This window comes from Anolis carolinensis, chromosome 4 (assembly GCF_035594765.1).
Source record: "Anolis carolinensis isolate JA03-04 chromosome 4, rAnoCar3.1.pri, whole genome shotgun sequence".
Lineage (NCBI taxonomy): Eukaryota > Metazoa > Chordata > Lepidosauria > Squamata > Dactyloidae > Anolis > Anolis carolinensis.
The window spans coordinates 221,581,809-221,722,000 of NC_085844.1; the positions used below are offsets into that span (position 1 = coordinate 221,581,809).

The window sequence follows — 140,192 nt, forward strand, 5'->3', positions numbered from 1 at the left end:
GTCATGTGATCCATTGATTTTTCTATCTTCTTCTTTTACTCAAGTCCCACGGACTTTGCAGATGGACTTGGACAAATAAGTATGTATGACAACCTCAGTTCTTCATGAGTAAAATGGAACAAATAGTGATTTGTCTTTCAGCCAAGATATGAAATGAGAATGAGCTATTAACAGCCTTAGACCTTAGGGGTTATTGTAGGATATACATCTAAAATAAAACAATTAATTGACATTAGGCACATGCTGGCTTTTATTGCAAATTCAAACAAAATGACCAATATAAATGATTCAATAAAGAATTTTAATTTGTTCATCTAAAATCATGATAGCATTGAGGAACAATTCACTTCAGCCTTGTAAGAAAGAGATTAATCCAGAAAGAAAATCTCATTTATCAAAATAAATGTACACTGCAGCTGCTATCCACATCTCCATATTGGTTTTGCAGCAATGCTGTAGCTGCTCATTTTCTTTTTCATACTAGGACTGCAGAACCATTGACTGAACTATCTCACAACAGAGTGTTAAAAGCAAGTGAAAATCCTTCCATTTATTGTGCAGACTGAGGTGCAAAATTCTGAACACTTCCACTTCCTTCTGGAGGTGGGGACTATAATACAGTCTTCATAAACCTTCACCCATACAGAAATCTAGCAGATAAAAAAGAATCTCCATCATCTTCACCACTGCCTTCACTTGTTTATTATATGCAAGGAGTTTTGTATGTTTTTTTTGCTTTGTATTTTCTTACTTTTATTATATTCACTACATTTTATCACATTGGTACAGTCACCTTGGGCACAAATTTAGAGGGAAAATAGGGAAAGCATTAAATTGAGAATTGGACCTTTTGTGATCAAGTATTTAGACTTTTTTTGAAGTTCTCTTCCATTTGTCATAGTTGTCCTTGATTGGAGCAGCAGAATACTTGAAAATTCATTACTATTTGTCTATCATCTTGGAAGACGAATAGTATGGTTTGTAAGTGAGAAATGTATTCTCTAAATTAGGATGAATCATCAGATGCCTTGTGATGCATGACATTCAAGGGGGTTTTTGTGTTGGTTTAATTAGTTTTTGTGTTATGTCTCACAGCTAAAACATTAAGAGGAAACCTAATGGATGAGATCAAAGATGCACTCCCCTACTATCCCTATTGAAGGGCTATAGGATATGACATATAAACACTGCTACAATAGTAAAACATGAGAATTGCCGCTGTCTTGAAACATGCACCAATGCAATGGGAGAGACATGTCCATGGAATAGAATAATAGAATCATAGAATCATACATACCCCAAAATGCAGGTCAAAATCCCATTGGCTTTTTTCACCACCGCATTACATTGTAGGCTCATGTTTAACTTGTTGTCCATGAGAACTCCAAGATCTTTTTCACACATACTGCTCTCAAGCCAGGCGTGCCCATTTTGTATCTTTGCATTTCATTTTTTCTGCCTAAGTGGAGTATCTTGCATTTGTCCCTGTTGAACTTCATTTTTAGTTTTGGTCCATATCTCTAATCTGTTAAGATCATTTTGAATTCTGTTCCTGTCTTTTGAAGTATTAGCTGTTCATCCCTATGGAATATTCCACAGGTATATTTTTCAGACCTGTCTATTCTGTTTATTAGATTCCTGAGACAGCTTTCTCTTTCCCTTTGCAATATGTGCTTATTTTGTCTTATCTGGAATGTTTTGCTCTTACACTCAATTCCCCCACAGACTATATTGCAGCAGTTGGTAGGTTCCTTACTACTGTGGTGCTCCACTGCTCTAGGTCTTAGCCCAAACCTTCAAGCAGCTATCCAAAGTTTTGAATATATTTTTCATTATTATCTAAACATTCAAATCCAGAGCACATTCACTGCCCCAATGACAAGCATGCCAGCCCAGCCCAGCTATCTATGGAAGCAAACACAGCAAAAATAAGAACTCCAGGTGTGAATCATTTTCAGTGTCTTGCTCTAAGGGATGTAAGACATATTTGAAAGGACTGAAGAAAAATTGGGAGGGCAAAATTCATATTTGGAGAGGCATTGCCCCACATAATCTCTATAGCTATACCCCTGTGAGGGATGTAATCGTAGGTTTATAATAGATAATTCTGAAAAGAGATGCAAGAATTATAGAATATTATGTGGGTAAATTGAAGCAGAGAACCAGAAACCAGAAGATACTCTGAAGTCAGTAACACAGAGTGCAAGTGCACATTCTTAGTGATGCAGTACCAGGAAACTCTTTCTCAAACGGCTTCCTTCTGAATTAAAATGACAGGCAGTGGTGTTTTTGATATTCCCTGAGGCCCTTTTGTCTTCCCCTTCCTTGCTGCACCCTCTGCATGATGAATAGAAGAGTATTTTGTAGTCATTAATTTTTCATTTCATTTTTAAACGGACACGCAACTGTTTTGAAATGCTCCCCGATGAGAGGGGGAAATGGTAACTCCCACAGACACCCCTCCCCTTATAATAAAAAGAGCAGAGATGAGAAGGAGGCTGGATTTGAGATTGCAGGCAATTACACGCCACGATTTTAGAGTGCTGAGTGGAAGGGGACGCAGCTCATTGAAAGCCCAGGCTGCAGTTCTGTAAAGTGGGAAAGGGGGGGGCAGGGAGAGCATAGCTAATAACCTCAATTACAGCCATTGTTCTCCCAAGATATTTCTTGGCACTTCTACTTGCTTGGCTGTCCAAATACAGAGGCCAAGGCTGTTTTCATATTTCAGGGGCACATGCTGCGCAGACAACAACAAAGTAAACAGACCAGGCTGGAGTGCAGATAAATATCACTCAACAAAGGGGAAGAAATGGTTCCTCCCTAAATATGCTTTAGGTCATAGCAATCTACATGAAAGTCTTAACGCTTTTTCAGTCTGACCACATATAGCTGGGACTAATAGTGAGGCATTGCTCACTTCACTATCATGCTTTCACTACTATAGAACTATCTTCTAAAATCATACTTAGGAGTAGGCTTAAGCTATTTAAACTGGGCTATAAGGTCGAATTGCTCAATCCACCCTTTCCTGACCAGGTGGCCTATAGATAAACTAAGGACCACCATCCATGGCCAGGCTGGCTGATGATGGAAGATATAGTCTAACACATACACAAAACCAGGTTAGAGATGAATGGATTAATCAGTTATATTACTTGATGAAATTTTCAATCAACTAAAATAAACTTGCCTAGCAGATAGATATGAGAGAGAGAGAGAGAAATGAAAAAGAAACAGCTACAAAGTGGAAACTGGCAAGCAATCTTTCTAAAATGGTATTTCTATTTTACTTTCACATGGGATGAAATGCTGCCTCAAAGATGCTACGGCATATGAATTTTGAATAGCCATGATAGATGTGAGATTCTGTGAATTGCAGGCCAAGAAAGCAACTTTTTTCAAACTCTGTTCCCTATTTCTGAATCATTGTTTTTATTTTTGTTTATTTTTATTGGAAAATTTGTGTGCATTTGAATATCATGATTGGTTTGAATAATCAATTAGTATTGTTTTAAATTGCATACCAGCACCAAATTTTAAACATCCTACGGAAATGCTTTGTGAAAGTCAAGTAGAATTTGAAGTTATCTGTAAAGTTTCTCTGTCAAGAGAACCAACCTTACATATCACATCGCCTACGGAAATTCCCTCTGTTCAACTGATAGGAGTCCAATTTCTACAATATAACCAACCTGGCCATTAGCCTATTGGAGATCATTATGCTGAAGTGTATGTATATGGGCCAACACAGAGAAAAGAGAGCAGATGGACCTTGGATAAATGGAGGAGAAGGCATCATTGGAAGGGTCTGAAGTGTGCTTTTGTCACTGTGTTGCATGGTTCCATTGGTTCATTGCTGAGTCAGAGAAAAGCAAGGCTTCATCCTGGTTGCAGATTTTCCTCCAGCAATTGGCTGCAAATTCTACATCAGCAGAAGGTTAGGCCTGATGGGAACAGTGAAGGGGATTCACTGTGCAAATACTTGCTCTGAAACACTGAGTTCATTTAAGAGCCTGCTATTTGTTTACTGTCCCTGATTCCCCTCCCTAATTAAATTACTGGTTCTTCTGGGATGTGGGTTATATGTCAGTAATATCACAGAGATCATAAGGGGTAAAATATTAAACAGATTCACCCATCTTATTAGGGTGGCCACTGTACTGGAAAACAAGGCACTGATCAAATTAGGCCTCAGAACAGTGAAGTCAGAGAATTAAGGTTAAATTATTGTATGAGGGTTGGGATTTCTGCTGATTCAACAATAATGAGGAAGGCAAAGAAAATGTTAGAGAGTCTCAGATTTATATGAACCAGTAATACTTGATTTTATGACAGCCAGCTGCAGACATTTTTCTCATTATCTATTGAGGCATAGACTACAGTACAGGAATTCGAAAACTGTAGCTGCAAGAATTAAATTAATTATACTGAATTAATTCTAGTGAAGCTGAATAATGGGGAATTCAGAATAGACTTAAAGAACTCAGAGTGATGGAGGTTGACACATTGTAAGATCCATGTCAATGGAGTAATAGACCCGTTCTTATGATTCAACCAGTCCTCTGTTCACTATGACAAGAGAAAGCAAGGGGGGAGAATCTACACAAGTGTTGAAACCCGTGCTCACACAGGTGGTTTTCTCTTTACCTTCAGGTTCTCTTTGTTATTTTATTCAAGATCAGCATCTTTGCTACTGCTTAAAGTTATCTAATAGCTAGTTTATCCACTGCTGAATTCCTTCACCCTTTGAAAAGCTACAATTTAAGATTTGCATCAATTTAGATAGCAGTTAGGTTATATTTTCTCATACTGTCCATAAAACTATTCCATCTGCCTGCATTTGACCCCTTGTGATTGACCACAGCTTGCCTACACTAAAACGTTCGGGTTAACAAAATGGATTTACCCACAGAAGTTACAAGAAGAAAATGATCAGGTGGGACTACCATTAAGAACAATGAGAAATGTGTACTTTTCTCAATTGTCTCTAACTCTATTTGGGGGGAGGGGAGAATTTTGCACACTTTGCAGTTTCAGTCCCCTTCACTGCACTATAGTCACCTCCTTTCCATGGAGGGTTGAAGCTGGTCATTTGCAAACCATTGGTTGAGGACGTTAGTTCAATTGACTCTCCACATTTGTGGCTTTCACTTTTGCAAACTTGATTAATCATAGATTTGAACCATAGAATAGTGCTGGAAGAGATTCCTAGAAAGAATACATTTTAGGCATTTGTAGGTACTACAGCATGATTCTATAGTAAACCTTTGGCAGAAGTTGGCCATATAGTTGTGCTGGATGACCCAGAAAGTCTTGGAATCTCAAGATTTCAATTTTTTAATTCACATATTTTTCACTTTTCTAGAGGTTTTGTGTCCTTAACCTCAGTAAATGTAAAGGACTGACCATTTTTGCACTACAAATCCCAGAATCCTCCAGCCAACATGGCTAGTATTTATGCTGACTTGGAGATTCTAAGATATATATTTCATTTTTTAAAATCTATATTTTTAATGGATTGCACTGGGATAGCTTTTCTTATATCTTATTATAGATACATTGATATTTATTTATTTATTACAATATTTATATCCCGCCCTTCTCACCCAACAGGGGACTCAGGGCAGCTTACAATAAAACATATATAAAAATTATACAGTACAATATAAATCAGTTAAAAATTATTATTAACTTACATCAGTATTCATAAAACACATTATAAAATACAAGTAGGCGTGTTCAGTTCAAAAAACTGGGTCTGTCGATTGAGTTCCAGTGTACATGATAATAATTAACGCTGCCAATTATTATTCAAAAGCCTGGCCCCATAACCAAGTTTTAACCTTCCTACGGAAGGATAGGAGGGAGGGAGCCTGCCTGACTTCAATCAATCTTACACAGCAGAGAAAGTTACAAATGGTAAGTTACATCCAAGAAGATCAATACAAGCCTTTTGCTCATAGCTTGGGACAATATCACTGCCATGGAGAAAAAAAAGACCAGGAAGCATCTGCCAGACTTAATCCCCTCTTCTATTGTATTTCCTTTTTAAAACTGTAAACCCAAGGGCATGGAAGTGTGGAATTGGTGATTGTAAGCTGCCCTGGGAGTCTTTTGGGATAAAGAAATAAATAAACTCTTTGTGACATAGAAAAAGCTCAAGGGGGTTTAATATACAGTCTAACAACTCCAAGTCAGATGTTTCAACCTCGGGCTAACTATTAGATTTTTCCCATCATCTGCAAAAGAGTTGAGTGTATGATTTAACCTCTGTTTGATTTCACACACGATTGCTCCATGGAAACAGTAATTGAAGGAAAAGGCTTGGAAAAACCCAGTGGGATAAACTGTAGTAGTGTCTGTTTCATTTGTCTGTTTCACAGGTGCCAAAGGATGAGTAAAAGTGTGATGATGAAAAGCTGAGCAACCAACAGTCATGCAACCCATGTTAGCTACGTCATAGTTTGTGCCCCTTGTCAACTTGGGAGTCCCTTTAGTAAAATTTAAATAGTACATGGATTTTGGCCTGTTTTTAAACACAGGTTTAAAAATGGACCCACTACTCTCAAAACTCCAATTTTCAAAATATAGTTCCTATTTCCTGAGAACTAGATATTTTTGCAGAACTCTATCAAATCTAATAATATCATAGAGATCCTAGATATATGCTGAACTTTCTCTGCTGATCATATTGTTACATTATAGACCAGAATCTAGTTTTGCATTTTCTACTAGCAAGTGTAACGGTCCAAGTATTCAGCACCCTGGAGAGTTCCCTCCAATAGCTTTACTCAAGGTTCTGTAGAAACCAGCACCCTGGAGAGACCCCCTGCTATTTCACTTACAGGAGATCAAACCCTGACAGCAAAGTGGAATTGATCAGTATGGGGATCAAACCCCCCTTTCTCCTTTCCAATCCAAACTAAAGCTCAGCCATAGTTTAAAACTGAATTATAACTCTTCATTTACAGTGCTCACCTACTGTCTTACTTTAGAGGGAGAAAGAAATGTCTTAGGTGGTGAGATCAGCTAGAGCAGTTCCCAGCTGTTCGGTTATCTCCTTTTAACTGCCCCAGAATAGTATGAATCCTTCATTGTTCAGTAACTGTCCATGATCACATAATTGTTTATTGTTAAGAAGAGAACCTTGATTTGTAACTTTCCATGAGGTGAAAATCATGGGCAAACTGATATTTGTAATGCACATGATGTAAACCCAATTAGGACATAATAATACGAACTCATAAAATCTCTGAATATTAACTGTAGTTCATTATTTAATAGCTGTGCAACATTCAGGTATTTCTTTACAATGGAGTGGACAAAATGCAGGACTGTTTTTGTTCCTCTTGACTTCTCCAGACTCCCTGACACCTTTTATTCTGGGCAAAAAAAAAAGAAATCAGTTGTAATTTACCCTTTTCAATAAGATGCAGGAATCCCCATCCCATTTTTAAAATGTAGATTTTTCAAATTGTTAGTCACTTCCAATTTGTTGAAGGGGTGCTTTTCACTCCTTTAAAAAAAGGAAATATGTACTCATATTAGCATGGAGATAGAATCTTCATCCTTTTGCCTTTTGCAAGAATCAAGTTAACTGCTATTTTTAGAACTTGATGGGGGATTAGTTTTAGCTAAAACTGGAGTTCACACAGCATGAAATGTTAGGATTTCATTGACAAGCAGCCAATATCTTTCCCCTGTAATTTGAGTACTGGATGAAAGCATTGTTAAATGTCAGCTGTTAACTTTTTTAAATAGAAAGCAATGAATACTAAAGATATTATTTGCATATTTGTCTAGGTTCTAACTTAGATCATTATAATGGAGCAGTGAAAGCAACACTGTAACAAGGAAGCAGCCATTGCTACTGTTTTCAAAAAGCTTGCAGATACCCAGACAATTAACTATTGGTGTTGACCTTTGTGTGTCATGAGAAGATAAGCCAAAATCAGTGTTTCTGTTGCCTGCAGATAGCAGCAATTCCCAAAACAGGCCAGCAGGCACATGAGAAGGTTAAACAGTCACATTTTTCAAGAACACAGAACTATATCAAAAGCAGTACAGATATAACTAAGCAGGTGGGAGGAATCTTTTGTGGCTGTAGTCTAAATTATATTTGGGGAAGCTTTCTAGAGGTAGAAGGTTATTTCAGCAGTGTGCGTGGCTGAGGACACAGGAAGGAACTGAAGCAAAGTGGCAGAGCTAGGCCATCTGATGGAATTATGATTGCTGGAGCATTAAATCTACACTTAGTTTTATGGCCACTCCTTCTGCAGCTGTTCCACAACTGGAATCTGCCGTTATCAATTGCAGCATCAAAAGAGCTCCTGTACAATCTAGAACAACCTGGAATCCACCCTCACCCTTAGGTACATCCATTGTGCCATTGTGAGCATGTTCCCACCAAACATACAAAGCATGGTGCAGTATTTTGATGGAAAGATAAACTTGGAAAGAACCCTAAAGATTGCCTAGTACAATTTTCAGTGAAAGCATCCCCTAGAAGTGGCTATCCAATTTATGTTTTAAAACATGTATTTATATGTGTGGTGTTACATGGACTAATATAAATAGTACACTTGGATAGTGTTGTTTGCATCTTCCTGATCAATCACATATCCTTTGTGCCTTCTATGTATCTGATCATAGTGTAAACAAAAGATAAAAGTTCTATGCAGTAGCATTTTATGCAAACTGTGAAAACATCATCCAAAAAACCATTGGAGGTGAAACTCCTCACAAGGCTTGTAAAGTGATTGATGATCTGTCTTAACATCAAATCCTGACAAAAATCTTGACAGCTATTTATTTTCGACAGTAGAAGCAAAATGCTGAACCAAATAGGCTTTTTCTAGTATGTTTTTTCCTTTAAATCCACACTAGGAGTGCATCTACACTATAGAATTAATGCAACTTGATACCTACTTAATTATTATGTCCCTGTGCTATGGAATCATGACAGTTGTAGTTTTACAAGGTTTCTAGCCTTCTCTAACAAAGAGTACTGGTTTCTCACCAAACTACAAATCTCAGGATTTTTAGCATTGAGCTATGGTGGTTAAAATAGTATCAAACTGCATTAATACCATGGTGTGCATGTACCCTAGGGTTACCAAGGTTTGAAAAGTAAGGAAAATTGACACATTTACCAACTGTCTACTTCAAATCACCAGTTCTATGATGTCCCTCACAACACTATAAATTGTAATAATTGCTTCTAGAAATATTTATAGTTTTCATTGCATTTAACTCATGATTTCAATTGGCTATTTAACAATATTTAATAATACCAACACAAATGCATATAAAACCTTCAACTCTGTCATAAAGGATGTGTCTAAGAAAAGGAGAGTGTATAGTAACCCTAATAAATAAAAATTGAGTTCAATAGTATGTAAGATTGAACAGGCTTAGGTTATCATAGTATACAAGGCTGCATACACACACTTAATTTGAAGTGAGTCACAACTTAGCATTTCTCAGTAGGTAAGCATAGCATTATACTGTTAGTGTATTTAGTCATAAAGAGCAGGCAAAAAGCATTGCAGGGAATCAAAATCCAGCCTTCAGATGAGATTATATTTTCCTCTAGCTTTGGCTTTTGTGATAGGATTATCCCATATATTTAAAACTATATTTTCACAGCCATAAGAGCTAAAAACTTGCTGAGAGAAGGGGATGAAGTGAAAGTTGTATTTTAGTAAAAGTCAAATCTGAATCCAGTGACACAGGATTGCACAATATAGTTGATTTATAGGAACTCTTCTGTAACCACCAGACAGGTAGAGTTTGCCAATGAAAGAGTATCTTTGGTCAGATCTTTAGTCCTCCCAGCAGTCATCCTACTTGCCTCTCCACGCTTCCCTTTTGCCCATGCATTATCTTTAATCACAAGAATAATGGTGGGTCCATTTGAGCCCTCAGCTGCTTATCTTCACTGTTATTCACAATGCTGTAATTTTCCTTGTAATAAGCAATTTTCCCAGCTCTTTTTGGCATTGTTCATGCCCAGTCTTTCAAAGAGAGGGGTCCTTTAAAAAAATAATTTTTGCACATTATTACTTGGAAGCCCCTGGCTGGTAATGAAGATAAAAACCTGGGGCTCTTACCCAGAGCATTAAACTATACAAGGGCACAATCAATGGACTGCTTGCTTTCTTTGTTAACTTTCAAATGCAGTCTCGGGAAAATAATTATACTCATTTGCAGCTATCTGTTAACATAATTTCTTCCCCCACAAAGAGATGTGCATATGAAGCAAGGCTGGAAATATAGAGCAACCCCTGGAACCCTGCCTCCCTTCCTGCTGCTGGCCTGTTCCATTCACTTGTGTCATTTATTTATATTTACTCAAGTGTAAATCCTACTATGTTTGATAGGTTTTAGCTCCCTAGCAAGTGTATCTGTTATTGCTGCCTGAGGGCAACCCAGATTCAACTTCTGCTTTAAAAACCCTAGGGACCTCCAATGGGCAGTTTTATAAGTATTAAGGGTATATAAATACTCCCTGCTTTTTAAGTCCACACTGATCTTGAGGTTATGGTGAAGACAAAAACTTCCCTGATTAAAAAAAATGTGATACTCTTCCATAGCAAAGGGATGGCATGACTCAATTTCCAAGTTGTTTATAGACAAGTTGTATTTCTTAATTCCAACTTTTTTTTAATGAATGAAATGTTAGTTTTCTTCCCTTCCTTCCTCTTGCAAAAATTAAGCTGCTGAAATAAAGAAACTCAAACCAGGAATGATTATTCTAGATCAGAGGTGAAAATCATGTTGCTCTCCAGGTTTTGCTGAGCTTTAATTTGTAGCATTCTTCACAACTGACAACACTAGCTAAGGATGCAAAATACAAAATAAGGAATTTGGAGAATGCAAATTGTCATCAGTTCTCGTGGCTGAAATTACGTATCACCTACTTTGCTATGTAGCTGTGTTAGTTGCATAATCAAGTAGTGGCTCCTGGACTGATCATTCCTGCACCCCCATCTCCACTTTCTGGATAGTAAACGTTGCAAGCGATAGGGGTCTCTGGCTGAAGAAATAGCCGATTGACCTTTCCACTCCACCCCATTACCACCGGTGATCTCCAGTGTAATAATCAAAAGCAGGATCCCTGTCATAATTCTCACTCCACTCCATACCCTTCTTGCCATAATTCTGTCTCACTGGAAGAGATGGGAACACCAGTCAGTTGCCTCCCTATCAACAGAGGAACTAAGCCCTGTTGCTCACAGTGACTGTTGATGGGTAAATTGGGTTTGGAGGATGTCCCCATGTATTCCCTAAAGTAGTGAATATGTAGGAACCATGAACACAAAACAGTCATAAACATGTACATCTAGGTTACACATTTTAAACTGTGATAGTGCATCCCACCCCATGTTTTTCCAAAGAAGAACAAACTACTCTAAAAAGAATATTAATATTCAATAGACAGCTTAAGACTACTTTCACGAGCAGTGACCTGAGTTTTTATTCATAGATGTTCCATTTCATTTCTACTTGTTTGCTGTTTTTGATTCATTGCTTGAATTTTCTGAGTTATAAACATGTTGCCCATTGGCAGGGAATGATTTATTTTCAATTGGTTTATGTTCTTTGGTGTGATGATTGATTGGACTTTGTGAGCTTTATCTCAGCTAGCAAGATATGTATCCAAGGAACATATCATTCATCAGAATAGTCCTCTTTATCCTGTATTCAATCATTCCCATATTTTCTCCTGATATTCATATTATTATTATTACTATTAGCCTTGGGGAAGTCTCATCAGCTATTTAGTCTGAATTAACTCTATGCGTCAATATCAAAAGCACACAGATTATGAGATTTAAGTCTGGACTCTGTTCATATCTAGTATGCTGCATCTGGAGGATTGGTTATTAAATGGTGGATGGATTGTTCTTTTTCTTAAACTGTCAACATGATTTTTATGCAAGCTTCCTGGCATATTAATATTTTAAGAGGATGTGAAACTGAGCTGTTTTTTTCTCTGACTGAAAAATGAAGGGCTCAGAAACACGACAGCATATAAAAAGAGGGCAGTGCTGGTTTTCCAATTCCTCATCATACAAATGAAGCCAGAGGTAGTTTTTTTTAGCCCAATAAGTAGCTAGTTTGTTGAAGTTAGCAACTGAAATTTTTGATAGAAATAGTCGTTTGCCTGCTTGAAGAATACTGTAAATGGATATGGGTCATGCACAATAACTGAAATTATTAGGCTTCTAAAGATGAAGATTTTAAAGATATGAGCCAGGGGATGCTGTGATTTTTAACTTTGAATATGTTTTAATGGATTTTAATTGTGAATTTTTTAATACTGTTTATATTTAATACTGTTTTAATTTTTGCATATTTATATATTTTAAATTGCATGCTGATGCTTTTATGTTATGCTGCTTTGAGTCTCCTTCAGGAGAGATAAAGCAGAGGATGATGATGATGATGAGGATGATGATGATGATGATGATGATGACGACGATGACGACGATGATGATAAAAGTAATGAGCTGAGCTTACTCTTTTTATGTATTACATTTAGTAGCATAATTGAAATTGCCTTATGTTTCTGGTTTCAGTTAAAGGTATTAGGCATTAGTTTAAGATGTTCCATGAAGACAAGGAAAGGTACAGCTGGCATTTGATATCTGATGGGGCTTGATTCCTGAATCAATAGTATGGAATCATGGCAGTTAAAGTGGTGTCAAACTACGTTAATTCTACAGTGTAGATAAATTTTTAGTATCCTATTAATTATGTTAAGATAAGGCAGACTTCTCCAGATTGGTGACAGTGTTAAATAGAAGGCAACAAAAAGGGAGACTAAGGTTGTTGTTACTGTAGTGTACCTTCCTTTACAACTTATGGCAACCCTAAAGCAAAGGATTTTCTTGGCAAGTGTTGTTCAGAGGAGTGGGGATCCCTTTGCATCCCACTGAGGCTGAGAGGGTGAGACGTGTTGAAGTTCATCTGAAAGGTCTCCATGCCTGAGTGGAAGATTCAAACCTTGGTTTTCAGAACTGTAGTGTAATGGAGAAACCACAAAATTCTATATGAACAACTAATTTAAAAACTGAGCAATTTAACCAAGACTGGTATAAAAGTACCTGTTCCAAGGATGATAATTCATGTTTTATTGGCCAGTAAACTTGATAACTTCTGTTCCTAACTGACAAGATACTTACTGTATTTATCCTTGAAACCTTTATCACTTACTTTTTTCTCTTCTCGTATTCCCCTTATTTTGCTAACACTATTGTTGTTCATGGTTCCTTTCATAATGCTCAATTATGGCAACATGAATCCACTTTAACTGTCATGGCAAGCTCCTATGGAATCCTGGTTTTTGTCATTTGGTTCTAGGATTGATATAAGAGGGCTCATAATGATTGCATAGATAAGGAAATTTCAGCATCTGTTACCTGTCAGACAACCAAGAATCCTTTCACACTACACAATAGTCAATGTATGACTCCATTATGACATCCTTGGCTGCGACCTATGAAACCCTGGGCTTTATAGCTTGTATGGGCACTAGAGCTCTCTGACTGTGAATTCTAAATACGCCTCTCAGAGGCCTCTGGATCACCTTTGCTCTCTATCTGCTTTATTTTCACACCTTCATTTTGTTTCTTCTTTTCAAAATAGGTATAAATTGTCTACATAGAGAAGGTGCTAATTTTCTCTCCTGCACAGTACTTTGTTGTTCGTTGATGCACCATTCTTTTACAGAAATATTGTAGCATTTCAAGTGGTACATGGAGGACTAATTTGCTGGGAGATTACTTAACAAATATAAAATGATTTCTAGATTTACTCTGTGGAAAAATACACTACCTGTTTTAACTGGCTGCATATTGGGAGGATAACCGAGATAGCTGTGTCTATGATAGCATTTTTGCATTTTTGATATATTAACTATAAGTGCTTTTACTTCATGAGAAAACAGAGGCCTTACATGTAAGCATGGCAATACTGGCCCTTTAAATCTTAAGCGGTTAAAAAAAGCAGTCAGCAGTGATTTCTCTCATTCCTTCTGATGTAGCAGTTGGAGGGCATCCCTGCGTGATGTTCCATGTTCCAGCATTTTTAAATATAGTCATTTGTCCCTGCAGCTCAAGTCATCTTGTGATGACTCAGAAGCCTCTTTGAATGCAGAGACATCCTTGTTTGACAAGAGACTGGGCAGGAAGGAGGGATGATGGGTGAATGGATAATCTGTTTTCCCATTTAATCCATCACAAATAGCAGAAGTGGTTTAGCTATATTTGGACAATAGCGCCAGGAAGCTCTCCTGTACAAAGACCCCCTGAAATGAATTCTTGGTGATGCTTTGCAGGAGAACTTCTCAGCTGGTTATAGCATATGTCTACAAAGCAAATATGTGAAAATAAATAAATAAATTTAAAAAGACATGCCTGAAGTGATGTAAGGGAGAAATACATCCAAGGTGAATTGTTTTCCATCTCATTAGTTTGCCAGCTGTAGCCCTTTCATATGGTCACAGATAGATGCCAAAAAATCCTGATGGATTTTATGACAATCATAGCTGCTAATGAAGGAAGGAAGTGTAAAAAGGAAACAAAGATTCTTCCTTTCTGGCTGATTTTTTTTAAAGTCTGTCAAAACTGCACTTTGGTTATTTACATAATTTATTTGGAGAGCTATTAACCCTACTTTTGACTAAATGTAATTTTCTCTACAGCCTTCCCCAACCTGATAATCTCGGGGTTTGTTGGGTTTGAACAATCATAATTCCCACCAATGGCCATTGGTCATGCTGGCTGTGGATGATGGACGTTCTTGATAAATACATTTGAATAATACCTGGTTGGAGAATCTTGCTTCAAAATTATAGTTTAATACAAAATAGAAAACAGATAGATTTTAAAGAAAAATCTTCAAAACACACACACACACACACACACACACACACACACACACACCAAAGAGTGCTAGGTATAATGGAGTTATTTTTATTATTAATTTTACCTCTTTGTATTCTATTGTATTTGTATTGTGTTGCATTATTGAATGTGTCCTGCCCTGAGTCCCTCCAGGGAGATGGTAGTGGGATACAAGTGAAGTTTATTATTAAGTTTTATTGTTACTGGCAGTTGGGATGGAGGGAGACTTTCATCTGCTTCTAGACCTGGACACAATAACACTGTTCCCGCTTCTTCTCCTTTCACTCCAAAGTCAGGGCAGTAGCAATTGAGGTGGATGGAGGGCCTTCATCAGCTTCTAGGTCCAGGCATTGACCTCTATCTTTTTCTTCATCTCTCTCTCCCTCCCTCTCCCTCTCTCCCTCTCTCTCTCCTTGAGGCAGGGCAGTGGCAGTTGGGATAAGGGAAAGTGTTTATCCTGTTTCTGGCCCTAACACAATAATAATAATAATAATAATAATAATAATAATAATAATAATAATAATAATAATAATAATCTTTATTCTTATACCCCACCTCCATCTCCCCGAAGGGACTCGGGGCAGCTTACATGGGGTGAAAGCCCAAACAAATACAATGAGGAACATAAAATACATCAAAGAACAGCAAACCGTGCGCAATAAGAGTAAACATTAACATAGAAATAGCAAAAACCTTGGTAAAAACATATTAAAATACAGCGATAAAATCATAAAAACAACTGGGCGAAAGTGCACTAAGTGTATTTTCGTAGACATGAGGTAGTTAATAAAGTGCTACAAAATCATAGAGGGTTTGGAGTGGGATGGACCCTGTGATTATACCAGAAAATTGGCAAAGCAAGATGCAACCAATCAGAAGGAGGAACCAAAACAACATTTTACCATACAGATGGGGCTCTTATCCAAAGGCCTGAGTGAAGAGCCATGTTTTAAGGCTCTTTCTGAAAGCAGGCAAGGTGGTAGCTTGCCTAATTTCCCCGGGGAGCAAATTCCAGAGCCGGAGGGGCCACCACGGAGAAGGCCCTCTCCCTCGTCCCCACCAACTGCGCTTGTGACGGAGGTGGGAGCGAGAGGAGGGCCTCCCCCGACGAACGAAGAGATCGCGCGAGTTCATAGGGGGAAAGGCGGTCACGAAGGTAGGTGGGTCCCAAACCATTCAGGGCTTTATAGGTAATCACCTGAACCTTGAATTGGGTCTGGAAAATGAACGGCAGCCAATAGAGCTCCTTAAACAGGGGAGTAGACCGCTCCCTGTAATTCACTCCAGTTAGAAACCTGGCTGCCGAGCGTTGGACTAATTGAAGTTTCCGGGCCATCTTCAAGGGCAGCCCCATGTAGAGCGCATTGCAATAATCTAACCTAGAGGTAACTAAGGCGTGGACCACCATGGCCAGATCAGACTTCTTGAGGTACGGTCGCAGCTGGTGCACAAGTTTTAATTGTGCAAAAGCCCTCCCGGCCACTGCTAACACCTGAGCATCAAGTGTCAACGATGAGTCCAGGACCCCAAGCTGCGGACCTGCACCTTCAGAGGGAGTGCGACCTCGTCCAGCACAGGTTGCCACCCAATACCCCGATCGGATATACGACTGACCTGGAGGACCTCTGTCTTGTCAGGATTAAGTTTCAGCTTGTTCACCCTCATCCAGCCCATCACAGCGGCCAAGTACTGGTCCAGAATCCGAGGGGCTTCCTTGGAGTTTGGTGGAAAAGAGTAGTAGAGTTGGGTGTCATCTGTGTAGAAATGGCACCGAACTCCAAAACTCTGGATGACCTCTCCCAGTGGTTTCGTGTAGAATCATAGAATCATAGAATAGTAGAGTTGGAAGAGACCTCAAGGGCCATCTAGTCCAACCCCCCGCTAAGAAGCAGGAAATCGCATTCAAAGCACCCCCGACAGATGGCCATCCAGCCTCTGCTTAAAAGCCTCCAAAGAAGGAGCCTCCACCACGGCCCGGGGGAGAGAGTTCCACTGCCGAACAGCCCTCACAGTGAGGAAGTTCTTCCTGATGTTCAGGTGGAATCTCCTTTCCTGTAGTTTGAAGCCATTGTTCCGTGTCCTAGTCTGCAGGGCAGCAGAAAATAAGCTTGCTCCCTCCTCCCTATGACTTCCCCTCACATATTTGTACATGGCTATCATGTCTCCTCTCAGCCTTCTCTTCTGCAGGCTAAACATGCCCAGCTCTTTAAGCCTCTCCTCATAGGGCTTGTTCTCCAGACCCTTAATCATTTTAGTTGCCCTCCTCTGGACGCTTTCCAGCTTGTCAGCATCTCCCTTCATCTGCGGTGCCCAAAACTGGACACAGTATTCCAGGTGTGGTCTGACCAAGGCAGAATAGAGGGGGAGCATGACTTCCCTGGATCTAGACGTTATTCCCCTATTGATGCAGGCCAAAATCCCATTGGCTTTTTTAGCTGCCGCATCACATTGTAGGCTCATGTTTAACTTGTTGTCCACGAGGACTCCAAGATCTTTTTCGCACACACTGCTGTCAAGCCAGGCGTCCCCCATTCTGTATCTTTGATTTCCATTTTTTCTGCCGAAGTGAAGTATCTTGCATTTGTCCCTGTTGAACTTCATTTTGTTAGTTTCGGCCCATCTCTCTAGTCTGTCAAGATCGTTTTGAATTCTGCTCCTGTCTTCTGGAGTGTTAGCTATCCCTCCGAGTTTGGTGTCATCTGCAAACTTGATGACCGTGCCTTCTAACCCTTAGTCTAAGTCGTTAATAAAGATGTTGAACAGAACCGGGCCCAGGACGGAGCCCTGCGGCACTCCACTTGTCACTTCTTTCCATGATGAAGACGACGCATTGGTGAGCACCCTTTGGGTTCGTTCGCTTAGCCAATTACAGATCCACCTAACCGTAGTTTTGTCTAGCCCACATTTTACTAGTTTGTTTGCCAGAAGGTCGTGGGGGACTTTGTCGAAGGCCTTACTGAAATCTAGATATGCTACATCCACGGCATTCCCTGTATCGACCCAACTCGTAACTCTATCGAAAAAAGAGATCAGATTAGTCTGGCATGACTTGTTTTTGGTAAATCCGTGTTGACTATTAGCAATGACCGCATTTGTTTCTAAGTGTTTGCAGACCACTTCCTTAATGATCTTTTCCAGAATCTTGCCTGGTATTGATGTGAGGCTGACCGGACGGTAATTGTTTGGGTCGTTCTTTTTTCCCTTCTTGAAGATAGGGACCACATTCGCCCTCCTCCAATCTGCTGGGACTTCTCCTGTTCTCCAAGAACTCTCGAAGATGATTGCCAGTGGTTCTGAAATAACTTCCGCTAGTTCCTTCAATACTCTTGGATGTAGCTGATCTGGCCCTGGGGACTTGAATTCGTTTAGAGTGGCCAGGTGTTCCTGGACAACTTGTTTCCCTATTTGGGGTTGGATTTCCCCCAATCCTTCGTCCATTCCATGTTGCTGAGGTTGAAGATGGCTTTCTTTTTGTGAGAAGACCGAGGCAAAGAAGGCATTAAGCAGTTCTGCCTTTTCCCTATCCCCTGTCACCATCACCCCATCTACTCCTTGCAGTGGCCCTATCGCCTCCTTTTTCTTCCTTTTTCTACCAACATAAGCAAAAAAACCTTTTTTGTTGTTTTTTATGTCCCTGGCAAGCCTGAGCTCATTTTGCGCTTTAGCCTTGCGAACCTTTTCCCTACAGGAGTTGGCTATACGTTTGAATTCTTCTTTGGTGATTTCTCCCCTTTTCCACTTCTTGTGCATGTCACTTTTGAGCTTTAGCTCAGTTAGAAGTTCTTTGGACATCCATTCTGGCTTCTTTGCACTTGTCTTATTTTTCTTCTTTGTTGGCACTGTTTGCATTTGCGCCTTGAGTATTTCACTTTTGAAAAACTCCCATCCATCCTTAACTCCCTTGTTTTTTAATATCGGCGTCCATGGAATGCCGCTCAGTAATTCCTTCATTTTTTGGAAGTCAGCTCTCTTAAAGTCCAGAATGCGTGTTTGACTTGTCTTAGTTTCAGCATTCCTTTGTATTGCAAACTACAGGAGCACATGGTCACTTGCCCCTAAGGATCCAACCACTTCAACTGTATTGATTAGGTCTTCCACATTTGTTAAGATTAGATCAAGAGTTGCTGATCCCCTTGTTGCCTCTTCTACCTTCTGGACCATAAAATTATCTGCAAGGCAAGTGAGGAATTTGTTGGACTTTGTACTCTTGGCTGAGTTTGTTTTCCAGCAGATATCGGGATAATTGAAATCGCCCATGACTACTATATCTCTTCTTTGTGCCTGTTTGGTCAGCTGTTGACAGAAGGCTTCATCAAGTCCTTCATCCTGACTCGGAGGTCTGTAGTAGACACCCACGACAAGATCTTTTTGAGTCCCGGTTCCCTTGATTCTTATCCAGATGCTTTCAAGCTGGTTTCCCGGATTACAGTCTTGCATTTCTTCTGCAACGTAACTGTTTTTGACATATAAAGCTACTCCCCCTCCTCTCCCCTTTGTTCTATTTATGTGAAAGAGGTTATAGCCCTCAATGGTTAAATTCCAGTGATGGGAGTCATCCCACCAGGTTTCAGTGATGCCTATGACATCGTATGTGTGGTGCTGTGCTAGGAGTTGGAGTTCGTCTTGCTTATTTCCCATGCTCTGAGCATTAGTGTAAAGACATGTAAGCCCCTGTGACCTCCCCTCGAACTGTTTATTTGGGATTATTGTGCTCTCTGTACTTGGTCCTTGCTGTGTTTGTGCAGCCCTCCGTTTAGCCTTACGGCGGTTCCCTGTGGTCGTGGGTAATATAGTGTTCGCCAGGCTGTTGTTCCCCTCCCCCAGTGGATTTAGTTTAAAGTGCGCCTGATGAGGTTTGTGAGTCTGTGTGCAAAAAGATGTTTTCCTACTTGTGTGAGATGCACCCCATCGCTTGCCAGTAGTCCATCCTCTTGGAAGAGTAGACCATGGTCAAGGAAGCCAAAATGCTCCTCTTGACACCATTTTCTGAGCCAGTTATTGACCTGTACTATTTTTCCGGCCCTTGTAGAGCCATGTCCTACAACGGGGAGGAGGGATGAAAAGATCACATGTACATTATACAGTTTTAGCTTTGTTCCCAGAGCTCGAAAATCATTTGTGATCTTTTGAAAAGTATGCCTAGCGGTGTCATTGGTACCTACATGAATCAACATAAGGTGGGGAGGGTGATGGGGCTTTAGGAGCCTGCTGAGCCTCTGAGTGATATGGTGTATTTTTGCCCCCGGGAGGCAGCAGATCTTGAAAAGCATTTTTGCCCCCGGGAGGCAGTGTAGATCTTGAAAAGCATGGGGGACAGAATAGAGCCTTGTGGGACCCCACAGGTCAATGACCAGGGGTCCGAGCAGGTGTCCCCCAGCTTCACCAACTGGGAACGGCCCTCCAGGAAGGACTGGAGCCACTGTAAAGGAGTACCCCCAAGGCCCATCCCAGTGAGCTGACCCAGAAGAATACCATGGTTGATGGTATCAAAAGCTGCTGAGATGTCCAAGAGAACCAGCAGGGTCACACTCCCCCTGTCAAGGACAGAACGCCACAAGATTCAAAGTAACAGAGTTTATTAGATTACAGAACTCAAAAATGCCCGTAAAACACAAGGGCCAGGCAGTTTTTGCCTTTAGGAGCAAAAAGGGGCAAAAGTAAATGTTCAAAAGATAAACCGGATTAAACTGGAGTTTAATCCGGGTAAAAACAAACTGCTTGCTTCAGCCTGGGTATAAACGAAACGAAAGCCGAGGAACAAAAGATACAAAGAATGCAACTAATTGGCAGCAGATTCCTCTCTGCTGCCAACACTGTGCTTAGAGTAACTTGCGTCGCTCCCCCACACACACAGCAGACAGGATCTCCAACACGAGTAAATCAGCCAAGGATTGTAGCAGTTGAGTAGACCAGTTCCGTTCCGTAGATCAAAGCCAGAAGCAGACGTTTGTAGTTTTTCCAAGTCCAAGAAGGGGGGAAGACAAGCCGTGGTCAGTTCAGTCCGAGTTCTCAAAGCAGGAGATGGCGTCCGTCAAGAAGACGACGGAGGGTCAAGCTAATAAGAGTAAGCACAGGTTTGCACAAACAAATGCCCACACAATCCCTCCCGCCGTCTGACCCTGGATTCCAATCAACTTACGTCACAGCACAGGAAAGCACACAAGTCTTCAGGGAAGCGTCCCACACACACACGGATCCCAAGCGTTTGCCCAGATTACCTTGCCCAACGCAATTTGCAATTGCTCCCAAGCCCCATTTTATGCCAGTTACAAATCTTCATCACTGTCAGCTGTCCTCCTTAACCCGGGCGTTTCCTCATCACTTTCCTCGTCAGAGCTGGAACACCTCTGACTACGCCCAACAGCATCTCCAGCTGTGGATCCCGTCCCATCCCTCCAGCTAAACCATGGGTCTAATCCTGAAGGTCCCCATTCATCTTCTGTCCCATCATGGCCAGTGGCACCCACTTCCTCCCTTACCCGAGTCCAATCCATCTCATCCTCCTCTGAGCTAACCAGCCCCTCCTCCATTCTCTCCGTAAACCCTTCGAAAGACTCCTCGTCAGATGGTGCTGCAAATATGTCTCGCAGTCTTTTTCTCTCTCGCTCCTCGAGAGTATCTGACTCTCGAGGAGTCTTACGCCCACGTCTGTCAGTAACAGAGCCATGAGGCTCAATCATAACACTATCCCCTCTCACAAAGGCCTCCTCCCCCGATGGCGGAGAAGTGGCAGTGATACCCTCCGCTATAGCACCACGACGACTAGAGGTATCAAGTTTCAACAGCGAACGATGAAAGACTGGATGGACCTTTAAACTAGACGGTAAACGCAAACGAAACGCAACAGAAGAAATCTTTTTAACGATAGGAAAGGGACCCAAATACCGAGGCGCAAACTTTCCCCCAGCCTGTTTAATATGTTTGGAAGATAACCACACCAAATCCCCTTCTTCCAACTCCTCCCCTGCCTGCCTGTGGCGGTCAGCCTGAGTCTTCTGCGTTGCCTTAGCTTCCAACAGTAAGCGACGGGCAACATCATGCAATGCAGCCATTTCCGAAGAGCGGTACACAGGGTCCGAAGAGACCACATTGGTCGACGGCGCCACACCTCCCCGTGGGTGAAAACCATAAGTTAGCTCAAATGGCGTATGCTGACTAGACGTGTGCACCGCATTGTTGTAAGCAAATTCCGCCACCGGTAACCACTTTACCCAAGCCGTGGGTTGATCTAAACAAAAACAACGCAGATACTGCTCTAAGAGCCCATTAACCCGTTCCGACTGTCCATCCGTTTGCGGATGGAAAGCTGAAGACACGTTTAACTTAGTCCCCAAACACTCATGGAAGTGTTTCCAAAAGCGTGACACAAATTGCGGAGCCCTATCTGAAATAATCACCTCGGGTGCTCCGTGCAAACGATAGATGTGCTTTGTAAATAGTAAGGCCAACGTAGGGGCCGCCGGAATGGTTGAACAAGGAATAAAATGAGCCAGTTTACTAAATAAATCCACCACCACCCAAATACAAGTATAACCCCCAGACTTAGGCAAATCTGAAATAAAATCCATGGAAATGATTTGCCATGGCCTCTCCGGAACAGGTAAAGACGATAACAACCCTCTAGGGCGCCCAACAGGCGTCTTACTCTGCTGACAAACGGCGCAGCTGTCACAAAAGCGCAGAATGTCTTGCCGCATCTTTGGCCACCAGTAGCTCCTGGTGATAAGCTGTACGGTCTTGAACCTGCCAAAGTGCCCAGCCATGGGTTCGTCATGGTGGGCTCTAATCACCTCCAACCTGAGGGTCCCTACTGGTACGTAAACCTGCCCCCTACGCACCAATACCCCGTCTTGATCCTGGAGATGCGGCAGTATGGTACGGTTACCTGCAGAGAGCAGCATCAGTTGCTCCTGAGTCCATACATCATCCTTCTGAGCCTCAAGGATCTGGTCATGTAACCCAAGCTCATTATCTACAACACACAGAGAGGCAGTAGGCAAGATGGTCTGACATACTACCTGCTCATTGGTCTTAAATTCCGGCTTGCGGGATAAAGCATCGGCCCGCAAGTTTGCCTTCCCCTCCACGAACTGCACCTTGAAGTTAAACCTGGAGAAAAACAAAGCCCAGCGGATTTGACGCTGGTTTAACTTCTTTGCTGTTTGCAAGTGTTCTAAGTTCTTGTGATCAGATCTGACCACGATCTGGTGCCGTGCCCCTTCAAGCCAGTGCCGCCACACCTCAAACGCCACCTTAATCGCCAACAACTCCTTCTCCCATATGGTATAGTTCTGCTCGAAGGGTGTTAGTTGCCGCGAGTAAAATCCACAGGGACGCAAGGTCCCTGAGGAATCCTTCTGAGACAATACAGCCCCCAACGCGTAGCTAGAAGCGTCCGCTTCTACCACGAACGGTCTGTCAACATCAGGATGGGTTAGTATGTTGTCCGATTGAAAACTAGACTTTAGTTGTAGAAACGCCTCGTGAGCTTCCCGCCCCCACACAAATGGCTGTTTCTTGCGCAGAAGCTGCGTCAAAGGTACCGTGAGCTTTGCAAAATTCGGAATAAACTCCCGGTAGTAATTAGCGAAACCCAAGAACCTTTGTACATCCTTCTTAGTCTTCAGCTCCTGCCATGAGTTGACGGCGTCAACCTTATGTGGGTCCATTTTAAGTTCCCTACCTGACACTACATGACCTAGGAACTCCACTTCAGGCACATGAAAGACGCACTTGGAAGCCTTGGCGAAAAGCCCATTAGCCCGCAGTCGGTGCAGAACCTGCTTGACATGTTGACGATGTTCTTTCTCGTCCTTAGAAAAAATCAAGATATCATCCAAATAAATCACTAAAAATTGGTCAATTAGGTCCCTGAACACATCGTTCATGAACCTCTGGAATACCGCAGGAGCATTACAAAGCCCAAAAGGCATGACTCGGAACTCGTGGCATCCGAAACACGTGTTAAATGCCGTCTTCCATTCATCCCCTTCCCGTATACGGATTAAGTTATAGGCCCCCCGCAGGTCAAGCTTGGTAAAGACCTTAGCCCCTTGCACCCTTGATAACAGTTCCGAGATTAAAGGCAGCGGGTACCTATCCCGAATGGTGTATTTGTTTAAGATCCGATAATCGCAGACCAACCTAAGTTCCCCAGTCTTTTTGGCTACAAAGAATACCGGTGCCGCAGTTGGAGAACTAGATGGGCGAATAAACCCCTTGGCTAAATTTTCATCTAGAAACTCCCGCAAAGCTTGCCTTTCCGGTACAGTCAAGGCATACAGCCTCCCTGCTGGCAGTTTCGCACCTTCTGCCAACTTGATGGCGCAATCATATGGCCTGTGCGGTGGTAATTTGTCCGCTTCTCTTTTACAAAATACATCAGAGAACTCCCCATACTCAGCAGGCACTCCCTCCATATCAGAATGAGTAACATTTAGAGTGCAACAATCCTGCCTCTTTAAGATCACTTTACGTGTTGCCCAATCTACATGTGGGTTTACTACAGCTAGCCAATCCATCCCCAGGATCACATCATATCTAGGCAAGCTCGTAATATCCCACACAAACGTTCCCGTTACTCCCTGCACCTCCCACGTTACTGCTGAGGTTTCATGGTTAACCACCCCAGTCTCCAGCAGTCTCCCATCTGCTCCTTCCACCCACACGTCGCATGCCTTGCGCACTCTAGGAATGCCATGCTTCTTAGCAAACTCAATATCTACATAGGAGACCGTAGCTCCTGAGTCCAGCAGTGCCAAAGTAGAAACAAGTTCCCTTCCCCCAACAGATAATGTAATGGGTACGAAAACATGCTTCCTCCCCTCAGTTGACTGCTTGAGGAGCCCTAGTGCGTTGGACTCACGTCGCACTAGGGCTGGCCTTTTCCCGAAAGCTGGGAAGGTTTCACATTACAATTTTTGGCAAAATGCCCAGCATTCCCACAGTACAAACACAAGCCCAGCTGCCTCCTACGGCTCTTTTCCTCTGTAGACAGCTTTTTAAAGACCCCAAGCTCCATGGGCTCTTCCCCCATCACCACAGGTGCCCTGGTTACATGCATGGGTGGCGCACACATTGCTTTTGAGTGTTTACGAGCCTCGAACCTTGCGTCTAAACGCAGCACCTTAGCTACTAAGGCGTCCCAGCTTTCAGCCGGCTCCAAGCGTGCTAATTCATCCTGGAGCATCTCACTTAACCCGGCAGTAAATAAAAGCATGAATGCATTTTCCCCCCAATCCAGCTGGTGGCGATACAGGTTAAACTTATTTAAGTAATCCAAAACAGTCCCCTTTCCCTGTTTCAACCGATACAGAGCCCACCCAGCGTTCTCCGTGCGGAGAGGATCCCCAAAAGTATCGGTTAACAACTTTTTGAAATTATTCAAATTGTCCTTGACTGGGTCATTTCCCAAAATTAAATTAGTGGCCCATTGTCCTGCGGGACCGGTCAACAAACTCAAAATAAAGGCCACCTTGCTAGTGTCTGTAGGAAAAGCATGAGCACTGAGCTGAGAAAAATAAAGCTCCACTTGTGCCAAAAAGGTTGGCAACTTGCACCTGGTTCCGTCAAAGCGTTCAGGAGTCAAAACATGTCCTTTCACAGCCTGAGCTGTTTGGATAACGGTAAAAGCCGTTTGCAATTGGTCTACTTTGGCCCTTAACTCATCCATCGTCTTCCTGACGGGTTTATTGCTGCAATAAACTTTTTATGGGCGTTGGGCAATCTGTCAAGGACAGAACGCCACAAGATTCAAAGTAACAGAGTTTATTAGATTACAGAACTCAAAAATGCCCGTAAAACACAAGGGCCAGGCAGTTTTTGCCTTTAGGAGCAAAAAGGGGCAAAAGTAAATGTTCAAAAGATAAACCGGATTAAACTGGAGTTTAATCCGGGTAAAAACAAACTGCTTGCTTCAGCCTGGGTATAAACGAAACGAAAGCCGAGGAACAAAAGATACAAAGAATGCAACTAATTGGCAGCAGATTCCTCTCTGCTGCCAACACTGTGCTTAGAGTAACTTGCGTCGCTCCCCCACACACACAGCAGACAGGATCTCCAACACGAGTAAATCAGCCAAGGATTGTAGCAGTTGAGTAGACCAGTTCCGTTCCGTAGATCAAAGCCAGAAGCAGACGTTTGTAGTTTTTCCAAGTCCAAGAAGGGGGGAAGACAAGCCGTGGTCAGTTCAGTCCGAGTTCTCAAAGCAGGAGATGGCGTCCGTCAAGAAGACGACGGAGGGTCAAGCTAATAAGAGTAAGCACAGGTTTGCACAAACAAATGCCCACACAATCCCTCCCGCCGTCTGACCCTGGATTCCAATCAACTTACGTCACAGCACAGGAAAGCACACAAGTCTTCAGGGAAGCGTCCCACACACACACGGATCCCAAGCGTTTGCCCAGATTACCTTGCCCAACGCAATTTGCAATTGCTCCCAAGCCCCATTTTATGCCAGTTACAAATCTTCATCACTGTCAGCTGTCCTCCTTAACCCGGGCGTTTCCTCATCACTTTCCTCGTCAGAGCTGGAACACCTCTGACTACGCCCAACAGCATCTCCAGCTGTGGATCCCGTCCCATCCCTCCAGCTAAACCATGGGTCTAATCCTGAAGGTCCCCATTCATCTTCTGTCCCATCATGGCCAGTGGCACCCACTTCCTCCCTTACCCGAGTCCAATCCATCTCATCCTCCTCTGAGCTAACCAGCCCCTCCTCCATTCTCTCCGTAAACCCTTCGAAAGACTCCTCGTCAGATGGTGCTGCAAATATGTCTCGCAGTCTTTTTCTCTCTCGCTCCTCGAGAGTATCTGACTCTCGAGGAGTCTTACGCCCACGTCTGTCAGTAACAGAGCCATGAGGCTCAATCATAACACCCCCTGTCCAGTTCCTTGCGGAAGTCATCCACCAAGGCAACCAAAGCCGTCTCGGTACTGTGCCCAGGTCTGAAGGTAGATTGTGATGGATCCAGAAAATCGGTGTCATCCAAGAAACCGTGGAGCTGAGAAGCCATCACCTGCTCCAGGACTTTGCCCAAAAAAAGGAAGATTGGAGATAGGTCTGTAGTTAATTAAAATGGTCGAATCAAGGGAGGACTTCTTCAGAATTGGCCTCACTATGGCCTGTTTTAGGGCAGATGGAAATTTGCCTTGATCCAATGAGGAGTTAATTATCCTCACAAACCAATCTCCCAACCCTCCTCTGGCTGATTTAATTAGCCAAGAGGGGCAAGGAATAGAAGTGTGCCTGTTTCTTTTTTCTCCCCCTCTGAGGCCAGGCATTCTACATAGACTGTATATTCTCAAATGCTCTGATACACATTTCATTCAAAAATGCAAATCAATAAACTATCAGAATTTTTGGTTTCTAGAGTTTCTGAAAACAAACATATATTGGATGAACACAGACTATATATCCCTCATACATGAAAATGAGACTTATATCTATCCTAATTCAAACATTTTCATTCCCAAATTAAAATCTTAATAATTTGACTTAATTTGTTTCCTATATTTTAACATTCCCAGACATAAGTGTTTTTTTTTTAAAAAAAAAAAACAAAACAAAACTAACTAGCACTGTACACTTTTCCCTGAAGCTGAATATTGCATACAGAAAAAATGTCATCCAAGAAATATATGTATTATTGACCCGTCAGAGTTTGGATATGTAGCGGAAAATAAATGAGTCTGAAAGCTTTTGATTCCGGAGTTGTTATTAAAGTGTTTGGCACTGAGGAAATTGTATTTCAAAAACATCCTGGATTCTAGTTTTCTGTGTGCTCTTTTTAAAAAAATCTGCTACAGACAGAAACATAGTTAATCTATATGAATCCACAAACTGCATCACTAATAAGACAGGAAAATCTATCATTTCTGGATATTGAAATACCGGAGCAGAATACCGGAAATACCGGACTAAAGGAGACATCCCCTTTCCCAGAGAGCTGTTTAAGTATGGTGACAATTCCAATGTGATTATTGATTTGAACCCTATATTAAAACTTCAAGATAGATATCATATTCTTTTTCTTTAATGAAGAAAACAACATGATGAACTTTCCTGTTAGTTTAACCATGACCATTATGATCAAAGAGAAAGAGAAAGATCTTATATTTATTTTTATAATCCTACTTTGGCACTGCAATAGTATGCTGGTTTAGGTGCAACATTAAACCAATTATTAGTGTTACAAGAACACAACCTCAGTTTGTGGGCCTGCCCTTCTTCAGATTTAGAATAACTGCTAACTACATCCTGCTATGTGGGGGACACGGCAAGAGCCTCCTCGAAAACTGAGTAAATACAGTCAGGTGTCCCCTGGGCAATGTTTCTTGTAAACAGCTAATCTTTCCAACCCAAAGCATTGCTTTACAACATTTTAATATGCAATGCTTTTGACATGAAATAAAAAACTATGTCTTCTAAACCTAATCAAATTGTGGTTAACGTAGTGGTAATTATTAGAGATAAACCCAAACTATAGTTTAGGAAACTACATTGTTTAAATAAACCCCAGCTCACTACTGTTTAGGATTGTTGGACTTGTTTCATTTATTTCCAGGACAAGATTCCCTTCTTGTTGTGATAAGGAACATGAGCAAAGCCATCAGACCCTGGCTACACATGTAACTATAATGTGAGTAATGAAAATAAAACCCACATGCTAGCCTGAGCAATGGAAGTTCAAAGAGCCAATTTGGACAATGACTCATACAACCCTTAAGGGCTGTTCTGCTAGAGGACAAAAATGACAGGCAAGAGAGCCTCAGAAAATGTTATGAAAGAGTGGAACAACATTTTATCCATGCTTATTAGTGAACTTACTCTTCCGCACACCATCTCTTACAAACAATTTGCTTGGACAGGGACACCAGTAGGGCTCTTACAGGTGCCCCAAAAACATCTAATTCCAGGAATGGTCAATTGTGCATTGCCAAAAAAGAGGAAATATGTCACCAGAAGAAGGAAAGAAAGAAAGAAAGAAAGAAAGAAAGAAAGAAAGAAAGAAAGAAAGAAAGAAAGAAAGAAAGAAAAAGAAAGGGAGGGAGGGAGGGAGGGAGGGAGGGAGAGGATGGCATTTTCTATTTAAAATTCCACATGTTTATATATACAGTTAACTTTCTGTATCAATTGATTCTGTTTTCATCGATTGTTGTATTGTCTGAAAAACAATTAGTTGCCATTACTGATTGAGTGCTCATAACTTTTTGATCCTTTTCAAATGTATGTGCTTTATGCATTCACTACAAAAATAAGTAACTCATTATAGGCAGCTACTTTAATTTACTAATTATATTTAGTTTTATTGATTAACTGATAGTAGAATGCATTTCCCCCTTTTCAAAACACATACTGCCTATATAGTCGGCCCTCTGTATTCATGGATTCTGCATCCATGAATTCAACCATCCATGGCTTGAAAATATTAAGCAAACATAAACAAAACAAAAAACAAACCTTGATTTTGCCACTTTATACAAGGGAAACCATTTTATTATTATATGCCAATGCATATAATAATACTTGAGCATCCACAGAAGTCCATGCGGAGTCTTGGAACAAAATCACAGTGAATACAAAGGGCTTGCTGTAAATTTAGAAATAATTGCTAATTTCAGTAGGATGATAATAGCTCCCACCACAGAAGGGAAGACTGTGACCAGGTAAGCTATGCACTTGCTCAGTTGACTGTTCAGATGCTAACATTAACATCCTTGCTCTATGGTCTTGCATGTTGATTCAGAGCTTGGACTGTATAGCCTTCAAATAGATGATGCCCTCAAACAGAGGGTGGTCATGTAACTGCTCTGCAAACAGAGGACTCTCCTACAGCTGGGCATATGGTCATCCCACCAGATTTCTTCTGGCTGAGAGAGTTCATTCTGGCCAATGTCAAGAGAATGATGTGAAAGAGCAAGGCTCAAGCTAGCAATGTGCCTGGTTCCTACTTCAAATTTTGCTGATTTGAGAACATTGCTGGCACACAACACAAACAAAACAAATGATGGTTGCCATGCTTCTCTAGCCTGAGAAACTGGATCAGGTTGAGAGTTTTGTAAGCTTGGTTTAAGTCACTCCAGAGCTGGGGCCGAATGTAGCTTTTGAAAGAATCTGAAACACAAAATATTGAAGAACACACATTACAGAGCAGGCATGGGCAAACCTGGGCCCTCCAGGTGTTTTGGACTTTAGCTCCCACAATTCCTAATAGCCTATAGGTTGTTAGGAATTGTGGGAGTTGAAGTCCAAAACACCTGGAGGGCCCAAGTTTGCTCACGGCTGTTATAGAGCCATAGAGACCACAGGGGCCATCCAGCTCAATCTAAGGAATCCATTTGCTGTGATTTGGGAACATAACTTCAGTAAGAATCTCATATCCATGGTGGATACATTCCCAGACTTTGCATGGATATGTGAAATTGAATAACAATGAACCCCATTGAAGCCATGGTGAATGATCCAGGAAATGCCTACAAACGGCATATTATTTTCTGATGTGGATAAATGAAACTGCAGATAGGAGCCCCATGGATATGTGAACTGTACTGTATAGAAATAGAATCATCTGCAGTAGGGAATTTCTGGTCCTCCACGTGTTGAACTGCAATTTTTAGTAGCTTTAGGCAGAATAACTAATAGTGAGGAAAGCTGGGCATTGCAGTTCAATATCATCTGGAGGAATAAAGGATTCCCACATCCCTTTTCAGCATGTTTGGGAAGAATTACACAAATTCTAGTTGACATTAGAAAAGGGCTGATTCATAAAAAGGAGTAAATCATAACATTAACCCACAGGGCCAAACAGTCAAAAACCTGACGGTTCCTTACTGAATGATAAATAGTATACATTTAAAAAGCGGGCTGCTGTAACAAAGAAGCTGAGATTTCTTGGCAGGATTTGCAAAAAGTGCAAAGCCTGTGTAACTAGGAATAGATGCTTATTTGCACTGCAGCAAAATTGGAGGAAATGATAAGTGCTGCATTGCCTTTGCTTTCCTCCTAGAAAACCGGAGATGTGGACCAATCTGGGTTGCTAGGCAACAGAGGCCTGCACATGGCTGATAACACTCAAGGCATTATTTGCCTGCCTGACTGCACTGAGTCAGAACAAAGGCCGGCTAATGAAGCTTTCAAACGCTGTTGGCTCTTGCCTTTGACGGTTCAACATAGGTTCCCCCTCCATGTTATGCGACAGTTACGGCAGCCATGCGGCGTCCCCTTTGAAAAACACCAATGCTCCCCGAGCTTAAACAGGAAAAGCCCAATGGAAAGTGACAGACAAACAAGATAGCGTATGAGCAGCAAAATGTCTGACAGACATCCAGCCGCTCGTCTCCAAAATGGAGGACAGCCAGGAAGACGCAAAGAGGGGTGAGCTGACCAAGCAAAAAGTACAAGGTGAAAACCATTCACTACAGGGAATTTAGTGGACAGTTTATATCTAAAGCCCTCCATATTTCACTTCTACTACACAGCAGCACAGAATTTCCCTCAATGGTAAAATGAATTAATCTTCCAAAACCACAATGCAGTTGGAATGTGGTCCAGCAATGGTACTAATCTGCATTTCTTTCTAGATTTCTAGATTTGTCCACATTCTTCAGAATTAGATTATTAATCCCTTAATGTAGAGGCACAGTTTTGTTTTTCCTGTTTACTTGTTTGTTGTGCATGAACATCAATCATGATAGTTTTCAAAGCCTCGCAGAGCAGGTAATGTAATACAATACACAATCCACAAAACAGTGATGCCTTTTGGTGGAGAGCCAATTTAGGGCCTTTCCAGACATGGCCCTATATCCCATGATCTGATCCCAGATTTTCTGCTTTAAACTGGATTATATGAGTCCACACTGCCAGATAATCTGGGATAAACAGAAAACCTGGGATCAGATCCTGGGATATAGAGCCTGCCTGGAAGGGCCCTAAGAAGCATATGTATCTTATGTAAACTTGCATGAATCAATTGGCTTCTTCATCGGGCAAAAATGTTTTAAAATCACAAAGAAGAAGAAAAGTGATGATTTTGTATCAGATGTTGTTTCTGTTAAGTTGGTCTTGAGTGATCTCAGTGTTGATAGAGACCACACATTGCCCATTCCTCACCTAGATAAATGTTTTTGAGAAACTGGAAGGACCAATTTCAATTCAAGGCAAAAAGGTAGACTTTGCAGCCCCCAAGTAATAGTTAAACCATGAACCAATTTTGATGATCATTCCAATATACAAATACAGTGGAACTCTCTCCCCCAGACTGTGGTGGAGGCTCCTTCTTTGGAGGCTTTTAAGCAGAGGCTGGATGGCCATCTGTCGGGGGTGCTTTGAATTTGATTTCCTGCTTCTTGGCAGGGGGTTGGACTGGATGGCCCATGAGGTCTCTTCCAACTCTACTATTCTATGATTCTAGCAGGAACATGAAATAACTTTAATAATCATTCCCACATAAAGGTCCAAGAAAATTATATTACCACCCATTAATCATGATTATATTCCCACGTTAACACCATAAGTGACAAGAGAAGAACAAGATGATGATGATGATGATGATGATGATGATGATGATGACGATGATGACGATGATGACGACAATGATAACGACGACACATTTTACATGTAACCACCTCTCCTCATGGCTTGAGGTGGAGTGCAACACATTTAAAATACCAAAAATACATTCTTATATAACACATATATTAAAATACATACTACAAAATTAAAAGATAATGCTCCTAGTCTTTTTTTATATCCATTCCCTCTCATATTGCACAGATTGCTAGAAACCCCAACAACCCTCCTTTCATATCAGGGCCCTATCACACCACACAATGATTCCATATTCACTGCCATGCTTCCATCCAATAGAATCCTGGGATTTACAGTTTAGGAAAGAGTACAGTTTAACGCCCAACCCATGGTTTCATGTACCGGCATCTGACAAAATATCTCCTCTCAAGGAATTTTCTTGGTTCTCCAAGTAATTCTAAGCCATGCTTTTACCAGCTGTTACCATAGAGTTGCCTGGAAAACATAACAAACTCCTAAAGATGATACTTGGGTGTCATGGGGCCAATTCCCAGAGCTGAGTCTGCAAGCTCTGGAAATTGAAGCCATAACAAAGCGCGCTCCTGGAACACCTGGCAGCACAGCCTGGGAACTGGTGGAGTGAAAATGTAAACAAGTATAATGAGTAGTTTGTGTGAAAATGGTAGAAATGTGATACAGGGGGTGGGGTTTTGGTGATGATATTTACGTGTGATGTGACGTAGTAGCAAAGGTAATAAAAGTGGATGTATGTAAACATTATGTCATTCTCGACTTTTCCCAAGTCGTGTGTTCTTCAATAAAGATTGGTTTTGATAGCAGCTGCCTTTGATCTGCGTTCATGCTGGTCGTTTGAAGTGAGCGTGACACTTGGGAGCTGATTTATGTTGGTCATTGCTAGTCTGCTAGTCAAAGCACATCTAGTTTCTCTTTCAATGAATCAAAAGATAACTTAATTCAAATAAATGTTAATTTGAATGACTGATCATTTCAGTGATTTATTAAAAGTTGTGTGTGTAGTATGTGTGGTGTTTTCCCCTGACATTAAGTCTAGTTGTGTCCGACTCTGGGGGGTGGTGCTCATCTCCATTTCTAAGCCGAAGAGCCAGCATCGTCCATAGACACCTCCAAGGTCATATGGCCAGCATGACTGCATGGAGTGCCATTACCTTCCCGCCAGAGTGGTACCTATCGCTCTACTCACATTTGCATGTTTTCAAACTGCTAGGTTGGCAGAAGTTGGAGCTAAGAGCAGGAGCTCACCCCACTCCTCAGATTCAAACCACCGACCTTTCAGTCAGCAGTTTTACCCACTGTGCCATATGTGATATATATATGTGTGTGTTTATATCTCATACATGTGCACACACACACATATATACACACATACACACAAGTCAAGGCAAATGATCACAGACGATTTACATAACTTTTAATCAGGATATTGAAATAGTTCAAGATTCTTCATACATTGGCTTCAAATATTAATCAGAATGGAGACTGCAGTCAAGAAATCAGAAGACTTAGCTTAGCTTAGAATGATAGCTGTGAAGAAACTAGGCAAAAACCTGAAGTTCAAATATATATCACAGAATACTAATATTGGGTTGGTCCATCTCATATTCCCTATTTCTGTGTATAGTTGTGAAAGCAAGACAGTTTTAAAAAAACAGATAAGAACAAGATGTGGTGCAGGAGAAGAGTTCTGTGAATAGTGTGAACGGCTAAAAAGACAAATAAATGGATACTAAAACAAACAGGTGTGAACTCTCCCTAGAAGCCAACATAACTAAAATGCATCCTTTCCCATGGAGGTTTCATAAAATAATGCTTAATATACACTTCTTTGCTGTTTAATCTAAGAATTCCTTGGGAAAAAATGTAAAAACAGCCCATAGCAATACATACATGCATTAATGTAGGCTTTGTCTGGTACAGTGAAGCCAAGGTTATGTAGGCTGGTAAACTCAGTAACCAAAGGAAATACATGACAAAGCCAGGTTCCAGACATTTCCAACTATCCATCCTGATTATATACAGTACACATTTCAAAGAGTGGATGAAATGCTCTCCTGTTGTAGATTGAATGACCCAAAAAAGAGAGAATTACACAGTCTTGCCACTCTAATTATTATGGCCGAGTTTTCTATGCAGGGCACTTTTTTATATCCCACATCTCCACTTCTCATTTCTTGCTTCAATGCCACAAAAGCTGCTTTAATTTCTGTTCCTTTTATTCTGTCCTGAGCCAGTCAAATTGCTGCTGGGATTGATCCATTTCTTAATTGCAGTAATTTTACCTTAAATACGGGCAGCTGAGTGCTCATAATCAAGTCACAAATTTCGCTGTGGAGTAAGAGACCTCCCCCAAGCAAAATAATTACAGATAATAACAAGTGGATCATAATAAATGCAACACACAACAAATGTGCTCTAAGGACATGATGCAGAGTCAGAAGGGCTATTAGGGAACCCCCGCAACTTTCCCCCCTTTTGGGAGAAAAGAAGAAGAAAAACAATGCAATATCCTTAATTGTCTCTTATAAACTGGAATCTAAGTCATCAACCAGCTCTGTTGGTTTGTTATAAATAATACCCAATTATTTCCCTTTTGGCTGCCTCTTGTGTCCAAAGAACGGCTTACCAGTGTCATCAGCACAGATGAGAACTGCCACCTCAATTTGCATCAAGGCATAAAAGGGTGTAATGGAAGGCAGTAGGAGGCAAACACTTAGGTTAATTATAGCATTCTTCCAGAACTGCACCTGACAGAAACCAATTTGCCACAACTCCCCTTAATCTTGCACATTTATTTTGGCCTTTGGTTTCCTAGCCACAGAACCACCACTATGTAAAGAATAACCTGAAAAAATGCACAGTGTGAGTTGTCTCCTTTAGCTTACATATTATATGTAACACATTCAGGAGTAGCTTGTAGGCTATGCAACAAAATAAAAAAAAATCACAAATCCACAAAATAGTGATTTTTTTTTTATTGGACCAACTGAAATGCTCAAAATATGTCATGGAGACTTTCAAAGCTTCACTAGCTTTTCCATTAGGCAACAATGCCATCTCAGCTGATGTAATAACAGCTGTGATTGCTGAGCCTTATCTTCTCTTGTATGGTTTTTAGGATATTTACATGATGAAGAAGCCAGTGAAGCTTTGAAAGCTTTCATGATGTATATTCTGCATATACACAGAACACAGAACAAGCATTCTGTAGTGGTTTGAGCATTTGGCTCTGAGGACTAGGATTCAAATCCCAGATGAGCCATGGAAATCCAATGGGGGATCTTGGGCAAAGCATAATTTCACAGTCTCAAAGGCAACCCCACTCTGAACAAATCTTGCCAAGAAAACCCTGAGGTAGATTTAACTTAGGCTTGTCATATATCAGAAAAGGACTTGAAGGCAAGCAGCAACATATGTAGCTACACAAGTTTTAAAACTGCAACTACTCATCCCATGTAGGTATTCAGAAGAATACAAGAATGCTAAAAAATGACAAACAGAAAGACAGACTCACTCAAAAGGGTTCAAAGACAAATAATAGTTTTGAACTCAAAACCAGACATCTAGCCCATTATTGATGGATCATGCTGAAATAACAGGTTCTCCACAAACAAATGTTGCAAACATTCTGAGTATTTATTATATTCCATATTGTGTTAACCTATTAACGAACTGTTTTAACCAACTAACCAATCACCCTGCAAGTCTGCCTAGTTAAAATTGAGCTATATTTACAATTGGTTTGGTCAAAGACAGGAAATTGAGAAGTGGCACTCGTTTAATTTATGCTAAAATGTAAAAGAAAAGGACAGTACATGATGAAAAAAAGATGATTTCTATTACAATTCTGGGCTTTTTTGTCCCTTTAAAACCATGCACATACATTCATTGCAGCAAAGATAAACGGCTTACTATACAGTATTTCAATAGGCCTAAGACACAGAGAAAGGTGGAGGATGTGAAAATTAGGAAATAAGGAAAGGAAGTTGGTGCTATGAAATTGAATGAATATGTGATGCTATATCATTAAGTGAGCTCAGGTGCAGATGGCCATGATAGGTAATAGGAGCCAAAAGGGATAAATTTAAGGTGAAAAAGCAATAAAATAGTTACAGTCAGTTACCTAGCTTCAGAGGAAGGACAACTCCTGTATGGTTTAGAGATATTTATGCTTAAAATAAATGAGACACTATTGTTTTTTAATCTGTTTTAACAATCTACACAGAATTACCAAATGACATCTAAATTTTGAAGTGCCAAGAATACACCAATGACACTCAAGATCTATTTATACTTCTTATCAGAGTCAAGAGAAACCATGAAAATATGCCTTAGATCAATAGAGGATGGATCTAAAAGAATAGAAGAGACAGTAAAAGAAGGAAGCATTATTCAGCCTATTCTGGATGTGATTGCATTTTTTCATTATGTATTTCACAGTCTGGGAGTGCTGACTGACGCCAATTAGGCAGAGGATTGAGAGAAGCCACGTGCAATGTCTGCTTCATAGAGATAACCCAAATATCCACTGGTAATCTCTAGTTGTACTGTCGCACTTACGCTGCTTTAGCAGAATTCTGGGAATTTTCATTTAGTCTAAAATATAGCTGTTAAGTTACAAACTGATATTAGCCAAAGAGTTCCTTTCTTGCTTGTTCTTAACTAGGGATGGAAATAATATTTGTTGCTTTGTAAATGGTGTAAAAGATGCTATTTACTATATAATAATACTTGAGCATCCATAGATTTTGGTATCCATAGAGGTCCTGAAACTAAACCTTAGTTGATGCTAACGGTCTACTGTATGTGTTGTCGAAGGCTTTCATGGCTGGAATCACAGGGTTGTTGTGTGTTTTCCAGGCTATATGGCCATGTTCCAGAAGTATTCTCTCCTGACATTTCACCCACATCTATGGCAGGCATCCTCAGATCATCAGTTGGAGGCCAGTGTGAATGTTGTAATTAATCACCTTAATTCAATGCTAATTAAGGTGATCACACTGGCCTCCAACTGATGAGAGATCTTCTCCCACCCTGGACCTTCCACAGATATATAAACCTTCCTTTCTTAGTTTTTCCCATATACCTCACACCTCTGAGGATGCCTGCCATAGATGTGGGTGAAACGTCAGGAGAGAATACTTCTGGAACATGGCCATACAGCCCGGAAAACACACAACCCGGTCTACTATATAATATATAGTTGCTAGTTATAACTAAAGTTAGTCAAATGAATGTATGGGTATTACATTTGTGTTTATCATTTGACTACTTGGGTCCAGTGTAGTTGAGTTTATACTGGATGTTGAAACTCATTCATCTACATGTTATGTCCTTACAAAGAGTTCTGAATTTTTTTTTCAATATCTTGTAGTGCCTTCTTGATCTTTTTTTACTTGCCTTGTTTCCTCTGCAATCCTATTTTTTAGTACTATTAGGATGCTTACCTGTAACTGTGATTCTTCAAAAAGTCTATTAAAAGTCCCAGAAAATTGAACACTGTTGGACAATATGACCTTTCCAAGACAAAAGTAGTAGTGGCTGAAGGAGAGAAGGGAGGAAAGGAAGAGGAAGCAAGAAAATGAGTTGGAAGTTACTCGATAGAAAAGAGGTTTGAGTTTGTCTAGTGACCGATGAAAAGGTTGTGAGATGAAGCGTAGCAGTGGTGGGCTAGTGTTGATGGAAATAGGATTCCTACCCAAAGCTGCTCAGCTCTAGAACATTCCAAGCATGATATCTGCACAGATACAAATCCAATTTGTGTGAAGCACTGAAATCACAATGAAGAACCATGGTTTTTTCCATCCTGCTTCACAGTTCAGTCAATTCCACCCACTGGTTTTTGTTTTGTTTTTGTTTTTTGTGTGTGGGGGAAAAATCCAGCAACTTTATGTATTTATTTCAAATCGAAAGCATTGCAAAAATTAGTATAAAACTGATAAAATAGAATGAGCACAAGCGGCTGAATATATTTTGACCAAAAATGGGCAACAGCGACCGCATTGTCTTTTCCCTCTGTACATGAGGCAGGACATTGCGGACAAGCATACAGATGCGGAGTTGTCTGTTCTGCTCCACAGTCACATAAGGTGGGGGATTTTTTTAGGTAGTGCAATTTGGCCAGGTTGTCTTTTGACCTGCCCACTCCACTTCTGAGTCTGTTCAGGGACTTGCCCATTCTTGGTTTGCCCCTGGAGGCAGACTCTCACGGGGGGCCATCCAACTGGGACTTCCTAGTTTAGTTGCCCAGATGGATACTCTTACTGTTGCTGGGGGAACATTAAGAGGAGTGGTGGTTCTCATGAAGCTTTTCCTTGATTTGAGTCTACTGGGAAGAATATGATAGCCATGCAGGAGATGGTTTTCACAGTGTTCAACTTTATTTCTCACACAGTTAGCAGACACTTCCCATTTCACATCACGGAAGGGCAATGCCAGCTAGTTTGTAGAGTTTATCAACAGGTAATATCCAGCAACTGACAAAATATAATGTGTGATACAGGGTAAAATGGTTTTGAAAATATGACTTTTTCTTTATTGACTGTTTTAAATACAGCATCAAAATATTAATATAAATCATAATTAAAACACACAAATATGAAAACAAGAACAAAAGTCCATTTTATGACTCACTGCTTTAACTGCTGTCAACAAGAGATAAAGGACATCAAAAGCATTTGAAAGAACATTGACATTATAGTTGAGATGTTTACTCCTCAAATGTTGGTCTATTTATCTTAAGGTATGTTTCCCCATATGATTTTCCACATGACTTTGTTAGTGTTTTTGCAGAGTTTAATCCAGCAATTTCTTTTCAGTCTCATTGCTTTCCATTCAGATTGGTCTCATGTACAAAACTGAACGTTCTCAGTGGAAAATAAAAATAATGATCATACTAATTCTTATTAAACTGTGGCCCAATCAATTATACAAAAACAACTTTAAAACAATACCGTTTTGGCCCTTTTCACACAGCACAACAGTAACACTATGATTCCTCATTAACTGCCATGTAATCCTGGGATTTGCATGTTAAAGCAAGGACAGTGAGAATTCTCAGCCAGAGAGCACTAGTGCCTTGACAAACTACAAACTCCAGAATTCCATAGGATGCAGCCATGACAGTTAAAGCAGAATCATAGTGTGATAACTATGTAGTGTGACAGGTTCCTTGCTCTGTCTACATTTAATTGGATGCAAAAAAAAATTTGAAAATATGTATGCTTCCCATGTTGCAACTTGTAACCAATCTGATAACTTGTTGTAAATGAATTTTGTAAAGTATCAGATAACACAAATATATTCTTTTACATCTTTTTACATCAAAATAAATGAAATCTTCCTGCAATATCTACTCAAACAAATTGTTTATATTTTGTTCTGCTGGGATTCCTTGACAGTGCGATTTCTTGCAAAGAAGTACAGCCTTCCCAGATGCTCTAGTCTGTAAGCACATCTCTTTTTATTGTCTCTATTTGTTCCTGAACTCAAAAACAAGACAGAATGGGTCCTGTCCAATTTCAAGTGGAAAGGGAGGAAAACATTCTTGAAAGTTAGATGGCTATTTCAGCTTGTTTCTTTTTCAGAGAAAGCAGAGGTTATCACAAGGATATCCAAGTACAGGTAATAATTTTCTTCAAAAAAATCTGCACACATTCAACAGGCTTTTAGTAAACACACCTACAAACACAGTATTAAAAAACAATAGCATAAAAAAAACCAAGAAAGACAAGAAGATTAAAAAAATCTATATGGCTCAGGTGTTTAAGGATTGTCTTTGCCAGAACAACTGATGTAAGAGTATGGAGAAGGAAGATAAGTCCTTAGTTGAATTTTCTTACCAGTAGGGAATTATTACTACCAGATATGGATAGTAAATCCACTTTGAAAATTAGAAAATAGTAATTAAAGCATAATACTGAAGTGGTTTAGTGTAGCCAAGTAGGAAGGTGCTCTCGGAGCACATTACATTTTTTAAAAGGTCACAGAAAAACTGTGCATGCTTACAAAAACAATTTATATATTGGACTGTATTAGAATGCTTCACAGAAGACATTCAATGCATACACTTGTGCATAGCTACTATTTCACAACTAGTCTGATTAGACTGTGATATTAAGAAGGTAGAATCTCCCATTATGGTTTCCTTCTTATTCTCCTGACATTCTGAGCAATTTATGTTACACTCTCTAGAAATAATAATAAAAAGCACCCATATCCATCCAAGAAGTCTTAATCCAAATCTGTTGCCTCCTGTTATAAAGTTTTTCAACTGCAGCAAGTTGCAATTCTGGATTCACCTCCTTCCAGTGTGCAGAATTTAGGTATCTTCAATAAATGAATGAACGTTCAATACCAGTTTGACAGAAATTGCTCTTCTTTTAGTATTTTATCTCCTGGCAACTCTCATTAATAGTCATATATCATCTGTGGAACTCCCACTGATTAATTTGTCCATATGAACATTTAAAAGAAACCGTTTCTTCTTCCATTGTCTGTTCACTCATTAATAAAATACTGAGACACAGATTAGGCTTGAAATCCCTCTCTCCTGACAATTTATTTAACTAGTTGGGTTTTCCTATGAGTGATCTTCCTAGAACATTCTTGAAAAAGATGGGTTTGGTCTTATAATCCATTCTGCATGAGGATTTACATGGTACAAGTCTAAGAGGTATGTATCTGGGTCCAAGCAATGCTCACCTGTTAGGAAGAAAAATACATTTTTAAATGAAGTCTGAAAAGCTAAAAACCTATCTTTCTGTTTTGTATCTAGATATGCAGCATGCACAATCCATCTCATCACTCTTACCCATATTATCCTAATTATTTATATAAAGATGCACCTGAATAATTTCATGACTTACAAAAATTACAAGATACACAGTAATATAGCTGGTATCCAATGGAACTGCTCTGATAGATAATTGCTTCCATCAGCAGGCGCAGAAAGGAATGATTCTTCCCTCTACCATCCCCTAGATATTTTCAAAGCCTACTCCAGAAATATTGAGAAATTTTAAAGATCAAGTCTTTGGGTCTTGATAACTGCAAATGAGTAAAGAGTGTCCTGCCTGCTACCATGATGTTGGATTTAGGCTTATTCTCATACCTTTTGTTGGATTTTATTGAATTTTCCAAATCTGCACTTCTACTCTGCAATAATATGTAGGACACTGTTATGGTTGAGCCTTCTGGCTCCGATACTAGGAGACGAGGTCGTAAGACTCCTCGAGAGTCAGACTCTTTTGAGGAGCGTGAAAGGAAGCGGCTCCGGGACTTATTTGCAGAACCAACTGACGAAGACTCCTTTGAGGGTTTTACCGAGGGAATGGAGGAAGAGATGGTTAGCTCAGAGGAGGATGACATGGAATGGACTCGTGTGAGGGAGGATTTGGGTGTCACCGGCAATGCTAGTGTGGGAGGCGACTGGCGGGTTGCAGGATCGGACCCGTGGACGGGCTGGAGGGATGGAACGGGATCCACAGCTGGGGATGCTGTGGGGCGTAGTCAAAGGTGTGTTAGTTCTGATGAGGATGATGATGAGGAGGCACCTGGAATTAGGATAGCAGCTGACAGCGATGAGGAGTTATGAACTGGCATAAAATGGGGTTTAGAATCAATGGCTAATTGCGTTGGGCAAGGTAATCTGGACGAACGCTTGGGCTCTTGTTGGGGAACTTCCTGAAGACGGGTGTGATTCGTTTGCTGTATACCTTGGACCTCCGTCGTCTTTTTGACGGACATTATTGCCAACTCTGGATTGACGCTGGACTGACTGACTGACTACGACTCTGGACTAACCCTTCTGTGCCTATCGGTGGAACTTGTGGAACCTTAGACGTCTGCATTCGGCTTTCGACCTCGGACCGGATTGGGACCCCGCTGACCGTCGTTACCCTGATTGATGTGCCTGGACCTGGTTTTCGCCCGTTGCACGGAGGAGCAACAGCCCGAGTTACTTCTGTAGCTCTTGAGTAGCAGAGGGGAATCTGCTGCTGGGTTTTGTGTTCATTTTGACCTTTTGTTAACCAGTTTTTGTTTGTTTAATTGCCAGGCTGAAGTAAGCACCTTTGATTTAATCCGGATTAAACTTCTGTTTAATCCGGTTTATTCTTTTGAACTGTTTAAACTCAAACAAAGTTATTTTTGTTACTTTTCACACTGAAGACAAGTGTTTGTCTAGTCCTTTGTTTCCTACGGGCAATTTTTAGTTCTGTAACCTCAATAAACTGTGTTGTATTCTATTTGGAGCGTTCTGTCTTTGACAGATTGCCCAACGCGCCATAAAAGAAAGTTTTTCTAGTGAGGTTTCCACGTCAAGAAGACGATGGAGGAACTTAAGGCCTGCTTTGACCAGCTGCAGGCTGCATTTTACGCTGCACAAGCAGCACAGAGAGCTAAAGGACATGTAATGACTCCTGAGCGTTTTGATGGGTCTCGAAACAAATTGCCCACTTTTTTTGGCACAAATTGAACTTTATTTTTCTCAGATTAGCGTACAAGCTTTTCCTACGGACACCAGTAAGGTGGCATTTATTTTGAGTCTGTTGACCGGTCGTGCGGGACAATGGGCCACTAATTTGATTTTGGGAAATGACCCAGTCAAGGACAATTTAGATGATTTCAAGAAATTACTATCTGACACTTTTGGGGATCCCCTCCGTATGGAGAATGCTAGCTGGGCTCTGTATCGGTTAAAACAGGGAAAGGGGTCTGTTTTGGATTATTTAAATAAGTTTAACTCTTTTCGTCATCAACTAGACTGGGGGGAGAACGCGTTTATGCTTTTGTTTATTGCTGGTTTGAATGATTATCTCCAGGATGAATTGGCGCGTTTAGAGCCGGCAGAAAACTGGGACGCTTTGGTGGCTAAAGTTTTGCGTTTGGACGCCCGGTTCGAATCTCGCAAACAGTCTAGAGCAATGTATGCGCCATCTGTATCTACGCCTAGGGCACCTGTGGCAAAGGGAGAGGAGCCAATGGAACTCGGGGTGTTTAGAAAGTTGTCAATGGCAGAAAAAGACCATAGAAGGCAATTGGGATTATGTTTGTATTGCGGGACTGCTGGGCATTTTGCTAGAAATTGTAATGTTAAACCTTCTCAGCTTTCGGGAAAAGGTCAGCCCTAGTGCGACGTGAGTCCAACGCATTAGGGCTTATAAAGCAGTCACTTGAGGGGAAGAAACATGTTTTTGTACCCATTTCCTTATCTGTTGGGGGAAAAGAACTTGCTTCTACTCTGGCACTGCTGGACTCAGGGGCTACGGTCTCGTATGTGGATGTTGGGTTTGCGAGGAAGCATGGGCTTCCTACAGTAAGTAAAGCATGCGATATATGGGTGGAAGGAGCGGACGGGAAACTACTGGAGTCTGGGGTGGTTAATCGTGAAACCTCAGAATTAACGTGGGAGGTACAAGGGGTAACTGGAAAGTTTGTATGGGACATTACACGGTTACCAAGATACAATGTAATCCTGGGAATGGATTGGTTAACTTTAGTAAACCCTCAAGTGGATTGGGTGAAGCGTACTATAGCTTTTAGAAGACAAGGATGTTTTGCTTTAAATTCCTCTCAGATTGACATGGAGGGTGTACCGGCTGAATATAGGGAATTTCAAGATGTGTTTTGTAAGAGGGAAGCGGATAAGTTGCCGCCTCATAGGCCATACGATTGCGCGATTAGATTAATAGAGGGCGCTAAGTTACCAGCAGGATGGTTGTACGCTTTAACGGTGCCAGAAAGACAAGCCTTGAGGGAATTTCTTGACGAGAACCTAGACAAAGGGTTTATTCGCCCATCTAGCTCTCCAACTGCTGCACCTGTGTTCTTTGTGGCTAAAAAGACAGGGGAGCTTAGACTGGTATGCGATTATCGGGTTCTTAATAAGCACACCATTCGTGATAGATACCCGCTACCTTTGATTTCGGAATTATCGAGAGTGCAAGGGGCGAAGATCTTTACCAAACTTGATCTACAGGGGGCATATAACTTAATTAGAATACGGGAAGGTGACGAATGGAAGACGGCATTTAACACGTGTTTCGGATGTCACGAGTTCCGTGTGATGCCTTTCGGATTATGCAATGCACCTGCTGTCTTCCAAAGATTTATAAATGATGTATTTAGGGACTTAATTGATCAATTTGTAGTGGTTTATTTGGACGATATATTGATTTTCTCTAAGGATGAAAAGGAACATCAGCAGCATGTGAGGCAGGTATTACTACGTCTACAGGGTAATGGGCTTTTTGCTAAGGCTTCCAAATGTGTATTTCACGTGTCTGAAGTTGAGTTCCTGGGACATGTAGTTTCGGGAAAGGAACTAAAAATGGACCCGCACAAAGTTGACGCGGTCAACTCGTGGCAAGAACTCAAGTCTAAAAAAGATGTACAGCGATTCTTGGGATTCGCTAACTACTATCGAGAGTTCATCCCAAACTTTGCCAAACTTACTGTACCTTTAACACAACTCTTGCGTAAAAAGCAACCGTTTGTGTGGGGACGGGAGGCTCACGATGCGTTTCTACAGTTGAAATCTAGTTTTCAAGCTGACAATATACTAATCCATCCAGACATTGATAAACCGTTCATAGTAGAAGCAGACGCTTCTAGTTATGCGTTGGGGGCTGTATTATCTCAAAGGGATTCATCAGGGACTTTGCGTCCCTGTGGATTTTACTCCAGACAACTAACACCTTTTGAACAAAATTACACCATCTGGGAAAAGGAATTGTTGGCTATCAAGGTGGCGTTTGAGGTGTGGCGGCACTGGTTAGAGGGCGCACGTCATCAAATTGTGGTCAGATCTGACCACAAGAATTTAGAACATTTACAAACTGCCAAGAAATTGAATCAACGTCAGATTCGATGGGCCTTGTTTTTCTCTAGGTTCAACTTTAAGGTTCAGTTTGTGGAGGGGAAGGTAAACCTACGGGCAGATGCATTATCTCGTAAACCTGAGTTTAAAACTTGCGAGCAGGCAGTGTGTCAGACAGTATTGCCCACTGCCTCTTTATGCGTGGTAGAAAACGAGGCTGGTTTACATGCTCAAATCCTAGAGGCTCAGAAGAACGATAACTGGACTCAAGAGCAACTCATATTACTTTCGGTAGGGACTCGTACGGTGTTGCCTCATTTACAGGACCAGGAGGGGGTATTGGTACGTAATGGACAAGTTTATGTACCGGCGGGTGCTCTCAGGTTGGAAGTCATTAGGGCACATCATGATGAACCGATAGCTGGGCATTTTGGCAGGTTTAAGACTGTACAACTCATTACTAGAAACTATTGGTGGCCTAAAATGCGACAGGACATTCTCCGTTTTTGTGATAGCTGTGCAGTATGTCAGCAGAGTAAGACGCCTGTTGGGCGCCCTAGGGGATTATTATCTTCCTTGCCCGTTCCTGAGAGACCATGGCAGATTATTTCCATGGATTTCATTTCTGACTTGCCTAGGTCTGGGGGTTATACATGTATTTGGGTGGTGGTGGATCTATTTTCTAAAATGGCTCATTTTATACCATGTTCAACAATTCCAGCGGCTCCTACATTGGCTTTACTTTTTACCAAGCATATTTTCCGTTTGCAAGGGGCTCCTGAGGTTATTATTTCTGATAGAGCTCCTCAATTTGTATCTCGTTTTTGGAGGCACTTCCATGAGTGTTTGGGAACCAAGTTGAATGTCTCCTCTGCTTTTCACCCACAAACGGATGGACAATCTGAGAGGGTTAATGGGTTGTTGGAGCAGTATTTACGTTGTTTCTGTTTAGAACAACCAAGTGCTTGGGTAAAATGGTTGTCGGTGGCTGAATTCGCCTATAATAACGCTGTACATACGTCTAGTCAACACACGCCATTTGAGTTAACTTATGGCTTTCATCCGCAGGGAGGGGTGGCGCCGTCGACCAATGTGGTTTCCTCTGATCCGGTGTACCGTTCCTCTGAAATGGCTGCCTTACATGATGTTGCTCGTCGTTTGTTATTAGAAGCTAAGGCAGCGCAGAAGACTCAAGCCGACCGCCATAGACAAGCCGGGGAGGAGTTGGAGGAAGGGGATCTGGTTTGGTTATCCTCTAAATATATTAAACATACTGGGGGAAAGTTTGCGCCACGGTATTTGGGACCTTTCCCTATTGTTAAAAAGATTTCTTCTGTGGCATTTAGATTGCGCTTGCCATCTTCTTTTAAGATCCACCCTGTCTTTCATCGTTCTTTATTGAAGTTAGATACTTCCGGGCGCCGTAACACTGTAGCCGAGGAGATCACTGCTGTGTCTTCTCCTTTGGAGGAGGAGGCCTTTGTGAGAGGGGATAGTGTTATGGTTGAGCCTTCTGGCTCCGATACTAGGAGACGAGGTCGTAAGACTCCTCGAGAGTCAGACTCTTTTGAGGAACGTGAAAGGAAGCGGCTCCGGGACTTATTTGCAGAACCAACTGACGAAGACTCCTTTGAGGGTTTTACCGAGGGAATGGAGGAAGAGATGGTTAGCTCAGAGGAGGATGACATGGAATGGACTCATGTGAGGGAGGATTTGGGTGTCCCTGGCAATGATAGCATGGGAGGCGACTGGCGGGTTGCAGGATCGGACCCGTGGACGGGCTGGAGAGATGGAACGGGATCCACAGCTGGGGATGCTGTGGGGCGTAGTCAAAGGTGTGTTAGTTCTGATGAGGATGATGATGAGGAGGCACCTGGAATTAGGATAGCAGCTGACAGCGATGAGGAGTTATGAACTGGCATAAAATGGGGTTTAGAATCAATGGCTAATTGCGTTGGGCAAGGTAATCTGGATGAACGCTTGGGCTCTTGTTGGGGAACTTCCTGAAGACGGGTGTGATTCGTTTGCTGTATACCTTGGACCTCCGTCGTCTTTTTGACGGACATTATTGCCAACTCTGGATTGACGCTGGACTGACTGACTGACTACGACTCTGGACTAACCCTTCTGTGCCTATCGGTGGAACTTGTGGAACCTTAGACGTCTGCATTCGGCTTTCGACCTCGGACCGGATTGGGACCCCGCTGACCGTCGTTACCCTGATTGATGTGCCTGGACCTGGTTTTCGCCCGTTGCACGGAGGAGCAACAGCCCGAGTTACTTCTGTAGCTCTTGAGTAGCAGAGGGGAATCTGCTGCTGGGTTTTGTGTTCATTTTGACCTTTTGTTAACCAGTTTTTGTTTGTTTAATTGCCAGGCTGAAGTAAGCACCTTTGATTTAATCCGGATTAAACTTCTGTTTAATCCGGTTTATTCTTTCGAACTGTTTAAACTCAAACAAAGTTATTTTTGTTACTTTTCACACTGAAGACAAGTGTTTGCCTAGTCCTTTGTTTCCTACGGGCAATTTTTAGTTCTGTAACCTCAATAAACTGTGTTGTATTCTATTTGGAGCGTTCTGTCTTTGACAGACACAGTTCTACAAACTACATATTATTGCCAGAGTTATTGCCTCATGACCAGATTCTGTTTCCATGTCAATGAAAAGAGAAAAAGACTTGCTTAAATCAAGACTTAGCACTGTGATGGCATGTAAATGCTCAGCAACCTTCACATTGGTTTCTACACCCACTGCTTCCTAACTGAATCATTCTTGCAACAGTTTCTTCCTTCAACTGCGCAACCTCATCTATTCACCCACTTGACCCCACATTCCCCACCATTGAGAATAAATGCTCAATATTACAAATTCACTTACTTATATTGCCACCAACTTCATAAAGTAGCAGGTTCACTGAATCCACTGAACCATTACTGCAGAGCAAAAAGAAACAGAACATGGTTAACAAGCAGTTCTGACACCAAGACATTCAAGGACTGCATCTAATGCAGTTAGTTTCCACTTTAAATGTCCTAGCCCAATACTATGAAACCATAGTAGTTGTAGTTGGGTGGAGCACCAGCAGAGAAAGCTAAAACAATATAAAACTATATTGAATTCATGGAAAAAGAGGAGTGATGGAACTCTGTAAAACTGTAGCAAATAGTCTTTCAAGAGACTTTCATAAAATCACTATACAGAGATGTATGGAGATGACTGACTGTACCCAACTTCTACACTATAGTTTCACAAATCCCTACTCAGTGCAGTCCTGAAAAGGTGATAATTCTCAGGGTATGCTGAGGAGACTGGATGACTATTAAAGTCTGGGTAGCTTGTGCAGATATTTTCACATACACGCCAAGCCTTTTAAAAAGAACTACTCTCTCACGACAGAAATAAAAAAGGCTAAAAAATCAATGCCTATCAACACACCAAGTTTGCTTCAACAGCCAATTCTGGAGCTGCTTGAAGGTGTGAAAGAAAAAAACTGCAACAGTCCCAGGTGGAAATGGCTGTTGTTAATAGAGCATTAAGTGCTAATGCCTGAAATCCATCATGTCACACTAGGGTCCTCTTTTTCCTCTTTAACTTCCTGTTATTCAGATGTCGATGTCACTTACTGGGGGAGAAAAGCCAGAAACTCTATGCCTATGGAACATGCTAACAGATGCATGAATTGCCTAAGAAGCTTTTATAAGTCAGTCTTTGATTCAGGTCATAACCTGTCATCATCAAACTGTGACTGTGGTTGGTGTTTATTGCACACTTACTTCCATGTCTCCTTTGGAAAGCTTAGTGATATTTAAAAATGGCTCCCAAGTGGCTTCTCCTTTAAGGGCCACATCAGCTTCATCTCAGTAAATGAATCGCATGCATTCAGATCATTCATTGGACCATGACACAAAACAGTTTATATGGACCTTAATCACTTTAAGGTCACAGCAATGCAATGGCTGTAAAGTTCAGGAGGTAATGAATGCTTTGAAGGCTAAGCTACACCTGACAAAACACATTTTACAGTGCAGGTGCTTAAAAATGCAAATTGCACAAAGGGGAGGGAATCAAAGCAGTCCAGAGAGAAAATTTAACCACTTACTCTCCCTGTTAATGATTTCAGGAATATTATTTTCCCCAAGATGGTATTTGCTTTGGTGGGAGAGGAGAGATCTGTTTTCAGTGCAAAGAAGCACTTATTTCCAATACAAATACTAGCTAGTGGAGAACTTTCCTCTGGTCACAGACAGTTATCTTTCTTTTCCAAACCTGTTCTAATTCCACTCCTCTCTCACAAATGCAATTTCCATTTCTAGCTCACACACATATACACACTGCACATCGAGGCCAAGACTGCTTCACTTTCACTCCAAGATGATTGCAGCAAAGACATTTCTCACACTAGTTTTATGCTCATTTTTGGTCATTTTAAAAATCTATCTGAAAAAAAGTCTATCAACAACAACAACAAACCCCTCACATTTTCCAGAATACTATTTTGAGACAATCCACCCTATTCCTTCTACCTCAAAGTGGGACTTGTGTTTGGTTGCCATAGACACCAAATACCTTAACATATCAGCAGTCACAAGGATCAACATTTATATTTGATTTATAGAAGGCTATCTTTTCATCAGACATGAGATTAAGAAGTTAAACTGCAAGGGTACACAGGCAGGAAATCTAATGTTGACTCTGCTGTCCTTACATTTTATGAATGTTTTCTCACCTGCCAAAAAATCCCTGAACCCTTGGCAGACTCACTCCCTTTTTCTAACTCATTCTTCTATGCTTCAAAATGTAAGTCTACTGGTTAAATTAAACATCTGACTCCCAAATGTATTTTCTTTAGTTAGCATGAGCATGAGTAGTTTCTAGCATGCAATTATGATTTCCAGATGTCAACATGTACAAGTCTTTTGTGCCTTTAGTGGTTGTGGGAAGGAACTTCAGCAGGGAACACAACCTGGTAATGAGCAACACTTGCTTAAATACCTTCTTCTACACAACCATTAAAGGTACAGGACCTGTCTCCACTCAGGTAACTTTAATACAGTACTAAAGTAGTATGCTTTCATATATTATACCCAATACACACACACACAAATATGATTGCAGATTTATAACTTCTTTTTAATATGTTTCTTATTTGAATGGCACACGCTATGCAACCGTTTCACCCTTGATGACGTCACCCAGGCCTGTCTGATGTGACATCCTTCAATCACAATCACTGGCCTGTGTCAAGATTTTGATCTAATAACACTAACCATTCCTTCTCCAGATATGAGGAGTAATCTGAAGTACCATGTGAAAACAGCTTCTGTTGAATATTACTCCTTCCACAAAATTAAATGTTTCTCTTGCCTCAAACAAAATAAAACGAATGTGAATCCAAGCTATATCCATTGATGACTTCAGAAAAGAGAGGGAGCATTACCTTTTTAGAAGATGGACCGTGTTGACAATATTCCAGCCGTTCTGACAGAGATTCTTCTGGAACTGCCTCAATACATCAGCAGCTTTGATTCCATTAGTTAGGTGAACTTCCAGAGAATCCTTTAGAAGCAGGGGGGTCTGGACTTTTACTACTTTAGATGGCTGAAAGTCAGATGGGGTAGCAAGAAAAAGAAGAGATTTAGGTAAGAAAATCCAAATACTTGCACAAACTTCAAGGCAATACAGAAGTAATCAGGAACTCTGTTTGAAAAGGTCCTTGCCTTGTGTTTCTGTTGTGTATGTGCAACTACCACCAGATCAGGTAGTGATGGCAATGGACAGAACTGATGCAAAGCCATAAAGATTATAACCAGTTCCATCATATGACCATAAGAGTTGGCAGAACTGGACTAAAATTAACAAATAGCATAGCTGTGAGCACCCCCTTGTGTTCACACAGAAGAAAATTCTATTGCTATCCCAGAAAACATCACAACATTGTGGGTTAACTATGGGCAACTTTATTATATGTTACCAATCAATCTCAGTGTGATCTACCAACCAAATATTTCAAGTAGGAATTGTCACAGAAACCACAGCAAAACACCTATGATTTCAAAGCAAAATGTCAGGAATTTCTTTTTTAAATCATTTTTATGAATTACACAACTCTATGAGTAAACAGTAAAGAATCCATACACTATCAATATAAAAAGTCATATACAGTAAATCAGTACTGATATTCTTTCAGCACCTTTAACTGAAGTCTTCTCAGTTCTCATCATCTTCATTGTCTACTCATTCTTAGATGCAGATATAAATATATGCACCTAATAGCTCTATTCAGTGTTGTTTGTTTCACCAATGTAAGGAATTTCAAAGGTTGCTCTTATTCAGTCTCAAAAACCCAGGACTAATTCCTCCGTCTAAAACATGAAAGGCCCAGTTAGGACAGACTCTGTGAAAGCTCTGTATTTATGAAACAATTGAGATACCAGGACTTCCTTTGTAGCCTTTTGCTCCGTATCAATTTTAAAAGGGATAGGTAGAATATTTTTGTAATCTTTTAAGAAAACAGATTTGTTGAAAATGTGGACTCTTATTGTTTGTTTTGTTTTCACTGATTTCAGTGTGTGCTTTAATGGCAGAGAGCCTAGATCTAACATCCTTTGTCATGTAATCATTGGAATTTGATAATAACCATGATAGATACAGAAACATAGAGGATTTTAAAACTTTAAACTGCATCTCCTTCCTTGGCCCATACAATATCATGCAACTCCTTTTGTTTCCTGTTTAGGAAGACTACAACCAAGTTTAAGAACTATGGTCTCATATATTGCTATAATGCTGTTCCAAAAGAAAGTCATCATGGAGTAATAGATTGGGACTCTGGGAAACTAAGCTTTCAATTGCTACACAGCCACTGAAACCCAGTGGGGGACCTCTGGCACATTGCACTCTCCCAACCCTAAAAGAAGGCAATGGCAAATCTCCTATGAAGAATTGTCGCCAAGGAAATCCCAGAACAGAATCAGCATAATTTGATGTAGACTTGAAGACATGTTACAATATGTAACTGTTTGCCTACATGTGGCATTCATACAGCACCCCACAGCAAAATGAAAATCCTACAGTTATGGAGAAAGCATACAAATAAATCTAGTGTATCCTTGTGCTCCACATCACCTCTGAAATATTTTCACAACGTTCTTGTAAGGTAGACACTACCTTACTACTGTTATACATTGGAAAGACAGAAATCCTTACATGACATTAAAGCAGATAAAAAGTAGCTTCTTATTGAATCGTTTATCTGGTATGTGATACAAATGTGCTAAAATTCTGAACAACTAGAATGGGCAGTTTTTCCCATTCTTTTTCATCTCTAATAGACCCATCCCCTGGATGAGATAGCAATGCAATGCAAAGGCATGGAGGATTTCACTCACTTCACCATGGTTCTTCTCTGTCTTTTCCTTGTCTGAATGAATCTTCCTTAACAAGTTTTTTATCCTTTTGTCATAGAATTGATATTTCCTACTGCTGCTCTCATTCAGTTTTCTCACTTGAGCTACCAAGAAAGATGGAACCTAAAAGAAAGAGAGAGAGATCTAGTTCTAGGAAAAAGAAAGGAAAAGCAGGCCAGTTTCAAACCCAAGAGAGTCCCTTTAATAGATCAGTTACAAGTTAAGTGTCTTTTATCTGGAATTCTAAGATCCGAAATATTCCAAAACACAAAATTGTTTGGATGAGCAGATAAGACAATGGCACCTCTGATGGTTCAGTGTAGACAAACCTTCTTCCATGCACAAAATTATTTCAAAGTATTGCATAAAAGTATCTTCAGGAAATGCATATATGTATATGTGATACATAAATGAATTTCTTGTTTAGAATTGGGCCTCATTTCAAAAATATTGAATTATGTATGTAGATGCAAACATAGATTTTTTGAAACTGAAAAACCAAATGCTACTGGTCCCAGACATTTTGGATAAGAGATACTCAACCAGAAATAGTAATTTCTCTTTTGTATAATTATCTCAAGAAACCCATTAACTGCACAATGCATATTAGATCTGAATGTTGTATATGGGTTATATTTTGCAGATTTGAATATTTGCTAATTTTATTAATATGTTTTCACCAGGTCCTTCAGTGCAACTCTAAATATGCACTCTCTTTGCATTTTATGACCTTTGATGTAAATCTATGACCAACTTTTACCCCCCCCCCCCCCAAAAAAAAAAAACATCTTTACATCTCTAGAATGGTCAGAAAATATTTACTGAAGTCAATGGGACTTAAGTTAGTCAAGTCAAGTTATATGTCATTTACTTCAATATGTCTCCTCGGAAATACAACAAAGTCTAGATATAACCCAGTGCATTTATGGCAATTATGAATGTCTGTGGAAACATGACCCAACTTACAGTCCAAAGCAAATCCTGGTAGTGGATCATCATTCGCACAATGTCAGCCGCACCCTCAGCCAGCTGTTTCTCCTTCCCTTCTGGAATCTTGTTTGGCAAGCCTTTGTGCATGAAGAGATTGGGTGCAATGACTGTGGAAACATTCCAGAGATTCATCTTGTTTTTTCTTTCCCTGGTAACCACCAGCCTCAGAAACTCAAGCAGAGCCTGAGAGAAAGAGACAGAGACAGACACACACAGAGATTATTATTAAATATAAGCTGCATGTGAAAAAAGCAAAAAAGAGTAATCAGCTTTAATTTGGTATTAGGAGTAGGAATCATGTGGTACTTGATATACTGTTGGATTGCAACTCATAGTAGTCGTAGCCAGCATAACACATGATAGAAAATGTTGGGAGTTGCAGTCCAAAGACATGTGACAGGACACACAACTCCCACATATTATTTAGATGCAGGGAAATATAACATCATTTTCAGTGTATTTACAAACACCCCGTTTTGTTCTAGCAAATTACACAAGTTCATGAGCTTACAATGTTGTCTGCTTAACATTACTACTATTCATACAATGTAGCAGTTTGCACCTTGAAAGCCTACTATCCTTAGGGTATTGCAGTCTTTAAGAACACTTTAAAAGCATGTGGAATCAGCATGTGAGGAGGAAAACATGCTCAGCCCTCCTCCATCCATAATCAGTTCTGACACTCTCCTCCCTTGGAGAGTGATGTGATCTGAAAAGATTCTGCAACATGTGGAAGCTCTCTCCAAAAGATGAAAATCTTTGCTGGTATCATTCTCTTATGCAAGAATAAAAACCCACAAATCTTTCCTCACCTGCAGGGATTTTTCTTCAGTCCTGAGACAGATTTCCCATCTGGGAGAACAATTTTGTGCAAATTACCTAGTTTAAGCTATGACAGACAATCAAATAAGCTGTTTGCATCTTTTTTATATGTAGATCAGCCAGTCCTTCTGCACTTGGTCTCTATGTGCTTTGCTTCACATACAAAATAAAAGTAGGGGGGGAGCATTTGCTCTACATCAATGTATTTTGTGCAGATTACTGGAATCTCAATCACTCCACCCCAAATGGACTACCTATCTTGTTCTTGAGCAAGAAATCTTGTGGGTAATAATGAATTTCCAACATACTGTCCTGACATGTTGACACATCTTGTCACAAGAATGAGGAATATAAAAGACCGGGAACCCTGGTTTTCAGAACTGGTAATGCCGGCCTGGAGCTTTTGGAAGTTGCAGATTGAAACTCTTGTCCAGCTCAACTACCTACATGGCAACATTGTACTGACAACTGAGACCTTGGAAAATGGTCACAGTACCTTCAATGTGTTTCGATTTGGTTCTGGCAAAATCAATATGAGCAAATTGAGAGCTTGTAGTCTTTGTTTCAGGTCTGGGATATCTATAGTGGGAAAAAGAAAACACATCCAAAGTTAAATAACTACAGAGAAGAAAACCCAAGGAAGTTCTCTCTTTAGGATTCCAATTAATCTGAAAGTGAAAATGGATTGGGCCCTTCGAAACTTGCTCCCTCCCATATATTCTGAATACCTACATATATAGGTAGAAATTGACCATTGAGTAGCACTAGAGGACATAGAGATTCCAGAGAGAACATTTTCATCAAATCCTTGAACAATTAAATCCACAAAAATCAAACTTGCACATGTGGAATGCTGACAGTACATGTCGCTTCTAATGCACCCAACAGAAACTAGTGACTAAGGTGACAAAACAATGGCTTTTTTGACCAAGGGCTCACTTTGCACAGCTGCAAAGGCAGGCAAGTATTCTGCTGTCAACAGGGGAGCAGGGAGTTCCCGGATGAACCTCTTGAGCAAGCCAGACACATCATTTTGATGGACATTGTCCCACTGGAAGAAGCCAGTATAGAATTCACTTTCCAGTTTTCGTTCCAGACTCTGGAGGAAAAAAGAGAGAGACCCATTTCAGCAGTGGAAAGACCTCAAAGAATTACATTTAACATTGAAACAAACAAGAGAAATGAGACCAGCATTTCCACAAAACATGTTCTGCTATTTCATTTGTCATTTACATCTGGTAAAACAAATGCAGATATAATCAGGAGAGCAGAATACTCTCAAATAAGATTTTTCTCCTGCAGTTACTTTGCCACAATCATGATGTGTTACTTGGCAACTGGGCTGTGCAGATATTCATAGAATCATAGAATCATAGAATAGTAGAGTTGGAAGAGACCACATGGGCCATCCAGTCCAACCCCCTGCTAAGAAGCAGGAAATCACATTCAAAGCACCCCCGACAGATGGCCATGCAGCCTCTGCTTAAAAGCCTCCAAAGAAGGAGCCTCCACCACGGCCCCGGGGAGAGAGTTCCACTGTCGAACAGCTCTCACAATGAGGAAGTTCTTCCTGATGTTCAGGTGGAATCTCCTTTCCTGTAGTTTGAAGCCATTGTTCCGTGTCCTAGTCTGCAGGGTAGCAGAAAACAAGCTTGCTCCCTCCTCCCGATGACTTCCCTTCACGTATTTGTACATGGCTATCATGTCTCCTCTCAGCCTTCTTCTGCAGGCTAAACATGCCCAGCTCTTTAAGCCGCTCCTCATAGGGCTTGTTCTCCAGACCCTTAATCATTTTAGTCGCCCTCCTCTGGACGCTTTCCAGCTTGTCAACATCTCCCTTCAACTGTGGTGCCCAAAACTGGGCAAATATTGTTGATTTCCAGTGGTAACACCTCCAGTGTTCTCCCACTACTCCTTCTGTATTTTGCTAATATAGGAACTGAGAGGTGTACTGGGTGATTAATAACCAATCACCAATTCAAAACCTGGGAAAATGAGCATGTCTCTATAAAAGAAGTGTTATCATAAGAAAAGTAAGCCAGAATTTTCCTATACCAATGATCTGTGGTCTGCATGTAGTCCCACAAGTCCTTTTTTAATATCTAAAGCTTATGACATGTCCTAGGTAAAGGTAAAGGTTTCCCCTGACGTTAAGTCCAGTCATGTCTGACTCTGGGGGTTGGTGCTCATCTCCATTTCTAAGCCGAAGAGCCGGCATTGTCTGTAGACACCTCCAAGGTCATGTGGCTGGCATGACTGTATGGAGTGCCATTACCTTCCCACCGGAGCAGTACCTATTGATCTACTTACATTGGCATGTTTTCAAACTGCTAGGTTGGCAGGAGCTGGAGCTAACAGCGGCCGCTCCGGCCGCTCCCAGGGTTTGAACCTGGGACCTTTCGGTCTGCAAGTTCAGCAGCTCAGTGGTTTAACGCACTTCGCCACCGGGGTTCCTATGACATGTCCTGGTCCCCTCCAAAAATAGTTTTATGGGAATAAAAAAAATCAGTCTCTAAAAAGTAAATCACCACTTCTTAAATGGCACTTTATGATGTAACCACCAAATATCTCCCAAGCTAGGCAAAAATCAGCTTTATTGTGTCAGAAGCCAATTGAAAATACAGTATAAAAATTATGAAATGTATGTATGTTTCCAGTCAATTCTGAATAGCGTTTTTGACGGAAAAAATTGCCTGCCATGTCAGCACAGGGGTTAAAATAGGATCACACCCCCAGCCCTGGAATTTCTTTACTGAATCCCCAGCCCCTGTCCTGTAACAGCTAGTGGATAGGTGGGCAACATGGAAATAAGAGCAATTTGAAAAGAGCTTTGCATCTTTGAAGTCCTGGAGTTCACTTTTGCTTGCTGCTGCCCCCTTCTGGTTTGTCCATGAATACAGTTATGCTTTTAAAAGAGCTCTTTTCATCATAGCTGTTGTTGAAATTTCTGCAAGCAGTTTAAGTTATAGGAGGAGGCACCAAGCCTTACATTTTTGAACATGAAGATCTCTACATAAAAGGGGGTTTAAGAATTCCTGCTACAGAAGATTGTGAGACATATCCCTTGTTGTGGTAGGACATTCACCAGCCAGGGTGGTAGGAGAGGACAGAGGTATTGGATCAGGGCAATACAATGCACAAAATAGCAGGAGTGGTACTACACAACTTCATATTCTTGCTCATATATTGCATTTATTACTTTGAGATAAGAGAACTGCATCAGCCCCATCGATGATGGGGACATCGTTAAGTTTTCTGTCACAGCTAGCACTTTCTTTAGACACTGGAAATGAGCAATAACTTCTTAAGAAGGTTTAGGTGCTTTGGACACACTTAGTCAAATAATGGGAATAGAATTCAACTACACACCTAGGTAACAGCTAAAGGCAAGAAGACTTAATAATGGAAACTCAGTCCATCATTCCACCAATCAATTTGGTTTTCAATGTGCTTCCCAACTTCCTTTGAATAACAGTCCCAATATAATCACCACATTCAATGGTACTATGGTCTTTTATACACAGAGCACAGTATTATAACACCATCAACAACAGAAAGAAGTAACTATACCCTTTTCCTCTAGAATTAGCACCCGTGTGATGTCTCATGGGCCATGTAGTCCTGTTCCTAATACTGTTGTGACAGATAAAGAGGAAAACTTGGGTTTCCCACCGTTTCTGCCAGATTTGGAGCCCTTGCAGCTGCAGGATGTTTGCCCACAAGAAGACAGACAAACAAGCCTTGAGCCGAAATCTCCCCCATTTTCTCGCCGCCTTTATTATAATCAAGATAGACACGCTCGGGAGGCAACTCGCAGAAGCGCCAGGATAGCTGCCAGACAATTAGATGATTAAGTCTGTTTACCTTGGGAAAGTTTAAGGAGTCCTGCATCTGGACAGTATAGGTTTCGGTTCTTGTTCCCCAGAGAAAGTGTGCTTTGGCGGGAAAACAAGATCCTATATAGATGTTGGCCACAAAGGATTCCTTGCGGAGTCAATTCGTCAGCTCGTGGAGTGAGATCGTGTGTAGACTTCTACTCCAGTTCCCAGCTCCTGAATCAAGTTCCCAGCCCTGCCTCGTTCCACGGATTTCTATGGACTCAGTTCTTGTTCCACGATTGCCTTGTTTCAAGTTGGACCTTGTTAAGTCTCAAGTCTTGCCTTGCCTTGCGTTCTAACCACGGACCTTGCTTCTCGGATTCAAGCCTTGTTTTCTATTCCTTCGGATTTACCTTAAGCCTCAAAGACTAAGGACAGATCCCCACACTATTGCTTGCCAAATAGTGTGTGTTTCGGTAAAGTGGATTATAACTTTGGACTTTAATATCATATATTGGACATTGTTTTCCTGGACTATATTTGACCTTTCCTGAAAGGTCTACTTCTGAACTATATCCTACACTTGTTTTTATTGACTTTATATATTTCTTTAATAAAGATATTAGATAGATTCTGGCCTCTGCGTATGGTTATTGGTGCTCTGCAGCCTGGGTCCTGACACCAAGGCAGCTTACAAACTATAACAAATACAAGACTGTTAATACATATAAAAGATTAATGGTAAAGTGGAACCCAGCTATCACAATGAGCTTTCTTTCCATTCAAAATTTCACTGCAAGTACAGATATACTATCACTTACAAAGAATCCCAATAACCTGAAGGTAGCAAGTGACCCACCAGAAACTGGACTGTAACAAGAATGTGAACGAGCACAAATCCTCCAGCTGAATTTGGCCCTCAACTCTTTTCCCCACAATACTTTTTTTTTTTTTTGCAGTTTCACAGATGAAATGCTGGGGTTTTTTTATTCTACAAAGGTTTAGATGCCTTTCCCACTGCTTTATTAACCAGAAGAGATTTAAGTTAAAATACACTGGTATTTTTGGAACTGTCCTTGTGCATTTGACCCCGCCCAAGAACTCCTCTGAAACTGAAATCTGCCTATGGCTGAAAGAGATGCTACACCCTTAGTCTAGAACAGCTATGGACAAAGAGTGGTCTGTGAGCTGTAGATTTGTTTCTGTTGTCCTTAGGATTTTTTTCCAAATTAATATTTTGCCACAAAATGCCTTCTGGGGGCATGTGCATCATTTTTGCTATGCTTCCTTCCTCCAAAACAAGTAAGTAAGAAGTGACTGCTGCTCACTTCCTGATGTTAAAAAAAGACCTCTTCTAGGCCTAAAAATCCCTAGAAAACATAAGGCATTTAAAAGTCTTAATTTATTTTATTTAATTATTTGGTATTGGGGTGTCTGCAGCCCTCTCCAAATTCTGGGGAGTGTAATCTTCCACAGTTGCTCACCCCAGTATAGAGCATACTGTATCACTATGCCTTTATGTCTGCAAAGAGAAGGGAGAGACTCTAGTGAAAGTCAACTACAATTGCAAGAAGCTTGTTCATTTAAAAAAATCTGCTCCTGAATGACTGCTGCTAAAGGATTCAAGGAACTTTAGGTTTCATCAGGAAACTGTTTGAAAAGTGCTATGCTTTACCTTAATGCGGGACTGTGATCCTGAGACTCTGAGGATTCCTTCTGTGTCTAGGCCTTTCTTTTCCAAACATGACAGCAACTATGAAGCAAAATGGAATGACATGATCATTAAAAAGTACCAAATGTTCAGTAGCAAAACAAAGCACCAACTAGACAAGGATTCATCAACAAAAACAAGAAGGAAAGATGATAAAAAGTAAACTTGCCGCTTGCAGAATCAGTGGAACTCTGGTATTTGGTAGGAGCTTTTGATCATTTTCTAACAAAGTTCCAAGTGGAACACCAAAAAGCTTGTGCTCTGCAACAGAGAATATACATGACAGTATTCATAAATACATAAAAGACCCAAATAACCAGCAGAAATCTAGAAAGGAATGTCATAGAAATCATTAAAAGGACAAATTTTTAAGAAATAGCAAAGGGCAGGTAACCCTGAAGCAGTTGAATATTTTGCTTAAAATGACAGCATGTTTTAATATTGTGATGCCAGTGGTTAGAATGAATTTCCAAAGCATTATACAATACAATCTCCCTAAATATGGAAAATCTCCAGAACCTAGAAAGCTCACAGTCAACATAGTCCCTGACTAGGGCATTTAGGGAGCTCTTGTCCAAAAGCAGCATATTTTTCAAGTTCTGGAGATCATTGGGTTATGATCCACTTGATGATCACAATATATTCACACATCTGATTACAAGTTTGAAAATGTGTCAGTGAGTGATCTCTAGAGTAGTAATTTTCTACTATTAAGTATTATAGGAACTACAGGAAAAGAGATTCATCCTAAACATTAAGAAAAACTTCCTGATTTGTAGAACTGTTTGACAGTGGAATATAATCCCTCTGAGTATAGTGGAGTCTCTCTCTTTAGAGGTTTTGAAACAGAGTCTGGATGGCCATTTGTTGGGAGTACTTTGTGTATTCCTCCATCACAGAATGGAGTTGGATTCGAAGGACCCTGTGGTCTCTTTTCAGTTCTATGAATCTATAGTTTTATTAGAGAATGCAACACAGTCAGTATACAAGGTGTACAACCAAGTGAAAGTCTGCACTACGCTTCTGTCTGATAGGGGCACAGCTCTGGACACAGAGACCTTACACTGGGTTGGGTAACCTTTCTCTCCTTAGAATGTCATACCTCCACAAAATTAATTGCTCACGGGTGTACAGCATACCTTTGGTGGGTGGGGATGAAGGCATCCCATGTGCTCTTTTTCTCTCTGCCACATCAATTCAAAATTAACCATCACCCACATACAGTAGTAAAGATGTAGTGGGGGAGAGAATGACTGGCAAAAATTGTACATAAGCCAAATAGTCACGGTGGAAAGGACAAAACGATGGCTCATCTCTGGGTGCCATAACAACAACACTCCCCAACACACTTATGACATCTCCCTAGCTAGTCCTAGTCATACAATCAGGATCTATATTTTTGAAGCTTGATTGTCTGAAGGGAAGAGTGACTGAAGAGAGAGTGTGTATGTGGGATGAGGAAGAGCAAAAGAAAAAGAGGAAGGGAAGAGGGGTGGCAGAATAGACAGAAATGATATACTTGTAGTAACCATAGCATTGAATGGGGCTTGTGTGATGTCGGTTCCTCCTGCCAAAGAGGAAACACTTCAAAGGGGACCCAAAATGTTTTGCAAACCAAAGATTCCCCATCCCTTGTGTACATAACAGAATGACCACACATGCAACCCAAGAGAGGAGATATAGACATATCAGCTTGGAGATTGCTCCTTTCACTTTCAGATTTGGCAATACACCTATTATCCCCTTTTACTGATATCCATCAATAACAAGAACCAAAGGATGCTAAATTCTTGTTTAATAGAGAGTAGGAAGCAAATCTACCTGCCGCCTTCCGTTTCAATGCCTTGTTTCTCTTCAGCTCTAAGCCAAGGACATCACAAAGAGCAGTCAGCTCAATGAGTGCCAGAGTGGGGATCTTCTTCATGTCCTGTTGAGATAAATCTCCAATCCTGGTCATTCCCAGTCTGCCCTTGGGGATCTTAATTTTCTGAACCAAAAAAGGACAAAAAGCAAGATGTGAAGAGAACAATGTATAGTCAAAAGAAATGATTATATCAATGTTAATACTTACAAGAGTCCCCCAAGAAACAGCAAATACTTACGGGGAAACAGATGTCATCCTTGAACCTCCTGGAGTCCCTTGGGAAGGATCCTTTGAGCAAGATGGCTGCCTGCTCTGAATAAGCAATTTCAGTGTTGAATAATTCCTCTCTCACAGAACCTCTCAGGGGTGAGGCAAACTCCTGAATCCCCTTTGTATCTGCTAAGAAATGTTCAAATGGGAAAACCTTCATAATTTATTTAAGAATTGCAAAGCAAAGTAAATCTGAAAACAATGATATCTTAAAAGCTAAAATATATGTCCATTATGACATTCCCCTTTTCCAGGAGATCATGGACCACAGAGTATTTTAAGAATCTACATTAATGTAAACATTGGTCTAATTCTACTTCAGTTTAATTATTTCAGGCTCCTAGAACAATAGGAAGCAAAGCACTGAGCCTGGGTTTTATAACCTGAATGAACAGGGTGCTCACTGCTGTCAGTATCAAGTGGTTTTATGACCTAGTTTTCTATAACCAGCAATGCTTTAATCTGTCCTTTTACATTTCCAATCTATGTCTTACTGCAGTGTTACATACAACAATGGAAATAATTTTCTAGTCCTAAGTACAATGGACCATAAAAATCAATGAAACCATGAAAATTAACATTCATGCAAATTCAATTAATTTGATAAATCTGCTCTTACCAGGATTAGTTAGTGGATTTAGTCCAAGTGATTTCTTTTAAGACAATCAATGCATTCTGTTTGCATAACTTTTCATTTGAAACAAATTCTATTGGACCTATTGAGACAGTTGAGTTTCTGCTTTTTTATGTTTTTCATATTTTTTTCCTTGCAAACTGATATCACACTTCACAAAAAATGTGTATGCCAAGGACCTTAGGCACGTGGGCTTTTTACAGACTGACAAAAAGGCCCCTACACAAGTGTGTCTATTCTAACCAATTTTAATTCAGTGCTAATCTGTATTCAGTATATTGCTTTAAAACATTAGCTTTTCACAAAAAGCATGAGCATTAGTAGAAAACATCTATTATAATTCAAAATGCATACATAATCCTACTTTTTCTAAACTGAAAATATATTTAAGTTCAAAGTTCAAAATATATTTAATTTAGAAATACCCCTCTCAATGTACATTCAACATATGTTTAAGAGGGAAAATATCCTCTTGGATAATACTTTAAAAATACATGCACTATCAAGCCCTGCTTTGTAGGTATGGGTAATCCTCTGGAGCAGATTTGCAGACAATGTGGAGGGCTGAAGGACACAAGCAAAAAAGCCGTCTCACACTAACAGTAGAACATTAGCAATGGCTATATAATATTTGGGCCTTATGCTTTAGGTGTCCACAACTTTAGAACTTATTTACTCTATTTATTCAGAACAATAATGATTCCTTCTTACATTTTTGAATGCCATTTGATGATGCAGACTTGCAGTGTAATCGATCCATCTGTGACTCCATTTCAGGTTCCTTCTAGAATACAAGACAGAAAGTACAAGTGAAGAAGCCTGCTTATCAGTTGGTCCTGATAAGGTGCAAGACCAACTAAATCCTAGACCAGGGATGGGAACCATGCAAAAACATTTGCTAGACTGCAGCTCACATCAGATCTAGTTCATGGTGAGGAATGCTGGGCCTTGCAGTTTTATATTATTGATATGGTGGCATGATTAACATCAGTGTCCTAGACACCCAAGATATATAATCCAATACAAAAAGAAAAGAGAAGGGAAAGATGGTCTTTCCCAAAAGATATCTATTGTCCAAAATAAATGATTGAATTCCAATCTATTCCAAGCTCCCTCTTGTTGGTGGTGCCACATTCCAACTAAGCATATTCTATTATTGATATGTATGTATGTTGATACATACATATTGTTGACATGTAAGCATATGCATTTATATATGCTCATTTGTATGTGTATGAGAGCCAGTGTGGTGACGTGCTTTGAATGCCACATTAAGATTTTGGAAGACCAATATCTGATTTCCTGCTCAGCCATGGAAACCCACTGAGTGACTGTGGGAAATTCAAATTCTCTTGGCCTCAGAAGTGGCACTGGCAAACCCCTTCTCAACAAATCTTGCCAAGAAACCCCAATGATACATTTGTCTTAGAGTTGCTAGAAGTCGAAAATGATTTGAAAGTGCATAACAATAACTCATGCGTGTGAAGATATTGTTTAAAATCTTTTTACTGAATTCCAAGAAAAACACAGAATCCCCTTTCTAGAACATTCACATGGAAGATATATTTGTCGATGGCTCTAAATCAGAACAGAAAGAAACACTTTCTGCATTCAGACAATTGTTCGAATGAACAGAATATATTTGGAAAACTCAAGTGTTAAGTATACCCCCCTACACACACACCTAGTATGGCTTCCAGTAACTCCTTCCAATCAGAACTTGGTAATATTATTTTGTTCCCTGTTATCAATTACAATTATTACTAAACAATACAGTAGAGTCTTGCTTATCCAGCCTTCGCTTATCCAACGTTCTGTATTATCCAACGTAGTCTGCCTCTCGCCCAGCTCCATAGTTGTTTCTCTAGGCAGCAATGCGCAATGGGCCAACACACGCAACAACAACACAAGTGCAGTCACACTCCCAAACAAGTGGCAGACTTGATGTAAAACATGTTTTGGTGCTTAATTTGTGAAATCATAATGTAATTTGACGTTTAACAGGCTTTTCCTTAATCCCTCCTTATTATCCAACATTTTTGCTTATCCAACATTCTGCCGGCCCGTTTATGTTGGATAAGTGAGACTTTACTGTAGTTAGCACATTCTAAGAAATATTGACCAGATTATGCGGCACAATAGCACCTAGGCACAACTTCAGAGAGATGGGGATTTAAAACTAAATAAACCTGAGTCTTGTTTCTCTTGCAAGAAAACATAATCCCTGATTTCCAGGCTAATAAAAAAACAAAACAAAAAAACACTCTGCACGTGAGTAGGTGTTCTCATGTTGGCTGTATCTGTTCTAGTGCCTGACTCATGAATTAAGTTATTTTGTTAAGCTCTAGTTCAAATTAAAGTGTTTTTATTGCTAACACAGATCAAAGGGCAAGAAGTAAATTGGTGCTAGCATAAATTAAGCAGAACAATTGGATTCAGACTTTTCTGCTTTTCTACCTTTTCATTTCTCTGAACAAAACCTGCAGACATCTTCGTAACAAAGCTACTATGGGTCAGCACACAGAAGGTATGCTATACAGCCTCCTAACAAGCAGTACAGAATCACTGAACAATCTGGGCGTGTGAAAGGGCAAAAAAGCACTCAGCTAAACCATCAGGTTGTTTCAGAGGCTAAAAATAGTTTTTATCAGGTGGGGAAAGTGCTTAAGGTGGGGTAAACCAAACCTAGAAATAAGGAAACTATTACATGTACCTTAATTGAGAGGGAAACAATTTAATTGTTTACTAATCATAGCTGAAGAATAAGCTATTGTTTTTATGAAAACAACTGCAGCATAACCTTTCCATCTATGGGGAATATGTATTCAAGTCGCACAAGGTAGTAGCAAACAATTGAAAGTAAAAACTTCTGACCTAAGAATGCACTGAAAAACCTAGAAAATGCCTAGAGAGAACAAATTTTGTTGGATATAGATAAATGAAACTGTGTTTACCAGCCCCATTGATTGGGGGGGGGGGGTCGTCATAGTGTATTACATTTAAATTATCAGTTCCACATAATACCTTTAAAATTACTTAATACCAGGACTGCAAACTTAATTGATTAATTGACAGTTCATTAACCTACCAATCAAGTGAGGGGCTAATTGATTTCAGCTGCAGGTGAGGGGGACACTATTTAAAAAACAGCTATTTCAGTTTGTGTGTGCCAATACAATATTGAATGAAAAGGGAAAAGAATGAAAGAGGACCTATTAACTTATTGCCGCTCTGAGTCCCTTTCGGGACTATTGTACAATTACCTAATTTAATGCAACAATTCTATCTTTTATATATATATATATATATATATATATATATATATATATATATATATATATAATAATCATGGATAGCTGCTAAATGCTTTATTGTTGTGTGCTTTCAAGTTGTTTCGGATTTCTATAAATGCCAAGATCTACTAAATGGACTAAGAATTGTTGGGAACATTTAATTATTACAATACTTCAGGGAAGGAAAGAAAAAAAGAGAAAGGTATGCCCATGATGGGAATAGACAAACCCAGCTATTTGGAAACAGGATTCAACCTCATCAATAAATATTTGTTTTTATAACATAGGCAATTCTGGAATCAGAGGTGAGGGAACGTTGCAGACTACAATATATAAAGTAACACACCCCAGAACCAACTACACCAAAAATGTCCCTGACATCCCGGACTGGCTGTTTGTTCTTCTTCCTTCGGGAACGAGTGTAAGTATCCAGCCGTCGCTGCACAGCCGCAGCCTGAGTCTTCGTCAAAGTAGAAAGCAAAACGATGTTGCCATTCTCCTCAGCGCAATCTCCAATCAAGTCGGAGAGCCCTGCATCTTGCAGCCATTCAGCTTCGGCTTCCCCTTCTAAGAGGCAGGACATAAGGAGACAGAAAGACAAAAAATGTCAAGGGGCAGGATGCTGTCTGTCAGCCACAGTGAGGATCACATGCAGAAAAAGACCATGTTTAAAAATCAATCCATCCTTATATCAGCAAGACACGTCTTACAGGGTTCCCTTAAAAACTATAGGGTTGGAAGGTTTACAGATATAAAGCCATTGCCACTGGTAACAGTGGTAACAGCAGAATATCAGAATGCACAACCAGTACTGCACAGGAACTGTAAAGAAATGTAGTTACATGGAATGAGAAGATTACAATGTTAGAGAGAGAATACTAGTAGATTTGTAGATTAGATTATTCTTTTCAAATCTCTGAAGAATCTGGGGTGTTTGGGGGCAGTGAAGAGAGTATGTATTATAGGCACTTATTTGAAGGTTTAGACCAGGGGTCCTCAAACTTTTGAAGCCAAGGGCCGGTCCACAATCCTTCAAACTGTTGAGGGGCCGAATTATCATTTTTTAAAAAATACAAACAAATTCCTATGCATACTGCACATGTCTTACTTGTAGTGCAACAACAACAACAACGAAAGAACAATACAATATTTAAAAATGAAAACAATTTCAACCAACATAAACCTATTAGGATTTCAATGGAAAGTGTGGGCCTGCTACTGGCCAATGAGATAGTCAAGTTAATTAGGATTGTTGTTGTTGTTGTTGTTGTTGTTGTTGTGTGCCTTCAAGTCATGTCAGACTTTGGCCAAGCCTAAGTCTAAAATTAATTATTTATTTACTGCATTTATTTACTACATTTATATCCCACCCTTCTCAGAGCAGCTGTATGTACATACAATATATTATATTATTAGCATAGCACAATATTAGCATTATATATTACTATATTGAACTATATCGCTATCTATATATATAAATGAGTGATGGCATCACGGCGACCAACAAAACAACAAAACTATAGGCCCCCCAACCTCGAAATTTGACAACACAACCCATCATCCACGCCTCTAGGTTGATACAACAAAAAGAAAAGAAAAATAAAGTCCTAATTAGAGGGACAGGAATAATTGTTTTTATCCAATTACTGCCAGTTAGAGGACTAATCTCTGCCCACTCCTAGCAACCAACTCAGCTGAGGGGACAGGCAGATTTAGGCCTCACTTAGGCCTCTTCCACAGATTATCTAATTTGCACTGGATTATATGGCAGTGTAGACTCAAGGCCCTTCCACACAGCTATATAACCCATTTATAATCTTATATTATCTGCTTTGAACTGGATTGTCTGGACTCCACACTGCCATATAATCCACTTCAGTCTGCATTTTATACAGCTGTGAAGAAGGGGCCTCATATAATCCAGTTCTAAGCAGAGAATATAAGATTATAAATATAATATGTAATAATTACTGTGATATAGAATCATAGAATAGTAGAGTTGGAAGAGACCTCATGGGCCATCCAGTCCAACCCCATTCTGCAAAGAAGCAGGAAATCGCATTCAAAGCGATTAATAATAATACAGAACAATATAATCTCTAAAATAAAGAGCAACACCCTGAAAGCATAAGCCACAGCAACGCGTGGCCGGGCAAAGCTAGTACTATTATATAATATGTAATATATAACATATAATTAATATTATTATATGGTATTATTAGTAGTATTATATTGTATAACATAATATTATTATCAATATTATATGTATATACAATATATTATATTATTAAAACTAATATAAAATATTATATTATAAAACTGAGGGTGGGGGCCAGGTAAATGACGGAGGGCCGCATCCGGCCCCCGGGCCTTAGTTTGGGGACCCCTGGTTTAGACAGCAGTGCTGTATTCAAAAGTGGAAATGGCTGAAAAGCAGAACCCATTCTTTTATTAGCATGCAAATGCAAGACTGAACACTAGATGGTAGAAATAAGCCCAACATGCCGAGTTGACTAAAACCACATTTGGGGAGGGAGAGGGAGAGGGAGAGAGAGATGAAGCATTGGTCAAAATTGCAGACCTGGGGTCGAGAGAGTGGTACGTGGCTACAATTTTGATCTTTCACACAGAACAGAATTCACTGCCAGAAGTGATGGCAGCAGCTGATTGAAAGCTTTTCCAGGGAACTGGAAAAATTCACAGATGGCCACTAGTCACCAAGAGCAAAAGTCATAGTTTCGAGGCAGTGGGCTTCTGAATACTAGGGTATATAAAACTAGTGAGAACTATTGATTTGAAAGTTCTACTTTGGCATTTCACATAAGTATCTGGTTGTTTGATATTGGAACAGAATGCTTGAGTGAAGAGACCCTTCTTTTAACCTAGCATGACTTGTGTGACATTACATAAATTAGCAAGTAAGCCATTCAAATTTTACTTCTGCTGATATTAATGAGAGATAGAGGTCACTATTTCCTCAGCCTGTTGAATCTGTTGGTTGGGCATAATATGTACCTAGATCACAGAGCTGCTGCAGAACTTGCACATTGTTTGAAACTAGAGTACTACCTGTAGTAATGATCATGTATAGGACATTTCATATACTTTGTTCTGGAAATAAAATTCTTGTCACTAGCATTTGCTTTCCAATCTTTGAGGGAGCTAGTGATTAAGCAAAGCAAAGTAATCAGTCCCTGATCTATCACAGGATTGTCTTTTTCCATTTTGGTTGAAAAATACCATCACTTTTTAATAGTTAAATTAAAAAATACCATCACTTTTTAATAGTTAAATAGTTAAATAGTTATTTTCCATAGTCAAGTTATTTTCGCAAGACTTCATTTATCTCCACATTTATTACTGCTCCTGTAAAATCCCCATCTGCTGTTTGGAACAATTAACCATCTCCAAAACCACATCTGAATATTCCATTACCCTAGTGAAATTCATAGGGTTGCCACAGGTCAACAGGCAATTTGAAGGCACATACACACAAACACACATTGACCTGGACTATTACAGCACCATCTAGGAGTCCGAAATCATCTTTCTACAAAGGTTGAGAATTTAGTAACATTCTTTTCTTCCACACACAAAGCTGTCAGAAAAAAATGTTATATAAACTGATTACGAAAAAATCATTGCTTTGTTTTAACACATACTTTCCACAAGTAATATGAAAAATTCCAAGCAAGCATATTACTACTTCTCAGTTCCTCTTACTACAGGTGGAGATAGTTGTTTCTAGTCACAATTTTCATTTCCCCTTCCCTTATGTCTAGTCAGACATGTAGGACACCTTAGAGAGGAGAAACCACAAAACATGACATTTACTGACTGTCTAACTCTTCTTGGGGAACATATGTTTATACTTTTATCCCTCTAGCCACCTGTAGATATCGTGTTTCCCCGAAAATAAGACAGCGTCATATATTAATTTTTGCTCCCAAAGATGTGCTAAGTCTTATTTTCAGGGGATGTCTTATTTTTCTATGAAGAAGAATTCGCATTTATTGTTGAACAAAAAATGAACATTTATTATATACTGTATAGTAGTTGTAATCACAAACCAACATAACCAGACAAACTGTGAATCCTATCAAGAATTTCTTGTTACTACCATTATTTCCATGTACAACTGGTATGTACATTTACCAATCCTGCATGTTCTGGTTTTCTGTTCGGCAGGCATGCTTCCAAACAAAAACTTTGCTAGGTCTTACTTTTGGGGGAGGCCTTATATTTAGCAATTCAGCAAAACTTCTACTAGGTTTTATTTTTCGGGGAAACATTTTAAGAATGTAGTCAAGATTAGTCCAAAGAATTTACTCACACTTTTATTCTAAGGGCCTGCAACGATCCCCACCCCAATCATGTGAGCTCTGAACAGAACTTTACCTTCAGGAGGTTTGGCGTCCATAAGGTTGCACTCTTCTTGCTCTGACTCAGTATTCTCTTTAATGCTCTCCACCTCAAGCCAAAAAGTATCCATTGATAAATTGCTAGAGGAGTCTGCCCTGGAATGTCTGCACTCCGACTGCTGGAGCTCCAAGGAGCTCTTCCGAGGAAAATGGCTCATTTTGCAAAGACAGTTTCTGATACAGAGAGAGAGAGAGAAGGAGGGAGGGAGGGAGAGAGAAGTCAAAATACTATATTACATTTTCAGCTACTAATTGGGCATCACTTATCAAAAATGCATGGACACAGAAGTGTTCCGTATTCCAGATTTTTCTTTTGTTTTGGAATGCCTGCACTTGTATATAAAAATTGGATCTTTTGAAGATGAGACTCAAATCTAAAACAGAACTAAAACTTTTTCATTGCCACAGCTGCTCCACATTTCCAAGAGAATCCTTGTTAACCCACTCCAGCACCCAGGATCAAGAAAGGTTAAGCTGTGTAGACAATGATCAACAGTCATCACTTCTTGCATTTGAGAGACATTGTGGCAGAAGCTCTTAGGAGGAATGGCAACAAGCAGTGATAGGTAAGCGGCAAACCTAGTGCCAGCAAATCTTTGTACTAATGCCATTTTCTCCTTGTTATTCTCATGGCTCCAGTTTTGCAATCTACCACAAATAATGCCTAAATACAGAGGACAAATAATTAATATGTGAGCAGCAGGTGTTAGAAACAGTTGGTCTGTGTAATTTCCTCACTCAGCCACTCCTGATTCCTCTCCTTGAATAGTCACTGAAGATGGGCACTTTATTGATTTGGAGACAGCTATGGGGACTCCTTACTGTACATTTAATCTGTCTTTGGAAGAAATGTTGATAAACTATGATAAGCCATTCCAAAGATAGCTAGGAAAAGCAAGGACCTCAGAAAACGTTGTGAAGAACAGAAACAATGACTTGGCCCATTAGCTAATAGTCCCCCAAACTAGAAATTTTGGATATTCAATAGTGCTTTATGGAGCTCTCACGCAAAGTATCTGGAAATGTGCAAAATATGACTGGCATGCTTTACTAGCTATGTGATCTTCTAACAACTGCTCTAGATACCAGCTCATCCAAACAATAAAGTGGTCCTTGACTATAAGGTCCAAATAGTTTAGGGCCAGGATATATGGGATCTGACTGTAGTGTATGATTTATTTCAAAGGACCTTCAAAAGAGAGTAGGTGGGTAGGAATAGGGAAAAGATTTGTGCCAGGACCCCAATTCTAGAAAAAATTGTCCCTTTATTTGCTGTGTCTTTAATGGGTGATTAAAACTATTATAGTTATTTTAAATATATAAAGTCCACTCTTGTTTGCAAAAGATTGTTTAAATCTGTTCCTACTATTACTGTGTTTCAATCTGAAGATTCACAATTTAATTGTAAGTCACCTTGGTTTTTATTTTCCTGGGTTGAATGGTAAATTAGAATATATATATATACTCAAAGCATGAAAGGAAATTAAACATGTGATGCAGAGCTACAGTTTCAGAATCCATTATGTTTTCTGGGAGCATGATTTTGTGGAATCCAAGAAGTACTTAAAAATAAGCAACATCTGGAAAACATGGAGTCATCAAAGCATACGTCAGTAAGATAAAAAAATATTTCTCTTTGAAGAGAGTATGGAAGGAAGGAACACTGAGTGACCTTTGTGGGTTGTAGCAATTTAGATAGAAGTAAAGATTGCTCTTGGACAGGAGACCGCCAATGAATCCCAGGTGCTGTAAGCTATATTTCAGAGGAAGGAACTGGCAAAACCACCTTTGAGTATCCTTGTCTAAGAAATCCCTGTGAAGTTCATGGGGTTGCCATATGTCGATAGACGACTTGAAGACATATACACAAAGATTGAGAGACATGAAGGCAGCTGTTACATCACAGCAGAGAATGGGTTTGAGATAATGTGAACAATCAAGCCCATTCAAAAGCATTGACTGTTAAAAAACTCAAGTGCTTGTGCTGTACTGCATCAAATCTTGCAATTAACTGATATGTAGCACCCCCTTTATCTTTATCCTCCAATACCATGGGTGTCTTTCGTGCAACAGAAGCACAAAGTCACCTTTTGGAAACTTGAATCAAAGATTTCCAAAATCATCTGGGATGCTTACATTTACCCTGAATTTTGATATTCCAATAGAACTGATTTCATTTACGTGCATATCATAAATGGCTAGCTGCTGATTTTCTATCCAATTTGTTCTCTCCCCACCCATCCCCCAACAAGCCCACAGGATTGTGACAAGCCTACAACAAGATAGTAATCTAACAGGTCAGTTCTCAGATGTAATTCCAGTGCTGCTTAGGGAACATACTTTCAGTTAAATGAACAAAGAACTGCATCTGTAAAGTGTTCTAGTACCACAGTCATCAATCCAGCATTAATTGAGCATCATATCATATAAAACTGGATGTCAAAATAATGTTGGTTTCTAATTTTGGATTGCTGTCTGTGATGTTAACCTTTGCCATATAAAACAAAAGAAGATTAAAAGATGGAGATATCAAAGCCATTATTGCATGCCTTTCATGCACCTGATCCATAAACATAAAGCACATTTACTATGTTGTTGGCTGTTCTAAGCACAAACTGTTCAACACAAGAAGTTGCCAAAATCCCCAGGCTCTCTGTCTAGCATTTTTTTCACTACTCTTTCCGCATGGAGGATGAAATCAAAGACATTTCCAATTCAGAAGCTGCATTAATGAACATTTCCTTCTATTGTTATCAGCTGCTTTAAAAGGCATATGGGCTTGTCACAAGACGATGCCAACAAAAATATGCTTCCTTTTAGCATAGTTTCCAATTGACTTGGAATGTGAAGAAAACAGTGGGCAGTCTTACAGCTGTGGCCATCATCTCTAGAATGAAGGAATTCTAAATGCTAGATGCATTTCCAATGTATTATAATAGCTAGAGTGCTAAACTGGGACTAGAGGAGCCGAGGGTCAAATTCCTGCTTCCTCATGAAGCTATTACGACCAAAATATAAATTCTGGTTTTCAGGAAAAAGTTGCATTGGAAAATATTCTTGTGCTCTAATTAATGTTATATGATCAGTACATATGGTTTAAACATTATTATTCAAGCACACATAGAATGCTAACATTAAAGAGTTGGAAGAGATTGAAGGGCTATTCATTCTGCTATGCAGGAATATCTAATCACAGCACTCAATAGATGGCCATCCACTCCAGCCTGTGCTTAAAAACCTCCAGACAAGGAGACTCCACTACACACTCAAAACTTTATGTATAAATTACCTTATTAAAATGTCTAATAATGCAACGAGAATATTTTCCTTATATTTAACACCAATAACTACATCTGAAAGAACACAGTTTTTTAGAGGTAACATGACTATCTTCAGCTTCACACACTCTCTGAATTACCGTAAGTTATCATTACATTTCAAGCTGAGGAAAAGAGAATAACTAGAGTTTCACATCCTCTATTTTAGCCCTTCACACAATTGATCATAGTAGAACAGTCCAGGCAACTATTACACTTTCTATGGGAAAATGCAGCATCAGAAACGTTTCTGTGACATTTTCTGTCTAACCTACCCAATATGCTGTCTTGAACTTCTTTAAGGAAAGGTAAGACACAACAAAGGTGAAAACAAATTCACAAAAGGCAAAGAGCTTTTAACATCATAAAATAGGCAGAAAAGGTTGATTCACACAACTAAGAATGGCGAGGGTGGGTCTATATCTGTTTTTTCAGTCATGGGATTGAATAGCACACAGTATCACATATTTAACAAGGAAGCATTTGCTGGATACTGTCAGAGGAAACTAGAGACAGATTTCAAAGAATGCAGCTCTTTTCTAACCATCAACTAGCCTTTGAAGGTCAAATAATCAGTTGGCAGAGAAATGATGGATGAAAGAAATCTTAAAGAGAGGGGGTAGAGGTAGTGCAATGGGGAACTACCAGTAAGTCCCTCTTTAATTTGCTTCCAAGTTTTTGCCTGGAGCATTCTCATTCCAACCATGAATTGTACTTGGCAATTACTGAAATCTACGTAGACTAGATCTACTGATAAAACACCCCCCCCCCCCCCCCCCGTAATGCAGGAACTTTTTGTGTTCTGTGTAAGCAAAAGAGGTGGAAATGTAGCTAGATCAGACTAGCAAAAAACAGCACAAGGGAAACCAGCTGAACCATCACCATCAAACAGCCATCACCATTTTGAAGAAAGGCTGCCCCAAAAAGGAGCCTGGCTGTACAGAACTACCCAACATTGCGTGTTCTTTTTTCCCACACATCCAATCTGATTATTAGTTACTTGGCAGAAGAATAACTTCCTCCTTTCAGTTCCTACCTAATTTTTCTCAGAATGGCCTGACAAACCACTGAGGTAGAAACTATTTACTGGATCATGCTCTTCAAACCCTTTACTTAGAATAGTTTCCCCCGGCCTCAAAAGGAGTTCATTTTGATATAATTATGTGTTAGAAGAAGGGAGGATAAATGAGCATTGGCTTATAATGTTCAGACAAATACGATGGTGATCCAGCCCCAGGTTTCAACTCAGCCATTGGGAAGTTTCAACCTGAGTCATGGCCATCACTTGTGTTCCCACCCGACTCCCCCAAAGAATATAATTACACAGATTAGAAGTGTGCTATGATTAGAAGTGTCAAAATGACAGGAATTGCCAAATATGGAACAAGGCCAAAGTGTTTTTGTCAATATGAGTTAGGAGCTTAACAGATGGTGTCAATATATAGATTTCATCTCAAGCCTTAGGTCCTACGGAGATGAAACCGAGGTCATAGTTGGCAAGAGCAAGCATGACTACTTTTACATATAAGCTAAACTGATTTAGTAATGTTTACTGATGGTGTGGAAGGAAGATTTGCCTGACCATGGATATTGGACAAAATTGGTTTCCTTTGGTAGAGGACAGTAATGCACATGGATTGAAATTCTGCCTGATATTCTCTAACTCATGAACGCCAGGATTCACCACAGGTTTAAGTTCCTGGCTCCGGCTGAATTACTGGGACCACTGTAGTCGGCTGTGTGTATACTCCAAATCTGTTTAACTCCTCTTCGCAAAAATGACCTTGGAGTTATCTGCTACATAATCAGCTAGTACAAATACAGTCTAAACAAACAGAAGGTGAGAAATGCAAGGCAATATCCAACTATTAATTGCCAACTAGACCCACTGAATCAATGGAATGTACTCATATTTTGAAAAACCATTCAACAACTGACTGACCCTGGAAAGGAATAGTAATTATTTTAGGCTGCAGAGATTTAAAATAGTAGTAATTTACAAACATGTTTTGCATTCCCTCACCCTAAACTATTCAAATATTTCTGTGAAAAGGATACGCCTATGTCTGAGAAATATCTCACTTTAAACACTGATAAGTCTAAATATTGACCAAATGCCTTTAGGCACCATAGAAATTCAGCCACTGTTAAGTCTCTTTTATAGACCATAGCTGAAATGCATTGTAAGTTCTAAGCAGATCCAGCTGCAGCTGGTGTAGACTGCCTGAAGGCATGCAGAACTAAATGTCTCCAGCATATATTTACGTAGGTTAGGTATGTGACCTAAGAAGCTGGTTTTACATGCAAACTTTTAAAGCTTTGTCTTAGTCTGATTTACTTTTTTAAATGATTTAAGATGTTCATTCTTTCTGAGTGACATCACCAGCTGAGAGGGAAGGTGCTCAGAACCCAAACCTATTTTTAGAATGCATTTTAAGGATGTAAAGAATAATGATTTTTCACACTTCAAACAGTGAATATTAGCATTGTGCCTCTTCTTATACTTGGTCACCATCATAAGTCACATTCTCTCAGCCTCAGAGGAAGGCTAAGACAAAATCCAACTGTGATAGGTTTGCCTATCACAGAAATGACTTGTAGGTACATAACTCTGTGTGTGTGTGTGTGTGTGTGTGTGTGTGTGTGTGTGTGTATACATACATATAAATGCATATATAAATAATAAACATGAAAACTCTGGAAGGTTGATTAATTCTTAATAATGAACATGCTGGTGCAAGGAAGTTGACTGCACAAGCATTGCTCCTTCTACCAATGGAAACAACCAAATGAACAGCAGACCCTTCATCTTCAGTTGGTTTAATGTGACAGTTCAAATTTTGGCTTCTTAAACAAACCAGACTCACAAAGCATGGTCTCCCATTAGCTTATGACTGGCTTGTTTGAGAAGAGACAAGCCAGAGTCCCAGACAACAGGTTGAACAAACCACAGATGGAGAGTCTATGTCTTGTTTAGTGGCCCCCAGAAGCTAAGCAGAAATGACTGGACAAATATGCATAACTACTCTGTTCAGAATTTATGCACGAGGATTTTCTGGCTTATGGCTGAATCTAAACCCAAGCAATCCTACCTGGGTGCAGAAGTTATTATAGTGGCATGTAGGGCATTGTTATAGGAAAGTAAACACTCTGAAAGGGATGTATTTTCAGCTCCCTGGCTTGGCACCCTTCTAACTAGCCAAAATCAAGTTAGTTATGTAGCACTGCAATTTCATCATATTCAGCCCTTGAATACTGATAGGCTGTGTTGTTGCAGTGAAGATGACAACACAGAATCAGTATCTAAGGGCACTTCCAGACCGGCCCTTTATCCCAGGATCTGATCCCCGGTTTTCTGCTTTAAACTGGATTATATGAGTCCACACTGCCAGATAATCTGGGATAAAGAGAAAGCCTGGGAGCAGATCCTGGGATATAGGGCCTGTCTGGAATGGCCCTAAGAAAGTAAGAATGACCTAAGGCCCTTCCACACATCCATATTACCCAGAATATCAAGGCAGATATCCCACAATATCTGCTTTGAACTGGGTCATCTGGGTCCACACTTCCCTATAATCTAGTTCAATGTGGATTTTATACAGCAGTGTGGAAGGGGCCCTAGTACAAAATACTGTAATGTGGAGTGTTCCCATTCAAGGTATCATCAAGCCGTGCACACCTTCCACAATACCTCACTCCTGCTCAATCCCTATACTTGATTTTTCTCTCAAAAGGCAAAATTCAGTCTCTCGAGAACATGTTCAGTCCCCACTGTGATCCTTTGGGGTTTTGCCCCAAGTGGGTATTTATTTGCCCAATGTACTTTTGTACTTCTGCAAACATTGGTTCCTCATTCCAGCATTCTAATTAATTTCCTTTTGTGTGTGAATGGAGCCATTTTGGCAATATAGGAGCATTAGTTCACTACTACTTAATTAAAAAGGAACAACAATTTCTGAGAGGCATTCAGCACTTCTCAGAAAACATTTAACCTTAAAAATATCTTACTGAAAATTTAATGCAGTACTACTTTGACAGAAGAGACAATAGAATTACTTGCCAAACACAAGGAAAGTGAAAGAAGCTGCACTGTGAGGGGGTGTTACAGTTGGGGACTGGGAAGAAAAATACTGGCTTGTGCACCCTTAACACAGAAACCAAATATGCAATGTTTTTATGTTTCTAATTTTACATAGCAATTTTTTATATCTATGGGATGTTTATCTATCCATCTATCTATACCACACACACAGTGTTATCTGCCTACAAGTTATTTCTGTGATAGACAAACCTATTAAAGCAATTTTCCCATTGAAGAGCATGAGGCACAAGGCACAGAGGCCACTCCCTTGAAGCGCTAAAACCCTGTACTCATGCACTAGCGCTCCCTCTGGTGTGAGCTCTTAAGTCAAAATGCAGCTCGCAAACTGTGGGCTAAGCTACCGCTTTTAACTCAAAATGCTCTTAAGTTGGGACACTCTTAAGTATTTTCCTCCTCAGTCCCAGCACCAATATACAGCTATCTGGTAAGACATATTTTAAAGACATTGCCTTCTTTAAAAAAAAAAAAAACCTAAGTTCCTGCAGACAGGTTGTTTTGACTCTCATGTCTTAGCATATGTTTTATATTAGCCCCGGTGGCAAAGTGCGTTAAAGCGCTGAGCTGCTGAACTTGCAGACAGAAAGGTGCCAGGTTCAAATCCCGGGAGCGGCTTGAGCGCCCTCTGTTAGCTCCAGCTCCTGCCAACCTAGCAGTTCGAAAACATGCAAATGTGAGTAGATCAACAGGTACTGCTCTGGCGGGAAGGTAACAGCGCTCCATGCTGTCATGCTGGCCACATGCCCTTGGAGGTGTCTATGGACAACGCTGGCTCTTTGGCTTAGAAATGGAGATGAGCACCAACCTCCAGAGTCAGACATGACTGGACTTAACGTCAGGGGAAAAACCTATAAAAGGATAGTGAAGGCTAGCTTCTTTTTCTAGCAGTATGTTTAGCTCCCTCCTCTCTGATTTTACAACAAGCCTGCAAATTAGATTAGTATGAAAAATAGTGACTAATCAGCTAATGAAGTTTTGTGGCTGAAGAACATTTGGAATGGATGTGAAATTTCCACCCTCGTTTAACTGTGTCACAGTGGCTCTGTTATGTGCAATTACTAGTTGAACTTATCGAAGTACTAATAGATATTCTCAACATAGGATTCAGCAGTGCTGCAGTAATGCCAACACAGTGGTAACATGAATGGAAACAGTTAATAGAACAAACAGATAGTAATTAGGAAACAAATGGGAAGATGGAGTAATAATGCCATGGGGCAATTCTCACCACTCCCAGATTTTTCCCTACATGCACTGGTAGGTACGTATAGCTTTTCCAAGTACAAAAGGCATTCAATTTTTTCAACATCTAGTTGCCATAAATCTGGTGAATCTGACCAAATCAAGCCAAAATCCAAAGGGTGTGGAAACAAGACAATGTGCACTTCAAATACTGCTTAGCTCATACTGTGTCAGACCAAGTAAATGTATCTGCAGATGATTTTTACAAATAATCCCTGGCAGTGGAGTTTTTAATAGCATTGACATGATTTTGCTTAAGCGGTCTGAGCCAACTGATAGCTCCTCTTTGCATCTGAACTTTTACAGATTTTTCTTCTTAAATGGGAAATAGGAACTGACTGTCTCCTACTAATTAATCGATAATGACAGAGTAAACTAGACACAATTTCATTCTTATAGCTGTTTTGGTCTACAACACCTACCAATATGGTCAACATATGACATTATCAGAGTTCTCAACCAAAACATTTGGAGGACACATTGGGTTGTTTAAACCCTAGGACAAACAAAGCATTCTATTAGGTGAAATGATCCTAATGCCAAAAAAATTAAAATGCTCTTATTCCAGCTTTATCACCTTAATGGACTTTCTGTAGTAAGGGAGAAAAAATGGAAGTCAAAAATGCAAGACTAGAGTGTTTCGAACAGAAGGCAGTATCATTTCAGATTTTAAATTTCATGAAGGGGTCAGTATGAGTGCCACAATGAAACTGTCTTCTAGAAGTACCTGGTGTATGTTTATACTTTCTACTTCCCGGAATCCCTCCCTGCTATGAAGCCTAATGCACAGTAAGGTGCAGTTAGATCAGGGTTTCGCCAGCCAAGCCAATCTCTGCTTAGCTTCAACAGTTCAGCTGAGGTTAAACAAGTTTTATTTCTTGATTTAGGGATGAACATTTTAACGAAGTTTTAGAATTCTGTTCAAAGGGACTATATATACTTCAAAACATCTTTGGAATACAATGGTGCTCAAGTGGAAAGAATATTAGACTTAGAACTGAAATGTATAGGCCCAATTCTGACAAGGAATCTTCTGTGAAGCTTTCAACTACCAAATTTTGGTGGGGAAACTCAAGGGCAATATTGAGTAAACTGAACATATATTCCTTTGACAACTTCTGTACCCATGTTGCTTGGACAGTGTGAGAAATGAATTCCCATACACATAAGATAGTGAGAATGCGATATCCTTTTTTCTCAAAACAAGTCTGACAAGTACATGACGATGCACAAGAGCAATTCAAGAATGGAGATCTGAATCTGTGAATCCCAATTTTTTAAATATTGTAATTTTTTTATATTTGAGGGTCTTCACACATCATCACATGTGTAACATAGGGGATAAACAAACTAAAGTAGGTCTGCACAACCTGTGGTCTTCCAGGTGCTTTAAATTCCAACTCCTAAAAACCCTAGTTAGCTTGTCCAATGGTCAGAAATTCTGGGCGCTGAAGTCCAAAACACCTAGAAGACCACAGGTTGTACAGGCCTGCCCTAAAAACACCAAAAAGTGAGAATTATCATATGAGATCCAAGTATGCAAATCTAAAAACTGAGCCTTACAATAGGAGAATAGGAATGGACCGAGCTACCAGAATAAATCTGAAAAGTTATGATGAAAAAAGAACCTTAACATCACCATGCAATAGATGGAAGTCAATTTTAGTGTTATTTCTTTTGGTTTCTCTTTTTCTTTTTTTCTTTTTTTATCTTTTCTTTTTTTTGGGGGGGGGGAGGTCTCTCCCTCCCTCTCTCTCTCTCGCTCTCTTTCTTTTTCACATTTTCAACCCTGCTCTCAATTTTGCATTTTACTTTATTATATGTCCATGTCTATGTCATTGTTGATTCAAAAAAGCTTGAATAAAACATTATTTTAGGAAGACACCAGAACACTTTTATCTATTTCTTTATTTACCACATTTGTTGCCCGCCTTTCTCTACCCTGAAAGGGACTCAAGGCGGCTTACACAGGCACTTGTTCAATGCCTACCAAACACATATCAAACATAAATTTAAAATATAACAAAATTAAAATTCACACAATAACATTAAAAACCTGACAATTAAAATCACGCCATCCGAAAATCATAGTCTAAAGCCGTTCCATGGTCATGGCACGAAATATATATCTATTATTTATCTATTATTGTACTACGTTCTTATCCAAAAGCTTGATCCCAGAGCCAGGACTTTACTTTCCTTCTGAAGGCTAGGAGGGAGGGGGCCGATCTTATATCACTAGGGAGGGAGTTCCACAGCTGAGGAACTTTTAATCTTGGAAGCTAAGTAGGGTGAGACTGTTGGTTAGTATTTGGATGGGAGACCACCACTAAAAACCAGTCCTGTTGGCTCTATTTCAGAGGAAGGAATTCCCAGAACTACATATGAATATTACTTGCTTAAGAAAATCCTGTGTAATTCATAGGGTCACCATATGTTAACAAACAACTCGAAGGCATATATATACAAACAAACATCTTTATCATGCTGCTTTTCCAGGTGTTACTATATGGTACAATGTGTATAAAGTACAAACTCGCTTTATTCGTTGATTTTTAGATCAAAAGTATTTACAGCTACCATATACTTTTAAGCCTGGTTTACCTCTAGTCTGCCATTACACAGGTTATCCCTGACTTTATATAGTTACGGGAGATTCCCTGATAAATCCAACTTAAACATGTGGTTCATATGTTAACCATAACCATACAACAATAAAGATTTGTTCTGTCTTTTGGAGAGGTTGAGTTATTTACTCACCAAAGAACATTACAAAAACTTTCTAACTTAGTGACTAACAAGAAATGGTTTAAATAAAGCAAGACTGAACTACCTGCCAACCCAACTAGTGCAAAAAGGATCTACTCAAACATCAACTTGCATGCTTAAGAGATTTAGAAGCAATTGAAATGAAAAGCATAGATACATAAGTGCTTAATCTCTCCTTCCCCTTCACCAATCCCTCTAGAGAAACATCAGTTATGCACAGAAAAAGGAAAATCAAACATATTACACACTTCAGTGTTACATCTGTCATTAAAAGCCTTCCTTCAAATCTGATTTGAAAATAAGATTAAACTGCATGTCACACACAGAGGAGTTTGTTGACCTTTTTTCAAAAAAAAAACTGGGAAAGAGAAGTTAGCCACACAATCACTGAGAATGCAAGAATAGTTCCTGTATGAAGTTTGGTCATCTTGTGGAATGTTGCTAAGTCAGTTTCTGAGCTGAGAGAAAATGTAGGACAGCTGGCACCCAGCCTGCAGAACAGAAAACTTGGCAGCACTGGAAATCAGAATTTGCTAAGGATGAGGAGCTGTTTTAAGAGAATATGGATCAATAACTATCATCATTTGTCAGCTGTTGGAAGATAGAGATTCCTGGTACATGCAATCTTACTGGGGTCAAAGAGATCAGACATCTCAATAATTATCCACTGCCTATGATAGGGTTACTATGACACCAACTGATCAAGTGGTGGTTTTGTTAGGTAAGTAAACTACTAGAAACTTTTTGCCTATCATTCCATGAGTAGCATGTAATTAATCATGTAATTCATTGTGCTGAGTTGGCCCTCTGTATTCACTGATTCCACCATTCATGAGTTGAAAATACTACAAATAAAAATCCAAAAGCAAATCTTGATTTCACCATTTATGTAAGAGGAACCATTTTCCCATGCCATTATATATAATGGGTCTTCAGCATGTACATATTTTGGCATTCAAGGGACCAAACCTTAGTGGATAAACTATGTTTAAATTCAAGCAGCATATTGGAACTTAAAACCAGAAAGCCATAGTTAAAAAGGATTCTTACTAGAAAATCTTGATGAATTGTTATGTTACAACAAAGGTAATAACTCAAGAAATCAGATACATTTCAACTGTAATAGAAAATTTATAAATTTAAAAACAATACAACAACACTTCTCAAAGCCAGAAGGGTTACCTGCAATGTTATTTTACTCAAAATGAGAATTCAGCACACAGACACAGAGTCACAGTGCACTTTTACAAGAAGGATAGGAGTTTTATTCTAAGGAATTCTGAGATGCCATTGCTTTGCAAGAACTCCCTACAGGACAAATGAAAAAGAACTAAACAAAAACTTAGAAATGCCTGTTTTTCATAAAGCACAACAAACCAAAAGAGACACATTCTGACCATAAACACTCTACAAAATGAATTACTATCAAATATGGTGGTAGTAAAGTGCAAAAAAACCCCTCCAAAAATAAAAAAAACAAACTTCCACCATGTATATGTACTGTAGTTTAAAACACAAATTTTACCTGGTTATAGTGTGTATGCTAACTGCCAAACCGCTTATTTCACTGCACCCTGAGAACAGAAACATAGAAATAATGTATTCAAATGCACACTTAATTTCTATGTTTGGCTTTAGCTAAATAAGGATGTTGAATGTTCATGCATTTCTAAACTTTGAATGTGAAATTTTAATGTAGATTGGAAATCTCCACCATGATCACCTTTTAATTGTATCTGCTTGTAGCTTTTTGAATAAATACAATTTCAAATTATTTGTTTGTGTCAGGAATGTAAGTAAAAATTCACTTTTATGCTTCCTGAGAGAGTGCATTATGAATAATAATAATCTTTATATTCCACACCCTTTCCCCAGAGGGACTCGGGGTGGCTTACAACAGAGAACTCAGTATACATAATAATATTCAAAAAACAAATTAACAAAATTCATCAACCAACAACTCAACAAATCGTAATACATAGTCAAAAATAAAATCAGACAATTAGCATATTAATTATAATTATATGAACTTATTTCCAAAATAGTCAAATGAGACCAGTTTACACCAAAACTTCTGCAAGTAATCAACCAATTAGACTGATAGAACCTATTCTCAGCTGTGTTTTCCCTCTTCCAGTAGTCTTTTAGGTTGGAATGTCTCCTTTAATCTTGATTAGCTGAATGGAAAGTCATATACAACACTACCCTTCCACCTCATGTTGCCTTCTACCCTTTAGCAGCCAAGAGATGGTATTCCAAAACAATAGAACTATAAACCATACCTGCAAACTCCAGAATGGCCAGAAGGCTGGAGTAGCTGCAATACAATCTGAGGTCTCGGAATTCGAGTCTTAACAAATCCAGAACTGCCATACTTTCCAGATGTATCCATTTTTCCAGAAGAGAGCACAAATAGTTCCTCTCTGGTCAGAGAAGCACCAGCCAACTTATCCGTGTCTTTCTTCGAGCAGTCCCATAACAGGAGAATTTGCTGGAACACCTTTGGATTGTTTAGCAGCTGACTGCAATGAAGACAGGCTGCGGCACCGCCCTCTCATTCCTCAGGAATGCTGCTAATTGGGCAGCAAGGTCTACACCTTCTCTCTCTCTCTCTATGAGAACGGAGAGATAAAATCTAATCAACATGCTCATGACTTCAAGTACGCAGCCAGACACTCATTCCAAGAAATTGCCATTGATTCTCTCATGCTTGGAACACAACAAGAGACCTGGTTCAGACAGGAGGATTAAAGTGGAAAGACAGGACTAGGGCTTTAAGAGGTTTAGATCCAGAATTTCTGTTTCTTTTCTCTTCGGCTTAATAGATCACACACAAAATAGGGAACACCTGAATAAATCACACCAAATCTATAGCCAGCTATGGAAACATCATCTCTTCACACAGTTTTTTCAGGACTCCGGTACATGTTCAAGAGTCCCAGCAATGCTAAAACATCCAGGAATATAAGGCTGGAACACATATATTCACATAGACTATGGCTATGTATTTCATGGAGGAACAACCTTGAGGTGGGTTTCAGGCAACACAGGGTTTCAGGCAACACAAATTTGAGGGGTGTTCTCAGTCCTATGAAGGTTGATAGACATTGGCATTGTACCCAGTGAAACTCTAGCACTGGATACTCTACAGTCTACTCTACAATGGTGTTGGAGGAGAGATAAAGCCCATGGGTGGCATGTGCCCCAGAAAGCTGTTATTGTGGTCCCCACAGCCACACAAAAAAAGTTTTTACACCAAAATATCCCCAACAAGGAGGCAATGGCAATGCTATATGGGCTATCTTAGGCCCTGGGCTATCTTAGGCCCTGGAGAGGCCCTTTTCCAATAGGAAGTGACCTGAAATAAGATGTTTGAATTACTTCCAATTTGGGAAAGAAAACCCCTCTTTTGAACCTAAAACAGTCAAGTCCCAGAGTGAGTAGAGGGAAGCACTTGGGTGCAAAATGTGTATTTTTAAAAAAATGCACTGCATTTCTTCAGTCCTAAGACTATTTTCCTATATGGACATCACTAAAAATGGGGTGCATCTTAGAATCACAGGTGTATTTTACGTATTTTTGTTGGTGGTGGTACTGAAATTAGCATTCATCTTTACAATCAATGGTGTCTTACAATGGAGGAAATATAGTATTGTTCATGGTTGTGGCATTATGTGTAACTCAGTTCTACAATTTCTCCCACAGAACCAAAGTTGCCTCCTAATCCCTATGAGTTACTGAACACTGTAAAAATGCATACAGTAATATCAATTCAGTATATGACAACAATAGTTTTTAAAAACTACAATTATATGAAATCATTTATCACTTGTTTATTTTTAATACAGTATGACCACTGTATCTACCTGAAACTGAAGATACCTGTATTTTTACTATACTTGGGCTAGAAGGATACCACATAATAGCTCTGAAGGACGTAGGAAGGCCCAACAATATTTCAGAGGGGGATATTTTTGTAGTGTAGCTATGTGAAACCATGGATATAGAGTACTGTACACAGATAAGGGAGTCATACTGTAATGGAACCATAGCACATGTGTAAACTGGATAAATATGTTGGGGTATTTCATAACGAGGGTGCCACAGAAGAGCAGGCCATATCCTATTTTTCCCAAAATGTATTATTGTCTGCTCTGGTATCACAAAGAAGGCCTTTCTGACAGATCTCAATTCAAGAGAGGCATTTCCCTGGGCTAGGAGAGCAGGGACCAACCCTGAGGATACTGCCTATACAAATCTGACAAAAGGCCCCCATCTACACTGACCAAATAATCCAGTTTCTGAATGCAGATTATCTGATTTGAACTGGATTATATGAGTCTACATTGCCATAAAATCCAGGTTAAAGCAGATAACCTGCATTCATAAACTGGATTATATGGCAGTCTAAATGGGGACAAAGTTTCAGGCGGGGGTCTCCCCAAATCCTAGTAGGACATGCTGTTGGAACATGGGATTTTTGTGATGCAAGCCATGTTCTCTCTCTACCACTATGGCCCAGTCATATACTGAACAACACACACATCCACAATGCTGCTTTTTACATCCACACAACAAAGTTTCTTCAGCTAGACATGTGGCAGCTGATGTCACAGAAAAACAATGTAATTGATATGAAAGCATGGAAGTTTTCTCTGCAATGGCATACTAGCACATGCAATCCATGACTGATGCACTGATGAACACGTACATGACCTGGTCAGTAGTGCAATCATTTAGTAAAAATGTTCCCAGCTTGTTAAGTTTTGACTTATCCAGAGAACATAATAAGGTTTCAAGATTTAGAAAGTCTAAATGCTGGAATATGAAAGGCTCTTTGGCAGAAGAATAAAAGGAAGCAAATCAATCTAAACCCAGAGGCTGTCTGGAATTTCATCAAGACTTCTGGTGGTTTTGGCTGAGTTGTCATCATAATGTGGTACATCCTTCAAGCAAAGGTGAGGTAGGGGAATGATTATATTCAGCAGATTGGAGAGAGAGAAACCCAGTTTTATTGATTTCTTTTCAAATGGGTGAAGCAAAGCCATCCTATTCATTGGGTTGTTGTGAGTTTTCTGGGCTGTATGGCCATATTCCAGAAGCATTCTCTCCTGATGTTTCATCCACATCTATGGCAGGCATCCTTTGAGGTTGTGAGGTTTGTTGGAGACTAAGCAAGTGGGGGAAGCCTTGCAGTTTCCACAGATATATAAACCCCACTTGCTTAGTCTCCCAACAAACCTCACAACCTCTGAGGATGCCTGCCATAGATGTGGGTGAAATGTCAGAGAGAATGTTTCTGGAATATGGCCATACAACCCAGAAAACTCACAGCAACCCAATGATTTTAGCCATGAAAGCCTTCGACAACACAGTTCTATTCATTTCATCATCCATGTTCTCTTTGGTACATTCAGAAAGCTGTTCACATAGTAAGTGGATGGGGAGGAGGGAAAACCTTTTTGAGCAACAATTAAATTTTAACAACCTTGAAACATGTGAGAACAAGCACCGCAACAATTTAGATCTTATCCTGGCCACAACATTTGCTACAATGAGAATTAAAAAAAGCCCACACACAAGTAGAAAAAGATATGTAGCAGGCAATAAACAACTGGTGAGAACTTACTACCATGTTCTATGAGATTCTAAGCCCGTCTGTAACAAATCCTACTTTCTAATGCCAGAAAATAGCATATGTAACATAACTCAAATTATGCCCTCTAGAAAGGAAAGATAAAATACTAAGCATTTTTTAGTATTACAAAACAAGCTCCAAAGATTTCATGCTAGTCATACAATACCTATAATGGTAAAATGCAGTAGCAGCAGTGCAAATTATACAAATAACTTGCATTTTTTTAAAGAAAGCATTCAAATGGATTGCATTTTAAAATGAGAGATGTTAAGAATGCATATTATTATTTTGTATGGGAACTTGTTTGGGGTTGCTCACCTACCAATGAAGTGGAGCAGAATGACTTTTGCACCTGCAAGCTCATTGCAAAATTCTGTTGTCACTATATGCACACAGCCATACCTTCACCACTATACGTTACTTTAATATCCATTCACTTATTTATACATTCAAATTATCACTTACTGAAATGGCAATAATAACTTGGAAAGTGCTTTTTAAAAGTAGTATCCACTAAAAATTTAGTTTTTTCTCCAACCACTTGCGATTATCATCATGGTAAGGTCATCAAAACCTGTGAAGCAGCTCCCTGGCACCCATCTATATGGTTCTGAAGCAAACAGGTACACAAACATTGACTTATAGCCCAAAGTGTTGTATTGTTATAGCACAAAGCTCTAACTTTTTGGAATAATTACAGCAGAGTGGATAAGAGTAATTACATTTATCTGGTAAAATTAATCATAATGGTAAAAATAAATAAATGAAACCAATTCATATTAAAAACAGTTACAGCTCCAAATTAAGAATAGTTGAAAATAAATTAAAACATAGCTGACACAAGGGGAAAATCCTTCTGTTCATGATCAAATGTCTGGCTAAATAAAAAGGCCTTTGCCTGCCAACGGAAGAACAGAGGATGCCAATATAACCTTCCATGGGCAGGAGTTCCATCGACTTCTTGGCAGGGGGTTGAACTGGATGGCCCATGAGGTCTCTTCCAACTCTATTATTCTATGATTCTATGACTTCAAGTAGCCAACAGAAAAGCCCATCCCTTCTCAGAACAGAAACATTTCCACATTGCAGCTTGACTTTTGATTAAAAGTATGTTTTGCATGCACTGTTGTAATAGTAATGTTCTTCATGTAGTTTCAGACTGATAGCAACCCTAAGCTCACCTTTTGAACAAATGAGCTATTCAAAAGTTGTAATTATACTCTTCTAAGGTTGACATAGTGCGATTTTCCCAAGGTCACCCAGTGGGTTTCATAGCTGAGCAGTGGGTTTCATAGATGACCAACATTTCCACTGTGCTTCATGCTTTCAAGTGAATAATTTCATTATTTTTGTCTACTCCTGGCTGCCTAGCTCTAGAATAGCTTGCAAGAAGTACTTCATATTTATTTAATACACACTAAAATGCTAGGCAGTATATTTTCAGAAATAAGCAGCATATGAAAGGCAGATTTCTGTACTTATTTTTAAGATGGAAGACCTGCTCAGAGTCATGTTAAATTGTGGTTGCAATTTAGTGGTCATGTGAAAGCTCAATTGCATGTTGTCACATCTTCCCAAAAATCCTACTTCCTAATAAAAACCCATTCTCCCTGTAGGACATTTTTTTTAAATTGCACCTTTCATATATGAAAGAGAAGCATCTGCAGGCATGGGATAGAAATGAGAAGTAGAAAAAAATATCTTGGAAAAAGTCCAAAGGAGAAAAGGTCAATAAGAACAGTACAAGTTCAACTGCCATAAAATGCTGACGAGTGCAATGGTGAGATGGAGTGGAGTATCCTTTTCTGAAAAAGGATACAACTGTTTGGCTTGCCTCCTTTGACAGAAGGACTTGATGCTGGAAAGCTATGTTGTAGTCCATTTGTCAGGTCTTTAAATTCCCTGTTGTGTGAGGATAGATTGATTCCTTCATTCTTCTCTTTTCACTGAAAAAGTTACCTTTTAATTCACATAGGCATGAAGTGTTAGTCACTTGCTGCAAAAAGTGCTTTTCACTGGATGGATGGATATTGTGTTATTCACTGTGTTTCTAAATTAAGTTTTAAATTGGTTTGTCTGTGTTTCATGATTTCCTTGTATTTGTATTTTATTGTAAGCTCCCTTGAGTCCCATTTATGGTTGAAAAGTGGAAAATAAATCTATTAAAAGTTAAATATCTTGTAAATTTAACTGTATGACTAAATTTACACACAACTATTATTGCATTTACTCTAATCTAATGCATCATTGAATCTAATGTGCACCTCAATGTTCAAAACCCAAAAACTAAAAAAAAAAACATTGCTGGAAAACATAATGTGTAGTGGAAGAAAATGCACTTTTTGTAATTTTGCCAAAAAGAGTGTGCATCATAGTTGCTGCCTGCTTAGAATTCCTTCTTTAGAAACAGAACTGTGAGAACACCAAAGCTTCCAGTAATGAAAATGAAAAACCTTGGGTTGCATCTATGCTGGAGGATGATTGCCCTGGCTCAATGGTATGAAATCATATAATTTTAAAAACTCTTGAGCTTTCGCTACCAAAGAATGCTGGTGGGTCACCAAACTACAAATCATAGGATTGCATAGCATTGAACCATGGTAATTATATCTGATATGAAGCCCCTCAAATAGGATCTCCAGATGCCCCTAAAGCAGCTTCCCCTTTTGCTTTGGCTCAGCATTAAGATTACTGTACTATGTGAATCTAATGCACATCCAAATTTTGGTGAGGTAATTTAAACAAAAAAAGTGAGCATTCAATTTGAATAAATAGAGTATATGATCGGGACAGGAGAAAATGATAAGGGTGGAGAAAGGAGAAGGAAGAATTCATTTTCTGTCACCTTTTCTTCCTCAAAAATGATTGGAATCCCCTTTGTGCATGATATTAACAATTGCACAGGAGCAGTAAAGGAAGCAAACAAAACCTATTAGCTCCAAACAATCTATTTAACAAGTACTGGTTGAACCTTCCTAATTGAGAAACCCGAAATCTATCCGAACCCTAAACATTTTGCCATTAGCTACGCACTTTCTCCTTTGAGGTGGGGGCTGAAGTATACCTCCTCAAGGCAGATGTGGATGGCTGGTGGGTCCTAACAAAAGGCTGCAAAGAGCCATGAGATATGTGAGACTGAAGAGAAAGAGGTGCAAGTATCTGTGCAATGGCAGGGGGCATGAATTCCTGCCATTTCACAGATCTGCAGTCTCTCTCCCTTCTTAAATCTCATTGTCACTACTTATGTTGTGTATGAGGCACAAGGCTGGAGAAAGACTGAGGATATGCAAAATGGCAGGAATCCAGATTGAGTCCTCAGTGAGAATCCCTGCTTCTTCAGTCTCCATCTCTCTCCAATCTCACAGTATGCACTATGTCACTTGTATTACAAAATCCAAGGGGAAAATCCAAAATAAAATATACTTCCAATGCTAAGCATTTTGGATAAGGTAAACTCAACCTGCACTATTCAGTCATTCACCATTCATTGATTCAATTACATTAGAGTCTCACTTATCCAAGCCTCGCTTATCCAAGTCTCTGGATTATCCAAGCCATTTTTGTAGTCAATGTTTTCAATATATCGTGATATTTTGGTGCTAAATTCATAAATACAGTAATTACAGCATAACATTACTGCGTATTGAACTACCTTTTCTGTCAAATTTGTTGTATTCATGATGTTTTGGTCCTTAATTTGTAAAATCATAACCTAATTTGATGTTTAATAGGCTTTTCCTTAATCCCTCCTTATTATCCAAGATATTCGCTTATCCAAGCTTCTGCCGGCCCATTTAGCTTGGTTAAGTGAGACTCTACTGTAGTTTATTCTTATTGTGTTCCTTCAACTTATGGTAACCCAAAGGTGAACCTATCACAAGTCTTTATCCAGAAAGATTTGTTCAGAGTCGGTTTGCCATTGCCTTCCTCTGAGGTTCAGAGAATGTAACTTGTTTAAGGTCATCCAGTGGGATACCATGATCAAGCAAGGATTCAAACCATGGTCTCCAAAAGTCTTAGTTTAAAACTCTAATTACTGAACCATGATGGTTCTAAGTGTCCATTTAGACTAACCAGTATAATTCAAGCCAAAATTTGCTAACTCTGCGCAATCCATGGACCACATCAGATGGGGCTTTTTCCCTGTTCTAGGCTGCTGCCAAGATGCAGCCAGGACAAAGCCTGCCAGAGCCCATTACATGACATAGAGCTACTTCCAGTGTGGTTCCATCCTGGCAGCATGTTCAGAGCCTGCCCTGACAAATGCTAATAATACTAATACTAATAATAATAATAATAATAATCTTTATTTATATCCCGCCACCATCTCCTCGAAGGGACTCAGGGCAGCTTACAAGGCACTCCAGGGTGCACATATAACATACAACAGGTAAAAACAGTACAATAGTATAAAACAAGTCACATAAAATTATAACAACAACCCCTGTCAACACATATAACATAAAATCAGAATAAGACCATTTAAAACAGTAGATAACTGTGTCAATTCGCCAAGTGTCAGCTTCATATATATGTGTTCTTACTAACTAAGGCAGGGACAGCATGGGACAAAGCCGGAGGCATATGGGAAATGCCATGGAATGGCAAGGGGGTGAGGATGGGGTGCTGCCCAACAGTTTCCCCTGCTGCCCCATGGATTCGCCATTGTCCCCCTGTAGGGGCTATAGTCTGAAAATGGATAATAGGAGTTGTAGTCATGAAAATAAAAAGAGCAGATGCTGCAATTTTTAGAAAAGTTGCTCCCTCCTGAATTCTTTGATTGGGAAATGAGAAGATAAGACCAGTGTTTGGTCGCTGCCAAAGCTAGTCAGGGTCAGCACTAGAGACATGAAGTTCCAGTAAAGTTTTCATCTTAAACTGTTGTGCATACAATAGAGAGCCAATTAGAATACAATGAGTGAAGAATAAACCAATGAAAGAGACAAACTGTAAACACCAATCAAAATTGTGTTGTTTGATCCGCTGTAGATGATAAAAGCTTGCAACCCCATCTTTGGGGGTGCAGCAGTTCTTTAAGCTTCAAGCCACTGTCCACCATTTGCTGATTAGCAAATAAGCCTTCTTCACTTGACTCAAATAATCCGTGTGTTCATCCTTACACTGCCCCCTTGAGAGCAGAAGTGAAGGGAACCTCTGAGAGCATGGAGAGTTCCCCCTTCACCCCAACTTATGGACCTTTGTCTGATGAGGTCCTATTTCTCCAGTGCTTTGTTTTCCTTCACAGCCATTGTTCCATAATCTTTTTCCATCTGTCATAATAATCTATCCTGGCATTGTTACCCTTGCATTGTGGACAAAGAGAATTCTAAGAAATGTTTGTATCAACCAGAGCCACACTAGTTGTGTTTGTGATACACTTGTATCTGACTTGTCTCAAAAACCGAAATTTCTGGATATTCATGAAAGAAAGGGGCTCACATCAGCCAAGGAACATATCAAAGAAATCCACGATCCCTGCTTCCCTTCACTCACATGCTACACCTCTCTCCCCAGCTACCTACAAAATGAATCTCTAATATCATACACTTTAATTCAGTGACTGACTGTATTATCAGTCCCTTAGAATGACAAATAATTTTACCTTTCTATACACCGATGGTGTTTCAAGGAGTCCAGCAGTGGTGTTCTCTCTGAATGTCTTGAGCAAAGTAGATGATAAGTAAATGCTTTCCAAGGACCAGTTATCTAGTCTGTGTCCCCTCAATCCAATTGCTAAAGAGATTTGGCTCTCCCGAGTGAAGAAAACCTAAGTAGATCACAGCCACAGGAAGCATGTCCGAAGACATAACATGCCTCCATATGGAGCCACTCCTAAGCTGCTTTTAAAAAGCATCCAAGTATTATGTGACAAACAGAGGATTAGGCCTTTAGGTAGGGAAGCCATGCACCACTTATTAGAAAACAAAGAACCTGTTATAAGAAAGGCACAAACAGATGGAGTTGAGAGGTGAAGTTAAAAAGAATGGAAGCATGAAAAACCAATATAGCTGTTGTCCAGTGGTGTTCATCTACTGGCCAAAGAAAGCCCAAACATTTTGCTGCGTGACACAGACACACTTTTGTACATGCAGAGAAACTGAACACATAATGCTGATAGAATGATGGTGTTTACCACATAATACTTTAGAATACCTAGCTTGAGGATGAGGTATGACATACAAACCTTGTCCTCAATCTGAAAAAAACAATAAAAACAGGTAGGAGCAAATGCTGCCTTCCATCATCTGCTACCTGAGGATGTCATCCAATTCTGCCTAGTGAAAAGGCCAAATGTGGCCACATCTATACCGTCCAAAAAAAAAGTCAACTCCCAACTTGGAGATGATGAAATTCTACATGTGAATTCAATTTAATTTGGCTTTCTCCTTGTTCAAATCTATAAATTTAAGAAAATATGCTCAGAATATTTTAACTACTGTTTCACCCACAAGGAAAGAATAGTTATTAAAATATAACAGGTTTCAGAGTCTTCTAGATGAAATGGCCTTGTACTGCAAACCACAAAAGCACATGAGAAAATAAAAGCAAGTTAGTTTTAAAGATGATGCCATATTTTTTCCCCTTCATTTTCCTCTTTATTTGGTATAGGTATGGTTACAATCCCTGAATAGCAAATGCTTAAATAATTCCTGTGCATTTCACATAAAGTGCCTTTTTCTGATACGATGACAGCTGATAATCAATGTCTTAAAGCTGTATTCCAGGAAACACATTTATTCATCAGGTCAAAAAAAAAAAAAAAGGATTCATGCAAATTGCCACTGATCCGGTTCAATGTATTCCCCATCCTCTCTATGGGTGGGGTCTTAAATCAAGGTAAGCTTGATTCAAATTTTTAATACAGCTCAGATCTGCCCAACATCAAGAGGGCTGAACGATATTGCTATCATAAAGATGTATTGGAAGCTTCAACTAATGTAACTGATTGTGGGAGGAAATCAATCAAGGCATAACACTAACTTTGTACCAGCTTCAGATGATGAAGATTAACGATGCCCAGGTCCCAAGCTATTTAAGTATTTCTAGAGCCCCTTCCACACAGCTGTATAAAATCCACATTGAACTGGATTATATGGCAGTGTGGATTCAGATAATTCAGTTCAAAGCAGATATTGTGGATTATCTGCCTTGATATTCTGAGTTATATGGCTATGTGGAAGGGCCCAAGGTGATCTGAAGAATACCTGGTCCCAAACCACTTTCAAGGTGATCTGAAGGACTTGTTGTTATGATTTACAGTAACCCTAAGGTGAACTCTATCACATGGTTTTAGATCATCTTCCAAAGAATTCTGATCCCTTCTACTCTGACTCCATAATATTCTGGTGTATCTCGGGTGATCATTTGGGTGTTTATGTATCTATTTGATTGATACTCTGTCTTTCTCCTGGAATTGGATCCAAAACAATCACAAAATTGACACCTCCTTTGACGTTTTAAATGGAAAAAAGGTTATAGAAAGAAAGTGCTTCTGTGGTTTATTAGAACCATTCAACTGCTGGGGAATGTTTGGGAAGTGGCGCACAAAAAGCAGAAACCTCAGATCTTCATTGCATTAACAGTCATTTCACATACTATATTTTCCTAGCCTCTAAGTGCACTTGTCCTCATATTCCTTCAATTCCTGCAAACTGAGTGCAAAGTGTAAAAGTAATTTGTTAATTCAGCAGAGGTCAAGAAAAAAAAGGTGGAATCTTGCCCTTCCCAGTAGGTTCAAACTAAAGCAAATTGCAACAACTTCTTCTAAGTTCTGTGTTCTTTCCTGTTAATAATTTCTGTCATCTTAACCACATTCTATCTCTTCATTTACATTCCAACTTTTCCCAATGCTGGAATTCAAATTGGCTTACAAAATATTAAAATATTAAATTGGCTTACAACAAATTAAAATACATATACCAATACGTAAAATTATATAGGTCATATTAACATGCAATTAAACCACTGCTAATTGTTTTCAAAAGCAATTAAAAACTGAAGATAAAATTCAACAAGTTTAACAAGTCAGCACATCATTAAAAGTTCATTGCATTCAGTTGCTAAAAGCTGTTGGAATAGTTTTCATTTGCCAGTAGAAAGAGAACAAGAAGAGAGAAGGATGGTCCCAGATTTGAAAGCAATCATTAAGAAGTATCTAGAAAGGTGATAGGATTGAAAGAAATCAAACCACCTCTCCAGCTGTTCTTAAGAGCTTGGAAAAACATGTATAGAAAGATTTATGTTTATTTATACCCTATTTTTTTCTTATTTACAAGGAGACTCAGTGTAGCTAGGAGACTCAAAGATACAGTTCTTCAATATAGGGTCTTGCTGAACAGGCACCTCGATAACAGTGGTTCCCAACCTTTGGGCCGCCATGTGTTTTGGACTTCAACTCCCAGAAATCTCAGCCAGCTTACCAGCTGTTAGGAACTGTGAGAGCTGAAGTCCAAAACACCTGAAAGACCAAAGATTGGGAACCATTGCTCTGTAAGCACAGTGTAACTACTAAGAATGCCCCCTTCCAGTGATTATTTCCCATAGCAAGTGAATAACTAACCAAGTAACTAATTATTTACTGGTATTTTCATGAAAAGATTCTACCTAAACATTAGGAAGAACTTCCTGTTGGTAAGACTTGTTAGGCAACAAAATATGCTGCTTCACGGGTTGGTGAAATCTCCTTCTCTAGAGTTTTGAAGGCAGAGGCTGGATTGCCATGTGTTGAGGATACTTTGATTATGTGTTCTTACATGGCAGGAGGTTGCAGTAGATGGCCCTTGCGGTCTTGTCTATCATTCTAAATAGGCAAACAAACTGCAAAAAGCCACAAAGGGCTCCTACAGGTGATATTGGAAAGTGTTATGTACAGTTAATCCTCCACATTCACTGGGATTAGCAATACAGGACCACAATGAAAGTGAAACACTGAATAATATAATTGCTATTTTCTTACCCAAAGCAACATTTCTCCAGGAATTTCTAGGGCCTTCAGCACAACTCTATGGTCAATGTCAGTTGGAAGCTGACCATATAATCATACTGAAGGACCTAGAAATATCTCTAGAAAAGTATTCCCTTTAGGAATCTCTATGATCTAGATTAGTGATTCCCCAACCAGTGGTCCCCAAGAACTAAAATATAGTTTGCAGCCTCACAGTTACTACACTGTTGCAACGAGAATGACTGGTCTTGCAAAACCCTCTTATAGTGCCAAGGCAAAAGGGATGTTGGGAGGGGAGAGGCTAACTACCGAAAGACACAACAAGCATCCAGACTGCTGCTTCTCCTCCTCCCTTCCTCCCCCTGAGCGGAGCCATTTCATGTGGCACCTGGAAGCAGGGGTGCCTTGGCGTCTTCGTTTTTTAACCTGTTCCTGGGGTGATTTAGGGTGCTGATTCAGAAAATTGCATTGGATATACCACATCGGCTCCCAATTATTAAATATGGTTTTCTGTGGTCGAGCAGATGGCGACTACTGGATACCATATGTTCTGTATCAGAAACTAGAGTTGATGTGGTCTATCCTATGCAATTTTCTGAATCAGCACCCCAAATAACCAGATCGAATCTAAAGTTGACCAAAAATTCATTTGCAACCCTTTTGGTACTAATGTTGGAGAGTGATCTCTGGTCAAAGTGATTCCTGGCTGGGAACCAGGATCTAGCTTCTAGAGAGTCCTAGAGAAAAAAATTCAGTCAAATCTATGCATAATCAAATCCACAAAAGTCAAACCAGCAACTGCATATGTATACCTTCTAAAGGGTTAACTGTATATGTATACCTTACAATTACTGCTTTGGGGATTTAGACCCATTCTGTCTGACATGGAAGAAAACATGATAATAACAATTTAACTTTTTACTAGAAACATTTTTTTGTTTCAAAACATTATGAAATAGGAATTCTCTATTTAAAAATAATATCAAAAACAACTTTGCCTTCAGACACGTATGTGTTAAAAGGGAGATAGATGGAGAGTATATATTGGTTTCTCTGAGAATTAAATGCTACCCTACAGGTTTGCTCTTTGGACAACAGCCAGTTTCTTTGGTGTGGGAAGGAAGCACCTCTTCAAAAGCAGACAAACTGGTATGAGAAGACGACGAACTGGCATTCTTTAATGCACCACTTCCCACACAGTGAGAAATAATTTCATTGAAACTCATAATCAGACATTATAATATTTGAAAAAACATGTAACATGCAATTGAGGGCTGTGGTTTTTTTAAGGCACTGAAGAGGGCAGTACCCTGTTTCCCCTAAAATAAGACATCCCCAGAAAATAAGACCTAGTGGAGGTTTTGCTGAATTGCTAAATATAAGGCCTCCCCTGAAAGTAAGACCTAGCAAAGTTTTTGTTTGGAAGCATGCCTGCCGAACAGAACACCAGAACATGTAGGATCAGTAAATGTACGTACCATAGAGTGTTGTACATGGAAATAATGGTAGTAACAAGAAATTTGTGATAGGATTCACAGTTTGTCTGGTTATGCTGGTTTGTGATGACAACTGCTGTACAGTATATAGTAAATTTTCATTATTATTATTTTGTTCAACAATAAATGTGAATTCTTCTTCATGGAAAAATAAGACATCCCCTGAAAATAAGACCTAATGCATCTTTGGGAGCAAAAATTAATGTAAGACACTGTCTTATTTTCGGGGAAACACGGTACCATAGGCATACCCGCCCACCAACTTCTGAAAGATGAAAATAAGGACACATGTGGTCAAGCAACATCAGAGCAGGCCAATATGGTAAAATATATTAATGAGAAAAAATCCACAAGGGAGGAGAGGCTGCAGCAATTTATTTTTTCTGGATCCTAATGCAAAGGGCAATATTCTTCTCTCTTCTCTCCTTCCCACTCCCTCCGATAAGTTTTCTAAGTACAGTAGAGTCTCACTTATCCAACATAAATGGGCTGGCAGAACACTGGATAAGCGAAAATGTTGGATAATAAGGAGGGATTAAGAAAAAACCTATTAAATATAAAATTACATTATGATTTTACAAATTAAGCACCTAAACACCATGTTTTACAACAAACTGACAGAAAAAGCAGTTCAATACACAGTAATGTTATGTAGTAATTACTGTATTTATGAATTTAGCACCAAAACATTGCAACATTTACTACAAAAACATTGACTACTAAAAGGCAGACTGCATTGGATAATACAGAACATTGGATAGGTAAAGCTTGGATAAATGAGACTCTGCTGTATTTATTTTGTAGTGCTTTTCTCCTGGTAAACAAGGAACACTTTAGAAAGTTATATCTTTGCAATTACTGGTTGTTTACAAATATACAAAGAGTGTATGCTGCTACATTAGGAAACAGTAAACCTGCAGATTCCAGAAGTAACAATGTTCAAATTCCAAATCTTCTTAGAATGTAACTAAAGTGAAAGTGTGCAACATTTGTGTCCTCAAAGAGGACATAAGGTATAAGGCAGCTTTCCGAGCTCCTACTCATCCTTCTATATTTTAATTCAACCATTATAGATTTGCTGTTTTTATCGTATAGGCATTGGGGATCTTGAAAACGCCGTTCTATCTGCAGGACTCTGGGGAAAATATCTTTTCCCCCCAAGTAACTTTTCCAAACTCTGTGTAATTATTATTTAGTGTTTGTTTAAAAAATACTTAGTTTGAAACCCCCATGGTATCCTTATTGGAAGGTCAAGTACAAATCTTTCTAATTTAATAAATTGATTCCACTACTGTGAACACATGGTTACAACTACTGTGTGACACCCATCCATTAAGAAAGCATCAAGTACAAAATCCAGCAAATAGCATAAGACCCACTGCCTGGCTTATGGTTGTGCTGAGACTTAGCAATGGCCCTTGTGGGAATACTGATATGAAGCACACAACACACAGCTGCATCAATCAAAACAATTACAACTATTGTGTCTTAACATGAAGGTCAATTCTGATGTCCTGGTTTGTTTGTGATGTTTTGTTTTTTTCACTAAAAGGTGAATCATTTCTGGATCCAGGCCAGCCATTGTATCTTGCACATGCACATCTTAACAACAAGTCATCCAGGGGAAAAAAAAGGGGGGGGGGGTGGATGTATTACCACTATTCTTTTTTCATCTGCATGGTATAATATGCCACTGTTAAGCTAAGATTAAGCTAATAATAAATCCTTTAAGTGATTTGTTTATCTAAGGTAACAGCTGTCTTACTCTGAAGCCAAACTTTGTTTCCTGGTTTTCAAAACACTTCCTTTCTAACTTTGCTCTCCTCTTTTGCTTTTCTGGTATGGATTGGTGACTAGATTTTCAGTAAACACAAGCAGGGAAGAACACCTTTTTCTCATCAGTATTTCTGATAGTTATTTAATAGTTCTTAACTTTACTACTTAACATTGCTAAAATGTACTAAATTGTGCCATCTCTTAAGGATGACCAGGCTTTTTCTTCTTTCTTTCTTTCTTTCTTTCTTTCTTTCTTTCTTTTCTTTTCTTTTCTTTTCTTTTCTTTTCTTTTCTTTTCTTTTCTTTTCTTTTTTTTTTTTTGAATGTAGAAAAAATTTAAGCACAAAATTATTGAAAGTCCATAAATGTCTACTACAAAATAGAGGACTGACAGATACTTTTCTAAGCATTTGAAGGGTTTCTGCAGTTTGGAAGAGACCTGTAGCTTCTTCCTTCCCATCCTAGTAAATATTGATGTCCAGGATTACCATATTTGGTTTCACTTTATATCACATGATCTGTATCAGTACCAAAGCTGGATCATCCACATTTTACTCTCATGCATAGTAAATTAGTTCCAATATGAGTTCACTGATTTATATATTTATTTTCTTGATTGAACTCAATACTATGACTCAAGATACCACACAGCAAGCTTCTTTTAAATGAGCTGCATAGTAATCTTCAGAAATAGAGTAGATTTTCCTGAATTACCAAAATAATCCATAAAGAATAGAATTAAACGTGAATACACCCAGGAACCCACTTACACTACACAATAAAGGTACTGCACTAAGTGCCATGTCTACAGCATCGAGGGATTTGTACTTTGCTGAGGCACTAGAGCTCTCCAGCAAAGTATTCTCCATAACCCCTGAACCTCAGGGATTTCAAGGATTCAGACATGGCTGATAATTTCAACCACTGTGGCTATTTTTTTTCCAATTTATCTGTAATGTAATGTGATGTAATTGATTACTGTATAGGGACTTTGGAGATCCAGGTTCAAGTCTCAACTTACTGTATATACTCGAGTATAAGCCTAGTTTTTCAGCCCTTTTTTAGGGCTGAAAAAGCTCCCCTCGGCTTATACTCGAGTGAGGGTCCTGGCCCGCTTCTATTCAGGTCGGCTTATACTTGAGTATATAAGTATTCAGAGCTGGACAGTCTTATCTTATTAAAGCCTTCTTATTTTCTTAAATTACAGTTTTATATAAATATTCAAAAACATTTAACCTACTGATGCCTCAAATAATGCAATTTTATTAATATCTATTTTTATTTTTGAATTTGACCCGTAGCTGCTGCATTTCCCACCCTCGTCTTATACTTGAGTCAATAAGTTTTCCCAGTTTTTGTGGTAAAATTAGGTGCCTCAGCTTGTATTCGGGTCAGCTTATACTCAGGTATATACGGTAGTAATTATACTGATCAGCCTAAGGCCACCCACTGAATTTATTTCAGCTGATCTAACTCACAGGCTTCTTATAAGAGAGATGGGCAACTACCTTAACCTCACAACAATTAATATGTAAGCTAGCCAGCTATGAACAATAAGAGAGAAGTAGCAAATGAAGAACTCTGGGTTGTATGTTGTTATATGTATGCATGTGTCTGTAAGGGCAAGACTTGTTCCCCTGTAGGCCAGCTAGAAGAAATAATATCGGACTATGTCCCAAGATATTGCCACACAGCCATTTTTATTTCACCAATAGTTCTCAACCTGTTTGGGGCTCATATCTTGCTGGCCAAGGTATCTAGGCAGTGTAGTCCAAAATTTGGAGGACCAAAGTTTGAGAACCACTGCACTAGATGAAGGGTTTTCAAAGAGATTCAATGCTATACTGTACTTAAAAGTGAAGGCCCAAAAAGAAATAATTATTCAAATCCAAGCAGCCAGTTTTTAGATCACCTAAAAAGGATGTGTATACACCTGTCGCACTCCCCAATTCTGGCACAAAAGACAGGATTTCCTTTATGCTGAGACTTGCAAATGCCAGCTCCTTCTTAGCTTGGCAAACACAGCTTAAGTCAATCTCTAATGTTTTGTTCATCCATCTCTCCCCCAAAAGGATATCCTCCAAGTTCTGTGATACACAGAGGCCACCTGCTACTCAGCTAAACATGCTGAAAATTCATGGATTTGTTGCTCATTCCAGGCTTTATACTTTGTTGAGCAAATTCCACTCACTTTATGGGTCACCATACGTCAGAATCAGCTAGAAGCCACATACTGACATGATATCAGTACTGTTCATATAATGTTACGTTATAGAAGAGGATCAAGATATATCTTAACTGTTAAGTTCACTCCCATTTAAAACTAAATAATTTGCAATTTGGGAGATGGTTAAAAATAACAAATTATTTTGCTGTTTTAATGAATATGTATCTAAGATTTAGCTTTTCTAACATCTTGACAGGATAGACCTTAAACATGGCATTTCTCATATGAAACATGCGTAGGATGTTGTTAACTTTAGCAACAACAAATACAGAAGAAGCTCTCCAGTGTTGACATTAGAGGGCAAGTCCTCCCCAATATGTTTTTGACCACAACATTTTTTAAAAAAAAGAAAAGAAAAGAAATCCACCTTGTTCCTAAAAGGGAAAAAATAAATAAGAGGTCTACACCTCTGCCCACATAGCAAATATACCACAAAATGGTTCTCAAAACCTCAATGAACATCAACAATCCCACTGTTAACCAAGATGAGGACTCAATCTCTCTCCAGTTGTTGTTTGTCTCCAAGTCCCATCATACCTCAACACTTGCTGTGCTATCTAGGACTGATAAGAGGGACAATCCACTTATGTCTAGATTTTTTTTTTTCCGTGTCAGGAGCAACTTGAGTTGCATAAGTTGAAGAAGCAACTTATGTCTAGATCAGTGGTGATGAACCTTTTAGAGACTTAGTGCCCAAACTAGGGAGAGAGTGGGTTGGAAACTTGTGGGGGGGGGGGGGCAAGAAGAGGAGCAAGCAGGGTGGTGAACAAATGGGGGGGTGGGCAAGCAGTCAGGCAAGCAAGCGAACAAGCAATAAAGTGGGAGAGTGAGTGGGTGAGCAAAGGGTTGGGCAAACAAGTGAGCAGGGATGGTATGGCAAGTGGGGGGGGGGGGTGTGATGGAGCATTGGGTGTCCCTTCTGGCATGTGGGTCCATAGGTTTGCCACCACTGGTCTACATGACCACAATTGCCTCACCTCTGCTGTGAGTTCTACAGCACAACATTACTATCACACAAAGTACAATGATTTTATACAAGTGGATTATTTTTGTGTCTTTTTCTCATGGCATTTACAGTTAAACCTTTCTGTAATTGACCTGTGAAATCACTGTACAGGCAGTTCCCGAGTTATAACATGAGACTTATAGATGACTCATAGTTAGGAATGGGAGTAAGCCATCAAGAAATGAGAGAAATTTACCCCTCAGAAGAGAAATCCACTCCTGAAAGAGTTATCATGAGGAAAAGGTGTCTCAACTGAAGCTTTATCATCAATCCTTGTTTCCACAACAAACCCAATTTTTTCAAAATCCAATTACCACAGGGACAGAAAGTGAGGTGAAATCTTCTCAACAGGGACACAGGCAGAAAAGGAAAGACCACAGGGGTGTTAACCCTTCCTTATGCTATCTAAAGCAGGGGTCCCCAAATTTTTTAAACAGGAGGCCAGTTCACAGTTTTTCAGACTGTTGGAGGGCCAGACTATAGTTTTTTTTTTAAAAAAATTATGAACAAATTCCTATGCAGTGCACACTACACATATCTTATTTTGAAGTTAAAAAAAACAAAATAGGAATAAATACCGCATCAATATTAATCATAATCATAATAAAAATAATAAAGAGGGTTGGAAGAGACCCCTTGGGCCATTTAATCCAACCTCCTTCTGCCTTTGTGCACCAAAAGCACTAGCAAAGCACCCCTTAATAATTAATTATTAATTAAATAATAATTAAAATACCATTATAAACAAGCAAAACTTTGGAACACATACACCAGGTGAAGGAGGAGACGGGAAAGGTGCGCGCCGCATGCACCTTCCTTGGTGGGGGAGGAGGGAGCTGCCTCCACAGGGGCCAAATAAATGGCTTCAGTGGGCCGCATGTGGCCCCCATGTCTTAGTTTGGGGACCCCTGATCTAAAGTGTGTTCCCTCTCTCTCTGTGTGTATGTGTGTGTGTGTGTGTGTGTGTGTGTGTGTGTGTGTATATATATATATATATATATATATATATATGACATTGAGAAAACCAAAGTGCTCTTCCAACAGGCACCAGCTAATCCCTCTTCAATGCCAGGAATACAGCTTAATGGTGTAACATTAGAAAACGTTGACCATTTCCACTACCTTGGCAGCCACCTCTCCACAAAAGTCAACATTGACACTGAAATTCAACACCGCCTGAGCGCTGCGAGCGCAACATTTTTTCAAATGAAGCAGAGAGTGTTTGATGATCAGGATATCCATAGAGATACCAAGGTGCTTGTTTATAAAGCCATTGTCCTCCCAACCCTGCTCTACGCCTGCCAAACATGAACGGTCTACAGACGTCACACTCAACTCCTGGAGTGTTTCCATCAGTGCTACCTCAGAAAAATCCTGCAAATCTCTTGGAAAGACATGCAGACAAATGCCAGCGTGCTGGAAGAAGCAAAGACCACCAGCATTGAAGCGATGCTCCTACGCCATCAACTCCGCTGGACTGGCCACATTGTCCAAATAGCCGATCACCGTCTCCCAAAGCAGTTACTCTACTCCCAACTTAAGAATGGAAAATGGAATGTTGGTGGGCAGGAAAAGAGATTTAAAGATGGGCTTAAAGCCAACCTTAAAAACTGTGGCATAGACACTGAGAACTGGGAAGCCCTGGCCCTTGAGAGCTCTAATTGGAGGTCAGCTATGACCAGCAGTGCTGCAGAGTTTGAAGAGGCACAAATAGAGGGCTTAAGGGAGAAACGTGCCAAGAGGAAGGCGCGTCAAGCCAACCCTGACCGGGACCGTCTTTCACTTGGAAACCAATGTCCTCACTGCGGGAGAACATGCGGATCAAGAATAGGTCTCTTCAGCCACCTACGAACACACCCCCAAGACACCAGAAACCGAGGACCATCATCCTCGGCCTACGAGGGATCACCTAAGTAAGTAAATTAAAGTAAGTATATGCACACACACATATATGTATGTATATATATATGGTTGGAGCTACATCTAAAAATGTAGATGTTCAGACTTACATACAAATTCAACTTAAGAACAAATCTGCAGAACCTATCTTGTTCGTAACTTGGGAACTGTCTGTAATTTGAAGGGAATGCTTTTTGCACTCACAAAAGTGAAAGAGGGGTGAATTGTCAAGAGTCCCCCACTCCATACTCATTATGCACAGTATTGAGGTCTTCTAGACTTTCCCACAGACAGGTGTGGCAGCAAAGTGTGGGGAATGCACTGGCCTTCTTCCTCATAAAACAACTTCCTCACATATTCAACTCAGTCGATGTCATTTAAGAAATGCCATGCCGGCTTAAGAAACCAGTTGCACACCTAAAAAAATAAAGCCAATTTTCCCATGTAAGATATGGGAATCATGACATGACTGCAAAGTAGACAAAATGCCAGTCTAAGACATCAGTTTTAAAGCTAGGTTAATTGTAATTGCTTCTTTTCAAGTCTGAACTGGGGTTTTATACATTAACCTTCTGCTCAAATTATCATCCCTTTGTGAGAGATGCAGAGAATTCTACATCAGAGGTTCCTAACACACACAAGCAGCTTGCAAAATTAATTCTCCTAGAATTCCCTGTGGGAAAGCAATCTCTCTTAAATCAGCTTAACTACAATATATGCTTACAAGTTCACTAACAGTACAGTAGCACCTAAATGTTTTAACAGCACTAGATCCTGTCTGATTTTGGAAGCTAAGCAGGGTCAGCCTGATAAGTATTTAAATGGGAAATAAATATGAGGTACTATAGGCTACATTTCAGATGAAGGAACTGGCAAAACCACCTCTTGAGTATTCCTTGCCTAATAAAAACCTGTGGAATGCATTAAGTCACTATAAGGTGATAGTCAACTAGAAGGCACATGAACATGCATGCACATACACACACAGAATTTGCAGATCAAGTGACCATAATTTCTTTTATAAGAACATGTTTTTCTTCTTTGTGGGGTTGGAGGCTTGTTAAATTATACTGTGTTCTTAATTTCCTTCTCAGGGCCCTTCCACACAGTCATATAACCCAGAATATCAAGGCAGAAAATCCCACAATATTTCCTTTGAACTGGGCTATCTGAGTCCACACTGCCATATATCCCACTTCAAATCAGATAATTTGGGACACAAACAGATTCCCAGAACATGGAGGAAAACTAAGATCATTGCCATCTTTAAACCTGGTAAAGATGCCTCCAATGCCAGGAACTACCGACCAATCTCCCTCTTAGCCTGCAGAAGAGAAGGCTGAGAGGAGACATGATAGCCATGTACAAATACGTGAAGGGAAGTCATAGGGAGGAGGGAGCAAGCTTGTTTTCTGCTGCCCTGCAGACTAGGACACGGAACAATGGCTTCAAACTACAGGAAAGGAGATTCCACCTGAACATCAGGAAGAACTTCCTCACTGTGAGAGCTGTTCGACAGTGGAACTCTCTCCCCGGGGCCGTGGTGGAAGCTCCTTCTTTGGAGGCTTTTAAGCAGAGGCTGGATGGCCATCTGTCGGGGGTGCTTTGAATGCGATTTCCTGCTTCTTAGCAGGGGGTTGGACTGGATGGCCCATGTGGTCTCTTCCAACTCTACTATTCTATGATTCTATGATTCTTATGTCATCTATATAAAGTGTATGAGAGGATGCTATTAAATCGACTAGGACCTGTTATCGAACCCAAGCTTATTGCACAACAAGCAGGTTTCAGACCAGGGAAAAACTGTACAGGTCAAATTCTTCATCTGACTGAGCATATCGAGGAAGGCTATGAGAAAGGCTGCATTACGGGAACAGTCTTTGTGGACCTTACGGCAGCCTATGACACGGTGCAACATAGAAAAATGCTGCATAAAGTCTACCATATCACCCGGGACTTTGACTTTACAAAAACTGTCCAGACCCTCTTAGAAAACCGCAGCTTCTATGTGGAGTTTCAGGGCCAGAAAAGCAGACGGAGGAGGCAAAAGAATGGTTTACCCCCCAAGGCAGCGTTCTTGCACCGACCTTATTTAATATCTTCACGAACAATCAGCCACAACCACCACTCACAAAGAGCTTTATATATGCTGATGACCTTGGCCTTACAACACAAGCAAAAGATTTTGAAACAGTTGAAAAGCAACTCACCAATGCCTTGAAAGATCTCTCCAGCTACTACAAGGAGAACCATCTGAAGCCTAATCCTTCCAAGACACAAATGTGTGCGAAGCCAACAGGAAACTGAAAGTTACTTGGGAAGGCCAAGAGCTCGAACACTGTTTCCATCCTAAATACCTTGGTGTCACCTTAGGTATTTAACACTAACATATAGGAAACACTGCATGAACACCAAGCACAAAGTAGCTGCACGCAATAACATCTTGCGGAAACTGACTGGCAGCGCATGGGGAGCAGACCCACAAGTAATAAGAACCTCAGTCCTGGCCTTGTCTTTCTCAACTGCAGAGTATGCCTGTCCTGTTTGGCACAAGTCTGCCCATGCAAAGCAGGTGGACTTAGCACTGAATGAAACATGCAGAATCATCACGGGATGCCTTAAACCTACACCTGTTGATAAACTCTACAAGTTAGCTGGCATTCAAACTACAGGAAAGGAGATTCCACCTGAACATCAGGAAGAACTTCCTCACTGTGAGGGCTGTTCGGCAGTGGAACTCTCTCCCCCGGGCTGTGGTGGAGGCTCCTTCCTTGGAGGCTTTTAAGCAGAGGCTGGATGGCCATCTGTCGGGGGTGCTTTGAATGAGATTTCCTGCTTCTTGGCAGGGGGTTGGACTGGATGGCCCATGAGGTCTCTTCCAACTCTACTATTCTATGATTCTATGATTCTATGATTCATTGCCCCTCCTGACGTGTGACGGGAAGTTGCTGCTAACGGTGAGAGAAAAAAGGTTGAACATTGTGAAAGCCACCCACTGCATGGCTATCACCCTCCTCCCACCAGACTCAAATCAAGGAAGGGCTTCATGAGAACCACCACTCCTCTTGATGTTCCTCCAGCAACAGCAAGGGTGTCCCTCTGGGCAGCTAAACCTGGCAATTCTAACTGGATGGCCCCCCAGGAGGGTCTTCCTCCAGGGGCAAACCAAGAATGGGCAACTTGGAAGTCCCTGAACAGACTCAGAAGTGGAGTGGGCAGATCAAAGACAACTTAGCAAGGTGGCACTACCTGGAGGAATCCTCCACCTTGTGTGACTGTGGAGCTGAACAAACAACTCAGCACATGTATGCTTGCCCACAATGCTCTGCCTCATGTATGGAGGAGGAGTTGTTTAAAGCTACAGACAATGCGGTTGCTGTTGCCCGCTTTTGGTCCAAAACTATTTAGTTGCTTGTGATCTCTTTTTTTTTTCTTTTTTCTTTTTCCCCCATTATTTGAAATGTATTTGTTGTACAATGCTTTTGACACGAAATAAATAAATCAGATAATAAGGGATTTTATTCAGCTGTGTGAAAGGAACCTAGGTTAAATTGCTAATAGCTGGAGCAGGAAGATGGTGTTGGCAAAGGTTTTTGAACACCATTCTGGACACCTCTTTTACAACAGAAACACCTGATCACACAAAGGCTAATTCAGACAATCAGGTGTATCTCTCAAGTGATAAGTTGTGTCATATGCTTTGCGATGAACGTCACATTATTTGGATGAATAGCAGCTATACTATAATAGGGTGATTGCGCTAAATGCTTGTCATCAGATAGTTGTAAGCATCATGTGCAAACCACAGCTAGATGTACAAGTATTTATTAGCCATCAGCAAAAATTATCTAGCTTGATGCATCACAACAAATACCTATTCTGAGTCACAAATTGCAATGGAGATTCAGGCAGGTAAGCCACAAGAGAATGAACAGATGATAAAATAGAACTTCATTCTATCACATTTGGAAAGTTAGTCACTGAAATATCCATGAGCTATGCAGTCATATATTTAAGCCACACTATTTATCAGAGCTTATATTATAAGTGAGACCAGGGAAAAGACACCATGACAGTTATGGGGAAAGCTTTCTCACAATCTTGCCATCCTCATGGCTCATTTGGTGAGGACATAGGTTGCTACTTGACTATAAAATTTCCTCCCCCACAAGGCTCAGCTGTAACTCTGCTCTCTATTCTTTTGCAGGTAAAAAGGCCTTTTTTATTCAAACAGGCCTTCACCTTTTAAGTGGTAGGGATAAAGGATGTTCAGTGAGCTATCTATGTGTTTTCAATTTCCAGGTTAGGACTTCCAGAGGGACAATGCCCCTTCAAACTAGTTGCAAAACACCCAGTTTTCAAAACCAGATGTGAATTTCCAGTCTCTTGTGGAGGTTTTTATTTGTTATTTCTGACCCTCTATGCTTCCCACCAGGGGCTGAAAATTATCCCTAGACTCACTGCAGTTATTCATCCTGTATTAGTAAAAAGCATGCAATGAATTTTTCAAACAATGTTGTGAATCATTTAGATGTTAAATCTAATTTACAAAAGGGCTTGCTTTTTCAATTGCAGCACAATGAGAAGGTCACACAGCACAGAGGAAAGCCTCACAGTATTTGCAGTGGAAACATTCCTGAACTCACAGTGGAAACAGGAAGCCATGGTTAATAGCAAACACTACTGAAATGAACGATGAACGATGCTGGACATTACAATAGAATCAAACTGGAAGATCTAGAAAATCCTTGAAATAGCATATTTTATTGGATATGGGTAGGGAAGACCATGGATACTGGTCCTTCAGAGTCCTATGAAGTCAACGTTTGCAAAGTTTAAGTGGAGTAAACACAGGTAATTTTCAAGTGTAGGCGAACAGAATCACTGAAGAATAAAAAGTGTTGGATAAGCGAAAATGTTGGATAATAGAAGGGATTAAGGAAAAGCATATTAAACATCAAATTACATTATGATTTTACAAATTGAGCAACAAAACATCATGTTTTACAACAAATCAACAGAAAAAGCAGTTCAATACATAGTAATGTTATGTAGGAATTACTATATTTGCGAATTTAGCACCAAACATTGAACTGGGATATAGGGCAGTGTGGACTTAGATAACCCAGTTCAAAGCAAATATTGTGGGTTATTCTGCCTTGATATTCTGGATTATATGGCTGTGTGGAGGAGCCCTGAGGGTCCTTCCACACAGCCATATAACCCAGAATATCAAGGCAGATAATCCACAATAGCTGCTTTGAACTGGATTATATGGCAGTGTGGACTCAGATAACCCTATTCAAAGCAGATATTGTGGGATTTTCTGCCTTGATCTTCCAGGTTATATGGCTGTGTTATAAGGCCCCTTCTAGACTGCCATATAAGATCCAGAGTATCTGCTTTGAACTGGGTTATATCGCAGTGTAGACTCATATAATCCAGTTCAAAGCACATAATCTGCATTACAGAATGTAACCTCTGAACCATGGTATTTAACTCCATTTTAAGCCAAATCAGTTTTTTCAACACTTCATTCTTTTCTAACTTTGTGATGTCTGGGTGTCAACATAAGGAGGTTTTGAGAAAGGATAGATAATCATTCCCTTCCTTAGGAAAAAAAGTATACTTCTGAAAAAGCAAAAATCACCTGCCTCTGTGTTATTAATAAGACTGTCTTTAGTAAGCAAAGTAAGACCAAATGAAGATGTAAAATGGATGAAAACTTACTTCTCTGGCTGCAGTTTGAATTGTATTGTAAGGTCAATGTAGACCAGACATGGGCAAACTTCAGCCCTCCAGGTATTTTGGACTTCAACTCCCGCAATTCCTAACAGCCTACCGGCAGAAGTGCACACAAAGACGCTCTCGTTGGCCTGCTGCCTGCGGAGGGCCACCTGTGCAGCCATGATGTGCTGCCGCTCAATGATGAGGATGCACTTCTTGCAGGTGCAGTCCTTGAAGCGGCAGTAGCGCTTGTGGCCCTTGAGCCAGGAGAGCATGCCATGGTTGCGGCACCGCATGCACTTGGGCATCCACTGCAGGGGCGCCCGCAATGGCTGCGAGACCAGCGCCCCCATGTACAGGTAGGGAGAGCCATAGCCGTTCATGGTCAGTGCCCGGGAGGAAGGGGAACCCACACCGCCAGGGACTCTGCTTCACCTGGCGGGAGGCTGCCTCCCGCCGGGTGAAGCAGCTGGTGAGCGCATGCTCTCCAGCTGTTTCATCCGGTAGGAGGCAGCCTTGCAGGAAGTGGTGGCACATGCCAACAAAAAGTTGGCTTTAGGGCACTTGGAGGCACCTTAAGAGGCACCTCAAGTGCACCTTCCCACCGATGGTGCCCGAGGCAAGTGGCTAAATTGCCTTACGGGTGAACCGCCCCTGGGAGTACACCATTTATTGGATCTGACATTTGGTCATATTGCTGGCTTTTTAGACATGTGGGGAGAGCAAACCTGTAGGAGCTCTGTAAACATCTGCACTAGGTTTGTTTGCATTCCTCCCCACCCTTTGCAAACTATTCACAGAAAAATATTTATGCTCAGCTAAGTAGAGCCACAATATCTGAATAAACATCATAGACTTCAGTCTTTCAGACTCTTATGGGGAAGCTGTCAACTGAAGTGGTATGGTAGGAGTCATAAAAAATTATATCCCAGACATTAGCATCACGGATGGCCAGGCAAGCAAGTTTACTTCCAAAGATGAAAGATGATGTTATCTTTCTGTTCTCTCTCCAACACATATACAACTGTGCTGAACAAGGTATCAGTTTAGTCTCATGTGAACACTGCTGGTAAGACAGCATCTTCCACCACAGCGAACAAAAGGTTTAGGGACTTGCTGGCCAAACTGTGTGGAACACCAAGCTGTGTCCACCAGCACATTGCACTTGCTCAGTTGGCATCTGCCCACTCCAACAGATCAATGGAGCAAAATAAACAGATGTGTGATACCTGGTGAAGAATAGACTGTGGGTTTTACAGCCTCTCTGTTTGCTAGCTAGAGATGGGGAAGAAACCATTTCATCAGCAACATTGTTTGTGAGGTATTAGAAGTGAATGAGGGAAGCCAAATATGCCCACCCATGCTGAAGTGCCAGGTCAGATGAATGGGGTCAGCCAGTAAGAGTTTCAGGACTGCTGGCCCCAAACCAGCATCAAGCTACTATGGCCACTGTCACACTCTGTCTGTTGGTAGGGCTGATCTTGAGAGCATCAAATCATTGTCCATCCTCTGGACTGGTAGCCCTTATTCCTCCAAAACAAAACTGCAATGCGTGCAGGAAGAATAAGACTGCACATTATGCAATTTGTATTTCCATTTTGGTAATTAAGATTTGGCTCTGGTTATTATTCCAGTGATAGGAATCATTTGACAAACAGGTTGGCTAAGTATATTTTAAAACCAAAAGTGATCTTCATGCTGCTTTCACTCCCAACATATTTTCACATATCAGTTCTGTCCCCAGTATTCCTGTTAGAAGATTGAAAGACATGAACTAATAGCCAAAAACATGCAGAAACCATCTGTATATTTCCTGTCCAGTGCAGGAGGATCAAAGATGAAGCAGACAAGCATGGAAACAGCACACATCATTATGTGCCTCCTATGCAGCCTGCAGTTTAAAGGCTAAATGGGCCTATTGCAGATACACTTGTACTGAAACTGGATTGAGTCTGGCAACTGGCCAAGCTGCCTATCATGGCCAAGTTTGGATCTGAACTCTGGGAAGTTCCACTTCCATTTTCTATTATAAAGTGTCTTGGTTTAAGAGAATCGCTATTTGTAATGAGTCCTGCCTAACAGAAACCAACCACCAGAGGGAGTGGCCGCCTTTGCTAGATATTTAAGCTATACAAGACAACTTCTGTAAACTTCACACTAGCTAATTTCAAGGATTTCAAACCCAGTTTTTTATCCCAAGCAACAATTACGGTAAACCCGTACCCTCAGACACACAATGTAAGACACATCACCCAAAAGGAAAAGGAGGAGAAAAACACTAACTTGGCTGTGAGTTTCCAGTTATTGTAAGTTGCAATAGCTAAAAAGATGGTGGAAAATTGCATAGTGCTTAATGTTGACAAAAATGTTTTACATAATTTGTTAACAATATGGTTCAAAGAGTTTTGAATTGTCTCAATCTGAAATTGAACAAAACAGTGTTAATTTGCAGTAACAGTAAAAATGAAAATGCCACCATGACCTCAGTGGAAGACAGTTGCAGTCATGTTCTATTAGAATTAGATGAGTGGACAAGCATTACACATTAATGCTTTACTTTACTAAAATTAGTCCATCAACAGTTTCCATTGTCTTTTCCTTTTAAGAGCAAACAAACAATGCAAAGGAAGTAGATACTGCAAAACTGTAGAGACAAAGTATTCTAACTAAAAAAAAAACACTTCCACATTAAAGTTGAATTTGTTTCACTATAACAGGAGTCCTCAAACTTTAAACAGAGGGCTAGTTCATGGTCCCCCAGACTGTTGAGGGACCAGATTATAGTTTTAAAAGACATGAACAAATTGCTATGCACAGTGCACATATCTTATTTGTAGTGTAGAAAACATGGAAGAACAACACAATTTTACACCAACAATTTTAACCAACATAAACTTACCAGTATTTCAATGGGAAGTGTGAGCTTGCTTTTGGCTGATGAGATAGTCAAGTTAATTAGAATTGTTGTTGTTGTGTGCCTTCAAGTCATTCCAGACTTAGGGTGTCCCTAAGTCTAAAGTTTAGGGCAAGTACCAGGTAAATAATAACATTGGAGGGCCACATACAGGTCATGGACCTTAGTTTGGTGACCCCTGGACTACAACATTTAAATTACTTTAATTACATTTTCATTTTTTTCCTAATCAGATGGTCCAGTTCAACTAATTGAAGAGATAAAACCTTTGCTTTTGACCAAAGCAGCTAAATTAGAACATATTCTATTTTAGGCCCATGAAAACTCAGAACAAGACAAAAACAGCCCTTCAGAAGTTGTCTATCTCTCATTCAGGGGACTGGGGATTTTTTTTTCAATTCAAACCTTCCTGCAATGCCAACCATCATTAGAGAACACCAAAATGAAATTGAAAAATAGAGCCATCAAAAAGTTACTGGTTTCTCAAGTAGCTTTCTTCTTTTCTCCTCCTCTTGCCAACAGCAAAAATGAGGCCAGCATGGTTTTGGATTTCAATTTTGGTAATTAAGGTTTGACTTTTCCTAAGGTTTGGTAATTAAGATCTGGCTTTACCTACTGTGCTAACGATCAAGTTGAAGAGTCAATTTGTCTCCTGGGAAATGAGTTGGCAATGAAAACTAGAAGACACAGCTTGCCAACAGGACTAGCAGAGCCAGGTTGCAGAAGCGATCCTTCCATTCCTGCCAACCTTTTGCATTAGCCTCATGAACAAAACAAATCAAATACACTGGAGTAGGATCGATCTACATTTCAAACAATGGACTTCCACGGACAGCAGTAGGACAGTTGTGCTCATGTGGCCTAAGCACCATTTGACAAACTAAGTATTCTGATTGATGACTGGCATATATATTCTGCATTGCACTGTGTTAAATCTTTTATATATTGTATTTTAATATGTTATTTAACTATTTTAACTGTTTTATTATTTTATTGTATTATGATATACTGGTAGTGATCCTGCCAGTTGTGTAAGCCGCCCTGAGTCCCCTCGGGGAGAAGGGCGGGGTAGAAATATCAGAAATAAATAATAAATAAATAAATTCATGCATTGACAGTTTTTTTATCATCTACGCGATGCCACTCCTTCACAAGATCTTACAAGAGAAGCAATTGAGGGAAGGGAAAATAATGGGTTGTTCCTGAGGAATGAACATTTATTACAACTAGAAGGAGATGGTCTGGAAGATTCATGACTATCTTTGGTATGATAAAATAAAGGCAGACTCTAATTATGTACTTACCACTACATAAAGAGAGTGCTATTACAAGTATGGAATAAGTATGAAAATACTTTACACCAGTCCTTATTGTGTTCTCCACATGAAGGGTCTGAATAGGATGCTTTAGCTGGAGATTCCATTCAACAGGGGATTGGACCTGATGGTCCATAAGGCCCATTCCAACTCTATTATTCCATCATTCTGTTTGTGTGATTGTTTGTTGGTTCATGGCAGTGGTTCCCAACCTTTGGTCCTCTGGGTGTTTTGGACTTCAACTCCAAAAAAAATTCCAACCATCTTACGAGCTGTTAGGAATTATGGGAACTGAACTCCAAAGCCTGGAGGACCATAGGTTGGAAACCACTGATTTATGGTATTTGTTTCTCAACTCTTGATCTATCAGGGCCTTGAGGCAAAGCACAATGGATAAAAACACTTAAAGAAGGGAGCCGGTTAAATGCATAACTGAAAACTCATTAAAGCATTCCTCTTTTAAAAACACTCCTGAAACCAAACAATTGGAAACTGTTAAAAAATAGCCAGAACCGACAATAAGAATCAAAGGCCAAGTAATACAGCACACTCTTCACTTGAAGCTCTGTCCTCACAAGAAAGTTCCACCTTTCCTTTTCTTGGCCAATAAGGTTTGTTTTATTTCAATAACATCTGATAATTAATTGGTTGGGCAGAGGTTGGGGATGTACTATAGTAGTGGTGGCAGAACCAAAAGAAACCTCTGCCCTGTGGATCTTCAAACTCTAGAAGGTTTCTATAAGGAGATATGATATTTCAGATAGTCTGGATTTCTATAGGGCTTTACAGATCATATCTGGAAACAAAGAGGTAGCCAGTGAAGCTGTTTTACAAGTTATATGATCTCTGGGTGCATCTAACTGTAGAATACAGTTTGATACTACTTTTATTGCTTTCACTCAATGCTATGAAATCATGGGAACTGTAGTTTTAGTGAAGCAGTAGTATTCTTTGGCAGAGAAAGCTAAAAAACCTTGTGAAATACAGCTCACATGATTCCATTTCATTGAGCCATAGCAGTTAAGGTGGTATCAAGCTGCATTAATTCCACAGTGTAGAAGCACCCCCTGTAACTAGCTTGTCAGCATTCTGGCCACTGTTTTTAGAACCCATTAAAATGTCCATAGGCAGTCCCACATAAAGTGTGTTAGAGTAATCCAAACACGATTTAATCAATGTGTCACTTTTAGCCAAATATGAAATCTCAAGGAATGGGTCCACCAGTTTTAGCTGTGAAAATGCACTTCTGTCACCTGCTGAAACATGGGGATCCAGGTTTAGAGCAGAGTCCAGGAGAACACCCAAGCGATGAGCCAGAGGTTTTAGGGGACTGTCATTCCCATCCAGCACAGGGGGGATTTCTATTCCCTGATCTACCTTTCAACTGACCAGAATAATCTCTATCTTGTTTGAATTAAGTTTCAATTTGTTTGCCCTCATCCATTCCAATATTGAACTTCAGAACATTTCTAGTTGTATTAATTAATCCATTTCCCTTTTTAGTGGGGATAAGGGGGCATATTTGCCAGTGTTTATGATCTCTGGAGAGTCCTCAGGATAGAAAATTAGCCTTCAAATCTGTTGCAGTTGCCTAGGGAATTGTTCCAGTTCATTTTTTTTCTTTTAATTAACTTTATTTAAAAAGTTTTTTAAATTACATTAAAATTTTAAAAAGTGACTCAAGAAAAAATATAGGGTAGAATGGCAAAAAATATCCTTAAAAACCATTCCCTGATCATTTTGTGTATTATTGTTATTTTGTTACTACCTTTTGGAAGTAACTGTTCCCTGAAATTTTATTAAAGGAGGAGGAGAATTATTTATATTTACACAATAGAATGCTATAACCAAAACAAAACGAGTGATCCACAGAGCTATTCACAAGATGAAAGAACAGGTCAAAGACTGGAGGAAGGGTACAGAACACGCTGTGCTCCAACAGAAACTACAGACAAGTAGCATAGCAACATTTTTAGAAACATAAGACATTGACTCCTGTTTAAAAGCTAAAGACAGTTTTCTTTAGAAAATTTAAATTCTTGGTATGGAGCTAAGATAAAACAACAGGCTATTCTAAGTGAACCATCACAAACCTGAAGTATTCTTGCACACACAATTTAGCACCAATTATTTAAGACGTAGTAAAAATTACCACCATTAAAATGCTATACCTTGATTTATACTGGCAAAATACCCAAATAGTTAGAATCAATCTGGAGAATGTAAGCATCAAATAAGTTGTCGGGGACAGCAAATACTTTGCCAAAATACTTCCATTTCTTCCATTCTGGTTTCCCAACCCACTATATTAAAATCCAATATTGCATAGGAGAATTCTATGTTGCTGTTACATGCCTTCAACTTAACTTTATTTTTATTTTATACATTATAACTGTATTCTCAATTCACTTTTGACACGATAAATAAACAAACATAACTTTGACTGATGGCAACACTATTACAGGCTTTTTCTTGGCAAATTTAGAGGAAATTTTAACTCTCTCTTAGGTCGAGAGTGTGTGACTTGTCCAGGGTCATTCACTTGGTTTTCTAGGTGAGTAAAGTTGAGTCCTGGTTTCCCTAGTTATGATTCAGATGGGAGACTGTCAATGAATATTGGGTGAATGTAAGATGCATTTCAAAGTAAGAAATTGACAACACCACTTCTCAATATTCCTTGCCTTAGAAACCACTGTGAAATCCATAGGGTCATCATAAGTTGACAGGCAACTCAAAAGCTCACACACCCATGGTGTTGCTCTGACTTTCAAACTATCAGTTATGTTGACTCTCCCCTTCCCCTTGCTGGGACATCATTCCTTATTCTTCCATATGGAGGCATTAGCTCTTCCTTAAGTACAGATGTGATATTACAATAGAAGTCACCTTGAGTTTTTCACCCACCCATCTATCACAGCACAGCCTGCTCCTGCCTTATAGTTTGCAGGACCAGAATAATTAACATGGAGTCAAAGACTGGCACACCCATGAGTTCCATTCCATAAAAACAGAAACACACAATGCATAAAGAAGCGCCAAACACAGTGGCAAATGTGCAGTCCTCCAAGATGGTCGACTACAGTTCCCATCAGCCCTACCTAGAAAATCCAACTATGATGAATGACTGCAGACTCCATACTGGCCCTCACAGGGTCGCTACTGACATATGCAAGTGACAATTATTTATAGGGTGAAAGATTATAAATACAGAGAAACCATTGGAATAAGACAAACGTCAGTAGCCAGCAACCTCAATATCTGGAAAAACAGACACAGCATGCTAAAAGGGAAATATTTCAGACTATGCAAGATTTGTCCTTGGGGGTGGGTACATCTCAAACCTGCTAATATTACTGTTTTTCCATAAATGGTATCTTGTTGCAAGGGGGGATTATAAATTAGATGCTGCAGGATGAAGACAGGACAGGAAATCCTTCTGGATGTTGACTTACTGCCAAGGGAGCAAGAGGCAGGCACAGGTCAATGGGGAAGGAAACAGGATCTTGATGAACCAAGCTAGAAAAGGCTAAAGCGTTAACATAGGACAATAACACTCAGGGCCGTAGCCAGAAAAAAATTCAGGGGAGGGGGGTTGAAAAATTTTGGGGGGGAGGGGTTGAACCCCTTACCTCCCTCCCCCCCCCCCCCCCCCCAGCTACAGACCTGTCAATATCTGCTTGAGATAGTGCCTGGAGGGACTTTTAATTTTTTGCGTCTCATAGACTTAGCATGGGGATTTGGTTATCCAGTTAAAATTAATGAGTAAACCAGTTTTTTTTTAACCTGAAAATTTTCAGGGGGGGGGGTTGAACCCCAAACCCCCCTCCCCCCCCCCCCCCCCCCCGCTACAGGCCTGATAACACTCCAAGCACTTGCGAACATGAACACCTGAACATTAGGAAGAACTTCCTCACAGTGAGGGCTGTTCGGCAGTGGAACTCTCTCCCCCAGACTGTGGTGGAGGCTCCTTCTTTGGAAGCTTTTAAGCAGAGGCTGGATGGCCATCTGTCGGGGGTGCTTTGAATGCGATTTCCTGCTTCTTAGCGGGGGGTTGGACTAGATGGCCCATGAGGTCTCTTCCAACTCTACTATTCTATGATTAACATGAACTACTTACGATATATCACTATACTCTGGAGAACTAGAATTATTCATGTCCAACGCTTTCCTCTCAATCCAACTCAGGATCATGCATGGACTAGCTTTCAGGCAGCTTTAAAAAGCTATGCACACTAGAATGAACTTCCACTCCAAATAATGCAATCACAAATTCAGGTCCAGCTTCTTCACATGCACTGCTTTTCCTATACCACAGAAACCTTTTATTTTATTAAAAATTAAATATTCCTGCTTTTTTCCCCAGACTGAAGTAGCATCACTCTAGTTTATAAAAGGGGGAGGTTTTAGTTCAAACAATAACAGCATCTGTTTGCCATAAGAAAGGCTGAGTCTGCAGGGAAGGGAGCAGCCCAACTAACGGTTCATTCATTTGCAGGCAAACACCCAACGACAATGTAGTTGCCAGCTGGCCAACACCAAGAAAAGGCTAGGTTTCTTCCTTTATGCAGAAAAAAATGGGAGAATGCACATTCCTATGTGATGACTGTTAGTATCATCTTTGCAAAGTCCTAGATCACGTTTTCCACATACACCCCTTTAAAAGCATTTCATTGATCTTAAACTTCTGATATTCAGCTTGCAATACCTCTCTCTCCCAAGGCATGTCCATGAAATATGCTCAAAGCAATGAACAAGAAAAGTTTCCATAATTCAAACAACCAAAAAATTGCCAGGAAAACATGGGATTCAGATCACCACCACGATCACCACTGCACGGCTTGCTGTTTGGAAACATTTACTCAAAAGTAAGCCTCAACGAGCTCTCCCCAACTCTGCAACATTTGGATGTCTGAAATCTTACCAGGAGCGGGAGTCCTCTTCAAAACAGCAATCTTACATCCAAGAAAATGCACAATGTTCAAAGTCTGACTACTAACAAGGATGAGCTTTTTGAATTTTATACAAAGGCCAGCAAATTAAAATGGCAAATTAAGTCCATACTTGGATGGTGGCAGTGACATTCCAAAAGAGCATAAAGTTAAAGCAACAGGGAAGTCCAGCAAATCAAACCAGAGTCCCCTACTTTACATTGCCTTCAGGGGTGTAGCTACAGGGACGCATGTGTGTGTGGTCAAATCTGCACCTCAACTGAATTTTCCTTCAGTCATCTAGCATTGTGGTAAGTTCAATGGAACACTTAGAAAAGGTTTAGGCTTCCAAACAAAAGTGCACACAACAAATGCTAAAGTTCTGCTATGTAGGATTTTCAATGTCTCAAGCTGGTTCTACTACATCGATTATATGCATTGAACCGCATTATATGGTCAGTGTAGAACCACATTATAAGGAATCTCGGCAGTTGTGGTTTTACAGGGTCTTTCACCTTCCCAGCCAAAGAGTTCTGTTACCTCCCCAAATTACAACTCCTAAGATTACATAGCATATCACCATGGAAGTTCAAATGGTGCCAAACACCTTGCAAAACTACAATGCCTATGATTCCATAGCATTGTGCCAGTTATAGTGGTATCAAACTACATTAATTCTTCAGTATAGAACTACCTGTCGACTTATGAGGCCCCCATGAACTAGGTAAGGAACACTCAAAAGGCAGTTTTGCCATTTCCTTCCTCATGAAATACAGCCTGCAGCGTCTACTAGTCATTGATGGTCTCCCATCCACATTCTAACCAGGACTGACCCAGCTTACTTCCCACTATCATAGGGATCTTCAGGTCGGAATGGATCATTTCCCCGGCTTTAAAATCACTGCCTTTAGAAGGTATTCGTTTTTTGTTTTTTTTTTGTTTTTTTTAAAGACTCATTCCAGGAACGCGAAAGGGAAGCAGCGCGTTTTGCAGCCACCCAGATGCGTGCGAGAAGGGGAGGACACTTCCCACTAGACCGCGGGGACCAGGAAAGAGATGCCTCTGATTTTCCCACCAGCGGACGCAGTTCGAGGGAAAGAATACATTTTTCAGAGTGTCTCCGACAGCAGCAAACATTTGGACAGCCTCCTTTTTGCCCAATATTCCTCCAAAGCTTTGTCAAGAGCCAGGGCTTGAGCGCAGAGGATGCCAGAGGGGACTTTCGACCCCATGATCCCCTCCCCTCTTCTCTGCCAACCGTTGCTGACCTCTGTCAGTTCCTCTCGCCCCCAGAAGAACAAAGAGACCCGGCTCGGCCTTTTGCTTACCGGCTGCGGGACAACAAAGGAAAGACGCCTTCCTTCCGAGGCTGCCTGTGCCTGCTTCCACTCGCCGCAACGCCGAAGGAAAGAGACGCGTTTGAATGGAGCCGGGAGGCCGAAGGGAAGGCGTGGAGAAAGGAGAGCCCACGAAGGAGGAGCCTTTCTTGGGGAGGAGAGCGCAGGCAGAGGGCCAGGCTCTGCGGGGAGCTGCGCGCAGTGTCCTCTGGATCTGGTGAAGCTTGAGAATCCCCAAGGCTAAGGGTGCATCCGCACTGTTGAATTAACAAGTCTGACATCACTTTAACTGCCATGGTTCAAGACTCTGGAATCCTGGGGTTTGTAATTTGGTAAGGCACCAGCACTCTTTGGCAGAGAAGGGAAAGTTCTGTCAAACTACACGACTCTCCACAGCATTCACTCATGGCAGCTAAAAGTGGTGTCAAACTACATACATTCATCACTGCACATCAGTAATTCTCAGCCTTCCTAATGCCTCAACCCCTTAATATAGTTCCTCATGTTGTGGTGACCCCCAACCATAAAATTATTTTCGTTGCTACTTCATAACTATAATTTTGCTACTGCTATGAATCGTAATGTAAATATCTGATATGCAGGATGTATTTTCCTTCACTGGACCAAATTCTGCACAAATACTTGATACACCCACATTTGCATACTTGTGGGGTTGGGCCAGGACTGTAGCCGGGGGGGGGGGGGGGGTGGGGGTTAGGGGTTCAGCCCCCTCCCCCCGAAATTTAATCAACTCCCCATGCTAAGTCTATGAGACACAAAAAAATTAAGAGTCCCTCCAGAACTACAAGCACTATCTCAAGCAAATATTGACAGGCCTGTAGCGGGGGGTGGGGGGGGGGTTCAACCCCAGCAGAAATTTTCAAACCCCACCCCCCAAATTTTCTGGCTACGGCCCTGGGTTGGGGGGGGGGATTGATTGAGTTGTAGTTGCTAGGATTTATAGTTCACCTATACTCAAAGAGCTCTATGAACCCTACCAACAAGAGAATTGGGCCAAGCTTCCCACACAGAACTCCCATGACCAACAGAATATACTGGAGGGATTTGGGAGGAATTGACAGTGATTTAAATATTTCTATCGCCGCCCTGAGTCCCTCCGGGTGAGAAGGGTGGGATAGAAATATTTGAAATAAATAATAAATAAATTTAGAGGAGATGTCGTTCACTTACACCTGGAGAGCACTGTGAACCCAAACAACAATGGATCTGGCCCAAATTTGGCATAAATACCTGATACGCTGAAATTTGAATGCTGGTGGGATTGGAGGGGATTGATTTTGTCATTTGGGAGTTGTAGTTGCTGGGATTTATAGTTCACCTACAATCAAAGAGCAATATGTGTTTTCTGATGGTCTTTGGCAACCCCTCTGTCACCCCCCTCACGACCCCACCCCCAGGGGTCCCGACCTTCAAATTGAGAAACGCTGTTGTAGATGCAGCTTGGTGCACTGAGCCTCTATCACAAAATTATCAGGCCTTGAGAATCAAGGAAACTCAGGTGGAGAATCCCCCTCAACCAGAATGTATAGCAGTATTTCTCAATCTGGGGGTCGAGACCCCTGGAGGGAACACGAGGAGGAGCCAGAGGGGTCACCAAAGACCATCAGAAAACATATTTCTGATGGTCTTAAGAACCCCTTTGGCAGAGAAGGCTGAAGATCTGTCTGCCTGTCTTTCTCTTCCTTTTTGGAAGCAGACCGTTCTGTTTGTCCAATTCTATTGTTGGTGGGGCTCAAGGAGCTCTATGATTGTAGATGAACTATAAATCCTAGCAACTACAACTCCCAAACTCCAGCAGTGTTCACATTTAAGCATATTGACTACTCGTGCCAAGTTTGGTCCAGATCCATCATTGTTTGAGACCACATTGCTCTCTAGATGTAGGTGAACTACAACTCTAAAACTCAAGATCAATGCACACCAAACCCTTCCAATATTTTCTGTTAGTCATGGGAGCTCTGTGTACCAAGTTTGGTTCAATTCCATTGTTGGTGGAGTTCAGAATGCTCTTTGACTCCCAAATGACAAACTTACCCCCACCCCCCCCCCAAATCTCACCAGTATTCAAATTTGGTCGCATGGGGTATTTGTACCAAATTTGGTCCAGTGAATGAAAATACATCATGCATATCAGAGTGCTGGTGTCTCAAAAAAAAACAAACAATCTCAAAATTCCATAGCATTGAGCCATAACAGTCAAAGCGGTTTCAAGCGGCATTAATTGTATGGTGTAGATGCACTCTGACAAAATCAAACTGCTGTGGCTTCTCCTAATTTGTGTGCTCTTCCTCATCAATTTTACCATCTTGACCACATTCTGATATTGTTTGGGCAGCTATCCAAGTTTGGGGGGGGGGGGGTTCTCGTGTCAGAAGCGACTTGAGAAACTGCAAGTCACTTCTGGTGTGAGAGAATTGGCCGTCTGCTAGGACATTGCCCAGGGGACGCCTGGATGTTTTGATGTTTTTACCATTTTTGTGGGAGGCTTCTCTCATGTCCCTGCATGGAGTTGGAGCTGAAAGAGGGAGTTCATCTGCACTCTCCCCAGGTGGGATTCGAACCTGGCAGCCTTCAGGTCAGCAACCCAACCTTCAAGTCACAAGGTTTTAACCCACTACACCATCAGGGGCTCCTCATCCAAGTGGGTATTACTGGCATATTTATTTTATGCTTTAAACAATTTTATAACACTTTATGCCATTTATTACTTTTGTTACTGACTTCATTGTAGTTGCACTGATAACTGCTTTCCTTGCCCAAGTACTTTAAAAGTACCAGATCCATTCTGATCTTTGAAACTAAGCAGAGTCAGTTCTGATAATATTTGGATCAGAGACTACCAATAAATATCAGGTGCTTAGGGCTGTATTCCAGAAGAACAAACTACCAAAACCACATCTGTGTATTCCTTGGCTAAGAAAATGCTGTGAGAACTCATGACATTCGTCAGCAGGCAGACTGAAGGGACATGCACATACATTACTATTCACTGTATTCAGTGTTTTTACACTTTGCAAGCACACAAAATCCATAATGACTTGCAAGCCAGTCTCTACACTCACATATATGTATGTCTTGTTTGAAGTTTGCACTATAGATTTTCATATACTATATGCTTTTATGTACTATGTGCTCCACCCCGCCCATCCAAAGGCAAACTCAGCAGAGGTGAGGTGTTGATACCTATCCACAGAATTTTTTATTAATTTTTCCTGGCTAATTTTGTGAATTTCTCTGGTTGCTACAGAATTGAAATGTAAAGAGACCATTTGAAACATTGCCTTAGGGTCAACTTGAAATGACGTGAAGACACACAATAACAGCAAGCAAATCAAAGTTTATTCATTGGTGGGGTTGACCTGTTTCCCAGGATTTCTCAAATAAAGAAAAGAAATGTATATTTTCTGAGCTCCGTGTCTGCTTCTAAGAAGGAGTGCAGCAAATATCTGAGTAACAAAGAATAATTTGGTTTTTAATGTAGGAATTTCCCAGAGTGTATAGCCTCATTAGATCAGTTCCATACTACACAATTATGATACAATTTAATGGCCATGGAAACATTGTATGGCATTCTGGGATTTGCAGATTAGAGAGGAGCTGAGACAGAGAGCTCTCGTATCTCACCAAATTACAAAGCCCATGATTCTGCAGGTTGTAGCCATGGCAGTTAAAGGAGAATCATAGTGTTATAGCTGTGTGGTATGAAAGGGCATGTGATTCATTGCAGCCAAATCCATAAGAAATGTTCTGGTATTTTAACAGCAAAACAGATTTTATTGTGGCATAAACTTCCCTATATAAGCAGTCCCCAGGTTACAAACATCCAACTTACAAATAACTCATAGTTAAGAATGGGGCTGAGGCAACAGGAAGTGAGAGAAATCTACCCATCAGAAGGGAAATTCGCTTCTGAAAGAGTTTTAGGGGAAAGGTGTCTCCACTGAAATTTTATCACCAATCCTTGTTTCCACAACAATCCAATTTTTTTTTTCAAAATCCAATTATCACAGAGACAGAAAGTGAGGTGAAATCTTCTGAACAGGGACACAGACAGCAAATAAAATGCCATATGTGTGTTAACCAAAGCCAAGAAAGGGTATGCCTTAGTAAAATTATTTAGTTTTCATGTTTGCATCCAATCCTTTGATACTGAGGGAATACTGACTTGAAACTCAAAAGATTTGGGATAGAAGGATACTGATACACAAGGTACTTGTGAAAAAGCTCTGAAAAAATAAACAAACAGAGCAGATATATTAAAACTGAAATTAGAATAAAACTGCTTATGAACTGGCACTGAAGACATCAAGGAATATAGCTGAATGAAAAGAAGTGCAAGAAAATACATTTTAATATCTAGTGCAAATCTCAAAAAATAGCTTTTCAATACATTTATAGCAGTTATCTATAACATCGTAACTTTGTAATTCAATTCTAGACAGCATAGCTAGATATTCAGAAGGTTTTGAAGGGCAGCTTAAAGTGTTTCACTCATTACTGTTTAAATAGGCTCCAAATATATCAAGCTTTTTATATACTTAGCACAATACATTTAATGAGGTAGTATCTGAAACTGAAATCTTTCATATTAATCATAATATATCAGACTACTGTTTTTCCTGACTTAACAATTGAGAAATAATTAATAGCACATAGTAAATAATAGCCATCACTATAAGCCATCACAATTCAACATTCAAGAAAGCATATAAATGTTGTGTTGATACATTGTTGCTACTTTCTTAATTGCTTGGAATAGAAAGGAAACCTGTGCACAGACATTGTCTTGGTCACAACTATAATGCATCGTATCTGCATACAGTTTTAACATTAACTCTAATTGGGAAGCTCGCTTTAGACATTAGAGGTTAAGTATCCCTTATCCAAAATACTTTGGAGCAGAAGTACCATATTCCATATTTTGAATTTTTCAGATTTTGAATATTTACATATTTATAATGAGCTATCTCAGAATGTATTTATGTTTCAGAAACAACTGATACATAATCTAAAGATAATTTTATATGCAATTCTTTTTTTAAAAAAATGCACGAAACAAAATTTGTGTACATTGAGCCACTAGAAAACAAAGGCATCAGTCATCCATGTGGAGGATTTTGGAATTCAAAGGATGTTCAACCTGTATTTGCCATTTGTGGTTAAAACTAACAACATTATTATCCATACAGACATAATACCACTTTGCCATAAGCTCTATATTGGAAATAGGAGGAAGAGGAAGCTGCTATAAGTACTCTTAGATTTAAATAATGAAAACACATTTATCTAAAAGACAGAATGTTCAATGTGATATAATTTCTTCACTAATACACTTAGAAAAAGCTAACATTGAAATAATAGTAGGAATTTACTGTTGTAAGGTGTGCATATGTTGAGAATACTTTTTACTCAAAGTAGTAAAGGTAATTGGTAGGCTACATGACTATAAAGCCTCTTTGTTTTAATAGAAAAGAGGTAGGCAAAGAGGTTCAACTGAAAAGTTCCAGCAACCAGAGCTAACATTTTAAATGATGAGGAATGCAGAGAGGTACAGTCCAACAATACCTGAAAGGTTGCAGCTTATCCACGTATGTAATAGAACAGTATACAGTAGAGTCTCACTTATCTAACATAAACGGGCTGGCAGAATGTTGGATAAGCGAATATGTTGGATAATAAGGAGGCATTAAGGAAAAGCCTATTAAACATCAAATCAGGTTATGATTTTACAAATGAAGCACCAAAACATCATGTTTAACAACAAATTTGGCAGAAAAAGTAGTTCAATACGCAGTAATGTTATGTTGTAATTACTGTATTTACGAATTTAGCACCAAAATATCAAAGTATTGAAAACATTGACTACAAAAATGCGTTGAATAATCCAGAATGTTGGATAAGCGAGTGTTGGATAAGTGAGACTCTACTGTACTTTGATACATTTACCTAGAACAAAGAATAAGATTGCAATGTTAAGATTTTGGTTCCACCACTTCCTTGTGACGTGGACAAAACTGAAATAATATAACAGATGCAACTTCTCACTCTTTAAAACTGCCAACCTGAAATAATAGCAATGAAACACATTTCAGTAATCCCGACAAGTGTGTGATTGTTACAAGAATGCATTACTTTTGCTTTACTTGGTGGAGTAGCTACATTTTAATTTTCCTCACACATATTATTCGTCCCAGAAGTCCTTTTTCTCTTTTTTACGCAGGATGGAAGGTAACAGAGCAAAGATTCCTTGCTTCAGGGAAGTCATGATGTTCACAGGCTTTTCACCCATCCAGGCAAAGATTCGATAGATGCGGATAAACGGAGACATAGGCAGAAGCTGGATTCGCAGAACCTTGGAGATCTCAAACAACTGGCAGAGAAGGCTGAAGAGGAGAGAGATCAGCAGAACACACAGCAGCTAAGAAAGAACAACATCTCAGTAAGAAATACTCTTTAAAATTATATGTGCCTCCCATTTTTTCAGCAACATTCATACAAATTCAGCAATGATCATCATACACAAACCCATTCCAGTTAATACAACAAAACTGAAAAAGTGTTTCCATGTGATTATTATTGAAACTGTTATTTTGTTGTCCTGCTTACATCTTGCAAACTCAAGGGATAGGGACTAGATGCATTGGTGACCTGAAGTCTATGATTTTATGAATATTAGTATTTGCATGTTTGGGTAGATTTTGGTCCTCTTTAGCTTCACTAAATGCTTTCAGAATAATTTGTCTGTATGACTTGACATGCCAGCCTTTTGTGGATCAGGGGAATGGGTGAACACCACCAGTTTTCACTCAGGGTATCTCCTGTGGTTTATAAGGGGAATAGTAGCTGCTACATGTGTGCACTGATCTATCTCACTCTTCTTTGCTTCCATGTATTGGATACCCATTCTATATTGTGCAATGCTATATATTTTGTTCCACCAGTCACAATTGTGGGGGAGCTCTGGAGAGACCTATGCACACTGGGCATCAGGGATGGCACATGAAGCTTCTACTGGGGACTCAGCGTGTATGGACTGGAGGTGGGCCTGGTATGGAGTCAAGGACAGGCATCTTCATGGCATGCCCTGTTAGCAGGGGAAGGGCTGCCATAGGGACTGGAAGCTCCCTCTATCATCCCAGTAAGCTCCAGTAGCAGGCTACATTAACAGTCTCAATAGTTGGATCTCATTATTCAATAGGTGCCAACTTCTTGTGGAGCTGTAAACAATAAAGTTGTGGTGTTGCAATTTCCAAATATCTCCCAATTGTACCAACTCCTTTTAATGATATTCTGTTTTTCTGTTCATCTGTATTATGTGTTATTTCTGCCTGAGTAGAGGAAGATGCTGCTCGGGCAGAAATATCTTCACCCACCCCCTCCAACTAACTCTTGATCCCTTTGGAAGAGGAACAAAGGAACAGTTACAAATTTCTAGTCCAAGGAAATGGGATGGAAGCCTAACAAAATATGTTAGTATTTTAATCATGTCATTTGTAAAATTTAAACAATTAAAAAGTGAGATTTTTGTATGACATCCCTAACAAGTGCTGCATTGTTATTCTTCTATTTTCCGCCATTTCCAACAATAAGATATCATCAATGAACACCTCTCAACCATAGCTTGCTTCTAAGACTATTAATTGATAATTCACATAATCCCATTTTGTATCAAAAATGTTCAAATGGAATAATTCCTTCAAGTTAACCAATATCACTCCCAATGAAATACAGTGCCAAAACCTGAAAGGCAGATTCTCAAACATACAGGCCTGAACTATACAAAAAATGGATTAAATCCATTATTAGGATGCACTGACCCTTCCATTCCTTCCTCCAGCCTTTGAGGCTATCCAAAAACCATTTTGAAAGGGTTTCCTCAACTCCCTGAAGCAGGTTTTTGACATGCATGAAGTTTCCAAAGTAAAGGAAAGAGTGCCCTTTCTCACTTCTCACCCCTCCACAGGAGCCGTGGTGGCGCAATGGGTTAAACTCTTGTGTCAGCTGAACTGCTGACTTGAAGGCTGGTGGTTCAACTCCACCAGACGGGGTGAGCTCCCGTCTGTCAGCCCTAGTTTCTCATGTGGGGACATGAAAGAAGCCCTCCACAGGATGGTAACACATTTGAGCATCCCCTGGGCAACATCTTTGAAGATGGCTGATTCTTTCACACCAGAAGCGACTTGCTTCAATTCACTTCTGACATGATAAAAAAAACCTCCACTTCTGGTGCACCAAACATTCTGTGCTTGATCTCATCTTCTGCTTTACCAGTGTATTCAGTGCTGTAACCTTCTTGCACTGCTGCTGAATCAATGGTTTCATTGAAAGGAATTTAAAAAACAGTCATGACTTTATGAAATGTTGAGGATCTAGGGTTGCTAGAATCAGAACTGGAGAGGAGTCTAGTACCTTTAATGTTTTTGTGAAACGGTATTTCAGCTCTTACCTGTCACCTGGCTGTGTAACAAGCAACACTTGCTTAAATCAGCTCTTATACACAAAACATTAAAGGTACAAAATTGTCTTTAATCTGGCAACCTATGAAAAGCACTATTACCACCTCTGGTTTGTAATTACATATGGCACAAGCTCATAAATAGACATAAAGACACTGATTCCACATCTATTGTTCCTTTATGAGGAAAAATATTAATTGGTTAAAAACTTCTGAAATCCTTATTTATCTAAGTAAGCTGGAGAGCAGATTCCAAAACACAGCCAACAAGTAGTATGCCTATTCTACTTACCATCGATGTGTTATACAAGGAGTTTTTCTCAGAGCAGTACTGTTTAATAGACTGGTCCAGTTTTTCTGAAATTATGGCAGCTAAACCTTTCTCCTGGACTCCTTCTTTGGAGCTCAGATAGGCAGGCTTGGATCCTATTGTTTTCACAGATGGCGCCATCCTCGGGCCACTTTTTGAGGCCCTTTTCTGAGTATTGCTTTGGCCGTTATTTCCTTTGGGTTCACTTTCAGTTTGGAAGTCAGTGTTTCCATCAGTATTATCGGATGGTGGCATCTCTATCTTTTTAACGGTAAGTCCGTGATCTGGAGAAAAAAAAATAGCAGTGGATAATTTTTTAGCAAAGCATGTAAGAGCAAAAAGCTAGACTGGAGCTAGATATCTTTTAGCTGGGGTTCAGAAGCTGCAATTGCTGAATCTGGCTCTTTCATGAAATGTAAATATGAAGTTTTGATCTCAAAAATGCACCAACTTTTTTGAATGAGAGGCTTGCTCCCTTTAATATCAATTGAAGATGTTCACAAGCAAGTCATCTTGTTAGTTTTTGCCATTCCACTCTTCATGTATTGCGAAAGTTAATCTCATTGAAATATCAACACATCTATTCTAAAACAACTTCCTTCACGTGCATCTACTCCTGACTCTGAAACCTTTAGACATGTTTATATACTTATGTATTTAGTAACTAGTGGGCATTCCAGTTTGTTATCCATTGATATGATTTGTCTAGAAATTTGCCATTTTAGTAGTTATTCTTCCAGAGCATCTAACCATGAGCTCCAAACCAGCTTTTGGTGAACCAACACTACACTTTGACACCCCTTTAACTTCCATAGCTCAAAACTATAGAGCCATGGGAGTTGTAGTTTTACAAGTTCTTTAGCCTTCTCTGCCAAAGAGTGTTAGTGCCTCCCCAAACTACACATCCCAGGATTTCATAGCATTGAGCCATGGCAGCTAAAGTGGTGTCAAACTGCATTATTTCTACAGTGCAGTTTCAGGAGATCTGCATGAAGAGGACAATAGAGAACGAAGCCCAGCAATTAATAGAAAACAACCTAATGTTCCCTCGGTACAGTTAAAGGACAGCATCCCTCCTCCATTTTATTAATTACGCAAACTGCAAAAATACCTTCCTGCTGTTAATATAGGCTAGGATGTGGCCCTCCAGATCCTGTTGGACTGTAGTATCACTGTTCCTCCTGGAAAGCTGGTATGATATAGTAGTTAGTGTCAAGACTGGGACTTGAGAGATCCAGGTCAAGTCCCTAATGAGCCATAAGACTAACAGAGAGAGCTTAATTCGGTCATTCTCTCTCAGGGGTGTAATGAGGATAAAGTGAGGAATAATACTTCCTTACAATGGCTGAAGGAAAAGTGGGATACCTACTGTATGCAACAAATCAATAAAATGAAACAGCCAGCACATCATACACTCATAAGTCTGGGGTTTATGCAACTTGCTCAGGAGACCAACAGTATTTTTTTTAACCCTGATTTAATTAAGTACCATATATGAAACTAATTAGGATGGTTGTATATCCTGAACTTTCTGCTTATGTTTTAAACTTTTTATTTTAATGATTAAAAAACCCTTGGTTTTAATGTTTTAAACTCCTGGCCTGTGACCATATAATAAAACTCATTCATTCAACCCTGTTTTAAGAACATTCCTAGTATTACAGACTCTTCTGCAAGAATGGTATGAAGGTATAGTAAGACATAACACCGTTTTTTTAAAGCACTATAACACAATAACTACCAAACTGTTTTAAATGCCAAACTACACACAAGAAGAGTACTGAGCTTCACTCCAAGATCATCAGCGTGAAGCTAAAAATAGTTCTACACCACAATTGCTTTAAAAAGAAAACTAATACCTTAATACACAAGCCCATCTTAGCTATCATGCAGCAAGGCTTACCTTCATTTAGAAGACGCTGAAACCAGAAAATCAACAAGATCAGTAATATCCCAAAAGGCAAGCAAAACCAAAAGAAAAGGACAGGAAATGTCAAGTCATTGATTAAAGGGACCAGGGGGTACTTCATAGCTGCTTCAAAATCCAACTCAGCTGACTGGGCACATGTTTCAATTAATACTTGCTGGGCTACACTAAACACCTTTTGGTAACTACGCTCTCTTATTGCGTCACAGCCCGAATCACAAAGCAGCTATGCTGCTATTCCTACATAGCTGCTTTAAAAGAAGGCTTCAATCCCATTAAGGGAGGAGCGCAACAGATTAGACAGAGGATAACGGGAGAAACTGCGGTAACCTGATATAATGTCACTTCTAGCATCTTCACAAGAACAAATAAACTAATGGGGGAAATGCAGAATTTCCTACTTCCTACTAGAAAACTGATGATAGACAGTAATGTTGCCCCATTAAGGGTATTTACATGGAATTAAATACCCTTAATGCCCTAATACCTAAATACCTTAATACCTAAATGCCCTATTAAATCTATAGGTCTTATGTGCAAGTAAAGTTGGTCTAACCTATGAGTAAATACTACTTAGGAGGACTATGATGCATAACTATAAAATCATATGCATGTTTTTAGTGTATTCAGTGTAGATTACTCCTGCACAACCTGACATATATGGTATTGCACCACTGCAGCCCAGTTTTATGTTACACTAACCGATTTCTGTTTAATTGTTTCTAAAGAAGTATGCTTCAGATATACTACAATCCAAAATATCTTTGTCTAGAACAAAACTTACTTTAATGACACTTTATTCCAGGAAAACATAACTGGGCTAGGTTATATCTCTAAGTAAAAGTAGAGCTTGTCAGTTCCAACCTCACTAAGAGATGAACAATATGCTTACATTTCAAAGATATAATGTAGATATGGATTTTCACTTGGCAAATAATCTAAGTATGTATCAGTGTGAACCCTTGCAAAATATATAACAATTTTATGATAAATGATTAGGAATGGAGAAAGGAACAACATTGACATACAACACTGAATAGAATAATTAGGAGGATATGTGTATTAGATAGATAGATACTGTAGATAGATAGATAGATAGACAGACAGACAGACAGACAGACAGACAGACAGACAGACAGACAGGAGAGATATGAGCTGGGAAATGTGATGGAACCACAGCTTTTTAAATTTATTAACCTAGAGTAGAGTCAGAAGTAATCAAATAATAATAAAATAACTATTATTATTATTATTATTTATACCCCACTTTATCTCCCCCGAAGGGGACTCAAAGCGTCTAATAAATTTGGTTGTATATAAGAATATAACACCGCAGAATATAGGACTTCTAGATAAATACAGAATATATGCTCATTTTATGTCAATATGAATTCAGGTATCTGCAACTAAGAATAATATGAGTAGACAATGAAGATTATGAGAATTGAGATGACTAAGTTAGTGGTGCTGGAAGAACATATGTACTGATTTAATATATGTGGTGTTTATATTGATAGCATACAGATTGTTTACTATTTACTCCTAGATTTTTACAAGATAATTAATAAAATGATTTCAAATACACACCCTCCCACACACCGCCTATGAAACTCATGGGGTCGCCATAAGTCAGCAGGCAACTTGAAAGCACATATATACATGGAAATCAGATTACAGAAAGGTAGGTTGTGAGTATTCATAGAGAAACAAAATTCTAAACCAGGAGTGTTGATCTAACACTAAGTGAGGTAAGTTTCCCAGAAGTAGGAGCAATAAAGCCAGCTTCAGACATAAGTGGCCAGACCAAACCATTTCTGAACTTTTGTTGTGAGCCCTATTTTCTTTTAACTTGCAGTTATGCTCCTGATGCAGCAGGAGTACCTCCCCCGGCACATATTTGTATTAAGAACAAGGCACGTGGGGAGCATGTGCCTTGTATTACAACTGATTCTCACTACCGGAAGGCTTCTGCAGCACAAATCTGCTTTAATGTAAGATGCATTGTGATCTTCACATAGTAAAGTAGTAGTAGCCTTTAAAACTGCTGCCCATCATGGTGGCACTGTGCTAGCAAAAGAGACGAGAGGCATAAATACCATAAACAATAGGGTTAGGCTGCAAGAGCAACTTTGGTTTGTATATTGCCTACACTTGTAGGAAAAGGAGAGAGATTAATCTTTTTTTGTCAGACTGCTTTTCAAATATAAAGAGTCTGTAGGGTGGATGAGACAAAGAGATATGTACCACACAAAGCCAGTACAGGGAACGTAGATGTGACAGACATTCTCAGATTCTGGACTGGGATGGGACTGTTTTGGGATATTTGTAGCTAGCTGGCTGCTAATTTCATTGCTTTTATTTTAATATATTTGTCTGATGGTCGCTTTTAAACTTAGTAAAGGGTATGTGTATATATGTATGTATTTTCCTGTGCATAAGGCTGGGTTGAGTGACTATGGTAGAGCTTTACGTTTACAACTTCCCTTGCCCAGTCTAGCCTTGTGCATTTGAAGTGAAAATCATTTTGCCCTCCATATGTTTTGGACAGCAAAGTCCATCACAGTGAGTATAGCCAATTCGGAAGAGTCAAGGAGATGCAATCTGACAACATCTGCAGAGCCACAGGTTATAGTCCTATTACTCTATCACAAGGAACTCTCCAAAACAGAACCCCAACATAGATAAGACCGAGAAACCCTAAATCCTAAAATCCAGCCACCAGAAATCTCGTTTCAGCTACTCTAAGTGTAACAGTTTGAGCGGATCAAAGGAAACTTTACTGAGTCTGTGCAACCTACAGGCTTGTAGAAATGCTTGGGCAGAAATGTCTCCTTTCAAAAGGACCTCTTCATTAGAAATACAGGTTGCTCAGTTCTTGTTTTGGTTATCCACGATATGTAAACATTGTGATGTCTCATGGGCCATGTAGTCCCGTTCCTAGTACTATTGTGGCAGACGAAGAGGAAAACTTTGGTTTCCCACCGATTCAGCCAGAATCGGAGCCCCTGCACCTGCAGGATGTTTGCCCTCAAGAAGTCAGCCAAACAAACCTTGGGCAGAATTCTCCCCCGTTCTCTCGCCGGGATAATTATAATCGAGATAGAGGCGCTAGGGAGGCAAATCGCCAAAGCGCCAGAATCGCTGCCAGACAATTAGCTGATTAAACCTGTTTCCCTTGGGAAATCTTAAGGAGTCATGCATCTGGACACAGCTTGGGTTTCACTTCTTGTTCCCCAGGGAAAGTGTTCCTTGGCGGGAAAACAAGATCCTATATAGCTGTTTTACCGCAAGGAGACCCTTGCGGAGTCAATTCGTCAGCTTCGGGAGTAAGATCGTGTGTGGACTACGCAACTCCAGTTCCTTGTTTCCAGGACCTTGTTCTAGTTCCAAGCCTGCCTTGTTCTTCGGACCTCGCCACGGACCTTGTTCTTGCTTCTTGCTTCTTGTTGCCTCGTATCAAGTCTTGTTTGCCAAGAATCTAGTTTGTTTTCCAGCCTTGTTGTCAAGCTCCATTGGACTAAAGGACCTTGTCATTTCCCCACACTTTGCTTGGCAAAGTGTGTGTTTCGGTTATTGGATTATAACTTTGGACTCTAATATCACATATTGGACATTGCTTTTCTGGACTATATTTGACCTTTCCTGAAAGGTCTACTTCTGAACTTCATTCTTCACTTGTTTTTATTGGGGCCGGGCTGTGGCGCAGCTGGCTAGTAACCAGCTGCTATAAATCACTACTGACCGAGAGGTCATGAGTTCGAAGCCCGGGTCGGGTTAAGCCTCCGACCATTAATAGCCCCGACTTGCTGTTGACCTATGCAGCCCCGAAAGACAGTTGTATCTGTCAATTAGGGAAATTTAGGGACGCTTTATGCGGGAGGCTAATTTACAACACCATAAAACTGCCAGCAAAACACGAGGAAAGGAATGAGGAAGTACAGCCACTACTGGACGGTGAAGCAACAGCTCCCCCTGTGACCGGAATCGTGAAGCTGGAAAAATGTTAAAAATGCCTCTGAGTCTGTCTAATGTATGTTGTTTGTCTGTTGGCATTGAATGTTTGCCATATATGTGTTCATTGTAATCCGCCCTGAGTCCCCTTCGGGGTGAGAAGGGCGGAATAGAAATACTGTAAATAAATAAATAAATATTGACTTTATATAGTCCTTTAATAAAGATATTAAATAGAATCTGGCCTCTGCGCATGGTTATTGGTGCTCCGTAGCCTGGGTCTTGACAGTTTGACTCCGCCACCCTAAGCACCAATTAACCTAAGGCCAGGATGTCTACAGGAACCGGGGCGGAAGCCCAACCACTCAGCTACACCATTTCCAAGGATGAATTAGACAGAATCCGTGATACACTCCATACGCAGGAGGGAGAAATACGGGGCTTGAAGGAACGAGGTATCCGGCTCCCTGGCCTGGCACTTCCAACCAAGTTTTCTGGAGAAGCCTCCAAGGTTCATGTTTTCCGTCGCCAATGCCAGGCATACATAGAAGCCCGTCAAGCCGAATTTCCCCAAGAAGATGTCAAGGTGGCGTGGATTTATAGTCTCCTAGAAGGGCCAGCGGCCAATTGGGCGATGGCGCTATTTGATGCGGGCTCCATGCACCTAAGTTCCGCGCAAAACTTCTTGAATCACCTTAAGGTGACCTGGGGGATCGAGGACAACGAGGAGGCGGCCGGCCATAAACTCCGGCGCCTCTTCCAAGGAGACAGGCCGTTGTCCCAGTACATAGCCGAGTTCCGGGTGCTGGCCCAAAACACCGGTTGGAACGATATAGCCCTCAGAGGACAGTTTCGTGAGGGTCTCAACATCGAGATGCAGGAAGAAATCTCCAAGGTGGATCCTCCAAATTCTCTTGAGAGACTTATCAACCATTGTTTACGAGCCGAAGTCCTGCTTGCCAACAAAAAACAGTGGCTCCGAGGCCAAAGTGGAAGAGCAGGAGTGAAACCCCCTGCTTCCGCCAGTATTCAGCCACGTCCAGTGTGGAGACCCCCACCACCAGCCCCATACCCCAGGGGAAGCGAGGAAGAGCCGATGCAGTTGGGCAATGTGCGCCCCAGAATAGATGTAGCCGAAAAGGCCCGCCGCCAACGGTTAAACCTCTGCTGGTACTGCGGGAACGGGGGCCACTTCGCCAGAGAATGTCCAGCCAAGAGAAAGCCCGCCGCTCGCCTGGCGGCGGCGTCCTCCGCGGAGATGGAGACGGCCGAGGCGGCTGGAGCCAAGCTGGCGGGGGAAGCCAGCGACCGGGCGTAGAGAGGCTCGCCAACCCGGTCAAAAACCCCACTCAAGAGCCGCAAACCGGGGTCCTATTTCTCCTAGTGGTCACGTTGTGGTCAGCGAAAAAAGGACCCGTCATGATCCATGCCATGATAGACTCAGGAGCAACAAACAATTTCATCGACAGAGAGTATGCCGACTCTCTGGGATTACAATATCACGATTTCAAGAACGCCCGGGTGGTGCAGGCTATAGATGGCCATCCCCTAAAGACGGGTCCAGTAAGCCAATGGACTGAGCCCACCAGAATGTGGATAAGGGAACACATGGAAGAGATTTCCTTCTTTGTTACCGAGGTCCCCCACTTCCCTGTGATTTTGGGAATTCCATGGCTGACACTCCACGACCCAAACATCTCCTGGACCAACAGAGAACTGCAGTTTGCTTCTAAATATTGCCAAAACCATTGTCTTGTAGCCAAGGTCTGCCATGCCACAGACGCTGAACCCATCATCACCTTGCCCAAGAAATACTCAGACTTTTAGGATGTTTTCAATGAAAAAGAAGCCGAGAAACTACCCCCGCATAGACCCTACGATTGTGCCATTGACTTGGCGGAGGGGGCCCCGATCCCACGAGGACACCTCTACTCCCTGACTGAACCAGAGCAAGAAGCTCTCAAGGAGTTCATAGAGTCAAATCTTCAGAAGGGATTCATCAGACCCTCTCAATCCCCAGCTGCCTCCCCGGTGATGTTTGTGAAAAAGAAGTCAGGGGACTTACGCTTGGTTGTGGACTACAGAGCATTGAACAATATCACGAAGCGGAACCGCTACCCCCTGCCTTTGATCTCGGACCTATTAGACCGACTTCGAGGGGCCAAGGTTTACACCAAGCTGGATCTCCGGGGGGCTTACAATCTAGTTCGCATCAGGGAGGGGGACGAATGGAAAACCGCTTTCCACACCAAATTCGGATTATTCGAGTCCCTAGTCATGAATTACGGATTATCCGGAGCTCCCGCAACGTTCCAGCATTTTGTCAACGATATCTTCCAGGATTATCTAGATCGGTTCTTGATCATTTACTTGGACGATTTTTTGGTGTTTTCTAGATCACAATCGGAGCATGAGAAGCACGTCAGGATGGTGCTACAACGATTGCGGGATCATGGACTATATGCCAAGTTGGAAAAGTGCGCTTTTGACCTACAAGAGGTAGACTTCCTGGGATACCGTGTCTCGCCACAAGGGCTCTCCATGGACCCGGCAAAGGTTTCAGCAGTATTGGAATGGCGGGCGCCAACCAACAAGAAAGAAGTGCAACGTTTCTTGGGGTTCGCGAACTACTACCGCAAATTCATCCCAGACTTTGCCCGCTGGTCTGACCCAATCACCAGCTGCATCCGTAGGAAACAGCCTTTCCGCTGGACGGAGCAAGCAGAGAAAGGGTTCCAGCAATTAAAGAAGTTGTTCACATCCCAACCAATTCTACAGCACCCTGATCCTAAAACCCCTTTCGTTGTGCAGGCTGACGCCTCCGATGTGGCAATTGGGGCTGTACTCATGCAACCAGTGGGAGAACATCTTTATCCTTGTGCCTTTTACTCCCGTCAACTAACAGCCCCAGAGAGAAATTATACTATTTGGGAGAAGGAACTTTTGGCCATAAAGGCAGCCTTTGAAAATTGGAGGCATTGGTTAGAAGGGGCCAAATTTCCCATTGAGGTTCATACTGATCATCGTAATTTGGAACACCTAAGAACTGCCCGCAAGCTAAATCAGAGGCAGCAGCGCTGGGCTTTATTCTTTGAGCGTTTTGACTTCCAGATCCATTATGTAACCCCAGCTCAGACCAAGCAAGCAGATGCTCTATCACGAAAACCAGAGTATGCTGCAGGACGCAGAGAGACCTTCGAATCCCGATTGCTGCAACCCGAGAACTTTGCCACGCTCACAGTGGGAAACACCAAATCCACTCCAATTGAATCAACTCCTTCTAACCCAGAACCCCTTTGCGCTCAAGAGATTAGAGCCAGTCAACAGGCAGATGCCTGGACTCAAGAACAGATTCGCCAAGGACTACGTTTCCCTTTCTCACTTAAGGATGGGCTACTGTGCTACAGGAATCATGTTTACATCCCTCCAGGCCCCGGCAGAGAAAAGACACTTCGTCTATGCCATGACAGCAAGCCAGCAGGGCATTTTGGACTTTTCAAAACCATGCATTTGATCCTACGAGATTTCTGGTGGCCCAAGATCCGCAAGGATGTGGAGAAATATGTCAATACCTGCCCGGTATGCCAGTGCTCCAAGATAAGAAGGGAGAAGCCCTCAGGGCTACTGCATCCCCTTCCTACTCCATCTCGCCCATGGGAGATAATTTCTGCAGATTTTATCACTGACCTACCACCTTCCCTTGGATATACCACGATCCTAGTGGTGGTGGACCTTTTTACCAAGTTGGCCCATTTCATTCCCTGCGATGGTCTCCCCACGGCCAAAGAGACTGCAGATTTATTCCTTCAGCATGTTTTCAGACTACATGGATTGCCCAAGAGTTTAGTCACGGACCGTGGATCTCAATTCACCTCTCATTTTTGGAAGGCACTACAGAAACTATTGGGCATAGACTCTCGTTTATCTTCAGCTCATCATCCCCAAACGGATGGGCAAACTGAGCGCACCAATGCCACTTTGGAACAATACCTTCGCTGTTATGTAAACTACCAGCAGGACAATTGGGCTTCCCTGTTATCTCCATCAGAATTTGCTTACAACAATGGTGTCCAGGCTTCAACTAAAGAAACCCCGTTCTTTGCAAACTATGGTTTCCATCCACGTGTCTTCCCTTCTGTCATTGAAACCTCAGAAGTCCCTGCAGCGGAGGACTGGCTGCAAGAACTCACAGCGGTGCAACAACTCTTGCACCAGCAACTGGATCAAGCCAAGGAGGACTATAAACGCCACGCTGACGGCCATCGCCAGCCCGGCCCCGAGATCAAGGTAGGAGATCGGGTCCTATTGTCCACTCGCTTTTTGCCCTCCCACCGTCCCTGCCGGAAGCTAGATGCCCGTTTCATTGGTC

General features: G+C 40.3%; 2 protein-coding genes across 7 annotated transcripts; both read right to left on the reverse strand.

The window, feature by feature from the left end:
• Positions 1 to 38,833: 38,833 nt before the first annotated feature.
• On the reverse strand, positions 38,834 to 121,468 carry arhgap40 (Rho GTPase activating protein 40). Of its 5 annotated transcripts, XM_008110059.3 has the most exons (16): positions 84,234 to 84,495; positions 83,477 to 83,525; positions 70,502 to 70,698; positions 66,450 to 66,670; positions 63,522 to 63,594; positions 62,145 to 62,305; positions 61,864 to 62,029; positions 60,212 to 60,303; positions 60,007 to 60,084; positions 55,453 to 55,612; positions 55,010 to 55,092; positions 53,668 to 53,874; positions 52,684 to 52,824; positions 50,733 to 50,893; positions 48,173 to 48,228; positions 38,834 to 41,178 (listed from the first exon to the last, which is right to left on the reverse strand). In XM_008110059.3, exons 1-16 carry the CDS (start codon positions 84,322 to 84,324, stop codon positions 41,072 to 41,074), a joined length of 2,043 nt encoding a protein of 680 aa, XP_008108266.1. In that variant the 5' UTR covers positions 84,325 to 84,495; the 3' UTR covers positions 38,834 to 41,071. The 5 variants fall into 5 exon arrangements, with proteins under 5 accessions (XP_008108266.1, XP_062834917.1, XP_008108268.2 ...); XM_062978847.1 differs by lacking the exons at positions 83,477 to 83,525; positions 84,234 to 84,495 and adding an exon at positions 121,151 to 121,468 and having other exon boundaries at positions 62,145 to 62,302; XM_008110061.3 differs by lacking the exons at positions 83,477 to 83,525; positions 84,234 to 84,495 and adding an exon at positions 121,151 to 121,468.
• Positions 121,469 to 124,497: 3,029 nt separating this feature from the next.
• Positions 124,498 to 133,073, reverse strand: adig (adipogenin). Of its 2 annotated transcripts, XM_062978851.1 has the most exons (4): positions 131,849 to 133,073; positions 129,928 to 130,229; positions 127,357 to 127,598; positions 124,498 to 124,626 (listed from the first exon to the last, which is right to left on the reverse strand). In XM_062978851.1, the coding sequence occupies exons 1-3, from the start codon at positions 131,973 to 131,975 to the stop codon at positions 127,362 to 127,364; spliced, it is 666 nt and encodes a 221-aa protein (XP_062834921.1). In that variant the 5' UTR covers positions 131,976 to 133,073; the 3' UTR covers positions 124,498 to 124,626; positions 127,357 to 127,361. The 2 variants fall into 2 exon arrangements, with proteins under 2 accessions (XP_062834921.1, XP_062834920.1); XM_062978850.1 differs by having other exon boundaries at positions 124,498 to 127,598; positions 131,849 to 133,039.
• Positions 133,074 to 140,192: the final 7,119 nt, after the last annotated feature.

What these genes read in the sequence shown, in the direction of transcription:
- arhgap40 (XM_008110061.3), bottom strand. Translation starts at nt 121,455, where the DNA reads ATGGCAGTTAAAGTGATGTCAGACTTGTTAATTCAACAGTGCGGATGC. An exon ending in GATCACAGTCCCGCATTAAG is followed by an intron (nt 55,613 to 60,006) that starts GTAAAGCATAGC and finishes TTTTTCCTCCAG; the next exon opens with AGTCTGGAACGAAAACTGGA. An exon ending in ACCAGGATTTGCTTTGGACT is followed by an intron (nt 52,825 to 53,667) that starts GTAAGTTGGGTC and finishes TCTTTCTTTTAG; the next exon opens with GTTCCATCTTTCTTGGTAGC.
- adig (XM_062978851.1), bottom strand. Translation starts at nt 131,975, where the DNA reads ATGAAGTACCCCCTGGTCCCTTTAATCAATGACTTGACATTTCCTGTC. An exon ending in TCAGCGTCTTCTAAATGAAG is followed by an intron (nt 130,230 to 131,848) that starts GTAAGCCTTGCT and finishes TTTTTTCTCCAG; the next exon opens with ATCACGGACTTACCGTTAAA. An exon ending in CCTTGTATAACACATCGATG is followed by an intron (nt 127,599 to 129,927) that starts GTAAGTAGAATA and finishes GTTCTTTCTTAG; the next exon opens with CTGCTGTGTGTTCTGCTGAT.